At 37.3% G+C, this 144179-nt stretch overlaps 1 protein-coding gene across 12 annotated transcripts; it reads left to right on the top strand.

Annotated features, from left to right (window-relative positions):
* The first annotated feature begins 30432 nt into the window (after nucleotides 1-30432).
* Nucleotides 30433-120197, top strand: chl1b (cell adhesion molecule L1-like b). Of its 12 annotated transcripts, XM_084128910.1 has the most exons (32): nucleotides 72058-72201; nucleotides 83633-83827; nucleotides 85419-85436; nucleotides 86304-86412; nucleotides 88845-89035; nucleotides 89570-89692; nucleotides 91883-92053; nucleotides 92340-92384; nucleotides 92781-92892; nucleotides 93987-94171; nucleotides 94735-94866; nucleotides 95205-95348; nucleotides 96172-96283; nucleotides 97798-97964; nucleotides 98051-98210; nucleotides 98293-98417; nucleotides 98794-98895; nucleotides 99338-99535; nucleotides 99741-99811; nucleotides 101390-101612; nucleotides 105917-106032; nucleotides 106228-106432; nucleotides 107512-107634; nucleotides 111119-111295; nucleotides 112531-112560; nucleotides 112989-113063; nucleotides 115330-115437; nucleotides 116046-116207; nucleotides 116572-116703; nucleotides 117741-117813; nucleotides 117928-117984; nucleotides 118918-120197. In XM_084128910.1, exons 2-31 carry the CDS (start codon nucleotides 83734-83736, stop codon nucleotides 117968-117970), a joined length of 3726 nt encoding a protein of 1241 aa, XP_083985036.1. In that variant the 5' UTR covers nucleotides 72058-72201; nucleotides 83633-83733; the 3' UTR covers nucleotides 117971-117984; nucleotides 118918-120197. The 12 variants fall into 12 exon arrangements, with proteins under 12 accessions (XP_083985031.1, XP_083985040.1, XP_083985038.1 ...); XM_084128912.1 differs by lacking the exon at nucleotides 112989-113063 and having other exon boundaries at nucleotides 71984-72201; XM_084128904.1 differs by lacking the exon at nucleotides 117928-117984.
* The last annotated feature ends 23982 nt before the right edge of the window (nucleotides 120198-144179 follow it).

Below are 144179 nucleotides of genomic sequence, written 5' to 3'. Positions count from 1 at the left end.
ATATGGCCGGCCCTATCAGTTTGTGTTGAGGGAAATAGAAGCTTTGGAGAACCTACCACCTATCCGTGCTGGTGATGAGCGGGCATTCGATGATTTCTCCCTCAGAGTCCAAGCCATAGTTGGCATGCTCAAAGCCCTTAAGGGGGATGGTATTGAAGAATTGCACAGCGGGTCAAATGTGAAACGTCTTTTGAACCGCCTTCCTCGTTCACAACAAACCCAATTCAGGAGGCATCACCTCAAAAGGAACCCAGATAAGACTAAGTTCTCCCTCCTTGAGTTTGCAGATTGGCTGCAGCTGGAAGCCAACTGTATGGAGTTTGATCCAATTGAGGAGACCAGAGCCACAAAACGAGATCAAAGAGCAGCAATTCGGGGACAGAGCAAACAAACCACCATCCTGCATGGCGTAGAGCAAAGGCAGGGCATAGAACCAACAACCAAGTCCAAGTCGGTTCACCCCAAAGTATCTACCAAGTCTAAAGTTATCTGCCCATATTGCAGCGCAGAACATTACCTCAGCCAGTGTACCACATTTACAGCATTAACCAAGGAGCAAATGGTTTGTTGGATTAAAGACAATAAACGCTGCTGGAAATGTGCACGATCCCATATGGCCAAAGACTGTGACCTAAAGAGGTCTTGCTACCTTTGTCAAGCTAAGCACCTCTCTGTGCTTCACGACATCAACCAAAGGAAGGGTGAGGTCACCAATGGAAACAGTAGTCTTTACAACTCCACCACAGAGACTCTCTATCTAGACCAACCTCGCTGCGGTGGGAAAGTATTCCTGAAAGTTGTTAAGGTTACCATCCATTACCAGCAGAAAGTTTTGGATACCTTTGCTGTACTCGATGATGGCTCAGAACGAACCATTCTGCTTGCCACAGCTGCACAGCACCTTGGTTTGAAGGGTAAGCCAGAACAACTGAATTTACGGACAGTGCATCAAGACATCAGGACATTGCCTGGCACTTCTGTAACCTTCAGCATATCCACCCCAAGTAACCCCAGGGAAAGGTTCATAATTCAGGGGGCCTTTACTGCAGACCAATTCGGACTGGCAGAGTATACCTACCCAGTGAGTACCCTGCAGGAGAAGTACCGACACCTCAGAGGTATACCCATAGCACCTCTGGTCAAAGCTCGTCCCCTACTGCTTATTGGTTCAGATCACACTGAGCTCATCACCCCAATTGAACCAGTGCGACTGGGTCCACCCGGAGGTCCCGCCGCAGTCAGAACACGCCTTGGCTGGACCTTGCAAGGCCCCTCCAAACATCTCCAGGATCAACTCTCAGTCTCGCAGTGTCTGTTTACATCTAACTGCTCACCATCTGCAGAGCTGTACCGCCAAGTTGAACGGTTATGGCAGTTAGATATTCTGCCTTATCGCAGTGAAAAGACGATAGTAAGGTCACAACAAGACCAAGAAGCGCTGAATATGCTGGAGACACAGACAGTGCGGGTGAAAGTAGAAGGAGTTGACCGATACGCCACACCACTTCTGAGAGTTAAGACCATGCCTCTGCTACAAGCTCCGAAGGAAGCAGTGATGTGTCACCTCCGTAACATCGAACGCCGACTAGCCAAAGACCCGCCTTTAGCTAACAAGTACCAGGAAGAGATTCAAAAATTGGAGAATGCTGGTTATGTCACTAAAATTACTCCTCAAGAAGCCGCTCTGTATACGGAATCCTGGTATTTGCCCCACCATATTGTAACCCACAACGGAAAACACAGAGTGGTATTCAATTGCTCGTACACCTACAAGGGGGAAAATCTAAACAAGCAGCTGTTACCTGGACCTACATTGGGCCCCTCTCTTCTTGGAGTGTTAATTCGCTTCAGAGAACATCAAGTCGCCATCAGTGGAGACATCAAAGGAATGTTCCACCAGGTCCGACTGCTTCCCCAAGATAAACCCCTTCTGCGGTTCTTATGGCGGGACCTACAGTCTGAAAACCCACCAGATGTGTACGAGTGGCGGGTCCTTCCATTTGGCACAACCTGTAGCCCCTGTTGTGCGACATTTGCAGTTCAGCGACACGTTTTCACTCATAGCCAGCAGGGTGATAAGATGCGACAGTCAGTTGAACGGTGCTTTTATGTCGACAACTGTTTACAGAGCACTGCATCTCCAGTTGAGGCCCGTGAGTTGATCGATGGATTAAGGTCCCTGCTGGCGTCGGGCGGGTTTGAAATCCGTCAATGGGCGAGCAACAAAGCCTCAGTGGTTAACCATCTCCCAAAAGAGGCCAGATCAGAGAACACAGAGTTGTGGATTTCTCAAAATCAATTAGATCCAAAAGAAATGACCCTGGGATTAAGCTGGCATTGCATACCAGACACACTCCATTACCGTCATCGCTTGCTCTCCTATCATGAAGTCACAATGAGAAACATCTACAGAGTCCTCGCCAGTCAGTATGACCCTCTGGGCTACATAATCCCCTTCACCACCAGGGCTAAAGTGCTAGTGCGGCAGTTATGGGTAAAGGAACGAGAATGGGACGACCCCCTTCTCCCTTCTGAATAGCTTAAGGCCTGGCAAAGATGGGAAACAGAACTAGAGCACCTACCATTGATCACCATGCCTCGGTGTTATGTATCAGCTGCACTAGATGTTCCAGAGGCAGAACGAGAACTCCACATATTCTGTGATGCCTCTGAGGCAGTCTACGGGTCAGTAGCATACCTTCGTACTGACTACCAAGGACAGGTTGAGTTGGCGTTCATCCATGCCAGATCTAGAGTAGCTCCGAAAAGGCAACAATCAGTACCTAGACTTGAGCTCTGCGCCGCTCTCACTGGAGCACAGTTAGCCAAGCTACTGCATAATGAGCTCTCATTAGAGATCAGGAATACATTCTTGTGGAGTGACTCAACAACAGTACTCACCTGGCTGACATCAGAATCCTGCAGATTTAAAGTTTTTGTAGGAACCAGAGTATCTGAGATACAAGAACTTACTGAAGGTCACTGCTGGCGCTATGTAGATTCAGGAAACAATGTCGCTGATGACATTACACGTGGCAAAACCCTGCTCGAGTTATCCCAACCCACTAGATGGAGTAATGGGCCAGAATTTCTCTACCTACCACCTGAATCATGGCCAGAAAGTCCTGCCATTGGTATAAATGAGGACCCCACTGAGCTCCGTGCTACAAAATTTTGTGGCCTCACTTCAGTTGATCCAGGATTATCACTGCCAGATCCTAAGCAGTTCTCAACCTTTGAGGAACTCCTAGAGGTTACTTGCAGGTCCATGCACGGGGCGGCGGGGAAAATTGATGAGCCGAGAGCATTGGAGTACGAACAGGCTGAGAGAAGCTTGTTGAGACAAGTCCAGTTAGACAGTTTCCCCACAGAGTATCATGCTCTCAAAACTGGTAAGCCTATCCCTTCATCCAGCCGTTTACTCACATTATCACCGGAGCTGGATGAAACAACTGCACTCATCCACGTGGGAGGACGTCTGCGCCGAGCCACCCACTTAAGCTACAATACAGTGCATCCAATCGTCTTAGACCCAAAGCACCCTATCACTCACCTTCTGATAAAGAAATACGATACCAAACTCTGCCACCCTGGTCCAGAAAGGGTCTTCGCAGAAATGAGAAGATATTACTGGATCCTCCGAGGAAGAGAGGCAATACGCCGTCATCAGCGTACCTGTGTTGAATGCCAAAGATGGAGGGCTAAACCGAACATTCCAAAGATGGCAGAACTCCCTCCCGCCAGACTCCGCCTCATGAAACCAGCCTTCTATTCTACAGGGGTGGATTGCTTCGGCCCATTCCTGATAAAACGAGGAAGGAGTAATGAAAAGAGGTGGGGAATAGTATTCAAATGCATGACTACCCGCTGTGTTCACTTGGATTTGCTGAGTAACATGGACACAGACTCATTTTTAATGGCTCTGCGGCGCATGGTCGCTCGACGTGGGACCCCTGCTGAAATCCTGGCGGATCAGGGCACCAATTTCCGAGGCGGTGATAAAGAGTTACAGACAGCTTTCACTGCCATGAGCCCACATCTCCAAACCCAGTTAGCAAATCAGAAGATCCAGTTTAACTACAACCCCCCAAACGCCCCACATTTCGGAGGTATGTGGGAGCGTGAAATCCGCTCAGTTAAAAGTGCCCTACATACCACCGTAGGATCCCAAACTCTGACAGAGGAAGTCCTCAGAACACTTCTTGTAGAGGTTGAGGCCATACTCAATGCAAAACCACTGGGGTATGTCTCCTCTGATGTGGCGGATCCAGATCCGGTGACCCCAAACTACCTGTTGATGGGGCGGCCTGATGCATCACTGCCTCAGGTTGTCTACCCAGAATCTGAGATTCTTAGTCGGAAAAGATGGCGGCACTCACAAGTAATGGCAGATCAGTTTTGGACAAGTTTTATTAAGAATTACTTGCCCGCTCTGCAACCACGTCAAAAATGGATGAGTGACTCTGACAATCTCACACCTGGAACTGTTGTGATGATAATAGACCACCAACTCCCTCGAGGTCTGTGGCCTGTTGGCAAAGTAATAACCACATACCCTGGATCAGATGGTCGTGTTCGTTCAGCAAAGATTGAAGTAAAAAACAAACTCTACCATCGACCAGTGGCTCGTCTCATTACACTGCCTGCCATCCCAGATGATGACCCTACAACAGACTAGGAAGATGAAAAGTACATTTGCACAACAAATGTAGGGGCGGCTGTAGAAAAGGATGGTCAGTTGCGACCCCTGCTGGACACATTTATCCATTTACATCATACAGAAGGCAGTATAGCGAGAGAGTATTAGATTACGTACTGATCATGCACCGATCATGCAAGCGGACAGCCAATCGGAAAGCAGCTCTGATCTAGCGGCTGCGCTAAGGAACTGTTAGTTTCGTTTTCCACTCTGTTATGGAGGGACGGTTCGTAGTTCACTTTCCTCCTAATTCCTGCCTTATTTGTGTGCGTCAATGACGAAAAGTAAGTGTTTAATTATATTGTATGTTGCTGTTATTGCTGCGTAAGATTATTCAATGGTATTGAGAATATTGTTTTATGTGTAAGTGAAGAGATACGCAGCAGGCTGCGGCCTTGCACGGACGAATGTTTTTCTAAACATACGCGTGTAAACTCAGAGATGTAAATCAGGCCAGTTTAGCTCAGCGCTGTTAATGCGATTGCAACATATTTCTTTTAAATTAACATTACATTATCCGGAAGTGTGATTTGAGATATCTACCCATGTTTATGTAAATTTATTTAGTTTATTAAGCTCAGTCAAGTTTAATGAAGCACAGTATGTATGTATATTGCATTACAATGTTATGTACTGATGTTTAAATGTGTCAAGGTGATCTTGTTTATTGTAAACTCACTTAATTTATGTATATTTCTCCTTTCTTTGTTTAGACCACACAAACTTGTATAATAAAGCCATTTAATTGGGGTTCCTGTCTCCGTGTCCTTACCGACACTCCATGGCGACGGCCAATTTTACCTAGCAACCAGTCCACCTTTACTACAATGTGCTTTATATTGAAAAAAAAATATTAAAAGCGCGATAAGTCGCGAAAGAGAACTGAATTATACTGACAGGATGCTGTGTGCGCGCTCCGAGCGCAACACGGACAAGCATAGTAGCCTTTGTCTTCGGTTGCGCGCCTAAATATTTCAAAATGTTTTCAAAAAAAAGGTTGAGTAAAAACATTCTCGTAAACACAGTAGATGTAAGCAGAGCCGGACAGTAACGGAGTACATTTACTTGAGTAAAGTACTTAAGTACAATTTTGAGGGATCTGTACTTTACTCGAGTATCATTTTTGGGGAGTACTAATGACTTTACTCAAGTACATTTGAGAGGCAAATATTGTACTCTTTACTCCACTACATTTCTATCCATAACTGTGAGTACCCGTTACCTCTTCTTCAAAAAAAAAAAAAGGAAAAAAGAAGAAAAAAGAAACATTTCGGAAACCCTCAATTTGTTGTTTCCCTCTCAAATGTGATTGGATTGTGCAGGCGCCACTGATTGGGACAGCCTATCAGCAATCACCTTCAGCTTTCCGCCAAAGTCAACTCCATGGTCAGATTTAGATAAGAGACGAAACCATGGATGAAAAAATGGATGAAGACGCAGCAGGTCCATCCCAGGAGCGATATTTTTTTTCCCCAGGATGGTAGGGGAAGACTCAAAGTGAATGAATATTCATTAGGGAAGTCATCCCTGATTGGTCTTAACCCCAGTGACGGGTAGGTTTAGGGGCGGGGTTAGGGAGGTCAATAGACCCCCAGTGACGGGTAGGTTTAGGGGTGGGGTTAGGGGTAGGTCATCAGACCAATCAGGGATGACTTCCCTAATGAATATTCATGAGTCTTCCCCTACCATCCCAAAAATTCCCCTACCATTCCCCTACCATCCCAAAAAGACCATAAGACAGTTGCAGCTCATACAGAACGCTGCTGCCAGGATTCTGAGCAGAACCAGAAAATATGAACATATCACACCAGTCCTCAGGTCTTTACACTGGCTCCCAGTTAAATTTAGGATTGATTTTAAAGTATTATTACTGGTATATAAATCATTCAATGGCCTAGGACCTCAATACATTGCAGATATGCTCACTGAATATAAACCCAGCAGATCACTTAGATCACTAGGATCATATCAGCTAGAAATACCAAGGGTTCACTCTAATCATGGCGAGTCCGCTTTTAGCTATTATGCCAGCCGCAGCTGGAACCAGCTTCCAGAGGAGATCAGATGTGCTCCTACAATAGTCACATTCAAATCCAGACTCAAAACACATCTGTTTAGCTATGCATTTAATGAATGAGCACTGTGCCAATGCTCGTCCGACTATCTGTACTGTACTGTATTTTATTTTTTATTTTTCTAAACTGTTTTAATTATTCTTATTTCCTTTTATTATTTTAATTTATTCTATGTAAAGCACTTTGAATTGCCATTGTGTATGAAATGTGCTATATAAATAAACTTGCCTTGCCTTGCCTTGCCTACCATCCTGGGAAAAAAAATATCGCGCCCCGAGAATGTGCCAACCCGTGGCCCCACCTCGCCAGACTATTTCAATTTTCTGAACAAGTTAATGATAGTTTTTGCTTCAAGTGTTTGCTGTGTTTACCAATGTAAGCACTGTGGCAGTAGTAATGCAATATTTAGAAAATGTACTCTTGATACTCAAGTACTTTTAAAAACAAGTACTTTAGTACTTTTACTTCAGTAGACATCTGACTGTAGTACTTTTACTTGTACTTGAGTAAAATTTAGCAAGGGGTATCTGTACTTTTACTCAAGTAATGTAGCTGTGTACTCTGTCCGCCTCTGGATGTAAGTACTATGTGCGTTCTCTCTCTCTCTCTTTTCGTGATGGTCAGCACGATTCCGTAGCATTAAGATCAACCCCCCCCCCATCCCATGATATCATCGTCCATCGCGATGTTTTACTTTAAACATCGTCAACTGCCAATTTAGGGGACATCGCCCAACCCTAACGCACCCGTCTCTGGTCCTAGTATAGGTCATAAGCCCCGCCTCCCCGAGTTATTCAACAGGACGTGAGACCAACTAAACAATTAAATTACACTTGAAGTATCTTTTTTCCAAAGGTGGTTTCTCTTGTCGTACTGCAATCAATTTTTTAAAAAGTGCACTCAGGGAGAGTGCATTCTGCGAGAGTGAGGGCGGAGCGTTGATTTCGCGGCTTTACTTCCTGCTCACTACTGCGCAGGTCTGGTCCCGAGATCAAGTTCCAAGATGTCAGCGCCATATCGGGACACTGGCGGCTTCAGTTCTCACCAATGGAAGAGAGCGAAGGGGCGTCGTCCATCTTTTTTTACAGTCTATGGTCAGATCGCAGACAGCCCTGCGCTGATTGGACCAGAAGAACCGGGAGCGGTGGATTTTTGCAAAACAAATAACAGGCTCCAGGTGGAGGTAGAAGCGCAGGGTTTTTTCTAAAACCAGCTGATTTATGTTGTTCTGTCGGAGCATAGTGTCGGTTTCAGTGAATATGATCAAAAAAATCTTGCCGACGGCAGCTTTAAATTTCCGTGTCCTACCTGTTAGACCTACCTGAAAATCTTAAAGGTTACATGGGTGAAAAACAATGAAAACAATAACTTTATGTGCATTTTGACAGGGCTAGCAATAGAAAAAAAATTAGCCTTGATATATTGAAGGGCAGGTAAATGTGACATTATTATAAAGGGTTTATGTGAAGATTGTTTAAGTTCACTTAAATTAAAAGTTGTTATATTTTTTAAAAGCCTAATACACGTTACAATTTTTTAGCTTTCAATTATACTGTAATGTTGAATGGCTAAAATTAATGTCTAAAATTGAGAAACAAAAATCTATTTTATAGAGACCTCATCAGCAGTATTGGTATCGGTGACATTCGCCTTCTTTCATTAAAAGATGCCATTAAACAAATATTTAAAATATATGCTTCTGTCTTTGTTGCTTCTACATTCATTTGGAAATTAAATGTGAAATTATTACAATATAAAAATCTATAAAACCTATGAAGTGTGCGATTAATTAGTTGATTTTAATCGATTGACGGTACTATTTAAATATATTTAAAAAGTATATTTTATATATTGTATATCATATTTCTCAATATTGCTGTTTTTACTGTATTTTTAATCAAATAAATGTAGCCTTGGTGAGGACAAGAGCTTGTAGTGTGTATGTATATATTATACAAAATATATAATTAAAAAAAAAAAAACCCTTTCACATCAATGAAGTTGAGCCATCCTATTGGTCCATTCTCAGTTTCCAAACAGTCACTTGTGCTAGAAAAATGCAGATCTCTCCATCTGGTGTCCTAGACAAGCACCCTTAGCAGCCTGCCCAGTGCCAGAGCACCCGGTCTCACCCGGACTCCTGCTTCACGAGTTGATCTAGGGTGCCAATGTGACCTGATCCTTAATCAGTGGCAGGTGTTTCTGCCAAAAGAAAGGGCTGAAAATAACCCTATAATTCATCATGGGAAATAGCCAGCTGGCTGAGTGCATATATGTGTGAGTAGATGCATACAATGGTTTATTCAGAAGGACCGAGGGAGGCAGCTTCAGATGAAAGTAACCATCACATTCAGTATCAATTATTATATAAATTAATGTTACATTTTTTTTTAAATGCTGAACTGTGTGTGAGCTTTTTTTAGTGACCACTCAGCAGTATTAAATCTGCACCTCCATGCCTGTGATTATCACATCGAGGATTTGTTGACTAATGATCTCATCAGAAAGTGAGGTACTATTAATAATAATAGATGAAATAAAAAAATAAACTTGATATTCATGTGACTTGGTTTTAATAAACAGTATGTTCATATACATATTAACATACTATTATTACACCTTCTTTATTGTATAATATTATTTAATATTTATATAGATAGTCAGAATAGCAAGATTGCGAGTGTGATATTGCTTTTAAACAAAAGCAACTTGCATTTAATGCACTATATTGCCAGTTACCTTGTCTATTTTTGCTCCACCTATAGAATTATTTCCACACTAAATCAAATCAGGATCAAATTGGAGTATACAGTGTATATATGCTCCAATTTATTGGGTAAATGGCAACAGAGTACACATCAAATTAAATTGGAAAATTAATTTTCATTGGACTAAAAATACCCAAAGATGAGAATTTCCTGCTTATTTCAGAAGTCCATCACAAGCAACTTCTATTCAAATAGCATTATATAAAGTTTCCCCTTTTTGTAGATGTCTTGAATGACAAATTTTGTTGGTAAATATCTTGACAGGTTAGGATATGGTTGAAAAAAAATTGTCCTGGGGGCAATTATTGCCACTCAAGTTCATTTATACAGCTCCAAAAATGTCCACATCTCTGAAAAGTGATGGCATACCAATCATTATATAAAAGCATTACATAAAAGCAATCCATCTATCCAGGCGACACACATTTCTTTTTTTTTTTTAAATCACAGTAATGTTTTTCTTCTCACACAGGTCTAGGCTTGTTTAAGTGAAATAATTCTTTGGTGGTTGATGGCAAACTGTTATTATTCTCTACTGAAGTGGTGAAACAGCTGCTAAATCATTTCCACTGCACTGTGGGTGGATAGAAGCCAGATTTGATTGAGTGAGGCTGCAACTTACACCAGTCTCCAAACATTGTCATAAAATAACATGAGGTGACAGGAAACCCTTAATAAAAGAATATCAAGGGATGCGACTGCCTCCTACATTTCAGATTAGATGGTCAGATTTCTGCAATTTCACAGATTTAATTTTCTGCATGTGGCATCACAAACCCATTGGTGTAGGAAAATGCATTTTGTTTTCGTCTTCAGCGAAGAATACCGCTCAGAAGTTATTTCTTTGTAGCTCAGGAATATTAAAGGGGTGGTTGATTATGATTTCACTTTTCTAACTTTAGTTAGTGTGTAATGTTGCTGTTTGAGCATAAACAACATCTGCGTTGTTACAATGCTTAAAGTTCAAAGCAAAGGGAGATATTTGCTTTTAAAGAAATCGTTTTTTAAGGACTGGTAGGGACTACACGACATTCCTCCCGGGACATCACCAACCCTAGAATTTACATAAACCCCGCCCCCGGAACATGATTTATAGATTATCAAAACAGAATATGCTAATCAATGACTAGAAGATAACGACACATAAGCTACATAAATTCGTCAACTAACCATTCAGAAACGCCCTGTTGCATTCAACATGTTGTCACTTCTTCTTGTGTCTCTCCATCATTGTCTGAATCCGGTTTGAACATAAAAGGCTAAAAGTTTTAGAAATTTTCAGTGCATGTCTGTGTGAGTGCAAGCTGTTGAAGCTCCGCCCTCTGTGCCGGGAGCAGCTGCTTATTTGCATTTAAAGGGACAGACACAAAACGGTGCGTTTTTGCTCACCCTCAACAATTGACAATTTAACATGCTATATAAAAATATCTGTAGGGTATTTTGAGCTAAAACTTCACATACACACTCTGGGGACATCATCTTGTGAAAAGAGCATTACCACCCCTTGAATGAAGTTTTGTTTCATTAAAGGTGCAGTAAGCAATTTCTGAGAAACACTTTTGATATTTGAAATCTTCAAATGTTACTTTTGTTATTAGGAGAAAAAAAACAGGAGATCTCGCTGCTTTCCTGTGGGTTTCAACACTCAGCATTGTTTTGTTCATAGTTGCCATGGCTACAGTGTCAGTGATAACTTTCATGTCTGCAGGTTTCCAGCTCTGGCAAAGTTTAAATCCCTATTTTCTTGATGTTTTCTTGAATAGTTCAAAGCCCCACTGATGATCTGCGGAGCATGTCATGTATGTCACTTGTCTTTCTTATGACTCACTTTAATTATGTGACATTTTTATATAATAATAATTTCTACATTATACCAGGTTCAGGAAAGTCAGAAAATTACTTGTTTAACAGTTAACCTCACTGTACCTTGCCCGAGTCTAGCAAAATCTTCAAACAATCCGCAGCATCAGTAAGCAATACTGCTCACATGTAAGACCTTGCTTCTGCTTCCATATTCTCTTTGTGTTTTAGACTGCAGCTGCAGTAGCTTGAGACTCTGGAAATGGACATCAGTGGGCTCACCTGAGATTCCCAAATTCGAAGCAAGCCTGAACCTGCTGAGGTATCTGTCTTGTGTTAAAACTGAAACAGAATAGATAAGGACCCATTTGAAATTTTTGTTGCGATTAAAGTGCAGTTAAAGGAATAGTTTGGCAAAAACTAAAAAGTATGTCATTTATTCACCCCTCATGCCATTCCAAACCCGTATGACTTTTTATTTATTTATTTATTTATTTATTTGACTTATTTAGGCCTACTATCCCCTGTATGGCACAATATACACTTACTGGTCAATGCAAACATCTAATCAGCAAATCACATGGCAGCACTCAATGCATTTAGGCATGTAGACATGATCAAGACGATCTGCTGAAGTTCAAACTGAGCATCATAATGAGGAAGAAAGGTAATTTAAGTTACTTTGAACGTGGCATGGTCGTTGCGGCCAGCCGGGCTTGTCTGAGTATTTCAGAAACCGCTGATCTACTGGGAGTTTCATGCATAACCATCACTAGGGTTTACAGAGAATGGTAAAAAAAAAAAAAAATTCAGTGAGCGGCAGTTCTGTGGGTAAAATATTCCTTGTTAATGCCATAGGTCAGAGGTGAATGGTTAAAGCTGATGTAAATGCAACAGTTACTCTAAGCACTTGTTACAACCGAGGTCTGCAGAAGAGCATCTCTGAATGCACAACATGTCGAAGAATCTAGAAGCAGAAGGGCTACAGCAGCAGAAGATCACATCGGGTGCCACTCCTGTCAGATGAGAACAGGAAACCGAGGCTACAATTTGCACAGGCTCATTAAAACTAGACAATAGAAGATTGGAAAATAGCCTCGTCTGAGGAGTCTTGATTTCTGCTGCGACATTCAGATGGTAGGGTCGGAATTTGGCGTAAACAACATTTAAGCATGATCCATCCTGCCTTGTATCAACGGTTCAGGCTGGCGGTGGTGGTGTAATGGTGTGGGGGATATTTTCTTGGTACAGTTTGGGCCCCTTAGTACCAATTGAGCACTGTTTAAACGCCACAGCCTACCTGAGTATTGTTGCTGACCATGTCCATCTATTTATGACCACAGTGTACCCATCTTCTGACGGCTACTTCCAGCAGGAGAACGCATCATGTAATGGACCGCCAAAATGTATCAATCACATTTGCATATTAAGAAAGTAAAAGTCTTAGTTCACCATTAATCATATACAAGAAGCTTTGAACCCAATGAAAAAGTCTTTAAACACTAATATTCAAATGTAATACGTCTGCATTATGATTGATGACTACTTGAGACACATCTGCTATGAGCGCAGCTTGTATAGAGCCATATGAGTGACTCTTATGTGGCTGTTTTCCTTTTCAATAATGGCTGATTCGGCAGCATAGCACCCTAGATCTGTGAGCCGGCACCGGTCTCTTCACTCAGCTCTAAGAAGGAACATCAGACTATTTAAAGCTCTCAACCAGCCAGTGAAGCACCCTTCAAACCAGCAGTGCTCCCTGTGTAACAGGACGCAGGTGCAGTATGACTGTACTGGAAAAGCCAATTAACAGGGTAGTCTGCTTCAAGAGACGTTCAAATGATAAAATTACTGGATGATAACAACAAACCATAGCCGTATTTGATTCTGAGGCCCTTGACATCTGCCAAAACTCAATATAGAACATAGAGAACCTTGTCGTAGTGCATATGTAGAGTATTGTTGCAAAGAAGCACAATCACGTAGTCTAAATGCTCTCAAAATGAGACTACACTAATCTAACTTTTTTTCTTGCTGTTTTTGTTCTATATTGAGGCCTTGTGAGGAAACAATGTAAACCCTTCTATATTGTTCTCTTGGCATCGAAGCAAATGAAAAGGGCTGAACAACGTCAGTTAAGTGGAATGTGTTATTCATTGCAGTCTCTGATGTACTATATGTCCCTCAAATTTCCATTTGTATTGCTTGATATCAAATCAGTGCTATAAAGCATAAGCAGGATGCAGTATAGCGTTACATTTTCAACAGCTAACACAAATAAGTTCTAATAACATTTTGCTAAAATTCCCATTAAGCTATGAAAACAATAGTTCTACTAGTTCTCTGGAATGTTCAATCTGTTTTTTAGATGCTTTAAAAACTTTTTTCCTGGTTATACAGGTACCGTACGTTAAGGAAACATTCCATTTTATCATTAACATTTACATTAACATTAACGTTTGGAGTGCTTTTCCTCCAAACGTGCATTCTCTCATAACTGCTTGTTATTAATCCGTGAATCTATCCCATGTGTGTGTGTTTTTTTTTTTTGTTTTTTTTTTCAGTGCTGCCTGTGAATGAAGCAGTCTCAAAGCTGCGCCCAGGAACCAGAAGGCTGCAGGTGGCAGAACGGAGGCGGCACAGAAAGTGGCACCACTTGACAAGCTTGTGCACAAGAGATTGGCAGGATATGCTTGGGTATGTATTTATTTAGCTGATTACAGGCCCTATAAATGTACCTAATAAAGTCTTAATAAACCAGACTGTGGGCAATATTGCTGTGGTTTTATTTTAATCAATAATCAGTTGATGCATATCAGTGACCATGGGCAGCAAATGTTTTTATTACCTTTCATGTAAGGTCATTTTGATCACAAATAAGATCTGAGCTGCAGTCTGATCTATAAATCAAATGTAATGTCTTGCACAAAATTGATACATATTGCCGTTTATTTGGTGTGTTTTTAGTTTTAATTTTTATAAGCTTCATTAAAACAGTCTGCTAAATTAGTGACAGTTAGTGGGATATTTGTAGTTTTATATTAATTTATATTTATTTTATAGAAATTGAACCTACTGATGGAGTGTAAAATTTCAGCATGTTCTTGTTGGATTTTTTTATTTTATTTTTTTATTTCATACTCAGCACAGTATACATATTGGATACAGCAGCAAATATAAGAGTATGGTAATATGCTGTTCTGAGCATAACCATTGTCTTGAGAGGTCAAACACGTCTGCTCTCCGTTCCAGTGAAATGAAATAAAATGCAACCAAACACCCCCGATTCTGATATGTATTCATTTATATGCAGTAGCAATTTTGCTTGGGTTTTTTTTATTTTTTTTTATTTGTATCCGCAGGCTGGTTTTGAATCCTTATATGCTGTATACTATTTATCTATTTTTGCTACTTCTCTCTCACATGCCCTCATCCTACTTCTACACATCTACATATCCTATCCTTTCTTTCTCCCTTTTCCATTCAGTCAGCATCGGTCTGGTCTTCATTGCATCAGCGTCGTCACAAACTAACCAGGTTCCTTACGTTCATATACAATATGTCCTCAAGATCCAGGAATAGTTCATCCAAAAATGAAACTCACCATCATGGCAATCCAAACCTCTATGAAAATTTATAGCACGCTTTACTATGTACTACAGTACTTTACATCCAAAGCGTTTTACAATCATATCAGGAGTCTCTCTTCAACCACCACCATGCTTTGGCATGCTCAAAGCAACAGATTCTGAAATGCTTATGACTGACAAGGTCGCTTATGGTGACCTTGGCTTGCACCTCAAAGCGATTGGATGCCTTCTGGCATTTTATGCCTCTCATTTGCATGAAAATCAGCGTTTCTCAACTTTTTGGCATTCTCACTGTTTGCTGTACTCCACCATCAATCCTACGATTCCCTGCACAAGCCTGTCGCTGAGCTCCCATGGAGAGTGAATCGGAAAAAACTCTCGCCTTGTAGGATCACAAAATAACTGCATCCTCTTTTGTTAGACCCCCCTGGACATTCGCAACCTCTTACTTGGACACTTTTTGATTTTTTCCACTCGTTTTAGTTTGTTTGTGACTTTTGATGCATCTCCCTTAATCCCACAGTTTCTGTCGTCAGCCCCCAACACTCGCTTCTTCTTTTATCTTTATGTCCTCGCTGCAGTCAATAAACTAAAACTCTAGGGGGGTCGTAGCAAGAGAAGGATAAAGTGTCATGCGGCATAAAAATGGAAATAACAAAGTTTTGCGCAAACTTTTGTCAGTGTTGATAATTAATGTCAAAACAGTGCAGTGGCATGGGGCACCAGTGGCTTCATTTTGAGCCTGACATGGTCACAGTGCGCCAGCAGGCTTCAGAGAGCTTCAAGGGCTGCAGAAGAGACATATTCCAGCAGAATGCACTGCCAAGCCCTGCCACTGCCCCTATAATGAGGAGAGGGACTGTCAACAGTCGCTTCTCTTGCTCCCTAGCCAAGCCTCACTCCCTGATTCGTTCGGTTTCCTTCTCCTTCTCGCTCCCCAATGGATCCCAATTCCCTGTGGGCCTTGCCTGCCATTCACACTGACTTCACAGATTAATCAAATGCCCTCTGAACTACTCTCAAATGCACTCTCATTTTCATCCTGTTCAAAACAAGACCAATTTTGGACCCATTACTGTTGTCACTGGCATCATGGATAGTCTTGTTAGGACTGCTAAAGTGGGCCAAGATGCATTCTCAGCATGGCCATTTTCCATGAGGAGGCAAATGAATATTACAACATAAGAAATCAAAAAGCATTTAAACCATTTATTTTTCTAAAGTAAAACTGTCTTACAGCAACGGATAAAGTTTTAGAGGGAGGTATAGCATCTCTTTTCACACCATGTTTGTTCATTGCCTGTTTTCTCCCAAGGTTTTTTGCTCTCCATTCTGTCACCTGATGGAGTCTGGGTTCCTTGTCACTGTCGCCTTTTGCTTGCTTAGTTGGGGACACTTAATATTCAACAAAATTATTGATTTGATGGCACTGACACTATTGGATGAGAACTGAAATGAAAGCTTTAGCGTAAGTTCTGCCAGGAAGACTCAATTGTTACGTCACTTATTACCTTCACATCTAACCAATCGTGTTCTAATATTTGCAGTATAGAAGATCGGTACTTACACATGTTTGAGTTTGCAGATGCTGCTGACGCCATCAATTTGCCTCCCGAGTCTTTCTGGTAGAAATGAGCGGGATGATGACATTGTTTTCTGCTGAACTGCTTTATAGATGATATTGACACATTTAATAATTGGTGATCTTTAGAACAGAACTAAATCAACACTGAATTAACTTTAGCTGTGGTTAAAATTCACTCCGCAAATCAGCCTGATTTAAAATTTTCTTCGTTAATCTGTATAAAAATCAAATGGAGTATGAATTTACATTGGGCTAATTTTGATATTTCCTCTATAAAACGTCAATGGGGTCCAAAACAACATTTAGTGGGCAAATGACGGGGCAAAGTGGGCAAAAATGATTAGTGGGCAAATGATATCTTTCAACTCTGTTTTTCATAGAAGAAAGAAATATGAGTAAAAATCTGCTTAGGGGTAATTAAATGTAACAAATCATGTAAACGTTTATCATCTTTTATTGGAAAATTAAACAACATTTTATCAAACTTTGATAATTGCCTTAATCTTTTAACCAACTAAGAGGATAGTAATCAAACTATATTTTATAACAATCACCTATAAAGTGTTATTGAAGTTTATTTCGTGGCTTTAAAAAAAATGTTATTCAGAGACTGACATGATTAGCTTGTTAAAAATGTTACAATCAGCTTTTGCCCCCCAAAAAACAACAAATTAATTTTTTTTTTTTTTTTTTTTTTTTTACTAGAAAAGGAGTGGTTTTGATGCAGTCTTTTTTTTCTTTTCTTTTTTCTTATAAGACACATTTAAACCCATGAAAATGCAGATCCTGTTGTAAATAATAGTAAAAAATCACTTTGTAAAGCTGTTGTTCCATTATTACACCTTAGCAGATTTTGACTCAAATACAGATTACAGATAAACAACTTTAAACAACTTGACGGGCAGTAGATGATGGCAGAATTGTCATTTTTGAGCGAACTGTCCCTTTAAAAGTTTGTGACATTGCAAAGCTGTTGAAACAACATTAGTTCCACTAAAACAACATAGTGTGGTGTTTTAGGTGTAAAAATCCAATAAAAAGCTAATAGAAATGTTAAAAAACATGGTTACGGTCGTAGTTAAAAAACAAACAAACACATACTTAATACATATTTAATAAGTCTTGACAAGTACATTTTCTTCTTGAAGTAAATTTGAACTTTAAAATTAGATACTCATTAAGAGTAGGATTTTATGCAGTGTAGATGTAGACAATACCCATTCTGTATGTGCTTAATGAACTCCACATAATTAAATATTTTCCCTCAAGAACAATGGCTTCTAAATTTGGCAAATTGCTAGCAGATGGTGCTTGGCATGAGACTACCCAAACGTTGACAGGTGGTATCATTGATATTTGATAGGGAGATGGCCTCTTCTATATTTCCTACTTTTTCTAAATTACCAGTGACATCAAATGCGTTACTAGATCTAACAGCATGCTTGCCATAAATGTTCAAATAAGGGGGGTTGTGGAGGTTGTCTATCCATGAAGGGCGAAAAATTAGGCCACATGCTGTGTAAAAGTGCTTCAGTGGTCAGTGCACCAAATTGCTAATTTTATGTATGAGACCTGCAGCATGTTTTTGCATATTTTGAGGTCCAAAGTTGATTTTATAGATAAATAAACAGCGCAAGTCATTCCAAGATAGAAGATTAACAACAAGGTTTATTTAACAGAACATTTTCTTGTTAAAGATCTGTGTAAGCATGAGCAACAGCTACATTTAGAGATTGTCTGTTATGTAGTTCATAAGCAAGTACACATTAAATTAATTATTTGAAATGTGAAAAAGCTCATATGTATCTAACAGACCTTGATGATGCTAAAGAGCTGTGGCTGAGTCCACAAGTAATGATGTTTTTTTTATTTTATTTTTTATGTTGTTGCTGGTGAGGAGCTCTATTTAAAATCAACTGCAGCCGAAGCAATGTATTACAGTGTAAACCCATGCTGGGTCTCATTGGTGTGACAGAACCCATGCTGAAGTAATTAAGGACAGGGTCTTTGCTGAAGGGCACAATAAACAGTCCTCTAGAGACCAAATGCAGCACCATTAAGGCAGCAGGCCATTGCTTCTCCTGAGAACCCCTTGCTGACACGCACACAAATGGGTCTTAATTATAAATTTAAGAACAAAAAGGGGTAGTGAGCATGGTGAGGCACCCTATTAGCAAGGGGACATTGAAAGTCAATGGATGTATAATGTTTGATTGAAGTAATCCATGGTTGATCATTGGCCTGTTTAATTATTTATTTGATCAATTGTTTCTAAATGTACTTTTTAAAGGGACACTGTGGAGAAATTGTGTTTTTGTCAAACAGCGACCCCTAGAGTCGCTGTGGAATACTTGCACTGTCGTAAATACCGTATTTACGTATTACGTATTACCGTAAATACGTAAATGCGTATTATTTATTTTTTAGCATTTTTGGGAGGAGTACAATTTACATATGTGGTTTAAACAACCAGATGCATTTACACTTGTTCAGTTTCGTCTGGAATGCGTCTCAGACCTCCTCCTGAAGTGGTTTGAGCGTCTTGAATGCGTTTCGGAGGGCAGTTACACCTGGTTTTTTCACGATCGGATAGCTATCCGATCTGAGAAAACGCATGAAGTGGTCAGGTCTAAACACAACAGCCCACATGACAAAAACATACGCACGAAAGCCGAAAACAAACGCTGGTTGGCATCTCACGTCCATAGACAGTATATAAACGCTCACGTCCGAATTTGAGGAAGTGATGGGGGAAGTGACGTATGCCGTAAAGCAGTCGAATTTTGTAGTTCTTTTTGTGCTCTGGTTACTATCCGAACCCCGAAGTTACATAGTGCCAGTAAAAGCGATACAGACCCCGTCAGGCTATGGCAGACGTGTCATTCAACCTATTGTAAGTCGATGTACCATCACAAGGGTCTTGGAAATATATTATGAAGGTTGAAAAGTTACACGGTGTGGCTTTAAGCATATCATATATTTGTATAACTTTAAAGCTTTGAATTGATCAAGCGTGCACGTTAACTATAGGGTCCTTGTGCATAGTGAAAGTGTTAATAGTGTACGGGTGTGTGATAAAATACTAATGTATTTGGGCTAGTGATTCACAATGCAAATAATAGCCCATATGGCATTTATGATGCTTTCTAAAAAACATATTCAGGAAGCTCATGGCACTTTACTTTTTCCAACAATAGGGGGCGTCATATATTTAAAAATGCTTTAAAGTTTGTGAAAATGCATTGAGGACCAGCTTTATTAGTGCTAGACAGAGGAGGGCAGCACATGCCTACTTTTAACACGGAGGCTGAATTCAGAATGGCATATATACATGTATTTAATTTAAATGGAGGTTTCAGACAAGCTTCCAGTGATCTAAAACAAATACAAATCAGATTTACAGATAACCTGGCAAATATTTAATGAATACTACGCTTATTTCCCACTAAAAGGGAATTATAATTTGAATACAACAATATAATAATATTACATTTATTAATTAATTTATTCCTTTCAACCACTCCATTAGACAATTTATATTCTTTCAACCAACTGCCGAACCACAAACACGGGATTGTGGAAAATCATCACACAATGAAGGATATAATAATAATAATAATAATAATAATAATAATAGTTATTTATATATATTATAATCAATATAATTATTAAATGGGGAAATGTAATATCTCCTGTTTCGCTGGCATGCTAATATAACTACAATAATAATAATATCAGTAGCAGTAGGCTAGTATTAATACATTTATTTTATTGCAAATATTAATAATAATACATTATTATTATTATTAGTAGTAGTAGTAGTAGTAGTAGTAGTAGTAGTATCCATACTGAAGTATTGTAGTATTACAAAACAAAACTCATTACTATTACTTATCGCCATGCAGACGTTCCCGTAACATCTGTTCAATTGCAAACATCTGTTCATTTGTGCTTCCATCACATTACTGACTTGTTGCTGTTGCAGTAAACAATGCAGAGACTGAAACGAAACAAGCATGAACTTACATAACAGTTCTGCACGGTCCATAGTATCCGGAACATGCAGAAAGCAGTCAAAAACACTCTTTTTTTGTTTGAATGAGGATCCTCTAGAGCATAGTTTATTCATCAGATAGTCTAGACCTCCATGTCTGTCACATACAAACAGATGCGTTCACACACACACACACACACACACACACACACACACACACATACACACTGCGCAGGCAGGAACCTGATTAGTGGGAAATGTGATTCCACTGTTTGGTGTGACTGACAGTGTCAGAGAGCGAGGGTCTCGTCTCTGGATGATACCATCAAAGTGCTGCTTTATTTGTCTTGATGAGGAGGAAATGCCACATCTCCTCTGCTCTCGGGGGCAAGCTGATGTCATCAGACGTCTGCCTATCTCTGCAGCTGCCACAAGCCACACTTAGCTCAAATCTCATCATGATGTAGTTTGTCAGGCCAACATATTATATAGAGGTAGAATTTGCTCCATGCTCGCTTACTTTTCTATCCTATCCATGATTTAAACCTACGATAAGGTGTTTGCTTATGGCTGCATAGATGAAATGTTATACAAATACATTCCTAGCAAAACGGACAGCATTTATCAGTGTGCTTGCTAAGTGAAGCATCCATTTAGCGCATACTTAAGTATACATTGAAAATAAACTGTAGTGAGAAACCTATCCTGCACCATTTGTTCTACAGGCATGAATTGTTCCACAAATCAAAACATGTCAATTGACATTTATTCTTGTAAGCCTAATGGCAAAGCTGAATTTTTAGCAGCTCCAATTACTCCACTGTTTAAAGTCACATGATCCATGATTTGGTGCTCAAGTTATTTTTTTTATATATATTATAGATTTGTTAAATAACAATGTAAAAGCCATGGCAACCGTTCACAACACTTCGTGATATCGACTTTTTCTCCAGAACTTTTCTTTCGACATTTACATGCATTCGACATTTACATGTGAACATTTATCTTCAGTTTATTTACGAAGTGTTTGTGGATAATAGATCCACGATTAGGATGTTGTTTAATGTGTCTCATGCTGTGCTGTTTTGATTTGAAAGTAGTTGTGAGACGAAGCGTCTGGCTTCCGTGTCGCTGCCAGGCTTCTTGCGAAGAGGCACATGCAAATTTCACGCAACACTGCCTGGCTTTGTGTGTGCGAGCAGACATCTTTGAGCTCAAGGGGCAGGGCACTTTCTCCACCCTGACAGATTTATCAGTCGCCCTTTTGTGTGCTTGTTTTACACCGCTGTGGATCCTTACGCTGAAACCTGAAATAAACACATAAAGCAATATATAAGAGCTTTGAAAGGCCCCCCGAATCTAAAGACCCCTTCAGAGTGGCATGGTGCAGATGCATATGGTTTGCATGTGATTATAAAGGGAATGCACTATAAAAACAAAGCAGTTGATGAATGTGTTAAAAGCAAGGGCTTTGCTGAAAAATAAATCCTATATTCATCACCCTCTCAACCGAATAGTACGCAGCCTCTAATGATATGCGCTTGGATAGCTAATGAACTTCCTGCGTGCCACCTAGATTGCATTTCTATAGCAACTGCTGTGTGCTTTTAAATCAGTCGTGGCAGTAGCTGGGGGAGGAAGATACAAAAAAGAGGAAGTGGAAGAAGATGAACAACTTCACATCCCCTCTTCAAGACCTATAAACGAAGATTAAGTTTTTCTTTTAGCCCAACTTTGAATTTAATTTACTTTGATGTGGTCTTGTGTACTAATCTCCCATTTATCCACAGGCAACAGGCTACTGCTAAGCGTTAGCCTTGAGAGCTGGCAAAAGTGGAACAGTAATGCTTATTATTTGTGGTCGTTGCTAATGCAAGGATCACTATTACTTTTGATCATAGGGGTTTTCAAAGACCCCTAACCCTAACGTATTAAACTTTGGTGCATAACTCATTTTGCACAGTTGGATACCTCAAATTGTGTAAATGTTTGAGGACGTATCTGCTATTACTTCTGCTATTACTAAGTGATTTGATTTATATTTTTCTCCTGGTGGATGGGTGAATAGAATGGGTGAAAAATCACTTGAAGGAGGGACCCAAGCAATATACCAAAATTCTATGTCAAGTAAACACAGTCTTCAACTGTGATCATAATTTTTTTTTTTTTTTTGAGCACCAAATCAGCATTTTAGAATGATTTCTGAAGGATCATGTGACACTGAAGACTGGAGTATTGGCTGCTGAAAATTCAGCTTTGTCACAAAATATATAAAATATATTAAATCAGGAAACAGTTATATTAAATTGTTTAGAAAGGAAATTATACATTCCATACAGAGCCCTTAAAGGGACATGGTGGTCGGCAAAAAATACGAAATGGGAGGAAAAATATATTACAATGGTTATGCGTTTTCTCGCAATTATATAGTTTGGTAATTATATTGTATGTAATTTGAGGGTATCAGTGAGCCGCTATCAATAAGCAGGGAATTGAAATCGTTTTTTGAATGTGTGCTTGATTTTGACTTTCGCTATCAAATTCGTGATCATGTATACTCTGTGTTTAGGGAGCGGTGGTATGACCTCACATTTTACAAGATACGATTTTTCTCGAAGCTCCCCAGAGAGGGGACTCATACAATGTTGAGTTTTGATCCAAACCATCATTTTGGTTGAGATTGACATTTCAATGTTTAACGTGTGTTGGATCAGCATTGAGAACGGACATTTTATGTCATACTCTGAATTGGTGAAAAAATAATATTGGGGGCCAAGGAAATTTTTGGAAGTATCTTCAGATTAGACACTGTGTCAAGAACAAATTTAATGCAAGCAATAACCCTGTTCATGCTTATCTTCAGTTGCCATGTGAAGCTCAGACTGCTTCTATGTTACAAATCAATGCTTAGTGTAACTGCAGATACCTGTAATAACCTGAAAACAATATGGCAGAAGGATTTGGGGATTAATATCCATGATAATGACTGGCGGTACATCCTATCTGTGGGTAAGAACATACATACATACAAAATAGTACATAGATATTATTATACACCATCTCGGCTTTACAGGATGGGGATAGCTGGAAATATTCTATGCTGGAAATGTAATGAAGAAGAGGGTACTTATTTACATATGATTTGGGAATGTTTTTTAGTTCACCCATTCTGGTGTAAAATTCTGGTAGTACTTGAAGAGTGGATGGGGTCTAATTTACCTGTGGAACCACGACTATGCCTTCTTGGAGATAAATCAGTGATACCCAACATAGCAAAAAATACATTTACCCTTATTAAGAGTGGTTGTATTACAGCTGCCAGGATGATTTTACGCAATTGGAAATGCCCCAAAACCCCAGACCTGAAAGACTGGGTTGATGGGATGATTGAAATTGCTTCATATGAGAGCATGTTGGGGAGACTGCATAGTGAGAAAGAAATTAAAAAAAACATGGGATCATTTATGGCAGCATAGAAAAATGGTGTAAATGAATAGGACTGCTTAACAATTGATTCCATGTGCTTTTGTTTTGAACCACTACTCACTGATGGTGACTAGTGGCTAAATGTGTAATTGCAAAGGTGATTACTGAATAATGTGGTGATGTACTCTGAAGTTTTGACTGTTGAACAATAAAAAAAAGTTGAATTATAAAAAAAAAAAAAAAAAAAAATAAAAAAAACATTGTTTCATTGATTACATGCTATCTGGGTCATGATCTGTTGCACACAAAAAAATCTGACATATTCCTGTCAGTCATCTCTCGATCTTCACATGAGAAGTTACTGTGTTTTTGATCAAATAAATGCATCCTTATGTGAGACTTCTTTCGAAAACTTAAAATCTTAACAAGCCCACACTTAGGGTTTTTTTGGGGAGGGCTTTGTTGTTTCCATAGACACTCACAAAGAGAGACCTATCAGATCTTCTGTCTGGATGCAGAAACAGTGGCGGCCATTGTGTAGAGAAAAAAAAAACAGGAAGGGAGAGAGAGAAAGGGGGGGGGGGGGATGCGTAAGTCCATTGACTCTGACCTGTGGGTGTCGTATGTTCTCGTCGGAAACAAATGTCATTATATCACCATCTAGCCATGTCTGACCAATCCCATTTCCCATATGGATGACCATTCACTGATTCACACACTGATCTGTGGGTTCTATTCTTCACATATATCTGTGTCTTGTCTTTATATGACTCAGTCATTCATGAACCTTTTTTGTAGATGTAGAAATGTAGAGTATATTTCATGATATTTCTTTAACGCCTCACTTGAGTTGCAAAGCATTCTGGCACTGCATGTCCAAGCACTTGCTGATAAGACCTGCCATATCACTTAAAACCCATTAAAATAACTACTTAAATGTCACTTTATAAATGTCAGGAAATTCTTATGAGACGCTACAGCGTACACCACAGGCTATATTTGATGGCTGTCTGTCACCGAGTGTAAATGACTCAGGTGCAAAATACAGAGAGAGAGATGAGCGGTGACTGCAGGCGACAGAAAATTGGGTGAAAACACCAGGTCAGACTTCAGTGTCACTCAATTGAAATGCTGAATACTCTTGTTATTTTCTGTGTACTATAAAAGACAGAACATAATTGGAGAGGGGGACCTTCTCTGTTTTTCCATCTGTATTTCACTGTCACTACTACTTGGTGTTTTTTTTTTTTGTCACTAACAGTATTATTTTAGTATTATTTATATATACTATTATAGTGCATTTTAATATTTAGAATTTTAATAGAATTTTTAGATCTTAAATTTAGTTCAAGTTTTAGTCATTTTGTTATGTGCTTTTTTTTCCATTTTTTATGGGTTTTTTTTTTTTTTTTGCTTTATTTTTATGTTTTAGTAATTTTAGTAGCCTACTCCAACTTAAACTTATTTCTGTCATGACAACTCTCTGAGTGTTTGGCATGGTAAAGGATATCTGGTAATAAGAGATCTGCTACACTACTGCTGCAGAGTAATACAGTAATTGGTATTGCCGAAACACACGACACACTGCTGTGAGCAAGTCAGACATGCTGCTGCTGTACAATATAGCATACATGAATTAACCTTAGCAGATCTATACAGGTGGAGCTGGGGAAGGTGGAGGGTTTCTGAAAGCTTGCTGCAACTGCTAACAGAAAATACTGACCAGTATTTAAAGGTTGAGCAGCGAGCTCATTGGCTACTGATACAGCAGGAACCAGTCAGCTGTGCCCTACAAAAAGGATTTGATTACAAGAAAATTAAGGACCAATCAGCTGTGCCCTACAAAGAATGATTTGATTACAAACAGATTAAGGACCTGTGCCATCTAGAGTTTCATGACAAGACTTTGTATTTAGTTAACAATAACAATCACTAACTGTGAGTACTGAGTACTGCTTGCCCATTCACTACACATCATAATGGTGTTGTGAGTGACATTTTGCAGGTATTTGCTATGCAGTTGCTAGGGTGTTCTGGGTGGTTGCTAGATGTATGCTTACTGCTTTTTATGCTTTAAAATAAAATGTTTGTGGTGTTTACATGTGCAACAATGATGCAAAATGTTTCTAGGCTATTGGTGTTGTGGTTGCTAAGATGTTCTGGGTGGTTGCTTACTGACAACAACAAAAAAAAGCCTACTCCAAGTCTTTATAATATTCTGGTGCGCTGATATGTTACAAGCCACTCCTTCAGTGTTAATTTAGGGGATTTTTTGGCCCATGTTTTTTATTGTGTAACTTGTTGAAAATAAGTTTCTACCTTAGCAATCAGATAGACAATAAAATGGAGGGGAAATCTTAGATCTCCTTAGACTTAACGAGGGATCTGAGTCAAAATATATCAGAGACTTACGCCCAGTTACATCAAAGCAACCACATAACAACATACTAAAAACACTTAGAACACCACAGGAATTGCATGGTAACAACCTAGCAACCATTCTTAACACCCTAACGTTATGGTGCTGTGTTTTACATGAGCAAGTGCTAACATTTTCTTCAGAAATCAGCCTTTTTTGTGCTCCCCCCCCACTCCCACTAAACCCGTAAACCATCAGTCTCACCTTTAATATCCAATTACAAATCACTGCGTGGGCATAACATGTGGAGACAATATACTGGGGACCATTCTTATTGATTTTTGTCTCTTTTCTTTAATTAGCTGTGCAGCTTAAATTGTGATTTCATCTGCCTCGTGGTCTAACCGTATTGATTGCATGTACTTTCCCCAAAACAACTTTTCCCTCTCCCAAGCCCCCTTGGCTTACTAACTGCTATGATTCTGTCTGATAGGTGGAGCAAGCTCTCGACTGAGATGTGGCAAAATCTCATCCCTCGGGAGAAAAAATCTATTACCATGTTTTGAGTCACCAGTGGGATTTAGGGGCCAAACAGCAAAACTGTTGTGTTTTCTCATCTCTGAATTTCATCAGGGGAATTGAGCAAACATGTCAATGAAATGCCTGAGGGGCCGTGTTGAATTTTTGATGAAGCGAGACCTCTTTTGAAGAATAGCAACAGCATCCCAGTGTTCATTTGCTGTGGTTACATTCACCTAACAATAAGTTCAGATGTACAAGATCAATCTGGGAGGTTTTCCTTTTTCGAAGCGTGTAGCCTCTTTTGTGTTCCGCCGACATCAGATATGGAGATGCAAGCCTCTCTTTTCGGCGCATCAGGGTAAGAAATGAAAGTCATTATTTGCATGAACACACTGTCATTGTGCAGCAATCATCCACTGAGAAATGTAATTATGCCACGTTCAATTCTCGCAGAGCAGCGGTGGAGAGCACAGGAGACAACTTCAAATGTTATGCTTGCATGAACTGTAAAGAAAAATTCTGTATTATATTATACAACAGGAGTACTTTTATACGACTTATCAAAGTCATATTTTCTGAGACATTTTCCATCTCTCAAGCTGCCCGCCTGATCCTCTTCATTGCTTCATTACCATTTAATGATTCTTTGAAAGCATATAATTAAGTTCTTCATCAACACCATGGATCTCTCCAGGGTCTGCACATCCTTTGTCCACTATGGAATTGGAAAATGCCTTTCCACGTTGCTATCCGCACATTTTAATTACATGCTCACCACCAGTTATGGCCTCTGCTTCAGCTCAATGATGCGCTCGCCCAATAGGACTCGGGCTGACAAAATCCACATCTCCCAGTGACATTTGCTTGGGTTTCGGAGGGGGGAGGATTACAGGAAGCAGCATATGAAATCGTGATAAAGGTATTATGTGGTTATTAAGGAAACCTCTATTCAATGGCTTGCCACATGAGAATCTCATAATCTGGCTGTAATCAGATGAACATGCTGGAGCAAAAGGACATTACATGCTGTTTCAACAGGAAGATAATGTGAGATGAATATGTGGAATAAAAATGGTCTTATTGGTGTGTAAACTTTCATTTTCAGTAAACATGGTAATGTACTTTGAGGTAGAATGTTTGACAGTATGTGTATTTTTTAAGTAATAAGTACCAAACAGTAATGACATTAACTCTGTACTATATCTTGAATAAGATCACAGTTGAAATTAATAATAATTAATTGCAAAACTTCATTACTTAAATCATTGCTTTAGTATAAGATTAATGAATTTCGCTTTTATTTAGTATAAATTATTCTAACTTTCCGGAAAAATACATTTAGCCAAGGCTAAATCTGAATCTCTAGTTTGTTTGTTTGTTGGATTTAGGATTTACTCCCTTGTTAAATGTAAATTGTCTTGGTTCCCAAAAAAAAAAAAAAATATATATATATATATATATATATATATATATATATATATATATATATATATATATATATATATATATATATATATATATATATATATATATATATATATATATATATACGGTATATATATATAGCCTATATATATATAATTTTTTTTTTTTTTTTTTGTGGGAACCAAGACCATATATATATACATAATTATATATATATATATATATATATATATATAAAATTGCCTTCTACCTCAAGGGGCAAAAATATATAACCATCTTTAAAGTACAGTGTTTTCTTTACCTCACAGGGAAACTCATATTCAGACATACGGTCGGCAGACCGCAAACAGGCTGCATATTTATTTCCACATCATTTATTCTCATTACACAGTCATCTGGATGTCAATGGAGTCATTTCTGCTCCATTGATACACCAGTGCGTGAGAGAGTGAGGGACAAAGAGAGAGAGTCAGGATAAAAGGTATTATTGTATTCAGGTTGAACTGGTGAACTCTGACACTTTTGAAAGAGGTTGTAACTAGTTGCTAACCAAATGATGCTATTCATTCCTCCATTTGTCTCTGGTAAACTGAAGTAGTGCCAATGTCTCTGAAGAAAAACAGACTATCTATACTGTATATATATATATAGAAAACATTTAAAGTTTACTATAAAATATTCTACTATATTAATTATGAAATTAAAACAGTATATATAAATATGTATATATGACATTAAGTATTTTAGTCTGAAATATATATATATATTTATATATATATGCGTGTGTGTGTGTGTACAAGTGTACAAGTGTATGTATATATGATATTAAGTATTTTAATCTGAAAAAAATTGCAGGTTATCTGCTTTACACACCCAATGATTTTCACACAGCAATCAAGCTTAGCTAACAAAAATCCTACTGAGATACTGTTACCAATCTGCATCCAGCTGAGAAACATGTTCTGCTACACTACCCATAACTCAGTGCTACTCCCCTAACCTTTTAGTCATCACATGTCTGATACTCATCACTATAGATTGGTGTAGTGCAAGCACTTTCCTGCCCCTGCAGTAGACACTTAGATGTGACAGGTGTCCGCCGGCTGACAATAAATCAATTTGGATTTAAGAGAGCACCTACTGAGATGCAGTGGGCCTCATAAAAAGATCCAATTACATTTTGTGCTGGGTGAATCTATGATCTTGTAAGCCTCTCAATTAGATTAGATGGGCCCAAATTAGATTAGTTTGGATTTTCGCTGGTCATTTGCTGTCTTTGAGGGGATCCACTAGAATGTGTTTACCAGTTTAGCAGGTATGAATTTCCTCTGTTAATTCTGATGTGTTGGCTATAATAAATAAACTCAACTAAATGGGTTCAAATTTATAACTAGGAGTATAACTGACAAAAGATGTCCACACTAGTGATGGCAAGGTAAACTTTAAGGGTATGGGTTGTGGCTTACAGATAATATATATATATATATATAAATTGCATTTGGTTTGATATTGTATGTAATGCAAATTCAATTTAGCTTTTTAATTGTCCTTTTTTGGGGCTTTCTTCACTGTATACGAGCTCAAATCTATGGTCACTACTAACCATAATAGCACCCTGGCCTGTATTTCCATGACAATGTAATGCCTGTAAATGTTAGGACACACTACACATAAGCCAGAAGCCACCAATTGTGCTGCTGTCTAAGGTGCTGAAAACACAGCAGGGGCCAAATATTTTACCCAAGACCTCAGCATTAACATAACACTTTTTTGAGCTGGTTTAAGCTGGTCTCCCAGCTGGTCTAGCTGCAGGTTTCCCACTCTGAAAAGTGCTCCAAACCCCTCTAAACCAGTCAACCAGCTCAGACCACAAAACCAGCTTGGTTTGAACATCCTTGTTTGTTTGACTTTTTTTAAGGGAACCTATGAAGTCATGTTTTATGGCCATTTGATTTAATAAAAAAATATATTTATTATCTATTCGACCTATAACCAATTAAACACAAAAATGATGAAAGGGGAACATTATATAGTGATTCAGTACCCTACAAATACTCATAAGACCTCTGAGAAATTCATAGTCACCGATTGGCATATTGTTAGTGAGTAGAGTCCGTGGAGTCACTGTCATTGAGGAAGGGGGTGTGTTAACCCGGTCACGATGTAGCGAAGTTGTGAAGGGTTTTCTCGGTTGCCATGGATTTCTAAAAGCTATTGACTGCGTTCAGCCTTTCACTGAATGTATTTGTTAGAGAAACGCACCACTGAAGGAAAAGCATCATCACTCGAGACATTGGTGTAGCGCGCTGACTATCAGCTCGAGCTCTGCGATCATTGCCCACAAACTACAGCGAAAGGTAGGCAATTCTTTGTTTTTTGGAAAGTATAGGTTTTGTTCTCGATATATCATTAGATACGCGTGTTTTAAGACTTTGAAAGCCCCATTATCAGATGTATGAGAGTTATTCTAAAGCGTTCTCTGCTTTTGCGCATCTGACAGGTGAAATCAAAGCCGGTTATTTCAAATTACTATGAGTAGCCTAGCGTGCTTGTAGACTCCAGCTGTAAGAGGACACCCCGCAGTTCGTTCATTCATTTGTTTGCTACGGCTTTTGAGGATATTTAGATTATTAAAATATGAATAGAGACGTTTGATACTGTCAACCTTTCAGTTTAGGCATTATAGTCAAAAGTGCATCATATTTCGAGATGGATTTAAGTGGTTACATGCATTGTGATATTGTATTTCTTTTTGCTTAAGCCAGATGTATACTAATGAGTAAGCTGTTAGATTTGCAACTTTCTTTCTCTTGGTTTGTAGCATAATAGTGTATCAGTAGCACACTGGCATGCAGATGCTTACAGTAGCCTACAGATATGTGGTACTTCAATGGCACTTGTGGTGCTTGAAGCATTTTGTGCTTTTGAAAAGCATGCCCTTGGTAGCCCTTGACATCCTTACCACCAACATTAGACTTGAAGAGATGCTAATTTTCCTCTACAGGATTGATCTCTTGTGTTTTTTTTGGAGTGCTTGGCTTGCTCTTGGGTTCTCATTGAACCCCAGGCTGTACAGTCTTAAAATTTAAAGGTTTCCGTTTGAAGGAAAAAGGGTTGTAGAGCAAGCCAGTGCAGTAGGAGAGTATTTTTAAATTCCACAGCATACTTTCTATTCTCTAGTTGTTTAGAACACATCTATGCACTGCAGTGGAGTGTGGTGAGCTTTCGAAACAAGGTTTCACTTCCATTTGATGGTGAAATGATTTCCAGGTAAAATGCATATGGAACCATATTTATATTAGTATGTTATATTATAAATAATGACCTTACACACAAGCAAATGTAATTTTAGGGTCATTTTGATATGAACGTGGCCAAAATTAAAGATGCCGGTAAGTTGTTAACTTTGTTATTAGTTTGTTAATTTTTACCAGTTTGACACATTCTTGCACACCTTTTTGAACATCTTAGGACATTATTGTGTTGACAGAGTGATTAATAGCCAAGCCAATCGTAGTCTCACGTGACATTTCACTTGTATATTTAAACTATAACTAGTGCTGACACTGTTGTACAGTGTTAATTCATTAAAAAAAATATTTTCACATTTATTGATCCCATATTTACTAATATTTTGTTTTATATTTGTTGTCAATTATTTTCTCATATGATTCTTTTTGAGAAGGCACTGTCACCTTTGAGAAATCAACCTTAAAATACTGGTATTTTCAAGAACCTAGGAACTATACGCTGATCGAAAGAACCTAAACCTGATATAACACCAAAAACCATTGAGGAACCTTGAATTTTGAAGTTTAGTTGTACAAAACCCTTTTACATAAGATGTAAGCTCTGTTAACTCTTTAAGCAGGCTCTTTAATGTAAAACATATTGAATGCAGCTCTCACAGTCGAATTTTGATGTGATTATCAAGCCTTGCCGTCTATTATGAAAATCTGATTCTTTCTAAATCTGTGTCATGACAGCAAGATAAGTTACTCTACTGTAAGGAAAACAATTAAAGTCGCATTAGAGACAGAAGGCAGCCTCGTGTGCTTTGAGACTGAGTGAATTCAGTACCATGAATCAGGACAATGATTGGTTTCTTCTCCGGTCCACAGTAAAGAGTGTAGAAAAGCCAGATAAGAAATGAGTTGGATGTTACTCCATTGAGACAGTGGGTTTGATTTGCTTCTAATGAGCGGTGGCAGAGGAGTGAACATTGTGCTCATCTGAGCTTGTGAGAACACTGTAGTTAGCTGGTTTTCTATTAGATGTTTTTAAAATCCCAAAAGGGCTCATTTGTTTCATATTCAAATCTTGTTTATGTACGATATCCAGTAGGGCTAGCTATCATCATCATTATTATGCAACAGTTAATCTGATAAGTTTGGGCGGGTCACACATTTGTGTGTTTGTTTCCTGGGCAATTTAACTGCGAGATTATAAATCATTATGCCTACACATTGTTTGAAAGCCTCATGATACATTTTAGTTGCACTTTATTTTGCAGTACAGGTACATACACTTTCTATGTACATATAGGGCCCTATTTTAACGATCTGAAACGCAAGTGTCAAAGCGCAAAGCGCAAGTAACTTTGTGGGCGGGTCTTGGCGCTGTTGCTATTTTCCCGGCGGGATAAATGACTCTTGCGCCAGGCGCAAATCTAAAATGGGTTGGTCTGAAGTAGCTTCATTATTCATAGGTGTGGTTTGGGCGTAACGTGAAATAAACCAATCAGAGCGTCATCTCGCATTCCCTTTAAGAGCAGACGCGCTTTTTATAAAGCGGATTCCTATTGTAACGGCGGATTTGCCAGGCGCGCGCCAGGAGCGGTTCACAGCCAAGGAGAGCAACGCTCTCGTCAGGGACGTTGGGGATGGAGAAACCCACCCAAATTAACTTCGGTTAAAAAGGCGTATGATAATTTGGGTAAATGTGTAAGCTAGATGTATGCTTTTATAATACATTGTCTATCTATCTATCTATCTATCTATCTATCTATCTATCTATCTATCTATCTATCTATCTATCTATCTATCTATCTATCTATCGTAATAATGTATGATTTGCAAAAATGAAAACTGCTGCTTCTGTGTAGATGAGAGAATCAAAGTGTATGCGCGTTGTGCACACGCTACATTGATTATGGCCAAGCATGCGCCCTTAAAATAGCATATGAATAACATGCGCAACGCGCCACTGACTTTAAACTATTTTTTCCTGGTTAGTGGCGCAATTGTTTTCTAAACCTGCAAAATAGCATGAAGGAACGTTTGCGCCGGAACACGCCTCCTTTTTTGCGCTGAACCGCCCAGGGAGCGCAAGTTCATTCCCTAGTTTAGCGACGTGCTTCTGTGGAGGGAAAAGCGCGCTGTGCGTCGGGTGCAAAATATGAATGATACATGTGTCGGTGTACAAAGTCAATTGCGCTGGGTGCAAGATAGGGCCCATAGTGTTACCCACGGAAATACTGAATAATGCAAGGCAACCCAGGTGAAAAAGACGTACTATTAAATATATAAAAAATGTACTTGAGTATGTTTTTAGTACAATACAAATATACTTTAATGCATTTTTAATACATTTAACAGTACGTCTTTTTCACCTGGGAACAAAATGGGTTAAGGTTGTGTTTAGGGGTACAGTAAGTTCAGGGTTTGTACCTATAGTTATTACCCAATTAGTGGCATTACTACAATAAGTAGGCTACATAGTTGTCACGGTTTGTAGTAGGAACGAACACAAAGACGATGATGAAGGATCAGAAGTATTTTAATATAACTCTCAGGTAAACAGCAACAGGATATTTTCTACAAAGCGTTAAATAAGGCAATACAAACTGAACAGAAACAGAGAGAACTTAATACTAGTGATAACGGGTGAACACAGCTGAACTTAGTGACAAATCAATAAATAACCTTGACAATAAAGTAAGGGAAATGGTGCCAACTGAAATCAAAGTCCAAACGGTATATATATATATATATATATATATAGATATGGAAGTAAAAAAATGGCAAATGTTTTTGAAACGAAAAAGCTTGTTGAATTGCACTACTTGAAAAAATATGCATTGCATTAACCCTGCTTGCATTTTAAAGCATTGTATTTTCAGGGCTTGCATTTTTATGGGCTGAAATTCAACATGGTTGTATATTTAAGCTATGAATATTTCAATTCAAAACATTTCACACACGTTTTCATTCTTAAAAATTCAATAATCCATATTCACCTTTCAGATTTCACTTCCAAAATGTTCATTCGGTTTAAAAATACAACCTATAATATTCGACCGGCAATTTTCGGTCCATTTTATTTCGCTTTACAAATTAGCTTCCACAAATTCAGTGGTTCAAATTCGACAGAAAATTCAACATTTGACATCCGGGAACGGCAGGAATATCAGTAGATTGCCGATTGATGATCTCCATAGCTGTTAGACGGCCTCACCAGCAGGGGGTGCAAGCGGCTGTTGACGAAGAAAACTATAGAGCAACGGGTGAGAGACTCATTCATTCGTTAAAATTCCAGAAATGGAGCAAGCAGTAGGCTATTTGTGATTTATTATCAGGGCGATGAATTGTTATGATTATCATATGGAAAAGCTGATAAAGACACAAAACTGGGGATTCCCTCACTCTCTAGGATTCCCCTGCGGTCTCAGGACACTCAAAGTAACTCAATGGACAAAATACAGTGATATAAAAGACCAAACTCCCACCTTATTGAGGATGTAGGCTATATTAATAGGCTACAGGCAAGCAGATGGACCAGAATATATGAGACCATACCGCTCAAAAGGTTAATCATGCGGCGCCCGAGTGCATTTGACCGGCATAAAATCGGCATATGTCAGACTGACCGGCCGGTCGCCGGTCATGGCCGATCACGTGAAAATCGGCCAATTCCGGTCACCAGCCGATCAATCGGTGCATCTCTAGTTCTAATTGACATTGTCAACCTCTTAAAATGATGGGTTTTAGATGTTTCTCTTTGAGTTTGATGAACAAGAACTAAAATACCCATTTCTGTCAAATTTGAATGGATTAAATGATCAATTGTTGTTCATGTTTATGTCTTATCTGAGTTCAAACTAGGACTCCTTCATGGCATAAAGGCTATTTATTTGCCAAATTTGGCAAATTGAGGCCACTGTGAGGAAAACTGGGGCAAATTGCTCTCACCATCAACCCAGAAATAGAACACTGCAAGTGGACAATGCAACACGGCACCATTACAATGAGAGGTATTCTGTGCCTATCAGATGCCTGCCACGCAATAAAATGATTTTTTTTTAATGTGAGGATCAAATACTGCCGCTTGTTGAAGAGAGGTGTGCTGTTTATAAGCATTCAGATTTATGAGTTTAACTGGAGGGTGATTAAATGTGAAAGAGGACCTGAGGCATATCTAAAGGGACCAGAATAATATAAGGATATAACACCTTAGCAACCACCCACAACAACAGCCTAGTTTTGTGTCAGCAGGTTTTGTGGTCAAGCACCAAATATCTGGTTCTTTATACTCTTTGAAGACCACTTTAAATTGATGTGCGATAAGACCTTTTTCTTATTCATGATATACTTTTATTTTATTCAAAGGTTGCAAAAACAATTCAGATTTCATTTTGTGTGGGAGATAACCTCTGTGGCCGAGCACAGCGCTAACTGATTTTCACTGTGGATTCGAACCATCACTGGCAGAGATGAAACTTACAGTGAGGCCTCTCATCTCCATGTGTGATGCCATATTCACTCAGACATACAAATTCAATTGAGGAACACCTGCGCCCTAAGCTAAAAAAATGTGCTGCATCTCGCTTTTCATTTTCATGCGAGCTTAATGCAAGCGGCAAAGTTTTCTAAAGCAGAACGACACTAAATAAATAAATAAATGAATGAGGGTGGCACGTCTGAAAAGAAGCACAGATATGATGTGAATTCGTGAGAAAGGGAATTTAAGAAGGAGGAAAAGTTATTCAGACTGAGCTTTTTAGTCTGGTTTGCAAATGCAACATTACTGGAAATGTCACAGAGTTGACATTTGCAAACCTTGCAAACTCTTTTGGTTTGGTAACAAACAGTATCAGTTCTAAACCATTTTCTTTCTCAAGGATTAAGTTTCAAAGGGTCAGTTGTTTAATCCAAAAATTAACATTCTGTCATTACTCACCCTCATGTTGCTTCAAACCTTTATGACTTACTTTCTTCTGTAAAACACAAAAGAAGAATTACAGAATGTTCACATTGCTCTTTTCCATACTTAAATTGGGCATATAGTTGACTCTGTTTGTTGTCATTGCCTTGAAATCAGCTGCAATGCATCTTCTTGACACACAAAGTTTGAATATGTTTATTCATGAATGAGATTTAAAAGAAGTAAAGCCCTTTAATAAATGTAGCACATTCTAGTACATGATTTTACGATATACGCTTCTGTTGTCAATGATGCAAACATTGCTCACAGTGAGACTTGAAGCCACTTGAAGTGAGGCTAGAAGCCACTATCTCTGAGATCCACTTATATTATTTTTTAATAAACTATTTTCTCTGAAGGAAAGGGCAGCGCCTGTGTGTTTGTGTGTAGCCTGTGTATTCTGTGGTTTTGAATGTGGGTGTGAATGAGATCAATTCTGTCTGTTGAGCATTGGGGGAGGGGAGTATCGGGTAGCCGTAGTAAAGATGCGGTGATTATTGTGATGGAGGATCTCTCCCATACCTTATTTAACAGGCTGGTTGTCATTGGAGTTGCTCAGTCACCGTCATCACTTGCACCAAAAGGAGAATTAATATAATGAGGTAATACTGAAGGACAAACCTGAGGAGGTCAGTCTTATCAGACATGTTCAGGGTTCCCTTTATCCATCCATTTCCAAGAGGCAAACAGACTGATTTTGCAAATGCCTAAGGCAGTAGGAAAGCACAGTTTCTGTACGATTCATCTAGCATTAGATGTTGTTTGATCATTCAATGTGTCTTTTTTGGATCCTGAAGCACTGGATCGTTAGTTAATAATCTTTTATCATTCAGAGAAAGTACCCTTTGGCTGTTTGTGTATTTGTGGTAATATAATCTCTGGCATGCACAGACTGTGTTTCAGAGAGGTAGAGAAGCACTGTTCCTTTTTAGTTTTGAGTCAATGTGAAATTAAAATAGATGCTGTTTCATGGTTGATCATTTTATTCCAGTTAAAACATTAATTACACATTAATGGAAGGCAAATATTTATCTATCTATCTATCTATCTATCTATCTATCTATCTATCTATCTATCTATCTATCTATCTATCTATTCAATCTCTATTTTTCTCTTAAGATCATATTTCATTCAAACATTTGACTTTATATCATTGTATATCTCACAGTGCGCCTTTATATCTCACAATGCAACTTTATTTATTGTAATTGCAATCATTTCTATCTCCCAATGACTTTTTAGCCCATAGTGTAATTTTAAATCTGACAACATGACTTTCTTATTTTAAACTTTTATTTTTTTATATATTTTACTCTGAGGCAGAAACTGACCATACTGTGCCTGGCAACAGTATAAAAAACATCCAATTTGCCCAGGGTGACAAAACCTTGATGGTAACTTATTAATAACGTCATACCTTTGCATCATTATTCATGTGTAACATAATAAAATTAGCTTATATATAGGAAGTTAAGAGATCAGCATCTTTTTAGTATAACATCACAGGCTTTGAGGCAAAATAACGCCAGCAGCAACATTCCCTGCAGGTTGCCCATCCCCCAGCATGCCTGTGGTCATAGTCTGATTAATGGTCCTATCTCTTTTCACAAATCTCCACTTCCATCGTTGCACTTTAAATCTTATTCATGAGAATGGACGTATCAGTTAAACTACAGGAGATACGCTTTTGAACTTTTCAAGACGTATGTCGTACTGCACTGCAGGGTGCCGCATTAAAAAATCATGCTCGTATATGTCCCATAACATGGTGTGAAATATAGCATGCTCATGATATCTATGATATAATGTTTCCTGTGATAGATATATGAAATACGAAGCATGTGACACTGAAGGAATTTATACGAGCCATTATTCAAATCAGCAAGAACCAAACTGTGAAGGCAGTGGATCAAGATTGTATAAATAAAGACAAAAATAAAAAAAATAAAAAAATAATGATGAATGGGCTTTGACTGCTTATGGAATAGCGACATCTTTGTCCCTGGGGTTCTCATAAAGGAGGTTGTGTTTCAGGGTATGGGCAAGCTTGGAAAGGCACCGCAAATATGGAGTGGAGGGAAAGAAAGGATGCTAGAAAGAATGGATGAAGGAGGATAGATGTGACAGCCATGGGGACCTAAAAGTTCATGGCAGTGAAAAGGCTCATTGTGTCCAGGGACGTGATATGAAACATGTAGTGGTTTGCTTTTGCGCCAGTCTGTCCCTCTGGCTATGTAAACAAGGATGTACCAGTCACAGGACCTGCAAGAAGAAACATTTAGCTGTTGCGTTAACAAGGTCCTTTATTCATTTTAACAGGATTGTTCGGCCAAATATGAACTTTCTGTCAAGTCCTTCCAAACCTGTATAATTTTTTTCTTCTGTGGAACTCAAATGGAGATGTACTGTAGCACTACTAATTATTTGAGCATTCAACATAACTTCACCTTGAACTATGTACTTATGGGAGCTAAACTAAATGACATCGCCATGCATGTCAGGTTTCATTCAGTTTCATTAAAAATAATAATAATGTCAATTGTTATAGTTTGTTGTAAGTATTTGTATTGCCCCATATACATTTTCGGTAACACTTTACTTGAAGCCTTTATATAATACATTATAAAAGTATTTTTCAATGCACTACTTATGCCTCGTAATGCACCCTGCAATGTATTGTACTGATTGCATTAATCTCATTAATAACTGTGACCACAATTAAAATAAATTATAATACAAATCTATTCACTGTTACACCTTCAAAAAGTATACATTAATACATTTAAACACATGACAAACAACCAATTTCAGAAGTAACAAGGAATCTGCAAGGAATCTTTCAAATGTGCATAATGAATACCATTATAACACATTATTATACAGGCTTCAAGTAAAGTTTTTTGCTTAATACTTACACATTTTTGCATTTGGCAGACGTTTTTATCCAAAGCGTCTTTTATTGCTTCCAAGGTACACATTAATCAGTTCTTGCTTTACCTGGGAATCAAACCCTTGAAGTTGTTGGTGCCATGCTCTACTGTTTGAGCTACAAGAAGGAATATACTAATCGTTTTATTATTTAGGTACTGTATTTCAGTAGACTGATTTCGCCCTGCAGCTCAGGCTGAAAACCTGTAAATTTTTCCATCCTGTTTCCGTTACAAATCTGCGGGGACCAATCACAAACTGGCTTATCCACCTGGCGCGCTATTGGCGGGTTTAACACAATGACGATAGAGAAGCAAAGTACGTCACCTGGATCGTTGGTCTGATTGGTTGAAGGACTATCCAATTGCGTAAAGAGTCATTTGAACTATGCCCGTTGATCACGCCTCTGGTGATAGCCAGACTAGTATTTCAGTGGAAATGTAATTCATTAGTTACATGAGGGAGAATAAAAACAAACAACTTATTTTAAGAAAGACCTCATGAATGGCTGGTGCAAAATGTACAAAAAAGCACCATAAAAGCAATTAATACAACTCAGAATCTACATTATTTTCTAAAGCCAAATGATAGCTTTTAAGTAAATAAAAAGGCAATTATTGACTGAATCTTGTTTACTGTTCACTATAACTGCTCATGCTGCTCTTTTCATATTCTGTTTTACTCCTTTTGTATCCTACTGAAAAAAGAAAGTCATACAGGTTTGGAACGACATCAGGGTGAGTAAATAATGACCAAATTTTAATATTTTTAACAAATGATCCCTTTAGCATGAGTTCTAACATCAACAGAAGAGTCAAAATGTTAAATAATTTAAGCAAGTTCTTGTTGGTCATTAACTTGTTTTATTGTCTGAGTTCAACCTTCATGCCAAAGCTAAGGACTTCAGCTTGTCTTGCATCACATTGTAAATCAGTCCTAATGGGTATGAACTCCATATGTGCACACATAAACAAAAACAAAACCAGCAGGTGCAGTCCCCATGTGAATGAGGCCATTTCTGCCTTCTCTAATGCCCACTTCCATTTGTTTAGCATGCATTCACTGCGGTCTTAACAGCCTCTCTATACAGTATATCCAACACGGAAACCATGTCTATCAGAATGACAGAGTGTGAGACCCATATATAACAGCCCCATTGGGACCTATTACATTGTAGATACTATAAGGATACACGCAATTGGGAGAAAAAAACCCCCACTACATATAGGCTACTGCTAATATATGTGCATGCCCTGCATAGAGATAAGATGTTTACTGGCTGAGAGCGGTAAAACACCATTAGCCGGGCATCAGAGGGTTGATGAGCATTGATTAGAGAAGAAGCATAGAGGGCATAATAAATGGCTCGCAAAATGAACTTCACTCTCTGTCAGTCTCTCTGTGCACTTAAACCTTTAAGACACAGTTGCAAAGAAAAGCAACTTAAGTAATTACATTTAGCCTTTTATACTTGAAGTGTTGCACAAATCTCAACATATGGCCAAAGTTTGTGCGGAAATGTAATTGGATTTAACCCAACACAAATCGAATTAGCTGGTTCAATTATCTAAATAATTACATTTGAGACTCATTGTAGATGTGAAAAGAACTTGCATCAGTCTTCAAAACAATGTGTAACTAACTTCTCATTCCTTACATTTAAATTTGAAATACAATTCTGCATCCTGTTTTCTACCTCAATTCAAATTCATTTAATCATTTAGGAACTTAAAAGGCATTCTTAATGTGATCGATTTCTCTGGAATTTACTGTGTTACTCCTGGTTTGCGGAAGAATAAGGCCATCTTTGTGTCTGTCCTTGGCACTGTGTGCACCTAATCATGCTTAGGGCCAGAAGCACAGCGATATTCAAGATCTCAATGTTCACATCCTGCAGGAAAAGCAACTGTTGTACCAGAACTCTGCCAAACCTATAATTCAACACTTCAAAATCCATGTCCCTTCCTGACCCCGCTGAGAGCCCATAGCCCTGTGACCTCATTACATTTTCTTCTGCAGGTCCCCGGGAAATCTGTTCAATTCAAGCCAGACTCTAATTTGTTCAATTTATCTTTGTATTTAGAGAGAATACAGATGTGCTGTTAGTTCCCATAAGGGTGATTGGTCTCTAATTTGGGAAGTGTTGGGAAATGAGGAAACTAGGAAACTGGATTCTTGGATAACAAGCTTTTGCATTCAGTTAATTGTGATAAAAATGCTGTTATTGCTTTAGTTTCTACATCCCATTCCTGAATAGCTCAACTGGAGCATGGGTCTAGCATGATTTTAACACACAAACTGATCAAATTTATATTTTGAATACTCTTGGGGAAAAGCATCTGTAAAGTGCATAAATGTAAATCTCAGAAGTTTAAACCCGCTGCAGTAACATTATTGCAAATTCAGACCTCTGGCATTGGTATAGCTTTTGATTTAGACTCTATTCGAAAGATCTAATTACTGTGGTTAGAGACAATTTCTGCATGGCAGATTTAGAAACATACACTTCCAGAAAATAGCATAAGTGATGGTAATTTCAGTTTAATTGTTTTAACTAATTACAGACAGGCAGGTTGCATTAGCGGAGTGCTTACGTAGCTCAAACAAAGTCTACTGGTGCAAGATGTTCACATTTTACATACTAACTGTGCAGTTGCTAACTTTGCAGTAGAGCTTTCAAACGATACAAATAGAGACAATGATTTGTAAGCAGAAGAATTGAGATATCTCAGCTTTTTTATTCAATTTAGTTTCAATTTAGTTTGCAAAGCCCATTTCTGCCTCATAAGAAAAAAAAAAATGCTTTGCTAAATTAATTATGAGATAAAAATTCATAATTATGACATACAAATTTGAAGTATAAGATGCACAATGGTAATGAAATGGTAATGAAATCAAAAGGAAATTAGATGTTTCAACATAGTTGCTTAAATACAGAAACTAAGCTCCTCACATGCAGATTGCCAAGTCTTGTTTGTTGTTGTGTTGTTTGCTAGTAGGCTAGTAGTTCCTACTTGACTGTTGTATTCAAGCTCATTAGTAAAGTTGTTATATACTGTATGTGTGAACAGCCCTTAATAGTCAGATTTATATGAGACTAATTTGGTTATCACTTTCAGACCAAGAGAAGCACGGAATGACAAAAAGAGTTCTTATGTGGATTCCCTGGTTGGCTGTCCTTGACAAAAGAATTTCAAGCAAAGCATCTCATAATTAGCCCTAATTAGTACATACTGATCATTTATTGCCATTTTGCAATTGATCTTTTTTTACAATTCATTTCTGAAGTCTACCTATTACCTGTGTCTCGAGCAGGTTTCTGCGCTCTGCTAATTATCTTGCTGGGAAAACAAGCGCGAATGCGTCACTGTCAGCGCCGAAGCCCCTCAGAGACCTGCTGTTATATGACTCACCTCAAATATGGCTGCCAAAGTGGTTTCACTTCTTTGTCAATCATTGTACCAGCTGACATGGATGAGAAGAGACACGAACAAAGCAGTTTTGCACACTCCTTTTCTGCTAATGATGTTTGAGGAGAATGGCTATGTTAGCTTTCAACATAGTCTTTTTCTATATGCCCGTGTGTCTACATGCATAGAGAGGTTTTGTGTCGGGCTAAATGCCTATGACAGCATAACAATAACCGTTAGGCGTTTCGTCAACATCATTTGCATAGATTGTTCAGATCAAAAAAGGTCTTTTGTGTCGCTGACAAGCATTATTATAACGTCTATTTATATATTTACAACATAGTTGTTCTTTTAAATTTTTTTCCCATAATTAAAAACCAACTCCTCCATTGCTTAGCCTGTTGTAAAGTGTACATTTCAAACGGTTGGCAAAGGTTATCTTCTGAACCCTCCCTCATTTAGAAATGTCACAGATCCAGAACTGTCAACAAACCCAGTGGTAAATTGCACGATGCAGGTGTTTCTCCTACACCCGAGGTCTGTTAAATTCGACCCTTGTGGTGATCTGGCAGCATGTGGTGGTAATTGGACGACGGGGCTGTCCATCATACAAATGGGGTCGAGAATCAAAAAAGCCCTGCCTACATTTTCACAGGCCATCAGCTATGATTGACACGTTGAGCTCTGCTGTGCTAGAACAGCCCAGAGCGGTTTGTATCTGATTCATTACATCCACTAACTAAATCTTTCAAGACTGCTATGTTTGTAGTTGTTTTCGCTACTCTTTAATGTATTATTTTCCATTGACTGCAGCTAAGCCGGTTACTATGGGCAACCTGTGTCACATGGGACCCTTGATAGAACTACTAGCGTGTGAGGTGCCTGTGGCGTAAATACGCCATTTCTCCACATGTGCACACAACAGAAGGAGAGGAACACTTATTACATCTGACTAGTACCATGAGACAGAATTCATGCAGTGCGTATTGTTTTGATAAGCAATTATTTAGCCTTTCAACACTAGTGATAAAAGCTGCATTTAATTTGCTGAGCTGGTTTGGGATATTTTTTAAACAAAAATGAAAATTCTTTCATCTTATATTTCCCTTCATGTTGTAACTAACCTGATGACTTTCATGCAACCTAATAGGGAAAATTATGCACTGTAAACATTTTTTTTTCGAAGTTGTAGATAAAACAAAGATTATTGAAGTACATTTTATTTGAAAATACTATTTTTAGTCTTTCTACTTTGTGCTAAATTTCAAATAAATTGCCTTTTTTTTTACAGTGTGGAAACTGTGCTGGTTACTCTCTTCCAAGCATATAAAATAAGGACTGGAGCTTTTCAGCTTCAAAAAAATATGCAAAATCTCCATAAAACTATAGTTAATATGACATGTGCGCTATTTTCTAAGTCTTCTGAAGTCATAGATCTTTGATAGACAGATTTAAATTTGCATCGTTATTCACTGAATATCTTCCCTTCTACTGATCAGTCAGGTTTCTTAACGAATAATGCAAACTGAATCATTTTGTGAATTGGATCAGTGAATCAACATTGCTACTTTTCTCATGAATAAGCCAAGAAGAGAAATGTATCTTTTTTTCCCTGTTTTTGCCCTTTTAATCTCATGGATTCATTAATTTTATGGAACTTTTGCATCCTTTATTTTAAGCCTTTAGCACACACTCATAGTGGAAAGAAAGAACGGACTGGAAGTTGAAGGAGTAAGAAGAATAAGGGCACATACTCATATTCATCTCCCGCTGATCTATATCTAATCTCATTATCATTGTACAAAGGCACCCTAGATAATGTCACTTTTTGTTTGACAACGATAGAAAAACAATCCCACTCCCCTGTCCCCTTCCCGCCACCTGTGGCATGAGAGGGTTTGAGCTCCGGTGTGCCAGCTCATCCATTAAAACTCACATTCCAATAAGTCTTTTATGCCATCTTATAAAGGGCACTCGGGCAAGCTCTTCTCCATTCAATCCCAAGTGCTCAGCATTCCTCTCACTTGACATGAACATCCTTTGCTGGACCCAAATGGCCTTTTATTTGAATTGTGTCTTCAAACAGAAGCTACACTGTTTCCATCTTGTTAGTAACTTTCTCAACCAGCCTAATTTGGAATAGATGCACTTCTACTTGCTTTCCATCAAAGGCGATATTTTCCACAAAAAAAATAAATAATTATCATTGAAAACCAATTTTACTGCAGCAATCTGACATATTTCCAGGTAAAAATGTTATATTATTATATTAAAACAAGTAATAAAAACTTGTTGAGTGTTTTAGCGCAATTTTCTGACCTCATGGGATCACAACACTAAGAGATAGTAAATCTTTTCCTGGATTTTTTTTGTGCGTTCCCGAGATTAGACCTTCCTTAACATAATGCCGAAAACCCGAAGTCTCTAGGTGGTCTGGTTGAGGAGTAGATAGAAGTGCAAGATTGGTGCGCACAGACAGAACAGAAATCATGAGTTAACAATCGCAATTTTGTCCGGTGGAAAATTGCGCTAAAAAGAAAGAAAGAAAGATAAATAGCCAGAAAAGACCATTGTTTTGTTTTAGAGGTACATTTTTACTTTTTTAAGATGGAGCAATAACCAATTTTTCATTCACATAATGTTATGTAAGTTTTGCCATTTTGCATAAAAATGCTGGATGGAAAAATATGTATACAATATTGCAAAATTCACATGAAATAAGAATTATTCTGTCAGAAGACGTGCATATGCTACGATAGAAACACATTTACAGAATAAATTACCAGATGTGTATCAGAAAGGTCATTTGACTGAATAATTCAAGATGGATTAGAAAGATATTGATTTTGTAATATCAGTTTTTTTTATTATAAAATTTTCAACTTGGATATTTATTATTTAGTAAAACGTGCACAGTAAGTCCAGTAATGTGTATTTAGAAAGACAATTCTGAGTTCGTGTTGAGGTATGATTATCAACTGGTGTGAAATCATATAGTATATGATTTATAAGCTTATGATATTCTATTCATAACTACCGTACCAGTCTATTAAATAATGTAGAATGATAAATAATGCATTATCTTAACATAGTTATTGTATTGGCTATAACTGCAGTGTAAATAATAAAATAGCCTTGGCGTTGGACATTGCTGTGAGTAATTTAGCATTAGCAGTGGAGTCACGTCACCAAATTGCTTTTGTGCTGTGAAGTGTGGATGACATACAGTGAGCTTAACCACACCTAGCAGTGAATGCTAACGACAGACTTCACCTTCACTAGACCGGTGAACACAAATATCATCCGTTTGCAAAGCGAAACCACAGTTTTTGGGATACAACAGCTTAAGCAGATTAGCATAGCGGCACCTAGCACATCGGTGTAAAGACCTTAGCTTTCAGGTTATCGCTCAATGCATTACCACCATGCTTGTCACCATATTAACCCCACTTCACATATTATCACATACGCAGTTTCATCCCACTTTTAAAACTGCAGGAGATGTGGCATTGCAATTGGATTTGTCTCATCCACTACCGTTCAGAACAAAGTAAATAGGAGTGTGTCAAAAGTGGCAAGATATGATTTTATTTCATGTATTGGTGAACATACGTATTTGTCCACTTGGTCTTGTCCACCCTAAACAGACCGTAAAAGGAGGGGTGTGGGTGGGTGGGGGGGTGTGATAATGGTTTGAAAGAGCCGTGTCTACCTGCCGTTATCAATGGAAAACAGCTGGTGTGAGGAGATACGCTGGGAATTCATAAAGGTTCCGAGCTTGGCAAGATGATTGCTCTCCACACTGCCAGAAATGAAACCCCTCCTCCCTTGTATTTTTTTATATAGACATGTAATAATAAAGGGCCTGTAAAGGAAATGGAATTTGAGAATGCAGCTGGCAAGATCTGAATGATTTTGGAAAACAATCATATCTTTAGGGAAAATAAGAAAAATAACACATTCTGAGAACTGATGTTATCAAGAACTGCTCCTTATTAATTACCTGCTTCATACAATGCCCCACCTTGATTTTTAGATTGAAAGTTTTTCTGCACATTGTCATTAATTAAAAGGCCATATTAAAGAGATCTTTATGCATCAGCTAATAAACACTAAGTGAGTAAAAAATTAACTGGTCTGATCGATTCTCTCTTTGAAAATGGGAAGAATACTTAATCATGAAAAGTGCACCAGTGACCACAGGGATGAAATCTGTCTCATGTGGCACAAATACTAAATCACAATCAGTACTAGCTGAACACGCAGTCAAAGACGAACAGAGACAGTGAGAAATGCATCCGATGCATGCTGCATCACAGATATGCAGGCACAGTTTCCTGTTTCCTTGGGTGCTTGAGTCTTGAATTAAGACAGGCAGCACAATCAGCAACCTTCCTCGCCAAAGTGGGGGTATGCAATCCCTGGGCTACCACGAAGTAGAAACTCTGCAGCCATCATCATTAAATCGCCACCAAAGGCCCCAGAAACCCTATTGCATCCTTTCTGCAAGCACTGCAGTTTTATCTGGCTCATTTGAGACCGAGAAGACCATAGCACTATGAATTATCGGCCATGGGATGCTCCTTCGCTAGCTCTTGGTGGTATCCAGGAACAACCACAAGAAGGAAGCATGCCCATCCTATGCAGCAGGTTTTGCCCATTCTCTTCAACCCTACCACCTGTCAGCCATCTAATAGGGGTTTTAGTCTTCATTTATCTTCATTTGTGGGGAGAGTGGATGGTTTTGTTTACCGTTCGAAATATTACGCGTTAGGACCAGGGAGGAGGGGTGGCCAATGTAGGCTGTGTTTGAGCGGGGGGAAGGGCGCTTTCGAGAGACTCCTAGACTCGCTTTTCCCCCAGACTCCTAATTACTCAGAAACATTCTTCCATCGTCTCATAGTCAGTGCTGACAACGGTTCAGAATTAAAGATCCTGCATGCCCACAAATGGCATTAACATGTAGATACAAAAATGCTATGTGCATTTATCATGCTGTCGGCAACACTATTGAAAATGGAGTGAGTCAATACGCAAGACGACAATACGCATTAATCAACTCCATTTACCATAGTAAAAATACAAAGTTTATATTATATCAAAATATTATCTGCATGAGTCCCATTGCAGTTGACCATTGCACATTGTACTCCCACTAAAGATCCCACTAAAGTTTGCATTGGTTTTATTTGACTGCAATCCAGTAGTTCATTAGTCACCAGTTCTTCCCTCCCCCATCCAATTGAAACCCACACAATCAATGAGAGCTTGATTTAACTCTTGCAGCTCCAGAAACCATGAGAGAGCTTTGGCCTGTCCCGCACTTAGCAATGCCATTGATTGTTACTCTTAGTTTAGCCACTGCTGTCTGGTACGGTTGATCGATTCAAGCAGCCATAATGCTGTATAGTGAGTGGGTCAGATATTGAGAGGGCAAGGCAACCTATTAAACTAATTAAAAGTGCTCATATGGATCTCTTCCTTAGCATCTGAAGTATTGGATAAACTCTTTATTTTGGCCCACTTCGATCAGAACATGTATTCTTCATCAAATGCTTAGATAAGGTACATTGGAGAGTTCAAGTTAACATTTCCACTTGCACACATTCATTTGGTACATTTCCTGTCTCAAGAATATATTCTTGTGCCGTCGTTGTAGTATATATTTGTGTGTCGTAAAATAGTTCTATGTCTAATTTTTGAGTTAAAATATTTTGAAATCTTTGAAACACTTTGAATTTACTTGAGACATAACACAAGATATTAAGACTTCAGAGAATGTATCTTTACTACAGGTGTATTTTATCTTACTGTACTGGCACTGGTATTTTCTCTTACTGTACTTTTTAACTTGTAAAAACAGTTGAAAAATAAGTTAAAAAAAATCTGTCATTGCAGAGTAGTACAAAATATAAAATTCAATACAAAATATTAAATACAAAGTCTATTATAGATACAATCTCATCTAGTTTATTTTATTAAAAACTAGATTTTTCGTAGAATTTTCACATTTTATGTAAGTGTTATTGAATGTAACATTTTAAAATGAGAATTTGTAAAAAAAATTAAAAAAAATAAGGAAATACTATAAAATATAATAAAATATTAATTTAAAAGTGGTTTGGTAAATATAATTGGTAAAATGTGAGGGTTATGTATATAGGAAATACCAAATTGCATATCAAAAATGATGATACATACAGTACAAATGAGATTTCAAACTACTCTGATCTGTATACCACACAGTTCTAAAGACTCTTAAGTAGTTAGTTTCCCACTACTTAAGAAATTAAAGTTTTATGCTAATCAATGCACAAAATAAATGCACACTAAGTGCACTGTAAGGCTTTGCATTCTACCAAACCAAGTACTTTTTGAGCCACTTAAAAAGCAGTGGTCAAAAACCACTTCAAAATGACCCTGAATCCCTTATACATTTTAGTTGGATACCCATTTGTTACCAGTTCATGTGATAAAATATAATGCTTGAAAAGTAAGTCTGTGTCTGTGCCTGAAACAGTTAACTGAAGCAATGAGGCATCAATTATGATTAGCCTGTGGCTGCTCATTGTCACTAATCAATATTTTTTTTCTAATCAATAAGCAGCTTTGCCATGCAGAACAAGGCCTGACACTGTGCCAGTAATGGAATTCTCTCCTTTGATACGTGACCCCTCATAGTGTGTGATCGCATCAAAGACATAATGCCTCTCTGTGGTTTCGCTTCATTGGTGCTTCTGTCTTTTATCAACAAAGGGTCATTGCTCATTTGTCTCTGTCCTTTCTCTATGATGTCTCTCATTTCTCATATCATTCTCCTTCAGGACATATGTTTTGCTTGGAAAATGTATAACCCTGTGGTGGACTTGCCACCTGTCCAGGGTGTTTCCCTGCATTTGGCCGCCCAAGACACTGGGATAGGCTCCAGCATTACTACCACCCTATTTAAGGCCACATTTACATTACATGGTAATTTACCCAATTCCATTTTTTTTCCTCCCATTTGGCACAGATTGGAAAAAAAGCACATGGATTCTGATATTCTCAAATCGGTTTCAGGCCTCATTCATAGTATGTAGAAATAAATCTGATATGAATCGGATACTTGCATTTGCATCTGTCCATTGAAAGTGGACAGATCAGATATTCCCATCAATGTGAGTCATACGTCATTAAAAAAGCGGCGGTGGCTCTTTGACTCTTTTCAATGGTGCAATCGAGGACAAAGACTCAACCTGATGTTTTCCTGACCTTTAAAGATGGTGCGGAAAGCAAAAGCTTGCATTATCATTTTGTCTATGTCCATTGCAAATCACGCCATTTTTACTTCCTTTTCAGCCTAAGCTTTTCCAGGTCAGTAAGACTACCTTGGGTTGTTTCGCCAAGTGTATTGTGTAAATGCAGATATTGGATATGAGTCCCTTTTAACCAGATGTAACTAGATGTAAGCTAGTTGTCAAAAAAAATGGATATAGTCAACAAATCAGAATTGGGCATCAAGACCTGCAATGCAAATGCGGTATAGAGAATGGAATATTTACTCACATTCATACCGTTCCAAACCCATATGAAATTAAGTTGGGCTTGATGGATGGATGGATAGATTTTTGACTGAAATATCAGTTTTTTTAAAATGCAACAAGAATTTGGTCACGTTTTACTTAACCAACATGCTGATTAAAACAGAGCCAGCTGTGCTTAAAAAAAGATGTCACCTTAAGGTTAAATCTCTATTTTCTTTTTTTCATACACCTGTCACATTTGATGGGTTAACAGCTGGGTTTGGTAGATATTAAAACCTGAATGCAGCATCCTCCAAAGAGAGAGTTTCCATCTATCCTTTAAATGGCTCAGCTCTGGCACAATAAATCTGCTAGACCTCTGAATCACTCTGTAATCTTCTTATCTAAAGGGCAGGGGCCCTACCCTGTCAGCAGTTAAATATGGACCATTTCCAGAATCACATGGGTCCTCTCTCAGGTTTTTCGATGAGTGAATAACTAGTCTGCAGTCATTCCAATCAATTTTATCTATCCCACTAACCTCATGTTAAATCTGAGATCATGATGAGAATCAAAGCATCCTCACAAATGTAAATTCAGGTGGATCTTCAACCTTTCATGCCATTATCACTTTGGTTACTAAGGTACGGCATAAATTATGCATGTTTTGTGGGTTAAACAACAAAGCAGATTTGCTGACTTGAACTTTTGGATGTTGTCGGATGAAAGCTGTGGGTGATATAGGGTGTGACGCTGCCCTCAACTGAACAAACTGTCCTGCTGTGTTACACAGCGTGGGTTTGCATCCCAGGTCAATAGCAACCACCATTAGTGCCAAAAGCAGTCCGACGGGATGTCGGCCTTGTCTCTTACAGAGCTCTTAACAGATATTGGGATCAAATCCATTAAAAACTACACTGTGTTGGTGTGGCACGTTTTACCATGTGTACCATGTCATCTGAGTGGATGGGTTTATTTATCATCATGGAAATGACATCATGTGTGACTTTCTACAAAGAGCTGTGCCTTTTCAAGCCTGACATACTGAAAATACTGTATATTGTAGATTGTTGTGTTTTTGTAAAATGTTAAGTTCACTGACTGCAACTGACTTAAATTTTAAATTGGTGATACAGTATACAAGCAGCAAAGATTTTGCCTGTGTAACTAAAACGGCTTGTGTATTATGGGTTATGCCAGGGTGTTGCTATGTGGATGGTTACTAAGGTGTATTCTTAGCATGTTGCAAAGTGGTTGCTAGATAGTTTGTTACTGGTTTATATTAAGTATCGTTGTGTGTTGTGAAATACTTCTGTTGTGAAGTCAGTACAGTAGTCAATTTTTGGTAGATTTTAATTTTAAAATTATACTATTTGTGTGTATCATGTTCTGTTGATTGATTCTTGATACAGTAGGGTAACGTTAGGTATAAGCATTAAGAATTCCTATGAACCTTTTTCCCAAACTCACCAGGGACAATGCACATCCTCAGCTTTCTGTTCTAACAAGCACTTTAACTACCATTAAAGTGGAATTCAAAATACTGCCACCTTATGAACCTCAAAGCTATTTCTATGAAGAGCGAGATGAAAAGGCCTGACATTTGCATTCACATAAACAGCCAGGAAGTGTTTGTCCTTTTCGCTTGCGATTTTCCCCATATAATTTTAAGATAAAGCCCCCGTTTCTAGGACACGTCAAGCGACCTGCCAGAGAACGTAATTGACTGATGAACTAATGGGGAAAGTAGAAAAAAACACGGTGCCTAATTTACTGCCTGACTTTAATAGTATCAACGAGGCAAACATTCATCAATTGTCAGACTTATCATCCTCATAATCCTGACTTCTGATTATGAGCAAGAATCTATAAACCATTTTAGGCTTAACAGAGTCTTTCACTGAGGAACAGGAAGAACAAATACTTTCATTCAGCGCCTTCCAAAATGCAAATTCCCCTGGCTCTTAACATCTTTTCTTTTTTTTTTATTGGGGTTCCCATGTCACAATATGGCCTCAGTGGGTCTTGCGTGTGGTGCCTCAGTCCTGTGGTAAACATGAATGTGTTTTCAGGGCGAAAACAAGACTGTTGGTTTCCTGTGGTGGTGAAGGGTCTGGTGACATTCTTCACTTTGAAAAAGCTGAAACTTTATTCATGCTATAGCAAATATAGGTACTTTTTTGTTATTTTAGTGATATATTTATTATTACATTTATGATGTGACTTTTTTGTGGTAAATAGCTCAGACAGCAAGCCATGTTTTTTTTACCATTAAGACTGGATGGGCAGGCGAACTTCTTAAATAAATTACAAATAAAATAAAAACGCAATGTTTTTACCTTGTTCTCCGCTTAAACCAAGAGCCAAAACCTTAAGTTGGTTATTATAATTTTCCAACTTAAAGTTTTGGTTCTTGGTTTAAGTGGAGAACATAAAAAGTCACATCATTTAGTTTGACAAATATAGGGGAAAAAGTTTTGTTTTAACAAATCATACTTGAAAAGGGTGCCTGTTTAGGATATAGGTGACTATTTTTCTTCAACATTCCTAAATCATTCCACAGATTTATAACCAGAATCATTTTACTCCTGATGAAACAGTGAAACAGAAACTTCAGTGTGGATGTGAACAATACCTGGTGGCTCAGTCATACTCAGGTAGCCCCGTGCGTCATTTTCTCGGACTTTTGAAAACCATGCAATCAGAAGAAGTGCTTTGCGCACTTGACGAGAGCTTAACATTCAGTCACGAAATGGAAAGTCAAAGTAATTATGTCCTTATCTGGGCCTCTTCAAACCAAGACTTCCTCTTCCTTGAAAGGCAGATGTGACTTTAGGATCACAGCCTGACTCTGCTCATTTCTGCTGCCCCAGATTAACTTTTGCCCCTTCCAGCTCTTCGTTGAAATGAGCTTAGCAAGTTTCTACATAACTTGATATTCTAAGTGCTAAATGCAAGAGCAAAATCTAATTTTCCTAAAATATAAAAGGTTGGAACTCTGATACTAGACTTCAAAGCTCTCTGTCTGACAGTCCTGTGGGCTGCGGTTGCCCTCCAGAGAACATGACTACATTATTTTAATATATGAGTGTGCATTCCCACACTCTAGATCAGGGCTTCTCAACCTTCTATGTCAGATGAACTCCTGTGATCGCAATGATTTACTTATAGTTCCCTCTGAGATTAAGTTATGTTAACTTTTTAATAACTTTTTGTGCAACCTCTTTGCATGTTTGCTTATGAAATACAGTACAGTAATCTATTTTGATAGGTTTAATACTGTAATGCATTTTTATTGAATTTTATTTAATTAAAATTCCTTTTAAAGCATCACAGGGACTATGCAAATATATCCCAATATATTTTTCATTTTTACCAATGCATTTTTTCCTTATTTTCATTGTGCCATTAGGTTCCATTTAAGTGAACAGTTCTTCTGAAACAACAACAATGAAAATCTGACATCATTGGCAAACACTCATGGGGAGCTGTCTTCTGCGCTCACATGTTGTGTGCATTTCATCTGTCATACACTGGAAAAAAGCATGCCAGTCAATTGTAGAATATTAATGTGAAATATTCTAAGCAGGGTATTTCCTTCATCCAAATGTCTTTTATTCAATGAACTGAAGTACTCAAAGCTTTCTCTTAGCATATATAAATGTTAATGTCTCAACATGGGACCTAACCTATTTTTTTCCTTTTCAATTCACTCAAGAGGGCAAACATATTTTTTGAGGTATTTTGCATTGTTTGATGGTGCCGTTTTTAGAAAGTTTAACATGGAAGCAACTGGGTGTGTCTACTCAAGCATAAGAGCGTCTGGTGGTTTCAAAGAGCCTTACATCAAGTAAACAATTCTCCACACACATTACTGCTGACTTTATCATCAGGCTACAACAATACACGTTTTTCTGTTTTCCGCCATAGACCAACACGTTACTCATGTCTTGCAACATCTGTTCAGTTCCTGCCGCTCTTATATTTATTTTGTGTATGGCTTTCATCTTCGAAGTCTTTTGTCAGAGGGTACACAATGAGCACTTTGCTGGGTAGATGATTGCTCAGCTGTATAGTAATACATGCCCTTAAAGTCACAGAGAGCCATTTTCAAAGCAATGTCTTTTTCATTTTCTGATACAATGTGAAAGCATGAAGTCTACATGAAATTGCTGAAAAGATTAAATAATTATTTAAAGGAATGCTTCAGAATACAAGTGAACAGGCCTCTGCTGAATGCCTCTGCCAAAACTGCTTGACCACATGAAGTGTCTGGACTCTTTTATCCATAATTTGAAAATCATTTAAATTACAGCTGCCTTGATCACAAGAAAATGTCTCTCTAAAAGAAAATTTGGTCCATTTTTCATACAGCTTTAATTGCACCAGGTAAATAATACTTTGTTTTGCGCAAAAATCTATAATAAATCAAATTTGAATAAAGGAGGCATTTTTGCAATGAAAAGAATGTCAATTACTTTTTATATACAGCTCAATATTATTTAAATGCATTTAAAACATGATTTAACTGAATTGTGGGTGATTATTAAAGTTTATCCTGAAATTTTCCCCCCCATGACTTTTATTGTATGTGCATTTCCACGCCAGCATTTTTTTTTCAAGTTGCCAGTTAGCGCTAGCATTTTTTATCATTTTCACAAAACTTTCATAGCCCCCAGAAGGTTTCACCGTATGAATATGTGAACATACAATATATATATATAAAAAAAAACATTTTATTCATTTTATTCATTTTATTCAAGCTTCATTCATTCTTTTTTTATCAACACTTGAATGTGTAAGTTTCATTAAAAAAGCAACATTTTGATCATTTCAGAGCGATGATCAAACACAGATCCAGTGGATCGAGTCCATCAACAGCCCCCAAACTTGCAAAGTTGCATCCGGCAAAGTTGGGATTTATATGCTGTTGAATGTTTGATCACGTTAGGTTACTTGTGCGTAAGCAATCTTCCATCTGCTCCTTCTGGTTTACACAGATCGCCTGTTTTTGGATCTGGGGATGCTGTCCTCTTTCGGAAGATGTGTAACAGCGCTCCCCATTATAAAACTGTGAAAACATGTCAATGGCAGGGAAAGTGTTAACATGATTTTTAGCGCAATTTTCCAACGGACAAAATTGCGATTGTTAACTCATGATTTCTGTTCTGTCTGTGCGCACCAATCTTGCACTTCTATCTACTCCTCAACCAGACCACCTAGAGACTTCGGGTTTTCTGCATTATGTTAAGGAAGGTCTAATCTCGGGAACGCACAAAAAAAAAAAAAAAAAAAAAAACAGGAAAAGATTTACTATCTCTTAGTGTTGTGATCCCATGAGGTGAGAAAATTGCGCTAAAACATTCACCGAGTTTTTATTACTTGTTTTTAATTGTTTTAACAAACTGAGGGTCCAGTTGAAACAATTCCCTGTGATAACTGACAGCACCTGAATATTTTTTCTTTGAAATAAAAACCCTAGAGCTTAACTTGTATTGTATCCTGAACATTCCTTTTATGCTTATAAGATGATTTGATTGTTGTTGTTTTGTATAATTTTGACACAGGCAGCCATTTATACAAATGACATTTCTGTGTTAACGACATGTAGGCGTAACATCCTATGCTAACGTTCATTTCCTAATCAAGTAAAATGGACTATATAGTCTTCGGATCAGATTTCAAATTAGATTAATCAACCCAGTGTATTGTTGGTCTAGAAACAGACTTATTGCAAGGACACAATGTCCTACAAACCAATTACACAAAGACTCTCTAGAATGCCATTCGTTAGCTTCCATTCAAAGCACATGCTAATTGCAACTGAGATAACCCTCCTTCGCACTTTAACCTTCTGACCAGCATTCATCGAATTCGTTCAGCACTCCTTAATTCAATCCACACTTCGGCTGAGGCTGCTGACGTCATCAAGAAGGGTAATATATTTAGGCTACACTATCAGTGTTTTAACATCTGCTCTCCAAATGACATTGTATCCGAGAGCTGGAGGTCTCGTGTTAATGAAGATAGGATATGGCTTGAACTCAATGTGTTGGCACCAAGCTATAGCCTTAGGCTGAACAATGACAGAACATTCTGAATGGATGCCAGTGAATGCACCCGTATTTGATATTGTCCTCATTTTGGCGGGTAATATCCATTAATTATACAGTGGGTAATGTGTTGCCACTATGAGACAGGTTAAAGCTTGTTATTTGAAGGTTTAGAAAAAAGATTTATTGTCAGACTGGTATTGAATTATTAATAAAATGAAAAGTAGATTTAATAATAATTGCATGTATATTAATGCATGTAAAAAGGATATGAAAAGATCAGACTGTGTCCCATTCATACAAACATTAAAGCCCTATTTGAACAGGAATGTACTTTTTCCTTGAAGAAGTTGTGCTCAATTTGAATTTTAATCTTGTTCTAATCATGTTTTTATATATATATATATATATATATATATATATATTAGGGGTGGGGAAAAAAATCGATTCTTAGATGAATCGCGATTCGGGACGTGGACGATTCTGAATCGATTCACAAATGTCAAAAATCGATTTTCTAAAAAAAAAAAAAAAATATCTAATAACGTAACATTGAAGGAACGCAAAAGGCGGAACTCTGAAGCGGACGTGCAGTGCGCGGACAGTCTGTGGCGTGCACATAACAGAGACGCGCACATAACAGACGCATGATGTAGTGATGGGAAGTTCGGCTCTTTTCAGAGAGCCGGCTCTTTTGGCTCAGCTCCCAAAGAAGAGCCGGCTCTTTCGACTCCCGAAAGGCTCTTAATTTAGGATTTTTTGTAGGCCTTTATTTTACCATAACTTTGCAAAAATTAATGGTTTGTGTGTTGAAAACCCTTTCATGTGCAGTGTTTTTATGCATTTATTGCACAAATTAACAACAAAACAGCAAATAAACAGCTCTGTTGTCATTGAATGCAAGTTTTTTAAACCTAGGGATCCTATATAAAGCGACGAGAATACTTTTTGTGCGCAAAAACAAACAAAAATAACGACTTTATTCCACTATTAATTTCCTTCTCTCTGGGCCTCGAGTCTTTTCACGTAGTGTTTTTGCGCAGCGCGTCAGTGTTGTACGACACACGCATCACACACATGACCAGCGTCGGCCAATAGTGAGCCTACGTGGTGACGTGTAACACAGACACGCTGCGCAAAAACACTACGTGAACTAACTCGAGGCCCAGAGAGAAGGAAATGAATAGTGGAATAAAGTCGTTATTTTTGTTAGTTTTTGCGCACAAAAAGTATTCTCGTCGCTTGATATACTTAACATTGAGCCACTGTAGTCACTTAGACTATATTAACGATCTCTTTAATAACTTTTCTGGGCCAGCAAGTTTCAATCCCTTATAAGCCTATGGAGAAGTGATCCAGCTCTCAAATTTAATCAAAAATATCGTCATTTGTGTTCCGAAGATGAACGAAGGTCTTACGGGGTTGAAAAAACATGAGGGTGAGTAAATACTGACAGAATTTTCATTTTTGGGTGAACTAACCCTTTAACGTTGTTACGACTCATTAACTTGCAGTGGAGTGCTGCTTCGCTTCACCCACCTCTCTGTTTTTACATAATGGTATGATCCCATATCCTCACATCTGATTGGCCGCGATGCAATTGCTGACCAATCAAAACAAAGTTCTGCCTTGAGGAAAGCAGAGAAAGGAAAAAAAACTGGGAGCCGGCTCTCACTCGATGCGAGCCGGCTCTTCTGATTCACTACAAAGCATCGGCTCTCAGAGCCGCATCTTTTGCGCATGACACATCACTAGCATGATGGCTGAGCGCCAAATCCGAACGGCACCAGAGAATGTCTTCGTTAAAAGCTAACGTATGGAACATTGGCAATTTCATTGTGATCTATTTAGTATTTTTTTGTATGAGAGCTAATTTCTGTATTGTTTAGTTTTCACATCAATATGCTGTGTAAACCGATCTGATCTGTATGCAATATGTGCAATGCCAGTCACAAAAAGTTACATTTTGACTGTAAGTTACTCTCTGCAGATGTTCATTCACTTTCTTTGCTATTTTTGATTGTGGTATACAGCAAACATTTCAAGTCATAACTCTTTATTATTTAGTTGTGTATAAGTCAAGAGCGACTTTGTATGTTACTAATTATTCAGAATATGCATAAGTCCACAAGCATTATACGTTATGATAGCTTCTGGTACATAATTCTATATTTTTGAACGAAAACTGTTTGTGAATTTGCTACAGCAAAATGTTTTTTTTTTGTCTGAAGGATTATATTGCTCATTGGAAATAACAAGAGGATGTTGGTTAGAAGTCTATTATTAAATGCTAGAGATTCAGAATATGCTGAAGTTTGTATTAATTTACTACAAGTATGCTGCTAGTACAGGCACACATTTATTTTCCTGTAACCTTACAGTTGACTTGCCAAATCACTTCCATTTGTTTTATTAATACAATTAATATAGGAAGTATTGGAAGTAAGTTCGTTATGGGTCATCATAAATACTTTGCTTTAAAAGTACCAAGTAAAAATATTTTTTCAATGTTTTTGATAAAAGGCACTTCCCTGAGAATTGAATTTAATAAATGTGAAAAAGACACTTTAATGTCTCCGTTTGTCATTCTGTATTGCAAAGCAGATGAGAGTAGATCATGATCAGAAACCTGATTAGAAATCATTATGAATAAAATCAAATTGTTTTGAATCGAAAATCTTTTTGAATCGAAAATCGATTTTGAATCGAATCGTGGCCTCAAGAATCGGAATCGAATCGAATCGTGAGATGGTAAAAGATTCCCACCCCTAATATATATATACTGTATATAAACTAATTGACAGTCTTTGTTAATTATATACATAATGCTTTTGTATTCAATTCATTACCTCATAATAATAACACACACATACAAAATTACATGTAAACATTATTATATATAAAAGTATTGCTGGGTTTATCAGTGGGTTTCATGGCACACATTCAAAGCACATGACCTTGTGTAACATACACATCCAGACAACAGACCTCACATCTATGTAAAATAAATAAATAAATAAATAACAAATACAGAGAAATCATAGCTGTCCAATATGCTAACAATTATAATCCAAGCATTGGTTAGATAACTATCCTGTCCATATTGGGCTTTGGACTTAAATTCAAGGTCCTTTAAAGATGTCAAACCAGGATATCATGCGGTGAAGGACACTCTTAGTTAAAGAGCCGTAAAATGTTGGAGATTTCCCAGTAGCTCTTTCTATAGCTCTGCGTGTACACAGGGATATATCCACACCACAACAAACTCCCACCCATGCTCTGCCAAACACAAAGCTAAACTATTCACTTTCCAGGCACAGCCTTTGATATGAGTTTGACAAAGACGCCTCTGTAAAAGCCTTCTTTTCACTGGGCTCTTTAACGCCGTGGCTCTCCTTTCAAGCATCCCAAAAGATAACTTTCATTTCAATGTTCTTGAGTGAAACAGGCTATGTGTCATCTGTGAGAGTGGCCTGCAGGCCGCCAATGAGAAACTCTAAAGCCTCTTACATATGTTGAGCTTGGAGATTACTTTACATTATTTAAAATCATCAGGGTGGATAAGACTGTTGAGATTTGCAGAAAAAGCTGTGTAAGAACGCAATCTCTTTTTTATCACACAATGTGGAGAAGATACGGTGTAGAATTTTACACTCAAGCTGTTTTAGGGTCATATAATATACCAGCTAGGATGATTTTTTTGGGGAGTAGGAGGAACTCAGCATGTGGACCATAAAACTACATGATACCTTACCTTCTGAAATGGCTTAAGTGGACAATTACAAACTTATATGTCTATGTCCCAGATTGCTTGTAAGGAAACCTGCACTTTTGGCCCAGGGGGTTCACAAATACCAGATGTGCACTGCAGGTGCTGCTATATTTTCAATCATGACTTCTCAAATGTATCTGCAGCGTAAAACATAGATGGCTCGGTTACCAAAAGCATTTGAGAATATCTAAAATTATAGCCTATTATGAATGTTCTAATGTACATTTGCATTAGGTGCATCTCAAGGGAAACATTACTACAGTACAAATGGGGGAAATTACATTACATTTCTTAAAGCAGTATGGACTTAATTTTAGTACCATGGTACTTAGTATATTCATGGTAAATGTTTTTTTTTTTCTGATTTATGGAGTGATAAGATATCCAAAATCCACTTTGTAAAAACATTTCACTCTAATGTCAACAAAATTAAACAAGAATTTAGCAACTGTTTTTATCCAATGTTTAGATTTATCTTCTGTAAAAGTTATGCAAATTAGGACATATTTAAGTAGATAATGCATAAATTGCTTATTTAAACATACTGTAACATAACATTCCGAAAACTTGTAATAACAAACAATTGACTTAAGGTACTGTGATTAATCAACTAGGGAAAGTATGATGATATCTATTATTTGATTTTTTTTTTTTTTTTTAAATGTTTTAACCTTATTTACTTGTAGTGTCTTGCCTTAAAGGTGCAGTAAGTGATTTTCGAGTAACGCTGTTGAAAGTGGATCGGACCGAGCACCTCAACACACTTGTAGCCAATCAGCACTAGGGGGCGTGTCCACACATGATGAGGGAGAAGAGTGAGCAAGAGGGAGATTTGAAGAAAGACTGTAGAAAGAGATGGCTGAGAGACATTACAAAATAGAAAAGATTAAAGGAATATTACTGGACAAAGAAGTGGTATGATCAGGCAAGAGCTTTAGGACCTGTGTTAATATTAGGCTACATTCACACACTGCAGGCACAAGTGGCCCAAATTCTATTTTTATTGCTCATATGCAACTCAGATGTAAACAGCACAAACTGCATGGTATCTGATCTTTTCAATTCTGATTTGGGCAACTTCCACATGTGGTCCTAAATCCGATACAGGTCAGATGTTTTGCAATGCGACCTCAGTCTGAACAGTCATATTAGAATTCATGTGACTTTTACGTCACTCTAGATCAACATTCGTCTCAATTCTGCGCTGATGGACATCACTCCAAAGATTTTACATTCCGGCAGATCTTTAAATATGTAAGATGGAGGTAGAGGGACGGTGAGCTGTTATACTCATAAGTATTACGATGACAGCTCTAAACAAGCAAATCTTAAGGAAAAACTGTACAAGAAAAACATTGCTCTCTTTCTCCTCATCCTCACCTGCATCCCCCTTATTGCCTGTGCACAAATTGGCTGTCTTTCGCGGCACATCAACTTAAAAATGAACGCGTACAGTAAATGCTGATTTCAGTAACGCTGTGTTTACTTCCGTATGACAGCATGCTGCTTGCCGTCTTTGTTACCGTTCTTTTGCACATACGGGTCAGTTCAGGACCGTAACCAGGTCACACTCAAATCTGATATTGGCCACATTTAGATAAAGATAATGTGAAGAGCCAAACAAAAAAATGATCAGATTTGAGCAATAAATCAGAATTGTGCAGTTGTGAGTGTCATTGTTTGTCTGGAGCTGGTGTGCTGCTGCTGACTAACAAAGAAACCTTGCTTGTATATACTCTTGTGTACTGTATGTTCACTGTTTGTTCTTCATTGTCATTCGTTTCTTCATCTTCACTTTATTTTTCACGAAGCATTATTTTGCTTTGCTTCAGCTATGATAAAGAGACTTGTTGCCTTGCGTGTTTGTCTGTTTTGGGGACAGAGCAATGAAGGAAAGGGCATGTTTGTTTGGGTTGACTTCAGATATCAACAGTGTTTCTCAGAAATCGATTGCTGCACCTTTAAGCCAGTAAGAGCATGTTCTTAAAGGGCCGGTCACATTTACAGTGATCTGCAGTGACCAGAAGCAATTTTCAGTTCATTTCAATTGCAGAGTGACAGCGATGGTTGTCAATGCAGTGTAACATTTCTGTATATGTGAACATGATATAAGGAAGTAGTCAAGGACACTTATATACCACACATAAACATAGTCTTGTTTTTCTCTTGACTAGTACATCTTTAAAATCACCTCTGTTTCTCAGTTCTTAAATTTCCACTAAAAGTTTCTAAAATGAGTGTGATTAGCCATTAGATTCTGTTGCTTTCAGTGTAACTGATTGATTTAATGAATCTCAGGATGTCAGTAGGTACATTTGCATAGTAATGCAGTTTTCTAATACATCTTATAAATTTCTGCCTGTGGCTTCTTTGTTAATTGGCTTTGGGGAGAGGAAAAATTGCACCTTGCTGAGAAAGATGAGACTGTGTCTTTCCCACAATTGATTGTACCTGGGGCTAAGAAATGCTGGAATTTTAATTTTATCGTTGCCCCTGGCACTTTCGGAGAATTCCTTATTATACTTTTATAATTTAATTGAATTACCTTTATCCTATATTCATAACCTATAGTATGTATCCTACCATTTAATTTTCTCATAATTAGAGTGAATCTTCTCAAGCATTCTCTATAAACTGAAAGAGCAAAATGCTTTGAGGGAAGTTGACCTTTTTCTCCACACTTTTCCTGCGTGGACTGACTAAAGAACACTTGTGCATTCCAGAGCCATACACCACTGTGACCCGAATGTCAATGCAACACCTTGCTTTCCTTGAGACCTCCACCTCATCAGGAGAAACTTGCTCATGCGAAGCTGATCCTTGATACATTATCCACTGCAGGATTAGAGAACAGTATTACAACATGCCCTTCGATTCCCCTACCGCAACCCCTCAGCCTCCAAAGACGGACCGCTGCTTCCCCTCTCCTTAAAAGGCATTAGCTCATGAGCCTACTAACCGCTGTGTTTTATCTTATTAAGGCAAGAGGAAGATGAGGATTGATATGGAAGCCTCCAAGAAACATGCATCTCACTTGTGAATCTGATTTAACAGGAACTGCGGTGTCTGTAGAAGTAGTATGGATTCCACCTGGAGTGCTTTATGATATAATTTTTATGTGATGATGGTCAGTGAAGCACTTTGCCTGTGGAATTACTATCGACCAGGTTATTTTTTATTTTATTTTGTTTGGAAACTTGAAAACCAGCCCTTCAAGCTTTTTGTACATGCACAGGAGGTTTAGTCGGGGATAGGTTGCCATGTACACCCATTCGTTTGTAAGAGACTCTGAGGTTATTTTAATGAATTTGTCTTCGCAGCTTTGTGTTTGTGTTGCATTCAGACGACTTGAGTACACATTCAGAGTACTTCAGGATGGCAGACCCTCTCCATTGTGGAAGTTGACCCAGGGGGAAATAGTTTATTGATTTCTGGGGTAACATAATTAAAATGGGTTTCAGGAAGACCCCGACTTGTCAACTAGATGAGAGACTTGGGGCAATAAAGAGAGCTGCAAAGGAACTGCCCATCAGATAGGACATTACTGACCATTTATTTTCTTTACCTTTAAAGATGCATTGTAAGAAAGTGTCAGTACAAGTTTACAACCAATAAATGGCTGATATTAAAAATTAATAAATAAAAATTCACTTTTTAAATGTTTTTTTTTTTTTTTTTTCGATTATAAAATTTTATGTAGGCACTGAAACATTATAAGTAAAGGTCAATTTGAAATCTTTTAAATATCTCATTAAAATGTGTTATTAAATCATTATTTAAATTATTTGAGTGCTCACTGATGACAACAGTAATCTAAATGGTAAAAAAAAACATGCAGAAATGAGCATGCACACTGCACAGTTAAATGATAAATAAACAATATTGACTGATACAGATACATTTAAAAATCACTAATATCAGCTGGTTTAGTACCCTTATTTCATTCAGCCCTAACTACACTGAAAAAAAAAAAAAAAGTGTAGGACTCACTTTAATACTGTCATATGTTCTCAGTGTTTGTCCCTGGACTTGTATGCTACTTCCTGTCCTGAGTGCCATGTTTGTAGTTTTTTGTAGTTTTACAACAAGCTGTAGTTTGTAATTACAGCTTGTAAGATAGCAGTTTTCTGAGTGTTCCTACTTGTACTACGTGACCACTGTACCACCATTCATTTAGGCGTTGATAGTGGTGTCACAGAAACACAATTCCTGGTCCGAGGACGTGAACAGCTCCGAATACAACGTGTTGTGTTGTGTTGTCATCTCGAGACTACTGTAATTGTGACATGCGTGAACGCAGCATTGTTACCCCGTATGTAACCCTCTGTGTATGTAACCCTGTGTTTTCTGTGCTCACAGCGCATTACAGATACAATTTTCATATGGATTTCTTCTACATATTATATGAAATTTCTTTATTAAATCATTAAATTACTGAGTGCTAAATAATGACAACAGTAATCTAAATGCGAAAATGGGGAAAAATGAGCATGCACAGTTAAATTCCCAACATTGGCCAATATATAAAAAATATTGAATGATACAGATATATTTAAAAATCACAAATATCACCTGATGTAATACCCATATAATATCGTTCATCCCTAACTACACTGAAAAAAAAAAAGGTTTAGGATTTAATTTGAAACAATTTTCACTCTTCTTTTCAGTCAAAATTTCATATTGCTAGTAAATTTCACAAATAATAACAAAGTAACACATTGAATTAAACCTGACATTTTTAAGTAGAAAGACTAAAATAGTATGTTCTTGTGAAAAGTACTCAAAAATCAGGTTTATTTAGAACTTTGAAAATAAAAATAAAAATCAGCGTAATATATTTTGTTTATGCGCTAAATCCACACCACTAGGCAGTATGAAGTTAGCAAAACATAAGACAGTTTTACAAGTTAACTTGCCTGTTTGACACCCAGCGAAAGACGTTTGTTTAATTGGCATATGTTTGCACAAGGTCTTAGGTGGGGCGGGTAATCAGGAAGAATGATCACATGGTCATTGATGCCAGTGATTGCAGAAAGCGCCATCTGTGAATAAGACTGCCAGAAAGAGAGTCTCTCTCTCTCTCTCTCTCTCAGGTTGAGTTATGTTAACCATATGGCACTCTAAGCCTCACCCAAACCTCACTTTAACACACTTAAGTTAATTCCATTTTGAACATGAGCATGGCTTTGAGTTGATGCTTTCTCAACAGCTGTGTTGAACATGCTATATTTTCGTCTCGGCACACTTGTAGATTGTATAATGAATGCATACAGTAAATTGTGTCCTGTACATTGCTGCTTCTATAATCTTGCGTCTGGAAACAATTTAGCTGCTATTAAAATGTCAAGGCTAAGGGGAATTGCATATAAACAGAGGCAATCAAGACAATGGGTTTATTAGAATGACATATGGTGTTAGAGTTCACGGAGCACTACACATCAGATAAACGATAATTATGACATGTTTGAAAGAGTTCAAAAGGAGGTACTTGGCGGCAAACCAAATGATCTTCTGGAGCTCTGGAGCAAATATACCTGATACATTATTTGAGGAAATTGACCTTACTTAAAATAAATACTTAGGGAAGCATTTTATACCACTCCATGGGGGGCCATTGATCAATGTTGTTTGATTTCAGTGACACGATCAATGGTAAGAACATGTCAAACAAGCTAATTCATGCTAACTTTATTTTTCTTTTTGCATCAGCAGCTGTTTTACTCTAAAGACTAGCTTAAGAATTCAAATAGATCAGGGAAGCAAAGAAAACTTACAAAGTGTGAAAATAAATGAAAATATGTAAAAACATGATCCAATTAGTCAAATTAATTAGATGATATTCCAAATAATTTCTAACAAAAAGCCCCCAAATGAAGATTATTCAAACATAATACATAACTGTGATAACTCAAAGTAAGTAATAGTAAATCATACAAAAACACACATATACAGCCCTTAAATAAATCAATTTCACAACATGTCCTGATATATGCATAAAGCACCAGATAAAGCACCAGAAAAGAAGTATCGTTCAAATGATAAAAGTTACATATTTTGGCGGTTCTGTAGGTCTGGAAAGAGTTCAGTTCAGTAATCATTGCACGCTGGATTAGCGTTCAGTCAGCAGGAGACCATCCTTACTCGGTCTGGTGAACTGGGTTCGTCCTGCCCCTGCCCCTGACCTAGCACATGTCGTACAGCGGTCTTTATGCCTCAGCCTACAGCACCAGCTCTGAGACACTCTAAATGCTGCTGCATACATCATCCTGACATGCTGGAGGGCATTGATCAGGGCCCAGGTGAGCTCATTGTGTAGGTTGTCAGCATTGCTTGAAGGTTAGAGGGGGGTTATTTCCTATAGAGGAATGCACCTGTGCTTCACTGTTCTATGCCCTTCACTGTTTTGTGGTTTTTGTAGGTTGTGCATTTCTCCTCAGTCAGTCTGTACAGCTACTGTATGGTCATGGGGAAGTGTTACATCTATCCTTGGACAAGGTTTGGACATATCTTTCAGCCTTTTGGCAATGTTCAACAAATATCAAAATAGGTTATGAATAAATTAAAACATGAATAAATAAATGAATAAATAGATAGATAGAAAGAAAGAAAGAAAGAAAGAAAGAAAGAAAGAAAGAAAGTTTTGAATTGATTCATTCGAACAGACACTTGATGAACTGATTCAAGAAAATGAATCAAGCTTACTAACTCTTATACCATATGCTACTGAATTTTATTTACTTCAATTCAATGGCAAAAAAAAAGTTATCAGGGAGGGATGCGCTTTGATGGACTTCCAAAAAACATTTTTTAATATAACTCTGATTGTATTAGTCTGAAAGAAGAATGTCATACACCTAGGATGGCTTCAGGGGGAGTAAATCATGGGCTAATTTTTATTTTTGGGTGAACTATCCCTTTAAGGCAGGGGTGCCCAATCCTGCTCCTGTCGATCGACTGTCCTGCACAGTTCATCTCCAGCCCTAATCAAACACACCTGCCTTTAATTTTCAAGTGATCCTGAAGACCTTAATTGGTTGTTTCAGGTGTGTTTGATTAGGGTTGGAGATGAACTGTGCAGGACAGTCGATCGGCAGGAGCAGGATTGGGCACCCCTGCTATAAGGTGATGATACACTGGGCAACTTTTTTGAGCAATATTGCCGGGCAATGTTGCAGAGCGATGTTGCTTGGACGCTTTCCCATTGAGAATGGGCAACAAATTTCTATCTGGTTACTTTAGATCGGTCTTGGGCGCTGTGTCTCACCTGGTATATAAACCATATATAGTTTATTCAATTACCAAGCAGCAAAACAAACAAAACAAGAGGGTGTAGAAAATGATGATGACAGATCAAACAACCTCAACCGAATCCTCCAAAGTGGAAAAGCGAGAGAGCAGTTTCTGACTGAACAGTGAATGAAATCGAGGAGCGGAGGAAAAAGAAAGAATGGATGTTATCCCCTAGGCAGTGCCCAAAACAATGTCAGGTTTGTTTCGGCCTGGTTGCGTGAAGACTAAGCTTGGTGGAACTGGCAGCTTGCCCTCCCGTTCGCTCTCTTCCCTCTCTCCCGCCACTCTATTCCAACCCTGTTGCTTTCAGGAGGAAGCATTCCTATGAAGTTCATCAGCCCTCTTTCTGTTTGTGCAGCCATAATGGCAGCTTCATCCTCCGAGCACTTAAAAAGGACATGCTGGGTACTGGAAAGGCCCCGTCAGTTCAGCATCGGCACAGTGGCGCTTTGAGTGTTCTCTCTGTCTGGCAATCTGCTCACGCTATCAAACAACCCTCTCTTCCTGCCAAAACCTGCCTCTGTCCCTCCTTCAACCAGTAAAGGGGGCATTTAAAGGGTCTTGTTCACATTACCGCCCAAGTTCAGATGAATGCCCTCTTTGCAGAACAGCTTAGCCTCAATAATAGATGTTATATTTGTTCACTACTTGTTAATACAAACATTACTGTTATTGTGCCTACTTAGTATTTAACTCATACCTATTTATGCTATGATTGACTGAATGATTACTTTGATTATTGATAATTAAGCAACCACTTTCCAGCCACCCAAAACACCCTAGCAACCACTTAGTAATGCCCTAGCAACCACTCAAAACACCATGACAACCCCATAGCAACATTCTAAAACTACTCTGAACACTTAAGCAATGCAACAGTTCTTATGTAGCTTTTCATCAGGAATTTCACAGTTAAAGCCAATTATTTAAATAAAAAATAAAAAAATTTATGAAACAATACAGGCTAATGGCTTCAACAAAAGCACATGCCACTGATTAACAATATTGTAGCTCACAATAATTGTTTTAAGTTTTCATTAAAAATGCATTTCCTTATGGAAAAAAAATGCATTGGATTTTTTACGTCCGGAACACTACAGAATGAATATTTCCTCAGTTAGTCAATTATCATTCCAAGCATGTTAAACAGGAAACGGGAAAATGGTTTTGGCTGTATGAAAGCACACATAAAGGTCCCGTTCTTCGTGATCCCATGTTTCAAACTTTAGTTAGTGTGTAATGTTGCTGTTAGAGCATAAATAATATCTGTAAAATTATAAAGCTCAAAGTTCAATGCCAAGCGAGATATTTTATTTAACAGAAGTCGCCTACATCGAACGGCCCGTTTGGACTACATCCCTCTACTTCCTTCTTTAATGACGTCACTAGAACCGTTTTTTGACTAACCTCCGCCCACAGGAATGCTCCCTCAACTCTACCGAAATTCGTTTATGTACTTGCGCACTTCTTATAACTTACTGTGTTTACTCAGCTCTTACGGTGATTTTCTGAAGTAAAACTGACGCTTCATCTTTTGTGTGATGTACAATAAACTTTATTAAACTCATCAGTATATGTTTGATCATCATTCGGACCTGATCCGAAACAGCAGACTTGTAGGCTATTAATAATGGATACATACAAGCAGATGACAAATACATTATAATAACCGTAATTAAACTACTAAACTATTTTGAGCTGAAACTTCACATACACACTCTGGGGACATCAGAGACTTATTTTACATCTTGTGAAAAGGGGCATAATACGGGACCTTTAAGTGATAAATTGTCCTGATTGGAAGCAGATCAAAACGTCTATCAGACACCAAGCTATAATTTTACATAGAAGAACATGTGAAAGTCCATCTTGCATTTCAGACAATCCCGAGCCATGTAATGGGTAGGAGTCACAGATAATGAAATTAATGGTACATTCAAACAGCGAACACATGAACAAATCCATTTTAATTGAATTTTAATTAGGTGTGTATGGCACCTGTACGTTTAATGATGTTTCCTTTAATTAATGGCACATTGTATGATCTCACCTCACACGGAAAGCACTTGACAGATGAAGGGCATAATTTCCTGGAAAACTGAATGACTAATTATTCCTTTACCAATATGGGCACTCTTCCATTTGACAGATACATCAGCGGCACCTACATCAGCATATTTGAAGCAAACATGTCAACCCTTCCCGATTTCAAACTCTCCCCGCCCATTCACCCATTTCCACATCATACATCAAGGCGAGCCCATTCCACCCACAGCATTGTGGGAGAGGGGTGGGGCTTTTGTGTTTAGAGTGTGTGACTATGTCCAGGTCTGTGCTATTTGCTCTGTCGGCAAATCACATGGTCCCCAGGGGTTTAGTCCTATATGTGAGGTACAGAGGAACTGTTGCTGTCAATCAGGTTGATTCAAAGTCAGAGGTTAAGTCAGAGGTTATCAAAAAATGTTGGTCCATGGTGACCGATTTTTTTGGTTTCAGAAATCCGACAAACAGTTGACAGTAGCCATTATCTCCCATAGTATTTTTTCCATGCTATGGAAGTCAATGGGGCCCATCAACTTTTTGGTTATCCATTGTCTTCAAAATATTTTCTTTTGTGTTCAGCAGAAGAAAGAAATTCATACAGGTTTGCAACAACTTGAGGTTGAGTAAACGATGACAGAATTTGGATTTTTGGTTGAACTATCCCTTTAACTCTTTCCCCGCCAAACACACAAATTTCAGTTATTTGTGGGAAAACGCTTCCCCGCCAAATCACTTTTTCCAGATTTCCGTGTTTTCACTGTTATACGCTAGAAGGCACTATGACACATCCATTGAATGAGTACTGAATCTCCTGATCAAAAACAAGCGATAACTTTCTTTTGATATATGGCATGTTCAGATATGCATACAACTAAATAATCTGGGGGCCATGAAACTTTTATGAAAATTATCAAAAATGCTGCCGGTGACTGGCAACGTTTTTTTTTTTTTTTTAACACTGGTGGGGAAAGATTTAAAGGTATAGTGGAGGATTTTCCCGAATTTTAGAAAAGAACCGCCCTCTCCACTTTTTGAAAAAAATGCACATGCGCAACACTCTACCTGCTCCCGAGAGGGAGCGCCTATTAAACGTGTGCATGAGAGAGCACGAGTCTTGTTTCTTTCTTCAGAGGCCTTTCTCTTCTTGTCATACAATTCGTAGACACTTTTTCTCTTGCGACCCTCAGACATTTTGAAAAAACCCGGTGAGAACGGCGAGCTTCAATGAATGGCTGAAACACTTTAAACACAAGATAATACATATTTTGTTTATCCTACAACTAAAATTATGCTGACATTATAATTTTTTATATGTAAAATAAATATGATACAATGTATAGAAATCTTCAGCGATCCTATATGAATCTCTGGTGAAGCATGTTGAATGTTGAGAAAGTCTGTTTTAAAGGTATTGTTCAAAAATGCAAAAAAGGTCTGCACTCTAAAAATCTTTTATTATAGACAGGAGATAATGCTGACAAACGTTTCGGCTCTTTGCCTTCATCAGTGTCAGGTATTGTTCAACCATCATTTACCCTTCATTCACCCTTCATGTCATTCCAAACCTGTATGACTTTATTTCTTCTTTGGAACACAAAATAAGATATTTTAAACAACATTGCTGAACTAACAATTGGGGGCAATTCCACGCAAAACTGTCACATCCATAACGCCAACACAATGCCACTGTATTTAGTTGGCGTTATGGATGTGACATTTTTGCGCGGAATTGCCCTTGGGTGAAGCATTTTCTTTCAAAATATTTAGCTAAAATGCTGCTGTTTTTCTCAGATTTGAACATAGTTATCTTGAAGGATGTGTATAGTAGTTTTTGATAAAGCAAGCATCACTTTTTCTGTTGTTCATGTTTATGGTTAGGGATTTGGGGTTAGGGTTAGAGATTTTCTTTTGTATTTACCGTGGTGGATGATAAAATGACAGAAAAACCCATAAACTTACATGTAGACCACTATATCATAGTCTTGTGGGTGGGCTTTTGATCACCCTGTACAACCTAGCAGCACGCTAGCAACCACGTGACAACACACTAAAAACCACTTTGAACACCTTAGCAACTGCATAGCAACGCCCTTGCAATCATCCAGAACATCAGCTACTCTTGCACCAGCTAGAACTGCTCACATTGTCTTCAGAAAATGTAAAAACATAGTTATATACATGACTAAACTAATGCTTTTTTCAGCATTAGTCTGAAAGATTATGTATTGCATTTTTATTTTTTATTTTTTTTATGAAATAATACTAAACTAAGCTCCAAATTAACCCCTATTTAACCATAGTGGCAGTGTTACAAAAGGCAAACCATGTATCTTGACATCTATGGCACAAAACATAAATAAGTCTCCACATGCCTCTTTTGCTTTAAATTCAACTTCCTCCATCCAGAATTCCTTCACTTTCATTCATTCTCTCTCACCCTCTCTCTCCTTCTTTGTACACTCCATGTGAAAAGTGCTCAGATCTGGCTTTGTGGGAGTGATTGTCACTCGTTTAATGAGCTTCTTTGCCAGACGAGAGGCTTTGGCAACATATGTCTCCCCAGCGCCTCTCTCGCTCTGCACCGCTCCATGCGCTAGTGGCGGGGCTCTCTCTCTCCCGCGTCTGCTGTGGTAGACGTTTCTCTGGATTTCCTCAGCACTCTCTGTTTTTCATGCCTGTGGGATTAAACTGAGCAGAAGAGGAAGGGTTCGTCTGTCTTTCTGAGGACGTGTGGACAAGAATGAAGCAGATTCCTGTGAGTATTTAGGCTTCTGTTTGATGGGTTTGTCTGAGCTTGATATAAAAGCAACCCGGTCGAGGGAATTACTACTGCTGCTACTGTAGTGGTGTGTGCTGTGACCCTCTCACGTGTGTAACAGAAAGCCTTTGGAGGGACAGTGAAGCAGTGTGTGATATGCAAAATCAGCTTCTTTTCATCCAGTGCTTATATAGGATTTTATATTTAGTGCTACCTTTTCCTTTCTTCTTTTTTTAAACTTTTTTTGCATGTTTCTCGTGAGTAATGTCCATGTAATTTTAATTTTTAATTGGCGCTCATATTAATGTTTTGGCTTATTAACTGTGTTCTGTTCTGCTACCATTTTGTGGGAAATATACTTTATAATGAGAAAGGTACAGTGCTACAGCATTTTTAATTCCTTTTTCTCAATCACATGAGAATTGATTAAAAACAAATTTCTGACTTGATAACTTTCTTCAAACGTATTATGTTTGAGGTCTTGGGGAGACCCTATTCTGTATATAAGTAATGAGATAAATGTAATGTTTTTTCAAATGCTTCTGCAAGATAAACTGTCATAATTTTGACCCCAAATTTCACCTCCAATAGAAACAATGTTACATTTCTGAAAAGTCCATGTCAACATTGTGGTACAAAAGAGGGTTAAAGCTTCGATAATATCTCCAAATCAGGTTTCATTAAGGTCTGATAATTTTCATAAGTTCTAAACTCATACTTTTAATAAATAATCAGGATTATTATTTGTACACATTATTATCTTCTCTGAGACAAGTCAATCTCAATAGACCATAAGGGTTCAGCTTTTTTTGTTATCTTTTTTCATAATGTCAGTTATTTAGAATGAGACATGATGCTGAAATGGTTTATTTGCTCTGTAACTTAATGCATAATCATTAGGATTTTTCTATGGATCTTAATAAGCTCCTCCATGAGGTCATGAAAGTGTATCCAGTAAGCAACGTTTTAGTATTTTGCAGCTTTTTTGTCTGAATAGAAATATCTGTGAATAGAAACTGCTCTGGAAATATCCCTCTAGAACTTTGTGTCGTGTTTTGTTTCGTAAGATATTGATAAAAAAGGCCAGTGCATCTGAGCATTGAAATAATGACGAAATCCAGAACGTTTTGATGCTTCCGACAGAACTGTCAAATAGCTTATTTTAAACAAGATTATCCAGATGTTAAGGAACAAGTTGTAACGTGTTCTAAATCAGTAGCTCATATGAATCACTTTCTACACACCACAAAAGTCAATGGACACAGGTGTGCCGTTGTTTGGAAGATATACAGAGGGGAATTAGTGCAGTATTTACTCTATGACAAACACAGGATATTTCTTTGCCTTAGGAATCAAATATTCTGCCTACAAGAGGAAAAAAGTAAATTAGCTTTAGATTTGTCAGGGGAAGGAGATAATCTTGGGCACAAGTTCCATTTATCTTGTCTGGCTACAGCCAAGTTTCATCCTGGGAGATTGCCAACATCCGTCAGATCTGAATGAACGTAGCCAGGGCTCTTGCTGTGTCAGTTCCCACAAAATAACACTCCTGTCCCCCTGGTGTGCCTGTTTCCAATCCCCTCTACTTCAGGCCACTCAACATGAATAACAGCCTAATATGATCGCTGTCCAGGGCACGCAGAACTCCACTCATCTCAAAGACATCAAAGAAAGAGGGTAATGAAAAAAAAATATATTCTAAAAGCCGAGACACAACAGGGTATTTCTCACTCAGCCAGATCTTTCTCACATGTAGGCTACGTGAAATGGCACATGTAGGGAAATTTTTACACTCTCTCTCTCTCTCTCTCTATCTCTATCTCTCTCTCTCTATCTCTCTCTCTCTCTCTCGCTCCCCCTCCTCCCTACTTGACAGCACAGCTGTGATTGCAGAGCTTTTGGATGATCTCTTTCATTCTTCACAGCCGTCTTCTGTGACCTTAGCCGTACGGACAATTTGTTCCTTTCGCACTCTCAGATTAGGCTTTTTGCAGTTGGGCCCAACAACACATCTCTTGAACACTGCGTTCTGTTCATAAACTTGTTTTAAAAATAGCTGAAATTGTGAAATTTTGACCAGCAATGCAATGCTTCTGCTCAATTTTAGGGCACTTGAACTCTACTCCTTTTGGTGTGTGGATCCGATGCGTCACAGTGCTGTTTGTTTGGTTGGTAGAAAAGCGAATTGCTATTGAGTATGATGCATTTCTCATTACAGCTTTTTTGATTGAAATTGCCTTGCAATGCAACATTCTTTGCTTCTTTTTCACCCATTTTACAGCAGGGAGAAGCGAGTGCAGATCTGTATGTTTTGGTTCAGTTGTAAAACCAAAGAGGCAAGAAAATGAATAAAACAGTGAAGATGTTACCTTCTCCTAAGTCATTACTTATTTATTTACAGCAGTAAACAGTTGCCAGTGGGACTTGATTAGATGACGTGACATGTAAGTCAAATACTAGTGTGAACAGAGACTTAGGGAGGGAAACTGATCCAAGGAGAGTAGTGATGAGAAGGACTTTGATCCATCCAACTCTTTTTAATCTGTTCATTGAAATATTCGTTCATTAATTCTACAGGCTAAATCAATATGCCAGTAGGTTGTGACAAGTGGTTGTCTTTTGTGTGTTATCAGTGAGTCACTGAATCATTTACTTTTTTATGAATGTTTAAATAAAGTAATACATTTCAGTAATGTATTGTGCTTAGGCCATTTTAATTGTGTTTATCATTATCATTTAAGTCAGCGTTTGGTGTAAAAATGCTCCTTCAAAATCAACTCAGGTGCTGACTTGAATGAACAACTCCCTGCAGATCCTTCATTCAGTTCATTTTTGAACATTTATTCAGTTCATTAACAAACGGAAATCAAGTGACCCTTGTTTGGTGTTCATTTTTTTGGGCCAACCAATGCAATTATCCTTCATAACCAACATTTGAACTCTATTTGCTCATGCTGTAGTCTTTAAAGGCAGGAAAACAGTCACTCGTTTGAAAAGTGCATCCAGTAGACGTCAACTTATTAGAAAAGTTAAGAAAACAACATTAATTGTACAGATGCACATTATATAGGCCATTATTTCTGAAAAGCAGACATGAGTTATAAGCCATTTTGTTTTCAGCTCTCATCGGTCCCTTGGTTTTTCACCTGGTGTGTATTTTTGCACGACAAGAACATTTATGAGAGGAAGTGAGACCTTTTCCACTAGGGAACCCACTCCATAAAAACCAAGAAAAGCATGTAACAAGTTGATGATCAGGAACTGGTCTGGGCTTGATGGCACTTTTAAAATAAATTGCACTGTTGACCAGGGAAACGTTAATCTCTGTCAGAGCAGTTCACGGGGGTCACAAGGTCATTTGCCATCTCTCCAATGGGGACTTAAGGTTAGGAGCTCTTTTCATTGATTATAGTTCTCTCGCTCTCTTTTCTCATCTTTTTTCACTCTTCTTCCTCTCTTGCTGCTTCATAATCAGTCAATACGCCTGCACGTCATTCTACGTTTTCCTCATCCACTCTCCCACTCCATCAAAAAACAATCTCTCCACTTCTCCGTGCAGCAAGTTCATGATCCACGCCCACGCCATCCATCGCCACCATCCATCTACATTTTGTCTCCTTCATTCACTCCCACATCCCTCTCCCATACACGTCAACGACAGAGACGGTTTATGACTTCTGCTTCCCACTATCTTATTCCATAGCTGTCTTCCACCACCACATATTTTCTATTCTTGACCGAATTCTTGCTTTCTCCCTTTAAGCACAGAGTATCCCTACATTCCTTGTCCCCCTGTCCCATCCCATCCTTTCCTCAACGCTTTGTTCAGGCTGCTGTATAATTGATGGGCTGGTAATTGAAGCGTTCAGTCTCTGGCATGCATGTTAAAACAGACTGAAGCAGAGTCAAATCTCAGTTAGCCATAGTTATTATTTAATATTGCTTCAACTTCTTAATCTCATTTAGTATTCTGCTTTGCCCGAACTGAAGTTTTAATTATAAATATGTTGTGTAGCTGATGGCTGTTGAGGGTGTTATTTATGCATTATTTATTGTAGAATGATAAAGACACCCATCTGGTCCTCATAAAAGAAGAAAAATCACAAATGACATAATGACAATTCACAATTCAAAATCACAATGACATGTGTTGAAAGTTATGTTATTAGTTTGTTGGCTATATGAGACTAGCAGAATGCTAGATCAACATTAGAAATTAGAATAACATACTGATCATATTCTAACATTTCATCATGTTGAGCTATATAACATTGGTTTGTTTTATGTACGTTTGCTCAACTGTCTAATAAAGTACATGCAAGAGCGGCATCTTTGTCAAGTCGAAGATTGCCGCAAAGCTCTCGGCATCTCGAAAACACCACACCGATATTGATCCTCGTTTTATTTCTCCTTTTGTCCCAAAGTCTGCTTGCCATGATCCATAATCTTTGAACGAAACAACAACAGTGTGCCGCTAAACAACACGCAGTTGTCCACATCTGTCGCCATGGTTACTATGGCAGTACAACCGGAAACCATAGGCGGAAACCAGGGATAACGCGGATATTACGTCATTGACAGGCGACGGACAGGCACTATTTAAAATTGTGAATTCCTCTGAATTAACAAATTCTTGGAAACATTTAGGATAATGTAAGTACACAATTGAAAGAAATATATAACACTGTGCAAGTGGTTTTGGGGTATTTTGATACAAAATGATTACATATTGTACCATTAATGAGATTAAAAGGTGAGAAATTGTCACGGTTTGGGTGTTCTTGTCATGTTTCTGTGTCTAGTCATGTGATTCCCTGTTTGTCATGTGATCCTGCTATGTGTCTTGTCATTGGTTAATCGTTTGATCATTGTTCACAGGTGTTCCTTGTCTTGTAATTAGTCTATGTATTTAAGCCCTCATGTTTGCCCTGTGTCCTTGTCGAGTATTGTTTGTTCTATGTCTCGGTTCCAGTTTCCTAGTTTAATGCTATGCCACGCCATGCTTTTGTTTTCTGTTTGATCTTGTTTTTGAATTGTTTTGTTATTAAAGTTGCGTTTGGGTTCTCAACCAGCTTGCCTCCAGTGAATACATCATAACAGAAATGATTTGTTTTTGTTTGCTGCTTTATTTTTATGCCAAGAAAAAAACACCAGTAATCTCATATGTTTCATATTTCATGTCACATATACTGTATCTGAGAGATCTCAACAATCTTCCAAGATTGATTTTCAAATGAATAGCCATGTTTATTTTATTGCTCTATACTCTATATGTAAACAATTGTTTCATTCGTGTCAATACATTAGGATAAGCATCTAAATACAATTATTAATTTACATCCTGCTGAATAAAAGTATTCATTTCCTTTTTTTGTTTACCTACCCCAAACATTTGAATGGTAAATCACGGTTTCCTCAAAAATATTAAGCAACAAAAACTATTAATAATAAATGTTTCTTGAGCAGCAGATCAGCATATTAGAATGATTTATGATGGATCATATAACACTAAAGTAATGGCTTCTGAAAATTGCAGGAATAGTGTTTCATTTAATATGCTTTTGCTGCTGAAAGTATGTAGCCTTAATGTAACAACTTTAACCTTTTTCGTGTTTGTTCATACTGTAATCAAGCTAAACAAGAGATTAAAGTAACTAAATGGTCGAAACACTCTAATTAGAGCACAAAATGAGAAAATTGTGCTCTTTAGTGCTAGTAATCTCACCAATTTCTTAACTGTGCAAATGAGATTACTTCAGAATCTGGGATTTATCCAAAGGTTTGAGAAGGATACACAGCCATCAAGACTCTTCAGTCAGAATATATTAATCCAGTTTGATAAGACAGGAGCTAATCCCATTAGTGGCTCGAACAGCACACTAAGTTTTTATACTGAAAGACACTTAAATGCTGAGTGTGTGCTAAATAGCAGATATCCGTCTACGTATTGACAATGCTGTGGTATTGAGCCCATCTGAAGTAGAATTACTGTAAACAGGCAGCTTTGCTAGCATTCACTTTCCTTGCCATTTATTAAGAGTGCCAACATACACTCTTAAAGGGATGGCTCAACTTCATTTACACACCTTCATGTCGTTTCAAACCTGTTTTCATTTTGGAACTATGGAATCTTGTTTCTGCCACTGAATAAAATTAAAAGGGCAATTGCTGTTTTTTTCTCAGAATTGCGTGATATACAGTATACTCGCATTTGTGACTTGTAAAGTCAGGAAACCAGTTTCCATATGGAACACAGAAGTTTTTTAGTGTTTTAAAAATGTCTCACAATGAAAGTCAATCATCAAAAGTCAACTTTCTTCAAAATATCTTCTTTTGTGTTTCACAGAAGCCATGCAGGTTTGGAACATCTCTTAAAGAGAAAGCGCTGTTTAAGAAAATCCTTTTTTTAACAATACAATATTTCCGATAATATATTGCTATCACTTTTAATTTGAATTAGATGCTGGAAATGTGCAAAACCATTAAATATATGATATTTGGTGCTAAATATCCAATATAGTAAATGATAAATTAAAAAAATAAATAAATATAAATTCTATTTAAAACAACACTGATATTGTTAAACAACCAGTATTGCACAGATAAATTGTGTATCCCTACATGTGGGCATTAGAAGTATTTTTGTTTGGTTATTTTTTTTAAATACGGCCAGTAATAATCAGACAAATGGTGCGATGCATTGGCGGTGACTGATCCTGTTGTGTGAGGAATAGACATGATAGTTTTTCCTCGCAGCCAAGTACTCACACCATGCCTCCCTTCTACTGCCAGTTTGCTTCCTATTTTTCCACTGTCCTGATTTACACTTATCCGCCATACTAAATGAGTCTTCACGGTGGGCGAGGCGAGTGCAAGAGGGGCAGGACGCCATCAGTCAGTTGGGGAGAAAAGCTTGCTCTTGATTTTTCTCTGCTCAGTCTCTACCTTCTCCTCCTTCTCTGGCTCTTGCTCTAGACCACTTTGCCCAGGCAGTGCCAGGTCAGAGTTCACGCGGACCTTCCCACGCTGGGCAGCTTTTACCCCTTGCCAGTATCATTAGACTGAGATGTGGGGATTAAGAACAGGCTGTAGTTGTTAAGAAAGTCCCACTTCTGTTTACAGGCTATTTCTTGGGTGGGCTGTATGGGGATGAGCTTTGTTAGCTTGAATGTTGCAGATTAAACTGTTTAGAGGAACAGCCTTTGGTTGCTACGTTGTCTTCCTGACACTTACTTACGAATCCACTTACGAGTGAACAGAGTTGGTTGATCTGACCCATGCAGATCTATTTGATATATCTGTTATTGCCCCTAAACTGCGGAATAGCCTTCCACTGTGTGTTAGAGCTGCTCAAACACTTTCTGATTTTAAAAGCACACTATGCAAGATTTGTACCTTAATATAACAACTTCGAAATCATTTCGATGGTAAGCGAACTCGTAGTAGGGCGAATAATCCCGATAGCAAAGCAATGCAAGTTTGAGAGGTGGCGCCCCGCCAAATCTCGCGAGAATCACGACTTGCTTTACGGCACGACGTCACATACATCAACAACATATGAAGCAGCCTCTATGGAAGACACTAGCACGCATTTCAGACGTGAATCATGGCAGAGTCGACAAAGAAAACAACATATGACTCTAGGGGTCGCTGTTTGAGAAAAACGGAAACTGCATAGTGTGCCTTTAAATCTAAACTAAAAACTTTTTTTTTTCAGTTGTTTTCCTTGGCTTTTAATGTATTATAGAGATTAATATAATCTTTTTTTTATTTGTTTTGAAAGTTGTTAAATGTGTATCAATGTAAAGCACTTTGGTCAAACTAACTGTGCTCTAGAAATAAATTTGACATTGACATTGTAACTGCCAGATATCACAGGCCTTTAGGCCATCTGGCTTGAATATTCCTATTAAGACTCTTTTTTTTTTTCAGTAGTGTGAGAGTTGCATTGTTTTAAAAATACAAAAAAAAAAATACTTTTTTTCCAGTGAGTTGCAGTGTTGCATCTTTAATATATAGTGTTTAAAAGGTAGATTCATGTTGCAAGTCCATCCATGTTGCAAAGGATCAGATTCATGAATTGTTTCATAATAAATGACTCACTCTCTCAAATATGTTGCTTTGGAAAGTATGGATTTATTCTAGTGAATCTGTTCATACTAAAGAAGTCTCTCTCACACATACAATAGGCTGCAGTGATTTGAGTCATTCTCAATGACTCTATCTTTCTTGCATATGTTGCCATGGGAAGACTACTAAAAACAAACTAAAAATGACTTCTCACATGTTGCATTTTAAAGTCTGAATCATTCTAGTGAATTGGTTCATTATAAAGGACTCTCTCATATTGTGTGATGTAAAGTCACAAGATTAATTCTAGTGAATTGCTTTAATCAAATGGATCATGTAAATGAACGGATTAACAAAAGTCCAAGTCCAAGTGCACAATTTCAGATCTTGTTTTATAGCAGAATATTAAATAAAAGTTAAATTCTGCTGTTCATTAATATGTTTTCATAATAGTTATGTAAATTAGGGTATTTACTAGGTTTTTACTTGTATATAGGATAAATATATGTATTTGCCATTCTAATAAATGTTTTTCATTCATTCAAAAAACGTCACTGCTTATGTGCCAGAAAAACTGATCTGATTAAGTTGTAATTTATATCATGAACTGATGATATTGATTACAAATAGTGCTGTCATGTTGGGCTGGTCAGGTTGCTATGATATGAGAAAATACTTGCTGCAAATACTGCACCTTTAAGTTGGGCTGATGGAACTAGTGCAGTCGAAAAAATCCAGGACATGTTATATTGGATCAGGAAGGTAAACATATGCCACCAGTAACGTGCCAAACTGTCCAATTAGCTTAACGCTTTACCTTTTGATTTTAATCTGCCAACTAAAGCTAGCCGCCATCTGTGGGAGCAGTCTCAGGGCAAGCAGTAGAGCCTCAGGCATTGTCTTTTGGGTCCATGAAACACATCCAAATCCAACAGACCGTAGCCACAAGCCTGTCATTATGACAGTCAAGGGGTGTAGTAACCCATCCTCTATAGTGACATCACAGAGGTCATCTCAGGGGTCGCCATAACCAGCACTGAATCACAAAAGCTTCCTGGCAGAGTTAATACTATTATGAAGAAATGCAGGCATGTGGAGCAGAGTTCAAGCCTATCAGAAAGCAAGAGCCCACACTGAGGAATGAAGGGAATCGACTCATTCACACAGTGGTCAATTATTCAATTGCTTCTCCGCTTACTGATGTTTGACCTCTGTGTTTCCTATCGGATTTGTTAAGCAGAGGAGAAGATTAAGGGGAGGATGGGCTTCAGGGGTCTGGCTGAAAAAGGAAGTGATTGAAGCAGCTGGTGGGGTTAAAATGGAGCAGTGAAGTACGGTTATCACTCATGACTGGCCCCAAAAGCTGAAATAAAGAGAACATGCAGCCCTACACCGACCAAATCCCTCTTTTGACTTTAATTAAAGGCCTGAATAAATGACCTTATATGGTTACAAAGAGTCATCACTTCATGGTTTTCTGTGAAATTTTAGTTCCTGAAGGGGTGGAAATGACTGATAAAGTTGTATTCTGTGAGCTTCGGGCCTCCCTTTTTATTTTCTCTCTCTGTATCTGCCCTCCTTCCTGATACTCTTTTGTTCTCAGAGTTAAGCACTGATCCATTTTATTGTGTGTTTAACTAATTAAAGTCAAAAAGGAAGTGACCTAATAAGCTCACATGAAAACGGCTATTGAGCAACAGTGAGACACTGTTGTAAAATTTGTATAGATGTACAGCCAATGAGATTTTCTATATATATATATATATATATATATTTTTTTTTTTTGCTTTGTTTTTGTTTTATTTGTCAGTAGAATAAAATAAATTGTGATTGATCTCATAATATATTTGTTTTACTGTATTCATTCATTCACTTTTTTGTTGCATTTTTTGTACATAATCTGCAACTGGAATGGATATTATTTATGATTATTTTCCACCTGTTGTCTAAATAATGAATTTTTTATGCAATGCAAAGTCGATTCACAGCGCTGTAAACAGCGTCTCAGCTACAACTAGTGTTTGAGCGCGGGTCACAGTAGACCATATTCACGGGCAGCCAATGAAGACCATAGGCTTGCATTATGCAAATGTGTTACATTGTTACGTAGGTGTTTAACAGGAAGTGAGAATGGAATCACTGACGACTCGTTTTGGCTGTTCAGAATCGATTATTTCTTTTAGGAGACAATAACTTTATTTGTGGTGCACTTTGAACTTTAAAACATTGCAGACCTTTTACATTCACAAACAGCTATATTAGACGCTACATGAAAGCTAGTATTCAAAAAAGCACTTTAATAAATAGTATGGCAGCCAAATTTGGATACTTTCAGCATCCATTAAGCCATTTAACATTTATTTATTTTTTAAATCCATTTTCCAGAATCCCACAGATTTTTCTACCAAACTCAGTGTTAATTCTGCAAATGCAGACTGCAAATGATCTCTGTAATACTCTTCATTGTATTGCTGGTTTTACAGTACATAGCTGATTCCCAGTACGTCATGCAAGGTGACCTCCATTAGAGTTACCCCGATCAACTGCAGCATTTTATTGCACCGCTGTTATGAATCTAAGGGGAAAATGGGTGTGAACTCCATTTGTCTCTGGCCAGATGTCTTGCTGGCGCCAGATTCCAAAAGGTTAAATCAACTACTGATCCCTTACCACACATGACATCACAAGAGAGTGCGATTTAATGGCAGAATACATGACATTTAACTCAAAGTTCATCCACTTAGTTATAACAAAGCGGTGTATTTCTAGATGCATATTAGGCACATCTGCAAGCTTTGTGATTTACCAGTCTTGTGGTTCTGCTCTCTCTACTGCATCCAGATAATCAAAATCTGATACAGTGCCATGAATTCATAATTCAGAATAATTTCAGGAACAGCTGCTGTGCATTACCATAACTGCAGGGGGGCTCCGTTTATTTTATTTCTTTAAGGTTTCATTTTTCGAATTCTGCGTTCCAAAGGGGAAGAGGAAGAAAAATATGTGCCTGTCACACATACACCGCCAAACAATTTACAGAAATACAATTCATGTCTCCAGGGACTCAGTGATAGAGAGCTTTAATATGGAGATTCCTCTCACTGATGCATTTCAAGTAAATACAAGTTGGGATAGACATTGACGCAAGTTACTCAGCAGGAGACATGCGGAATATGCAAGTCTTTGTGTCTGTGCAGGTGACAGGGTTGTTTTTATATGTGATGTTGTGGGTCGACCGTAAGCATATGGCTGTTCAGGAGTCTGTGTATAGTTTTTACACTTGTGGGTGTGTGTGTGTGTGTTCTTGTTTGAAGCTGACGTCTGGGTGTCAGTAAGAACTGTGTTGTGTTTTGTGCAGGTATCAAGACCCCAGCCTGTGTTAGAGTGAGATGCACTGACTCCTGGAAAACTGCAGCATTCCCTGTCGTCCTCTGCTCACCTCCGAGGCTGTGGCCAGCCATGTGGTTATTACGGAAAATCCTCCTCCTTTTGGGCGCTTGCCTTAATATGAGCTGCTGGTCTCAAACTAATGCCCTGGATATTCCACTTGATGGTAAGCTGAATAAATGACTTTTTCTGGTAATATTTCTTATCCCAGTTTATATATTTGATCACGTGCTTTTTTCAGTTTAGTCGTTTGCCATGTGCATAATTTAGCCAGTTTTTCATGCTCTCTGGAAGAACAATGAGTTATGGAAGAATGTTTTCAACGCAGATTTAAAAAAAAAATTAAAAAGGAAATTGCCAGTTAATTTCTTCATTTCAACTTTTTCATAATTGCAACTTCATATCTCTGTTGCAGCTTCATATCCCACAATTGAGTATTTCAAATATGATATTTCATATACAGCAGTTATGACTTCATATTCATATAATTTGTGGCTTTCTATATCACATTTTCGACTTTATTTCTCACAATTGCGACTTCACATCTCACAAATGCAACCTCATATGCAACTTCATATCACAATTAAGACTTTATAATTAAAAATTGCTATTTCATATTAAGCAATTATGACTTCATATTTATATAATTTGTGACTTTTTATATTCATTTTATTTTATTTCTCACAATTGCAACTTCACATTTCACAACTGTGACTTCATATTGCGACTTCATTTCTCATTATTGCAGCTTCATTTTGATAATTGCATATTACACAATTGTGATATCACTGTAGCAGATTCATATTTTACAAATTCTACTTTATATCTCAGAACTGACTTCATATCACACGTGTCTGTGTAACTCAATTACTATTTAATATAGAGCAATTACGACTTATTATTCACATATTCATATCAATTGTTGACTTTCATTATCACATTTTGACCATATTTTTGTCAGTTGCAACTTCACATTTCACAAACGTGACTTCATATCACAACTACAACTTCATATTCCAGTTGCTACTTCATATCCCATAATTGAGACTTTATATCAGAATTCCTTCTTTATATCTCATGATTGTGACGTTATATATCACATTTACAATTTGATCACAATAATGCAACTTCACATCGCAAAAAATGCAAATTCATACAGTATATCACCACAATTGCAACTTCATATTCATAATTACAAAATGTACAAAATTACAAATGTACAGTATATCTCAGTTGTGTCTTCATATCCCACAATTACACTTTATATCTCATAATTGTAACATATCCTACAATTACGAATGTATCTCAATTGTGACTTCATATCCCATAATTGCAACTTTATTTTTTATAATTGCAACTTAATTTATTATTTTTTTTACTCTGGGAGGAAAACATGCTTCCATAGTGAGCACACTGCTCTTACAACAAATCTTTTTGAAACTGGGTGTTTGTATGCAGGTTCACACAAGTTGAGAGCAGGTATAATTTATTGCTGGGGCTGTTTCCATGGAAACCAGATAAAAGTGTATTTTGTTGATGTTAAATTATTCACAAAATATCTTTAGGGCCTGAAAGATATCTTAGGGGAACACAACACTGTTCTTAAGTTTTTTCTTTTCTAGTCATGGACCTGGATTTAATTGTTTGATGACAATTCATTAATTTGTTAGAAGTTCAACAGAAGTCATATCTATGGTTCTAACAAATCCCTGCACATTTGTTTTTCTGTGTTCTCCCTGCTGCGGTGGATTTGTTAGTTTTAGCACGCATGAACAGTAAGTTTGCAATGCCAAGCCATCCATAGAAACTAGATAACTTTCATCCGCAGAGGCCACTATCATCCATCAAACATCAGATTTATTTAGAAAATCCTGCAGAAAGTCAGAGATGTGTTCTTTTGTTGGTGACATTACAACAGTATCAGATAGTGATATCATGGTACCTCATAATTACCATATCAATGCTCCATGATGGTACTTCATTGTATTTTTTTTAAAAACATGGTACTACCATGGTACATGGTCAATATTTTTTTTCTCAAAACCATATCAAGAAAGCCATGGTGCCATTGTTATTTTTTATTTTTATTTACTTAGGTTCATTTTCATAGACAGAAACTAATGGTGTAGAAATTGTAACGAGAATGTTTACTCTAATCGAAGCTTTTAGACGATTTTTAAAGTATTTTTCTGTGCATAATGGAAAAACTCCAACAATCGAGCCAGCAAACCACTTTACATTTGTCATATTGAAACCCATACCGCCATTCCATCATGATTCTAGTCGTGCATGTCCAATTTTACACTCAAACTGCATTAGCCATTAGTTTCTTCCTGTTCTAAACCACAAACAAACTCTCATTGACATTATTTGACCAGATCATTTGCCATTGCCTGATAACAACTCACGCTTTGCCACACAATCAATGATTCAATATCTAATTATGTTCTCCAACAAACATTTTGTTTACCTTTAGTTTTCAATGAATGCATTGATCAAAACTGCTGACCTGATTCTGGAAAATCATTACGATTGAACCAAAGCCATTTCACATCACCATTTGCTGCACGCAGGTTGCATGCTGCCATTTTTCCTCCACAGTTTACTGAGCATTTTTACTTTCTGGCTGTTTCTTTATCTAGTGGAGCAGCTTCCCACAATTACAGAGCAATCTCCTGCTTCTATGATCGCCTTCCCTTTCGAAGAGAGCTTCCCCGTGAAGTGTGAGGCTACAGGAAACCCTGGACCAGAGTAAGCCGTATACACACACACACACACACTCACACATACACTAGTGTTCAAAAGTTTGGGTTCAGTGAGATTATTTAAATGTTTTTGAAAGAAGTCTCTGTAACGCCTTAGAATAATGGTCCGTCATTTATAGATAACTATGCAGGAAGTAATGCAGTACAAATGAGTAGGACTACATTAAAGGGATGGTTCTGAGTAATTTCAACATAAGGTCCTTTGCACCATGACCTCGAGCCAAACACCCCCCAGGTGCTAATGGATCCAAGGTTGTATCTCGTAAATTACCCCACTAATAATGCCCGGAATGGTACCAAACTTCTACAGTAGTACAAATAGGTTCTGTACTCATAAAACGAGGCATTGGAAAGTTTGTAAGTACATCAGGAGTTTATTTAAATAACACTTGCCTGATGGCTTTTGCTACCGCTAACCCGGACGTTGAGGTCACTTCCATGATTTGGGAAAAGCCTGTAAAAGTCCTGGCAGAAAGCGATGCATTTTTTATTCTTTTTTCCGAAGTGTTGACAACTTAGTGTTAACTAATAATTGTTGCAAACTGGTACTACCAACAAAATATTAGTGCATTCCTGGAACTGGGCGTCGTTACACTACATCCTTATGCATCGCTTTCTGACAGGACTTTTACGGGCTTTTAACTACTATTAACTACTATGGAAACAGCTTAACTACTCAGTAAGTAATATAAAATTTAGGACTGAGATAGTTCCTTATTAGGTAATGAATAATTAATGAATGAGATAAGCCTCATTTAAAACTATCAACTAACTGACTACTGTCTACCAATTAATTACTAATCACAGGTTGCATTTAAAAAATACCGTAAAAACAGTAATATTGTGAAATATAATTTCGATTTAAAATAACTATTTTCTAATTTAATATATTTTAAAATGTAATTTATTCATGTGATGGCAAAGCTGAATTTTCAGCATCATTACTCCAGTTTTCAGTGTCACATGATCCTTCAGAAATCATTTGAATATGCTGAATTGGTGCACAAGAAACATTTACTAGTATTATCGCAGTTAAAAATGGTTGTGCTGCCTAATATTTTTGTGCAAACTGTGGTATTTAAACAAAGTGAACAGTAGTGCCTTAACTTAGGCTTAGGGAGACCAGAGAAAGTTTGGATGTTCATTTTTAGGTAGCCTACAGTTTTGTTTTGTTTTTCAGTATATGTCTGATTATAAATATGTTATTAATTGATTACAGAAGTTAAGAATTGTTCCAAACTGATCAAATTGGATCAGATTAAATCATGAGATAAAGAATCTTATGGTATTTTATAAAACGGTTAGTTCCAATCCTTGATTCTGATTGGTCAATAGCTGTGTTTTATTCACAATAAAACACATTGATGACCGCTTGAGAGATTTCCTTTCAATGTAAAAGTTTGAGTCCTTTCAATGTAAAAGTCTTCACTAACTGACTCACTCAATTTGCCGCCATCTAATGGTGAAGTAATGTATGTAACTTTTGTTGCTGTTTATGGGCAGGGACTATTTTTTCCAGCGGAAGGATGGTATTTTGTGATTTTACTTCATACAAGTTGCATAGATGCATATTTTTCGGCTTTAACCCTCTGAGGTCTGAGCTGTTTTCTGGGCCCTGGAGGTGTTCTGACATGCTCTGACATTTCTGGTTATTTCTGTTACTTGTGACATTTTCATGGCTAAAGTCTAATTACACTGTATTCAGCACAAACTCTGCTACAATAATATATCAGCAGCATGTATGTAAAAGTTTGTAGTTTTGAGATAATGACATTTATGCGTGGTTTTTGAAAATACAAAAAAAAATTGGTGTTTGTATTGTCTGGTAACCGTTTTATAAAAGCAATAAGGTGTTTCGCCTACCTAACAACGTCCTTCAGCCATGACTTATTCACGATACAGCACAGCCTCTCGTACCATATTGCTTACATATGGAATCTTAATAACCAAATCTTCAGCTTGAAGTCATGTTATCATTTGTCTTCCTCCACTAATCGCTTGCTTGTGCTAGTTTTGCATTGAAAACTAGACCAAAGATGGAGGGAACGACCTTCACGAACGACTGCAAGAGCATCATCATGTGCTCGCGTGCTGGTTGATCAGCATCACCAGCTATTTTTGCGGGATGAACAGCTTTCTAGCTGTGCTAGATCAGCAGCAAACCAGCATTGACATTCAAGCAGGGTAGCTAGATCATGGGTAGAACAGCTCACAATATACGCAAAAGCAACATCAGAAACACCCCACAGGCATTTCAAAGCACGTTTCAAAGCCTCGTCTGAGTAATTGATGTCATTTCAAATTTGAAAAACTGAATGTGGAAATCGTCTTTGCATCCTTGTGTTGTTTTCATATTTCAAAGGATGCACACTGAGCGGTGTAATTTCATTTAATCACTGATCTTCTCTTTTTTTTCAGATTCAGGTGGACAAAGAATGGTCAAGACTTTGATCCGTATCAGGACCCCAGATTGATAACATTAGATGATTCCGGAACATTCACCATTCCCAATAATGGGAATCTCACAGAATTCCAGGGCAATTATCGCTGCTTTGCGACCAACAAGTTAGGAACGGCCATGTCGGAAGAGATTGAATTCATTGTTCCCAGTGAGTAATGCACAACTTTGTGCTGTATGCTCTGTAACGACTCTTTCGGAATGATTTAGAGATCGGTGTCCAATGAAACAACCGCTATGGTCCATAGTGGGATATCCATTTTACTTGCCCGCTACAAACCCTGGAGCTTTTCTTTCCCTTTCATCACAGTGCATTATGGACCATGAGGAGAGGGCTGATGAAAAATGAGTTTTCTCCTTTCTCTCCATCATTTTTTTGATGTAACATTTCTCATTGTGTTCTGAAATACACCACATAAATCTCCAAAGATGTAACCAGGGCAAAGAGTCATCAGTTACCAACCAAGACCGGTTTTCAATGACTCATTCATCTGGCACATTCAGTTTCAGCAGCGTAATGATGTGTTATTGGCTGGATTTTGGACTAAATTTGGGAAATTGGAATGAATAATCTCTTTCCAGGAATGCCTTAGGGGAGAATGCCTGTCTTATACTGCCACCTAATGGTGATTTCATTTGTAAAATGGTATGGTAATTGGTTCATTTAGCTTGTTACTCTCTGCAGATGTTCCGAAGTTCCCTAAAGAGATCATTGATCCGATTGAGGTTATGGAAGGTCAGTCAGTCATTTTGGAGTGCAACCCACCTAAAGGAATTCCCCCACTGCAAATCTACTGGATGACAATAGGTAAGTTCTGGTTATTTGAGTTAAATTAGTCCAGTGGTTCTCAAACTTTTTCGGTAATTCCCCACTTTGGACAAGGGGGAATTTCCAAGCCCCACCTGCCTCAACATGCTAAAGAAATAAAATGTTCAAATTTATTGAATTAACAAGTAGTATCAGTATAGTAACAAGTTATATCTAAATACAAACTAACTATCTACATCAAATAACAGCAATTTCAAAAATAAATAAAATAAAAGTGCAGCTGTGTCATAATTTACATGAAATTCAAAAATAGAGAAAATAAAAGTGCAGCTGTGTCATAATTTGCATGAAATTCAAAAATAGAGAAAATAAAAGTGCAGCTGTGTCAAAATTTGTATCAAGTTCAAAAATAGAAAAGCAATAAAAGTGGCACTTTGCAATCTGTTAAAAAATAAAAGAAGATAAATCCATTTGGCAAGACAGGTCTATTTATCCCTGCATTAGTGGCTGCAATGAGCCTGTTTTGCATTGCACAATTTATTTATTGCCATCACAAGCCTGCTACCCATCGGCGCGAAACGTAGATATAGCTACACATATGTCTATGGGCGCGAAAGTTTGTTCCGCTAATATTAATATGCCTTTTTGGTCACACAAACACACACACACATATGCGCGCGCAGTCACTCTCTAGTGCACGATTCCGGGAGATTAGGGCTGCGTTCCAGTCCACTTTTAGACACACACTTGCGAACTTCCCTAAGCACTTCCCCTCGGGGAAATCCGTGCCACCATTTTGAAGTGCGTTCCACTTCGTGAAGTGGATGAGGGAAGTTTATATGGACAGACCCTCATTCCCTCGATTTTGACCGAGGGAGCGAGTCTACTTCATATGTACACTTCAGGCACCTATATGTCCCACAATGCAGTACGATTGTGACGTCACCACATATCTCGTCTAATCACCACCACAACAAACAACTCTATGATATATTAATTATATATTTTTAAATTTAAAACAACCCAAACACGCCTATATACATTTGGATGCTGCATTAAACAAATTCTTAAAGGGAAAAAATGTAAATAATAAATAAACTCCATAGCTGATTCCAAGTGATCAAGGGCTTAGGACGTTCCAATTCAGCCCGCCGCAGTTTCCGCCAGTAGTGGGCACTCGTGCAACGTAAGCAATGACGTACATCCGAGTGAACGAGACGGAGGGAAGTTAGCGAGTGAAGGGAATGGCAATTTTGGACTGGAACGCAGCATGGATCTCATTTGCGGGCGTCAAGGAGCCGCTATCAATATGTGGGAGACTCCCGGAACTTCCGGGACAGTTGGGATGTCTGGATAAAGATATAAAAGCATAAAAAGGAAAATTTCCTTCCGTTTCCTCCCCCACACTTTGAGAACCACTGAATTAGTCTAAGGCACATCCACATTTAATAGTCTACCTTTAAACAATTTATAAATCATTTTATATTATTAATTGAATTATTTATTTTAAAAAAAGTTATATATTTAAAATGTATATTTTAATAATATAAAATTTAAATAATGTATTACTTTTGGACAAACAAAAATAAATTAATAGTGGAAAATATAATAATCTTAGAAATATATATTACTACATATACTATTACTATTAAAAAAATTAATCATATTACGTAGTTGTGCTTGGAGTCAATTGTTTTATTTGTGATAAGGCAATGAAACATGCCAAATTCTGTGGACATCATTTTTTAATAGACAAAACGAACCGCTCCGAGTATAACGTTATGGTAATTATGGTGTGAACGCAGCATAAGCTCATTGTTTTGGTTCAGGAAGAACTGACCAAAGACGAGATATATACATATAAATACATTTAGACCAGTTAACTTAGTGATTGCTATCAGGATGTGAAGACACTTTCAGCCAGCATTACAAAAAAAAAAAAAATCTGGAACAAATCACCTACCCTACCCCTACCCCTCACATTTGTTCTTCCCTCATATTTGACATATTTAAAAAAAATATATATATCAAAAACATTTTCCTCATATTTTGATGGTTTAATCGAACTTGTAGGGTCATTAAAAACAAATATCCTCTCCGGACGTCACTTCTGGCCACTACTGTATTTATGTTCATTAAAGCAATCATATTATTACTATAATATCATTCTTACTGAGTGTTTTGAGCCTCATTAAATTATTTTTCTCCTTTTTTTTTTAAACATCACAGGTCTACAGCACATCGAGCAGGACGAAAGAGTATCAGTGGGTCTGAATGGGAACCTGTACTTCTCAAACGCCATTGAGACTGACAGCCGCAGAGACTACTGCTGCTTTGCTGCCTTCCCGCGCATACGAACCATCGTCCAGAAAACTGCCATGTCCGTCGTGGTCAAAAGCAGTACGTTAAAATACTCATTTTCAAGAGTTTGATTGCATAATGTGGTAATTTCTTTACACGACCAGCATTGGTTTTATACACGCCGGCCATGTGCATCTAATATACATCTCCAGTGTCTCATGTAGTCAATCTCCAAGCACTTGCTGGACCTCAGCAAATCAGCTTGGTAGATATTGATACTTCCTGTGATGACTTGTTGGTGTATTTCATGTCCATGTTATCTATTGTTTTAGTTGGTTTTGCATTGCCACACATATTTTTATTTGTCTCCATTTCTTCATCCAAGACAAGTTAATGAAGGACTCAGTCTCTGGTAGCGGCAGAGGTTATGGTGAGTGACATTCATTAGAGATGCTACATGGGCGTAGAACAGCTTCTTTGTTTTTAATTAGTTTTGATTAATTATCTCATCCCATGTCACATCATACTTGCTTACTCTTTAGCCTACATTTTCAAATCTCAAAGGTTTTCTCTGATTAACTGATGGAAATAAATCATAGGTTCATTCATAACTTATTCTCTGTTCTGGATCTGTATTACTTTTTGTATGTTAAAATACTTCCTTGAGTTATTCATTAATGTAAAACAGTTGCAGTTATGTTTGGTGATACTTATGCTGCAGAAATTATTATATTATATTATATTATATTATATTATATTATATTATATTATATTATATTATATTATATTATATTATATTATATTATATATTTTCACTGTTATAAAGCAAACTCTCTCTTGGAGAGGAAGCCCCGTCTACTGATGCCCACAGGAAAGGAGTCAAATACGTATCTGGTGAAAGGCGAAGATCTTCAATTGGAGTGCATCGCAGAGGGGTTGTAAGTGTCATTGTCTAATTTGCATTATTCAGTTGAATTTTACATCTAATTTAGGAGCATGGCATTTGTTTCAATAATACCACTTGAAATGCATTTAGTGGGAATGCTTAAATGTAGATTATTTTAATAAAAAATGTTTTATTAAGAGCATTTAGATGGATGCATCAAAAATACAGCTATACTAATATAGCCTACATTATTAAATAGTCTATTTGATCATCATATATATATACAGAATTTTGTGAAATCCAGGTTGTGGAAGATGAATTTCATTTTGTTTTTTATTGTCCTTTATACTGTGACTTAAGGAACTCTCTTTTTGAATTAATCCAGTTAAAACATCCTGATATATTTTGGAAATATGAAGGGGAGATTTTGTGCTGGTTGTTTGAAAATGATGTTTTTGCTTTGGCAAAATTTATAGAAAAGGCCTGGTACTTGAGGCAAAGTATGTTGTATCCCACGTGAGAAGTCATCTCTAATTGTATGTGTATTTATTCTTAGTGGTTTAGTTATGTTATGTTGGGTTCTGTGTTACATCACGTGGCTATCTGGAGATAATTGTGAAATTATTATTGTAGTGTCTAATAAGCCCATGAGGGCTGGGCACCATGGTGTTTGACACTTAAATAAATAAATAAATAAATAAATATATATACAGTATTTTGCCCAGTATACATTACTATAATGTTTGTTTAAAGTTGTCTGGTCTTTAATACATTTGCAAAATGCTACGTATTTATAAATCATATTTTATGACTTTTCTTGACATGTTTTAGTTGTACATTCGTCTAAAGTTTTTTAAATGTTATTACTACTTGTTTCAAAACGTTCAGAGAACATTCAAAAGTTACTGTATGTTCCCATAAATGTAACATTCCCATTCCTTTTTCTCTAATGTTCACATAACCAAGAAAAAATGACGTTTTGAAAATTCAAAAGTTCAAAGTTTCAAAAGTTTGAAAGTTCAGAAATAACATTTTTATTATATAACTTAATGGAAACATTAGCGTAACGTTCATAGTTCATAGTACATATTTTTGTTTGCTGGTTAGACTCTATATAAATGATCATCACTACCATCTGTCTTTCAGCCCCACACCAAAGGTGGAGTGGGTTAAAACAGGCTTCTCCAAACTTCCAGAAAGGGTCGTGGTGGAGAGTCATGGGAAGTTGCTTACCATAGAGATGGTAAATGAGGAGGACGAAGGGAAATATATGTGCAGAGCCAAAAATCCCCATGGAGAGGTTGTGCATTATTTTCATGTTACAGTAGAGGGTGAGTCACATTATTTAATCTCAATGATCTCATAATATAACCACAGTAAATATGCCAGTGTGGCTTTATAAATGGTTTCATATCATGTATGCATTTAAAGTCACTAGTGGTAAAAGTGCGCCATCTTCTGTTCAAAGACAAGAAGTGCTTGCAGGACTGTTTCAGGAGAACCATAAAGAGTCCTACTATAATGCTCATTGCTAAATTACTAAACATATTCTAAGGATACAATGGCCCTTTTTAGAACAATTATGCTATCATTACAGATTACTGTTTATAGCTGAGTATTTTAAGTTTTCAATACCCTGACCTTAGTCGCCATATTGAATAAAAATGACACAGATAAAAATTAGGCTGTGAGGGACAGATATATCATTAATAGTGTCTATTTTCAAGCAGCAAGCAAGGTCAGGGCACACACACACCATCTTCACCTTTAACAGCTATTTGTGTTCAAACAACAATGAATATTTGGACATAGTTCTGACTGCTGCAATTGACTAATCAAAATCATGTCATGTGTGTATAATACATTGTTTTACATGACTCTCTTGCATGAACAGAGCCTCCTGAGTTTGAGATTGAACCTCAAAGCCAGTTAGGGCCGATTGGAGCTGATGTGGTGATCAAGTGTGTCGTGAAAGGAAATCCTCAACCTAGTGTTGCATGGAGAGTCAACGGCCAACCGTTGAATGGTAAACATTTATAATTCCTGTCTCAAATTACTCAACGACATACAGTTCAGATTATATTGTGCCTACTGACTTCAGAAATGGTGATTTTGACAGATGGGATTATAACTTCATCACCAAAGTGGTGATTATAACTTTCTTAATAACCTGTCAAGCATTGTATGATGTAACGATGTTTGTTAATGAAAATTGTAATTAAGTGTCAACAATGTTTCTGTGTTAATGGGTGTAGCTGCATTGCAAATATTTAATCCATTTACGTACGGTCATTTTCAAGTAATAATTTTCATATATCCTGTTACAGTTTTAACAAAACATTTGACCCACATTTTAAATTTCAGAGGTCCCAGCATCCAACAGGAAAATCTTGAAAGATGGCACCATTTCCATCCACAATGCAAACCCCGAAAACAGCGCTGTTTACCAGTGTGAGGCCGCAAACAGACACGGCACCATCCTCGCCAATGCCAACATCATGATTATGAGTAAGCAAACTGTACTCAGCTGTGCAGTGTATTGAATGGATTTTCATTCTAATTAAATATGATGTCTTCGCATTTTGAGAAGAACTATAATCTAATATTGTGATATCGCATTTCAGGGGGTCTCAACCCTGCCTACGACTATGATTCCATATGTCCATATAATATTTTAAGCATGGTCTCTCCACTCATTTAAGACAGACCAATCCAGAAATTACGGGATATTCGTGGTTTCATTCAGCTTTGGCCAAAAATCACATAAAACGACCATGGTGTTGCCTGGCCGTGAACAAGCATCTGTTTTTTTGTTGGTGTGGACAGGCCCATAAGCAGAGGTGTGATATGGACGGGTTTGTTCAGAGAGCGGAAGGTCCTCGTGATTGCACACAGGCTTTAGGGTGGAGCTGTTCTGTCGGTTCTGATCTCCAGACACACTCTCCCTCAGGCAGCCAGACGCTTTTATGTGCGAACAATTTCACCTTCCTCCATTCATATTCAGTTGCTCTAACCAAAGCATGTGTTGCTTTCATCTGAGAGATAAAATAAGCTGCAAAGGATCCTTACTTAAAAAAAAAAAAATAAGAAAAGGAAAAAAATGTAATTAAATAAAGAAAGAGAAAAACATAAATCTCAATTCTCTCTCTATAACCCTGCAAACCCGCTTACCTCCCCTGATAGAACAGGAAGCTGCTTTTCCAAGGACAAGGACTTTTTTTATTTTTAACTTAACTGATAACAACGTGCATCACAAGACGAGAGATAAAGAGACTAATCCAATCGTGTTTTGTCGTGTTTAATGGTGCAGTGCTGATAACTCTCTCCCCAGACATCCAGCCCCTGATCTTAACAGAAAATAATCTGCAATATATGGCTGTGGAGGGGAAAGGTGTGGTCATGCACTGTAAAGTCTTCAGCTCGCCAACCGCCAGTATTACGTGGTGAGTAGAGCTTGCTGTAGTGGAAGTATTTTTACAGGCCAGCAGAGGGCAGTACAGCTCTGGAGGGTTACCACTGCAGTAATAGAGTGTATTTTGTGTGGTTTTGCACTGGTGAAGCAGTTTACTCAAGGGTGGGGCCCTCAGGCTGTGTTTAGCACTGTGATAATGAGGTAAACTACTCATGTGGATCTGTAAGTGTGCTACTGTTAAGTTAAAGCAATAACAGCACAAGTGTTGGCTGTGGTGACTCATTAGAGAAAGCAAAGTGGAATTTTCAGCAGCCATTACTTCAATCTTCAGTGTCACACAATCCTCCAAAAATCATTATAATATGCTGATTTGGTGCTCGAGATACATTTCCTTATTATTATCAATGTTGAACACAGTTGTGCTGCTTAATATATTTTTATTTTTTCTTCAGAAAACTTGATGCTTTCAGGATTATTTGATGAATAGAAAGTCAAAACGTGCAGCATTTATTTGGAATAAAGATCTTTTTTAAACATTATTAATGTCTTTACTATCACTTATGCACTTTTTTCAGCAATTTTCAGAAAGATGAGATTCATGTGAAAGCATGGATAACTAATTAATTAGGTATTCTTTGGAAACTGTCAATTTCAAGATTCTCTTTCTTTTCTTTTTTCATTTTAATTAAAAAGTATTTAATTTGCTAATCTATGACATTTCTCTTCATACTATGTTGCACTCAAAATATCTTGGAGTGGAATCTTACAGAACTGAAAAATAATGTCCTTTACTTAGTAGTTGCAAATAGTGTCCTTGATTACACCACACAGCATAACTTAAAGGGTTAGTTCACCCAAAAATGTAATTTCTGTCATTAATTACTCACCCTTGTTTCGTTCCAAACATGCAAGACCTTTATTCATCTTCAGAACACAAATTAAGATATTTTTGATGAAATCCGAGAGGTTTATGAACCAGCCATAGGAAGCAAAAAGCCTAGAAAGGAAGTAAAGACATCATTAAAATAGTACATGTAACTACAGTGGTTCAACCGTAATGTTATGAAGCGACAAGAATACTGTTTGTGAGCAAAAAAAACGTTGCTGCCTATGGCTGGTTCAGAAACCTCTCGGATATCATCAAAAATATCTTAATTTGTGTTCCGAAGATGAACGACGGTCTTATGGGTTTGGAATGACATGAGGGTGAGTAATTACATGTCCAAAACACGACAAGCATGACAAAGCATAAACTTAATGTTGCAAGTTTTTTTTCATTATAATGTAAGTTCAATCAAAGGGAAATTTAAGTACAGTTAAAATGTAATGGTTATTAATTGGGGTATGCAAATTTTCTAAATAACATTAATGTTTTATTTTAAAAGTTATGTACCTTATACATTAAACAGTTGATACACGTATCAAATAATGTGGCTAAGTTCTGTATCCTATGACTCATATTTTTAATTAAGTAATGTGAACACCATTAGGCACACAATTGGCACTGTTACCTAAGAATGACCCAGTTGGTATATGATTACACAGGAGTGAAGCTGACAGTGCCAATGTAGTGGAAGGAGAAAGGTTTTCTGTTCATAAGAATGGTTCGCTGGAGATCCACAACGTGATGAAAGAGGACATGGGGGAGTATTCTTGTTTCGCTCAAAATACCGAGGGCAAAGTTGCCATTGTTGCAACACTTGAAGTCAAAGGTAAGAGACATGGTTTACTAGATTCAGAAAATTAACCAATTTAGTACATCCCCATAATCCAAAATGACTTTTGTTTTCTTTGTCAGATCCCACCAGAATAGTCGATCCTCCACGTGATTTGCGGGTTTTAGTTGGAACCACTATCCAGTTTTCATGCCAGGCAGAGTCCGATCCTTCCTTCAGTGATGACTTTGAGATCCTCTGGATAAAAGATGGCATGACCCTCAACGGCAGCGAGAACGCACGGTGAGATAGACAACAGGATGTCGTTCTTTTACAATAGTGAATGGCAGAGCTGTCTAATCAGTGTCTTTGCTGGTGTCTGTAGATATATCATGGACGATGGAGTGCTTGAGATCATTAATGTGATCTTTGGAGACCAGGGCTTATACGTCTGTGTGGCCAGAACACTGGTTGACCAAGACATGGCGGTTGCGCAGCTTTCAGTTGTGGGTGAGTTATGTGCTTTTAGTCTTTACAGTTAAGGAAAGTAGAGATAGACACAAGGTTTGAGGGCTGAAATTGGTTCAGCACACGGCACAGGGGGGATTTGGCTACCAGCTGTGTCACGACTGGAATTATATCCTTAATAAGACAGCACCACATAGTATTTGTTCAAATGAACTAGCTGGAGACACGATCTGGCATGTTTGAAGTCATTTTCCAGGCCCACCCACCCTCTTCTCCCTATCATTTCCTTCTTTTCTTCTACTTTCCCCAAAATGTCTATGAAATGGCAACAAAAAAGCAATATCATGTAATGAATCTGATTGAAATCGAGAAGCTTAATCGATGGACAGCCCTAAATAAAATTTGTTGTTTTCTTTAGATGTTCCTGATCCACCAGAGGATGTGATCCTGTCTGAACATAATGGGAGAAGTGTGAAAGTGCAGTGGATTCCAGGAGATGACCATAACAGCTCCATTACTGGTAACATGGTCTCAACACCCATATTGCCCATATTGTATATCACTATTTGGGATACACTGTGTAAGGCTACTCATCGACTTGTCATGCAGAATAGTATTTAGTTTATTTGGTCAGTGTTTACCTCATGTAAATGACTCCAGATATGCAAATTACACTACCGTTCAAAAGTTTTCCACAAAATATTTGTTAATATTTTTGTCTCTTATTGAAAATAGTGGAAACATGTTTTTTACATCAAGGGGCTGTTTTCTATCTGATTTAACCTTTACAAACAATTTTCATTGGTGTTACCTAATGTAGTCATGTTGAGTCAATTTAAATTATATATCCTGAGTAAAACCAGTTCATTTTGATTTTTCAACATGTACTGTACATATTTAAGGTTTGAAAAATATGTTTTGTGGTCTATGTGCTGACAGTTCTAATTTTAAACTTTGTGCAGAGTTTGTTATAGAGTTTGAGGAAAGCCAACATGAGCCGGGCAGCTGGAGAGAGATTACGAGAATACCTGGAAACCATCATTCCGCTCTGCTGAAGCTTCATGGACATGTGGACTACCGTTTTAGAGTCTCCGCCATCAACGAGGTCGGAAGAGGTTCGCCAAGCCAGGCCACTGAAAGATACAAAACTCCAGCATCAGGTATCTATAAGCTCTCTTGCTGTTTCTCCCAACCACGTCACCTCCACAGACAACAGTAAGCCCAACTTCATCGCCCACTGAACTTGTGAGATAATTGATTTTCCCTGTCGTTTAAGCTCCAGTCTATAAAGTGCATATTTCACAGGCCATTTTTCCACTAACAATTTCACCTCCAACAAAATCCATATTTCTGCTCTTTCCAAAGCACCCGACAAGAACCCAGAAAATATCAAGATCGAAGGTCATTTGCCACATGAAATGAATATCAACTGGGAGGTACGATGCTAAACGTTTAATTCCAATAGTCTTCAAGAATATCTAAGGTTCAAAGCACTGGAAGGGCTGCACAGATAAAGAAGTGCTCTCAAATACAGAATTTCATTTAGTTCTCAAAGCGGGAGAGCAAACTAACAGTGTCAGTTGTTAGTTTCCAATTATCGATAAGCGTATTCCCAGAGATAGGGGTTTTTGCATAGAAAAACACGGCTATCTCCATCGTCGTGCTGTTGGGAAAGTTACAAAGCCCTGCAGAAATGGATCTCTCTAGACACACGTTCCCATCAAAAGGAGCCCAGAGTGAGTCTTTAATAAAAAGTAAAAGGAACGTGATGCATAAATTCTGATTTTCACATAAAGATGAATCTCTTTTACGGTTTCTGGGCTATTATTCGGCCGCCTTTTCGTGCTAATACACGTGTACTTTTGTAGAATTATGAGGATTTTCATTGTTAACGGTGGACTTAAATGAGTACTTGCATTTTATTCTGTCTTTTGCTGCAGGACGATTGTAAAAGGAAAGTTAACTGATGTGCCTCGGAGCTGTTAAAAAAAAAAAATCAATTGTTACATTGTTTGACATCAAGATATATTGCCAACAATGAACCAGGTCTATCAGCCGTTTACCAGAAAAATATACCCTCATGGGAAAAAAGGGATTATACAATTAATGGATTATATAATTATAACTATAAAACAGTCCCCACAAATGGTTGTACAGCGAAAAAATGCAAAACAAATATATACACTACCGTTCAAAAGTCTGAATATTTCCTTTTGTTCAGTAAGGATGCATTAAACTGATTGAAAGTGACATTAAAGACATAAATGTTTCTATTTCAAGTAAATTAACCTTTCTATTCATTCAAAACGTTTCCTCAAAAATAGTAAGCTGCACAACCGTTTGAAAACATTGATATTAAGAAATGTTTCTTGAGCACAAAATCAGTATAATAGAAAGATCATGGATCATGTGACACTGAAGACTGATGCTAAGTAATGATGCTGAAAACTCAGCTTTGCATCACAGGAATAAATTACATTTTAAAATGTATTACAACAGACAAGAGTTATTAATAATACTAATAATATTTCATAATATTTTTGATTTTACTATATTTCTGATCAAATAAATGCAGCCTTGGTAAGCAGAAGAGACTTTCTAAAACATTAAAAAAATCTTACTGACCCCAAACATTTGAACAGTAGTGTAAAGTATATAAAATTTCTCATCAGAATTCTAATCGTTCAGGTTTTTTTCAAAATCATAACTAAGAAAACAAAGCATGAATATACAGTTATATTCAGGGATGTCTAGCTAAATTGCTACTAACCACCTTCAAATGCTCAATATATAACTGTAAAAGTTAGCCATTCTGATTGTAAATGTTGATTTCAGCCAATGTTTGTCTTTTTTTTGTTGCAATATGGTCATATGGTCAGCGAGAGAAAGTTTCATGAGCTTGCCCTCTGAGGCTGAGACAATATAAACAGCAAGTGTTTGAACAACTAAATGCTATTTCCTTTGATTTACTGTTTCCCGTCAGCTAACTGAGCTCTTTCGTACTCTTGTCACAGCCATTGTCACCTATTGAACACGACGGGCCTGGTCTGGAGTACAAAGTAAGCTACAGAAGACAAGGCAGCGGAGAGGACTGGATAGAGCACATTGTGAAGAGGCATTCGTTTGTGGTTCAAAACACCCCGACGTTCGTCCTTTACGAGATCAAAATTCAAACCAAAAACCACGCGGGCTGGGGTCCGGACCCCAAAACAATAACGGCATACTCAGGAGAGGATTGTAAGTAGGAGCAACCGCCATTGTGTCTGAGCTGTGGAGATGAGAGTGTGCATTCAAATAAGCCAATACCATTGACATTTCACTCACTGTCAAAGCATTGTGCATGTTTACCTTTGAGAGCGTACAAAGAAGGTGAAGAATTTGAAAGACACATCTTATTTTTTTTTCTAACCTTTTCTTTGTCTGTAAGGGTCTTGTTACATTGCAAATGCCTGTAAATGGAACCCCCCACCCCCCCTCTAGCGAAAGTGCAGTACATGTGTGACGAGAATATCAACACACCTAGAGGGCAAAGAATGCTGATGAAATACTGTCTTGCCTTTACACAATATCCAAACCGTGGCTCTGATACGCCGATTTGTTTTGCCTTATTGAGGATATTAAATTGCACAAGGGGAACGATTTCCTCACTCGGAGTCTTTGTAGACTAACAAATGAAATGTTATCATGGCTATGAGCTATTTACATTTGCGACTATAATTATTCTCTTGCCTTCAGTTTTCTTTTGGAGTTGCCCTCCCGATGTTATCTCAGGTCACTACCTCTCTGTGCAATACGCTTAGTTTAGACCCCTTTTTGCTCTCTCTCCCTCTTTCTTATTTCTGTCTTATCTTAGCACATGTTTGCCCGTGTTGGGGAGCAACTGATTTACTCCCCAAATGAAAATAAGCAAATGAATGCTGTTTTTGCAGATGTAGATTTCAAGCTGAGCAACCTGAAAGAATAAAAAGTAGGGTAGTGAATCAGTTCATATGCATGGTTCATGTAAATAACCATATTTTAAAAATGAGTCACCTGTTTGAATCCCTGCATGGCAGAGTTTTATCTTTCTAGTAGTGTTGGCAAAGTACCGGTACTTCGGTACCAAGTCGGTACTGAAAATGTGACGATACCAGCATTTCTGTAGTACCGGGTATATTCGGTACCCACTAAAGGCAGCTTCTTTAAGTCGCTTGCGTGTTTTTATCTAAGTGCGGGGCTCCAGACTAACTTTTTTACTTGGAGCATGCACTGTCTGTAGTACCAGTTGTACCACTAAATATACCAAGATATATTTAGTGTCTGTGTATATTAAACTGCTAAAAGACTATTTAAATATTAACCCTGCATGTTCTGCTTGTCTCTGTGTGAATGAATGGCGCAGACGCGCGGTTTCATTTACCTCACACACACACACTGAAGCACGAGTGACGCTCGCGCTGTTTTCAGTCTCTGCAGTGCTGCCTCACGATATGATGACATGATGAAATTCATCTCCAGAGCCACTTTGAGAGTCACTTCATGAGCATTTTACCGTTTAATTTGAGAAAAAACTATCATCATATACACACACAGAAACTCAAAGGTCTTCACGACAACCCGTCAAAATAAAAGTTCGGTTTAACTTGAAGAAATTGACAGAAATAATTATATTAGGCTACTGTAAGAGTAGATTTAGCTACGTCTCCATGGGATTAGTTTTTATTAGCAATATTTACGTTTAAACAGCATGTAGCCTTTAATGCTTATATGTATTATTTACTTATGATTACCATCATAAATAAAGTCATTGAATTGAATTTAATAAATAAAATAGAAAAATAGTTCCAACAGATTTTGCTGTGGTACCGAAATTGGTACAGAGAACCGTAAAATTGTAATGGTATCAGTACCAACTACTGAAATTTTGGCATCATGACATCCCTACTTTCTAGATTCCTTAATGATTCCAATAAGGATTATTTTAATACTTTCAAGGAAAAAATATCTGGGGGGAAAAAATATTCATAATTAATGACTTTAAATGATTCCTAAGTATAAGCCTGTTCATAAGATTTTTGGAATTGTACTACATTGGTTATGCTTTTGATTCACTAAAATGAACCAGTTTATTTGAGTCATTCATTCATTCGGGAAACAGTACACCGACTGCTATTTGAGCTGCATGTTTCTGATTCACAAAAAAAGGCTTATAAGAGTAATTTGTTCTGTAATTGGTCAACACTGGTTATGCTGATTTGTTTCATGCTGCAGATTCAGGAACAGAGTTAGACTACAGGAAACTCAGTCAGAATGTTTTATTAAAACAGTATGATTTTATTTTATTAACATTATTTTTCTATCAAAACAACATAAATATATATTATTAAATACATTTTACTTGCATGAACATTCAGATTCATATGAAAAAGATTATACATTTTTCATTCTGCAATGTTTCATCAATATGTGTGCATATTCAAGTTTATCCACACAATTCAGCACCAAAAGTGTGTATAAGATATGGGAAAGAAAGAGGCTACATATATTTTACTAAATTAATTTAGATACAAGTCTAGCTCAAAGATAAAAAAAACTAGGGATGTCCCGATCCGATCACGTGATCGGAAATCGGGCCCGATCGCGTGTTTTCAGACTCGATCGGAATCGGACGTTACCTCCCGATCAGGACTCGGATATATATGTATTTATATTCTCATTATTTTTTAACACCTCTATTATGCGGTGACACAGAGTTACGGCGGTTTCACACTGCACGCGTTATTAGAGTGTAAGCAGCGCAGGAGCAGTGCGTATGGTGAGCAGGAGCAGGACACCCGCGTTTTGCTTTCACACTGGCAGCGTTTGTCGCGCGGCTGAACCGCGGGTTGTGTACAGACAGTGTCTATAATGGATAAGTTGGCATTGCTTTTTTTCGTTTTCAAATACATTTAAGAGAAAAGACTTGTCAAGAAGCTTATTTTATTAATAATTTCATTTATATAACTTTTGGTTCATCTTTGTTTTTATTGTTATGGCAACAAGTTTGTTTTTGGACATTTGTTTTCTTTTTAAATTGCTGTTGGTCATTTGATTGACTGTTTAAAACACAATAGATATCATCAATGAACTTTTTGGATAAAACTGCGGTGTATTTTGGCCATGATCAATGTATTGTCACTTTAATTCAGCAAAAGCGGCGCAGCAAAAATAGACTCGGCGCCGAAACGATCACGGCACTCCTGCTCTGCTCTGCTACGCACTGCCGCGCCACCTCTGCGTGCGGTGTGAATGCTCTAAAGCCTGGTTTAATCTGTTAACATGGGCGGCGAAAAAAATACGCGCTGCACGCTCTGCTAACAGTGCAGTGTGAAACCAGCGTAAGAGTTAGGAGTGCAGTTCCTAAAAGCACATTACTGGCTTTGCAAACACTGTGGCACTTTTATTTTTTATTTGTTTACATGCCTACCGGATATTTTAAGTTGAGGTGCTATTTGTTTATATATTAGACATTTTTAAATATTTACTGTTGCACTAAAGTCCAAAAGTGAAGAATTTATTTATTACTTGATTGTTCAAGCTACCTCACAGAAGTGCTCTGTTTGTTAACAGAGTTGTTGAATGTTCAAATAAGGTGAATTAAATAAAAAATAAGGAACATCCTGGATCTGTTTTTTTCGCTCTTTATTCTTTTTTTTTTTTTTTTTTTTGCATTATAGAAGTAGCCTATCGGATCGGGACTCGGTATCGGCAGATACTTAAAATCAAATGACTCGGACTCGGACTCGAGGGCAAAAAAACCTGATCGGGACATCCCTAAAAAAAACAACAAAAAAACATGATGAAACATGTGTACATGCGTAACATCTTATTTGATACCAGGGTCAAAATGGACCGGAATGCAAAAAGTGTAACATATTTTTTTTAATGGTTATATAACTGTTAACAAGAACTGTTAATGATAAAGTGTGTAAAAAGCAGATCTAATTTGTGCGTCCTAACCCTAATAGTTATTTATTTAAAAAAGATTTATTCCATCAGTATAGTTAGCTACATTTTGCTAACTACCTTTTCAAAATGAATAGCTTAATTAAAGTTTAACTACTTAAATTTATCAGTAGCTTATCTTGGCAAAGTACAGTTTCAACATTGTTTCCCCAACACTGGTGTTTACTAGGATTTATTCCATTATAATCAAATCTCTTCTCATTAGCGAGTGTCGTATATGATGTCTGTGAATGGTGGAGTGTTGTTTATATAGATTACTTAGATTGTGTATGGTAAATAAGTGTTATGTAGGCAATTTGCAATGTGTTTGATAACGAAATGTAGTTACAAAGCATAAAAACAATATTACAGTCCATAACTACATGTAAACAACTATTACCCCCACCACAGTTTTTCCCATGATTACCCACAAAATTACACCACATTTCTTGGTCCTTATTTCGTGGATATAGCTGAATCTAATTCACTGACATTATTTTGATGTAGGAACAGTGTAATTTGAAGGCAGCTATATAGAGCTATTTGTAATATTTCGTTTGCATGTTATTCGTCCATAGTCCCCTCAGCAGCTCCAGAGGATGTAGCCGTAGAAGTGATGAACAACACCATGGTGAAGGTCAGATGGGACCATGTCCACAAGGACAAACTCCATGGACATCTGGGGGGCTACAGGGTAATTCCGCACCAATGTGTCTTTTGCTTTTTAGCCACGGTTTAAAGGCTAATGACCCCTTTTTGTGACCTTGAAGCTCCTCTTGTTTCCCAGCAAGCTGTCAGAGCCTATCCACATGTATTAATCCGTGTTGTTTTTGACTCATCAGCTGTCCCTTCACTATCTACAGACTAATCTATCTTCATGTGCTTACAGGTAAGCTGGTGGAGGCTTCGTAGCCTGCTGGACTCAAAGAAAACACACGGCGACAAACACACGGCGACGTTCTCAGGCGAGAGGAACCATGGGGTAGTCACAGGGCTTAGGCCTTTCTCAGAATACAGCCTCATTGTCATGGCCTTTAACAGTAGAGGAAACGGGCCTGGCAGTCATCCGGTCAACTTCAAAACCCCTGAGGGAGGTGAGTGAGGAGAAAATACTTGAGCTAAACATAATAAACTTGGTTCTGTGAGTGATAAATAAGATGGAAATAGTTGGTTTACCCAAAAATGCCATTGGTTCTGGTTTTTCATGGTTTTTCATGTGACCATTCATGTCACAGCAAGTTTGAATACTTGGAAATATTTGGAAATGAAAATGAGATGTAAGACCTTTGATACAGGGGAAGACATCTTTCACGGAAGAAAGGAAGTCGCAAAGATTTGGAACAAATGAATGAATAACACTGCCTTGCATTATATTTGCTGAATGAAATCCTGTACTTGTTTCTTTTTTTGGGTTCTGATTCCAAAAACAGTGCTTGTTTTGCTCTAGAATGTCACTTGCTCACAAAATATGATGTGCTGTTTGTAGCATTTTTGCTTCCGACAACTATTTGTAAGGTGAAGAAGTCTTGCATCATCTAATCACCAGAAAAACTGACACAAATACATGATCTTCCTCTGAGCCGATTTTCACATGTGCAGTATTACGTTATTTTATTAATCATGATTTCAAGGTTAGAATTGTGGCCAGTGAGAGAAGAAAATGCAAAAATGACCTAGATGTTTTCTGCTACATCTGTGGGTGTTTTACTACATAAAAAACAGTGAAAAAAAAAAACGTATTTATTTATAAATTTGTGTTTATGTAAAGTTTGTTGACATTAAATGGAGTATTTGAACATATTTGTCCACTCCTTTGCAACTGATACACATTGAAACAATGTCAAAGAAACTTTTGACTTTTGATATGTTAATAAATACATTAAAGCTGATATATATGTATGTATATGTATGTATAATTGTAAAATATATATATATATATATATATATATATATGTATATATATATATATATATATGTATATTTATTTTAAGCTTTACTTGATTGAAGTTTTCATTGATATTTTTGAACTTCATTTAATAATTTAATTAGGTAATATTAGGCCTTTTTGCCATTATGCAGGGCTGTGTAATGACCAGTTGTGTGTGAAATGTTCCTTTATATAATTAAAATAATCTGTCAACTCTGTCAACTTTCTTTCTTCCCCTACTTTCAGTACCTGGTCAAGCAGCTGCTTTCAGTGTTTCAAACGTCCAGAAAGACAAGGTCACCTTGACCTGGTCTCCTCCAGTTGACGCAAATGGAGTCCTAATCGGCTACATCCTCCAATATCAGCTAAGTATGTGAACACTGCATTTCCATTTTGTTCATACATCTTTCTGTAAGGGTTATGTGCATGGGGTTTGAGTAAACAGCTTTCCTGATATGCATTTCTGTCGTGGCCCATGACACAGCAGCATTACTGGTCATTATAGTGATTTTACAGTTAAACCACAAACCACTAGATTTGCACTGATTCAGTTTCATGTCTCTTAAAGGGCCAGACAACAGAATGTACATTTTTATGACACAGAGAGCATTAAAAAAGCTACTGCCCCTGTGTCAGCATGTTCCCCATGATGCAGATTCGGATTTGGAGATATAAAATCAGCAAAGTGTTCTTTTATGGTTCACGTCTCATTACATCGAGTGATGCCTACGTCTCACCACTAGGAGATATTGTTGTGCCACCTACCTTAGGGTTGGCAGCTGCATCTTCTATTCAACAGACACTTAAGTATTATGACTGTATAGGACCTCAATAAGACACAGTTGTATTTGCTAAATGATTTATGGAAAACAATTACTTTGACTTGTTTAAGTTGCCTCACTCAATTTGCTTATTTTTATTATACAGGTCCTGTTATACTGGATTGAATGCACACTAGTGAATTGAACAGCTATTTACTGCATGCCGTTAGAGTATGCTTTTAATTAAGATTTACAGTGAATAAGACCTCTGATTATGTAGCGGGTTAACAATGCAGTTCGTATTAATAGTTAAGTGATGCACTATAGGAAAATGGGAAACATTGTGAAGCGTATCTAAATGGCAAGAGGTATTTTTCAGGATTCAGGGTGTAGATTTTGATATTCAAAGTTTAATTGTAAGATTAAGCATAACTGTAGCCGACCACATAAAACAAAACCAATCAGAAGCCTCACTAACAGAGGCAAGCATCATCGCAGAAGGTAAAAGCAGCCAAGCCTTGTTAATACTAAGGCCGCTACACTAAGAAATTATTTATAATTAGCTTTTTATTAGTGTTTTTGACTTGTTTCCCACGTAAAATACCTGAAAATCTCTGAAATAAGAAATATGCTTGAAAATATAATTTGCATAGGATATTAAGACTTGTTTTCATAGATTGTATCTTGAATATAAGTGTATTTTTTTCTTAGTGCACTGGCAGATTTGTGTACTTTGTTTAACCAGAAAATAAAAATGAAAAGTAAAAAGAAATGGAAAAGTATTGTTTCAAGATTTCTATTAGATATTTTAATGGGCAAATTCAACAGAAAACTTGTGAAGAATCGTCTTTCTTTTTTTTATACCTACTTAATGTCTACTTTTCAGCAAACCAGTTAAACTACTGGGGTGAATGACCACAGCTAATTTATATTCACGAGCAAAGCAAATAAGTTTTAGACTGTGCTATCCCCACTTTTCAGATTGTTTCTACAACTGTAGGAAATATTTTTTTTAAATGAATTCCCCTTTATTTTTTCAAGATATAAAAGGTCTGCCCCTTGTCTAGCAAACGTATTTTGTCAGCCGAACCATTTTGACCTAAAATGTTTACTTAAGTTAATATTTCATTGATTTAAAGGAATAGTTCACCCAAAAATGAAAATGTAATCAACCCTTATGTTGTTCCAAACCTGTATGAGTTATAGAAGATATTTTGAAGAAAGTTGGTAATCAGACAGTTGGCGGTAGCCATTGAAAAAAAAACTAACTATGGAAGTAATTTGCTACTGGCAACTGTCTGGTTACAACATAATGTTGTTTTTAACAACATAAGGGTGAGTTAGGGATGACAGAATTTTCATTTTTGGGTGAACTATCCCTTTAACAACATTGAACATGTCTTTCCCATGAACTCTGCACTACCTATGTGCTAAGATTGTCTAGACCAGGGTTTCCAAAACGGGTTTGTGAACCCCTTGTCTGGGCGATCATGGCACGTAGGTAGTGCAGAGCTCATGGGAAAGAAATGTATGACCCGGTATATCATCCTGACACCCTTCATCGTGCTGATCCTACACTGTTCTACATGCATCGTATCACAGTATAACACCAGGCTGGGCACGCACACCGCTCAACACGCAACCAGATCCCAGCAGGAATGATGACGGAGCTGATTATGATGCGTACAGTCTGGAAGGCCTCGTCAGCTAATTGTGTTTGATGCTGTGGCTGATCATTGAGGCCAAGTGTCAGGTTGCGTATTTAAAGAAGTAACATTTTCATCAGCAGAGCTTGCTAGAACCATTGTGTTTCCCTTTGAAGTGGACTCATTGAAGTCTCCTTGAAGAAAGTGGCGTGTAAAATGCTGGCGAAAGAGCACACAGCTGTACCCATCGAATGGAAAATAGCAACTGGGATTAAAGAGCCACTGCACAGATGGCCCGCAGCCAGATCCAACTACGCTGAAGTCACACATTGTGAAAACTTGCACATTGTGAATTACTTATGGAGGATTCAGAACTAGTGTTTATTATTATTTATGTTTATTGGGCAGAGAATCATTAGGAGGAAATGGAGAATCACAACATGTTGCAGGGCAGACTCAAACCTGTTTAAGCTTCATAAGCACAATAGCTCAATAACACATGTATAGGAAATTATGTTTTAATCTGTAGGACTCAATTCGGTATCCAAGTCCTGATGGCTACTGTCACACGTACACATTGGTATGTGTGTGCATGATTTGTGAATAGCGCTCGTCCCTTGCTGTGATGCATGTGCGTGAAAGGTCAAATGCAGTTCTTGCCAAGGTTATTAATGCAAAGACAATTGGTTTGTCATGAGTGAATGCAATTAATAATAATAGTAGTAATAAATCTGGTTTGTGTCCAAATTTGTGTCTAATATATAAAATCAAACAACAATACTGCCAAGAAAAATCTATTTATTTATTTCTTTGTTTCCTATTGCTGACTGTTTACCAATCATTGCTTGGTTTTTTATATGTATTCATATTAAACTTTAATAATAAAGGAGTTTAGCATATCAGTTGCAGTTGAATTGTGTGCAGAAGCTCAGAACTGTTTTTTAAGACAATATTCAAATATTCAATACAACTATTTATTTATATATTGTGAAATCCAAAAATTAATATGACATCCAATAGCCACAACATGTAGTCCGTGCAATAACACATCCAAACATCATATGTGGCATTGTGATACTTTTGTATCGTACCACAAGACAAAGTATTGTGACAACCTTATTGTCATCCACTACAGAAATGTGGGTATTGTGACAATCCTAGTGCAGGCTGTCAGTCTGTTTCAGTAGAAAAAAAAAAGAAAAAAAAAGAGTTGAATTTGACCTCTGGCTGACTAAACACATCTGACATTTCAATGACATGGCCTTCCTGCTACCAGTCCAGCTGAGCGACCAACCATAACATATGATGAACACATGTCGCTTTGCTGCATATCTTTCTTTCTCGTTTATAATCTGTGTGCATTCTTATATGTGGAGCTATATGATTTGTTTAGAAATGCACCATGCTTTGCACTGACGGTGTTCTCCGTTTCCTTTTCCTGTTTAGTAAATGACACAGAGGAACTAGGTCCTCTGATGACCCTCAACATCTCTACTGATAGCAATAAGCAGCATCTCCAGGACCTGGAAGCACTGAGCAAATACAAGTTTTACCTACGGTGTTGCACGCGGGTGGGCTGCGGACCAGCTGCCAGTGAGGAGCGCACCACTGTCCCTGAAGCAAGTGAGTACGGGGTAGCAGCTGCTCAGGGGTGGGGTCGTCTCCGGGGAGTCAGCCTGTGGCATTCCAAAGGACAGGGAATCTGGCTCTCTGACATGGATGACCAAGTTGCTGTTGTTATGGGCATCGACCCGGCGAATGCAGGGGACATTATTTCGACCTCCCATCTCACCAAGCTTTTCATATGCCCATCTAAGCATTTCTTTATAGCTAAACAATATCATAACAGTGTGCGACTGGGCTGCATTCATCACTGTCTTGGAAGAGCAAGCGCTTATTGATTTGAGGGTAAAAGCTCGCCTGCAAAAAGGAAGAAGAAATAATATGTTGCCTTTAGGGGCTGGAAATGTTGGATTGTTATTAGTACAGACATAGAAATAAGTTGGTAATCAACATCTAAAAATATATTAAAAGAAAAAACCACACAAGTGTGAATTTACAGCACATTTATCATGATTAATGGTTCACGGCGACATACATACATCATCGGCAGTTAGCGGATTGTTAATAAAGTGCTTTTTATTTCTGTTTCACTGAGGGTTCATATAGGAAGTTGTATTTAGGGAAGAAATATGATCGAGATGAAAATCCCTAGGCATAATACCAATATTCAGCAGAGTAATTGAAAACAGTCAAGAAAACAAATTACTGCTCTGATGTGAGGAGAGATATCTTTCTGTCAATGGGAAACAACTGCATACAGACTTAAACATGACCAGCATACATCAAGAAAATCAGTTGATTTCAAATACAGATAGTGAACATCTGTTTAATTAAAGCACAACTGGGTGTATGAGAATTATAATGTTTTATCTTAAAAGTATTTCCGTGTGTTTCCATGGCAATACCATGTTTTTGGCCACAAGCATAGTGAAACTATTGTATTCTTTAATATATCTTGGTTTCCATGCTCAAACCATGGTGTACATGAATATGACATCAATTCCATGGTATTTCCATCTGGTACCATCTCTGCAACATCGCTATACAAATAAGACTTTCAAAATCCTTTTGTAATACTTTCATATTTCTAGTGTGACATTTAAAAGTATGGCATCATATTTTTATATACTTTTCTTCGTTTCTTGCTATTGCATTTTCGCTTTAATGCTTTGGTAACAGGCACTGCTGTCTTATAAACAAGCTGTCTTATGAACTAAATTTGCTGTGATCTCAGTGTCTTTCTGTCGTCCTTGCAATATGTCTTTTTCATTGCTTTATTGCTTTTGTTTTGCCAGCTTCAACAGATGTGGCCTCTTTCAACATCAGTATGAAGTATTCTGTTTTCTTTAGCACTAGAAATAGCTAGCACACTAGACTAGATGATACATTTGTAGCTGTACTGTAGAAATCTATCTTGAAAATGCATGTGTTCATAACGAGATAATCATTTAATTTTCGTGTGCTTTTTTTTGCCCTGTCCTTCCTAAGCCTTCCATAGATGGTTGCTAAATTAGATCAATCTCACTATTAACCTGTCATCTGCTCTATGTTGGTAGATTAAACTAATTGATTTATTCCATTTAATCCAGTTCAATCCAATCAAAATATTCCTTGCATAATACTATGGTTCAGCTAACATAAACTATTTTTATTTTGCATTGAGCTTCTTCCTATTTAGTACATCACAGGCCTAACTCTCTCGTAGAAACATCACATCCGTTCAAACCGTTTAAAATACTGTCTTTTTTTCCAGGAAAATCCGGCTCACGATTTCCTCCAAGAAAAACCACTGTTTCCCCTGTGGCTAATGCTACTCTTTCTTCTATAGGTACTAAACCACACAACAGCAAGCCTGAAAGAACAAATGAGGAACAAATTGGGCTTTTTTATGCCGACGGTCTCGGTTTTGTAATAATGGAAACGCATTTGTTCAAAGGTTTGGGGTCTTAAGATTTTTTTTTTTATGTTTTTGAAAGAAGCCTCATACAGTATGATCACCAAAGCTGCATTTCTTTTATCAAAAATACAGTAAAAACAGGATTATTGTGAAATATTATAACAATAAAAATGGGTGCATTTACATGATACCATTTTCAACTAAAAGCTGAAAGTTTTTGAAATCGAAACCATTATCGTCTCTGTGTAAACTAGCCTAAACTCTGGGTTGTTTTAACCCAAATTTGGGTCAAATAAGGACAAACCCAGCCATTGGGTTACATTTTTAAATAAAAATTTCAACCCAACGGTTGGGTTAGTCCATATTTGACCCAAATTTGGGTTAAAACAACCCTGCATTAATTAGAGCGTACATAAACACGAATTTGTGAAAACGGTGACACGGATATGCGTGTTACATTTTCAATCTATAGGTGCGTAGTGTTTCTTTACGAAGTGACATCGCCAACTACTGGCCTGGCATACAGCGTTTTTAGTCATTCTTTGATGAATAGTAAGTTCACAAGAACATCATTTATTTGAAAAATATATATTTTTGTAACAATGTCTTTACTGTCTCTTTTGATTAATGTAATGCTTGCTGAATAATTGTGTTTTGTTAAAAAAAAATCTACTGACCCCCAACAATAGTGTACCGTATAGTCGAAGTGTCAAGGTCTGATTTATCGGGGTTTGTCGGGGTACTGAGGAACAGTGCTGATGTTGCACAGAAGTGTCTGCTAAGTGGATAAGAGGAAGCCGTTTAAATTCAGCACCACAAAAGTGGCTTTCGGGAGCAGCCTTGCAGGGCACGTGTGGGGCGAGCTTTCCTCCCTCCCGCTGTGGCGGCAGATGCGGTCTGACAAACCTCCAGCTAGCTTGCTCAATATTTATGGTGCCATTTCTGTGTCAAGCAAAGGTGTGTCACACCGCACCGATGATTAACGCAATTTCTACAATAACAGGGTGGATGGAAGCGCATCACGATAAGAGGATGTCATTTGAGCATGTGGCGATGGGCAGGGTAGACATGGTCCTTCGGTGCAGATGGATTCCTGAAAAGAGCCTGAGAATAAATGTGTTCCATTTGCATGTTTTGCCCAAAGGGGAAGGCGTTAGGTGATTGAGATGTGTGGTAATGAGTTTTGACAGCAGACAACAGTCTGCCTAATTGCTACACCTGAAGGTGATGAAAACACAAGTTATCTGTGATTGATATAGCTCCGGTGGCATGTGCCGTGTAGGTAGCAATTGTCCAAGTCCAATACTTTTGGCTTCCTGAATAGAAACGGTTCAGATGTTTCTGCAGCTCTCAGAGCTCGGTGACTGCGTAATTATTACTCAGCGACACTGTCTAGAATTATCTCTCATAATTTCATCTTATTTCACCCACTGTAATGAGCACATCATTATTTCAGGCCGTTAATTAGTCATTTAATTACAGAAGACTCGCAGCTATGTTTCTGATGGAAATTAAACCACAGTCCATTCCACCATCTGAAGATCCGCCATTTGTTTGTGACATCCCATCACGTTAATTTCCTCATGCCATGTCCTATCCAGCCGTGACTCCCGGGTTTCCAGCGACAAGTAATTAGTCTGACCACAATGAAAGTAAAAGTCGCTCTGCGATGTAACAAAGTCCCAGCCAATATAAAAACATTTAATGTTTAATGCTGCGTTCACATGATAAAATTACAGTAATTACGAGAGTAGTAGTAAACATTCTCATGTTTGTCAAACTGGTAATTACTTGAATTTTGTATGATCACTCCAACTTTACTTACTTCACTGGTGATGTCATTCACTACTAAAATGAATGTATTTAAAAGGTTGTGAAAAAAACTTTACATACAATAAATAGCTTTCATAATTTGTATCTTTATAGCATCACGTCTGGTTAGGACAATGTTACTGTGATACTGTTTACATTTTCAGTTCACTGCGACTTGACGGTGCATCCCATATTTAAAAATATGGTAATGCTAATAAGCAGCATTTCATTAAAGTAATGTCTGGCGAAGTTCATATATTACAGTGAATATAAAGAAAATAAAGAAGTCACTCTTTCTCCTTTCTCCCAAGTCTAACAGTATCTAACAAGCAACCCTTCTTTGTGTCATTTACAGTACTAACCCTCTGTCATTTCTTTCTCTCAGCTGTGTTGAATATTAGCACCTCAGTTAGTCACAACTTTGCAAATATCAGCTGGATTCCTGGCACAGAACAAACGGAGTCAGAGTTATATGTTGCCTTTATGAACAACCGTAAGCCTTTCTTACTGTTCTTCATCCTAGTTCTTGTCAATAATACCTCAAAGTTCAGTAGTATTTCTCACTCTTTTCTAAAAAAAAAAAGTTCATTAGTTATCTGTGTAGCCTTTAGATTATTGTCATAGATTTATAAGTAGATGTATAGATTTTAGTGCTGTCAAATCGATTATTCATGATTTACCGCATGCATCTTACAAAAAAGTTTGTTTATATAACATATGTGCATATGTGTGTATATATATATATATATATGTATGTATATATATTGTGTGTGTCTGTGTGTGAAAAACTTTTATGTTAGATGTTAGATTTGACAGCACTAATAGATTTATATATTCATATTTGCAACTGAATATCAATCATTTCTATTATATATGAAAATATATATTATAATTATTAGGGCTGTCAGTTGATGCCAGTTACTGATTTTGATCAAATTAACATCTACCTGTAGGTTAAATTTTCAATTGCGTTTTTTAAAGAATTATTGTACCCAAATTAACATGTTAATTCGGAAGCCCTAATAATTGTTTACTGTTTTGTCTATAGGCAGTAGAGATTTGTAGCATACTAACACCACTTCACCTATGCACGTCTTGTAGGTGAAGGTAACTGGAAGATATCCAATGCACTAAACTCTTCTAAGACTTTCCACATCATTGAAGGGCTCGAACCTGGGACTGAATACAGAGTGCGTCTTATGACTAAAAGCTGGGTTGATAATTCTAGTATTTTTGAAGACGTTATCAAGACCAGGGCCAAAGGTGAGGAGAAAATAGTCTCCGACATGACAGAAATGCAAACCAAAATCGTCTTTTGTCTCTTCCTTTCTCATCTCATCAAGAGTGCAAGCAACATCCTGTGATAAAATTATCATGAGTGGTGTATGCCATGTCCATCCCAGAGCATGTGTTCTGTGGACTTGATAAAAGTAATTATGCTTTATCAGCCTCTTCCATTGATCAATTAGACATGCAGTCTGGCAGTTTAATATTAATATCAGCACATTCCCATTCTTGAGTTTGCCTGGTGTCTCTCATTTAGTGTCAGATGTTCTCAACATTCAATGAAGTGTCCTCAGTAAATATCAAATTATGGGTTGGTAAGTGAATGTTTTGTCTCTCACAGGTCTGGCCAGTATTCACGGCGGCATCTCCAACCAGGGATGGTTCATCGGGCTCATGTGCGCCATAGCTCTGCTTACTCTCACGGTGCTCATAGCCTGCTTTGTGAACCGAAACAAAGGCGGAAAGTACTCAGGTATTCTCCCACACAATGAAACTAATCAGTTGCTGTAGAATATTGCACAGTTTTGTTTTGTTTTTTGTGAATGTGACCAGAATCTTTTAAAAAGCTGTCAGATAACACAAGAAAACCCTAACAAATGTCTAATCTCGCTGGAGATTTTCTTTTAAGAATGAAAAAGCCAAAAGGTTTAACAAGAAGTAAAAAACACACTGTAAGTAAGAAGGAAAAACAATGTATATCAAATTCACACTTCGATTATCACAGTAGCACATGAAAAGTGTTTAAAAAAGCGAAAAATACATTTATGTTTAGAAAATGTTGCACATTCTTGTGGGGGGCTGCAAACTGGGTTCGATTCAAGGTGCTAGCCAATAGCATTGTTGTATTCGAATTGGATCTCTTAAACCACTGTAACCTCTACAGCTGTAATAGTTTTCTAATTACTTTACAGAAACAGCATGAGTCAAATCTGTTAATTTACATGTGTTAATTTGAATGTGCAGATGTGCGTGCTGATGATGTATAAAAATATGCACCTATATGCTATATTTTCTATTATTTATTTATTTATTTGTTCAGAATTTTATATATATATATATATTTATTAAATGCATATTGATTATTAAGTGACTATGAGCTTTTGTAAAATGCTCGATTTACCTTTTATTAATTACTATATACTAAATTTCAAATGTTTGGGGTCAGTAAGATTTTTATTTTTAAAACATTAATACTTTATTCAGAAATAATTAAATTGATCAGAAGTGACAGTAAAGACAATTATATTTACAACATAAACACAGTTGTGTTTTCATGTTTTATGGAGACTTTTCATAAACATATATACTGGGTGAAATAAGATGAAAAACCTTCTGAATTTTCAAAAATCATCACTTAGTATGACCTATAAGCTATTTTCCTCATGGGGACCAAAACATTTTTTTTGTCCCCATAATGTAGGGTTTACCAGGACCACACACACACACACACAATATATATCTTGTTAACATATTGTGTGTTAATAGAAATGCTCTCTTGTGTTTCTTCAGTGAAAGAGAAAGAAGACCTGCACCCTGATTTGGAGTCCCAGGGTATAAATGATGATACCTTCTGTGAATACAGGTATTTCAAAGCACCACCAGGATTTACTACTTACAGCTCACATAGTGGCAGAATGACGGTCAACCTCTGACACTGTTTCCTTGTAATTTGTGCATTTTTTCTTTGGTTTGAAAGCCAGCACCAAACCAGCCTGAGCTCTGGACGTGCAGCAAGCTAAAGTAACCACCACACGTATGTGCTAAACAATAACAACAAAACCAATGTTGTTCACACATCAATGCCATTGATGTGTTCCTGTTTCACGTGGTGCTTTGTGAGTAGCTAGTACACATGTAGCACGTTAGAAACAATGGCTTCGCTGTAAATGTGAAAATTAGGTTGTACTGAGATCGAGCGAACAAAAGATTGCCCGCCCAATCTGGTTTAGTTGAAAGACACGTATCTTCGGGCCAGCAATAAATGCGTTTCTTGTTTCATTAATCATTTGGTGATGCAATTTAAAACAATCTCTTCGAGAACAGTGTTTGTAGTGACGATTGTAAATCTGAAATATTTTGAGCAGATCATCCACGATGTTTATGATAAATGAGGTTGAACTCTAGATGCACCCGACTCGGTGTCTTACATTCCACTATTTGAAACACCAGGCTTGTTTTATACAGACATCCAACTGTGTGAATGCATGAGCTTCACAGTTTGAGTGAAGTTAATGCATGCTTAAACTCACCCATCCTCACACAAGTTTTAATATTTCTATTTCTGTCCTTTTAAACAGTGTAGTTTTAATAGAATGCACATACAGTACATGTATGAACTGTCTATTTCATATGAACTACTTTGATGATATTTTATGACACTTTTTTGTATCATTTTAGAGATGGACAGTCATGGTCACTAATAATTTTATAGAAAGAGTTCTATAAAGAGTATTCAAAAATAATTTTTAGCATTCCATAGAAGAAGAAAAGAGAAAAGAAACCAAATGGGTTTGGAACGACGTGTGAGTAGGGACATAATGACGGAATATGATTCGTGTGAACGTGAACCCATGAATTATGTAGCTCCTCAAAATCTGTTAGAAGAAGGTATTGGATGAGCATTAGACCAACCAAATTTAACAAGGACAAAAACAGCCAAACTCAGTTATATTTCCGTCTTACACAGCGATAATGATGAGAAACCACTGAAAAGCAGCCAGCATTCGTTGAATGGTGACTTGAAAGGGGGAGACAGTGGCGACAGCATGGTGGAATACGGCGACGAGGACACGCACTTCAACGAGGACGGCTCTTTTATCGGAGAATACTCTGGACGCAAGGAGAGGGTCTCCATGGAAATCAAGGGAAACAATCAGAGCACAGCGTAATGAACCACGGACAATTTATTTGTTGGACAAGCTCTCACAAAAGGTCAGTCAAAAGGAAGAGGAAGGAAAAAGGCACAGCATAACGGCACCCGAAGGACTTTTTTAAAATTAATGTGTTATTGTCAAACTCTCAGTCATACTCACATAATTTTACAAGGCTTAGTTTGTTTTGCGTGCTGTAACTGATCAATCATGCCAGTTGTGTATACTTTTGTGGGGTGTTTTTGTATTAAATCTTTGCAAATCATTGGTGACCATGGAGCTGCCAGAAGGTTTGCTTTTTTATGTAAATGCAACCTTTGTAAGAAGATAAACACTGTTTTTGCTTTCTTTGTGTCATCATGTAGCCAAGTAAGTTTTATGTCAGGGTATGAAGTTATTATTTTTATTTCGAGACAAATATTATTGATATTTTATATTTCAGATACTGTATACTGTGCATTCATTAAATGTGGGTTATTATGTGTATGAAGGAGTTGTTGCTTAAATAATCATGATTTCCAAAAAGCGTAAGGCAACATAAGGGTTGACTCACAATTAGTCTCACATGCTTTGTTGAACATTTTTGCATTGAACTGATTATAATTAACGGTTCAGGCTATACTAACAAGCTGCATAGCCACATTCAGTACCACATAAACCCTACAGTCTCCTAGAGTCTGCTGCTGTTAACCTGTTAGCCATATTTCAGTATATTATCAAATAAGCTCATACTCAATGTTCATACATTTAAAAAGAAAAACGCCTCTTTTGCCTTAGAATGACCTTGATGTTCTGGTATGACGTAACAAATCACATTATCATTGAATTCTGTGATACAGGGTTGGAATTCCAAACTTCCGCATTGGCATTAAATCCAATGAAATAGTTTTATTCAGAAACGAACAATTCAGAAACATCATAATATCTCCAGAAAACACAGTTGTGTTCATGTTTATGTATGTTTTTTGGAATGTCTCCACATTGAGTCAAACCCAGATTCTGTACAATGTTTCTGTAAATTCTGTTTGCATGTTTAAGGATGTTGAATGAGGTTTGTGTGCAGATTTGACATTAAATTGTATCATTTTTTTCTTCATCCTGGGTTTGCTGAATGCAGCATCATGGCTTTTTTGCTTTTTGAACCTTCAATGCTGATTAATGCCTAAATGCACACATCCTATAGTGGTGTATTTATGAACGTGCAGGAAACATTTGACACAGCTTTCATTTTCGAAGCCCATTTCTGGATGCAGGTAAAAGCTGACTGATGATAACAAGGACTTTAAAATACACTGGAGTTAACACTGCAAAAAGTATTGGATACTGAGGCAGAGTCTGTAAAAAGATATATCGTGAGTAAAGATCTATAAAATAGTACATCTGTCTGAGAGCTACGCACCATAGATTCCGCTATATTCCTGGAATATGGTTGTATCAAGCATATCAGACATTGTGCTCAATAAGCTTTCATCCCAGAGGAAATCTATGCATTTGGCTGTAAGAACACGGATGCTCTCTGTCAGGGAAATAACCTCAGTGAAAGTGGTGAAGCAGTTGGAAATGAGACAATAAGAATAAGAATGAAGGGGTCAGCCAAGAAAGAGCGTTATGATGTGTTGAGCATATACAGATACGGCATCTCGCAGCAACACGGACATATCAATAATGCAACATTTTTACTGAGTGGGCAGCCTGAGGATACAACAGATGAATTCCACTAAATAAAAAGCTGGTGTTGTATTAAAAAACTCTAAGGTCTGCTGCTTCTGTGGAAGAATAAAGCCACACTGTCTGCAACTAGATAGATAGATAAATAGATAGATAGGTAGCTAGATAGATAGACAGACAGACGGACAGACAGACAGACAGACAGACAGACAGACAGACAGACAGACAGACAGACAGACAGACAGACAGATAGATAGACAGACAGACAGACAGACAGATAGATAGATAGATAGATAGATAGATAGATAGATAGATAGATAGATAGATAGATAGATAGATAGATAGATAGATAGATAGATAGATAGATAGATAGATATCTGAAAGAATGATCTCAGCATTGCAAGTTTGATGCAAATGAATTGGTCTCCCAGTCTAAGGAGCTGTCAGCTATTCACTTTAGATGAAAGCTTCATTCATCAACATTTTGCTTCACCATTTTGTGTAGCAACTCCAGCCAAGTAAAGAGTTGTTAGCAATTTTTTTGCTATTTTAAAAGGTTTTAAAGGTATACTCAGTGTTTTGTTTTGTTTTAACTGAGATACGAGTGAGCAGTAGGCTATTTAGAGGGTAAAATGATCTCATGATGGCTACCTGAGCTGGGGTGAGTTTCCCAATCGTTAGCCAACTATGTTCGCAAGTTCCGTCGTTATCAGCATAGTCAGTGTTTCCCGAAACCATCGTTCTAACGAACATTCGCAAACAGCATCGCAAAGTTGTGTAGTTGGAAGGACAGCTCTTGACCTGTGGTTAGAAGTAGTTTCTATAGTTTGCATGACATGTGCACTTAATAAATCCTTATCTTGAGCAAAATAAGCAAGCTGACATTCAGTACAACCTGTGTCTTTTATTATACAAAAGTCATTTACGTCTTTTAGTTCGTCAAGAGATGTAAAGCACCGTTTTTGAAGAGTGCGCATGTGCGAACGTGCTCTACTGTAAGAACGAGCCTATGATTGAATCTAGAAATAAAGCAAAATAACTGAGAAAAATGAGAAATAGTCCTCAGATGTCATGTCAGTAATTTATAGCAAAACATCTAGCATTAATTAGATCTCAAACAGATTCATTAAAAGAAGTTACTCTCCACCACATGCGTGACGTCATAAACCAACGTGATTGAACGACCACTTTGCGACAATACGGTTTCAGGAAACAGTCGTGACTAGCTAGTTGATTTCTTCAATGATGCATCGTACTATGGTAGTTAAGCAGGGAGTTACATCGTTGTTCGGGAAACGCACCCCAGCTCCATATAGAAGAGAACTGCTTTTATTAGGCTCCGTTATGACTGCAGATTAGTGCACCTAGGATTCACTAACTTGAATGTTACATTTACAGCAGAGGACTTCTGTCAAACACTGAGTCAACTGTTTGTAAAAACTCTGAAGTATAGCATTAGCATTTTATTTTCCTTATCCAACCCTTAGCTTGCATGGACTTATGCTTTAGCTTTACAGCACACAGCAGGAGATCTGCATCCTGACAATCTCTTTATACAATATATGATTCACATTTCACACTCCTCAAATTCTCACATTTTCTATGTGAACTGAATTTCATTACTGCTATCTTTCAAATGATGTAAACAGAATTATAATTGCTCTGTCCCCTGTAAGCATTTATTTAGCTTTTGGAAACCATAATGCATAATGCAGTTCCAACATTTTATATAATGAGGTTTGCATTGCATAGAGAAACATTAAATGAAGCTTCTGCAGCCTCCAGTCAACAGCCATCTCGTTTTCAACAATTAGGAGTCTAGATAGCAGTCTGACCTAGAGATGCTGAAATATTTGTGTGTTTAATTAATTTATTTTTCTTGTATGTAGCTTGAGACTGACCTCAAGTGAAGATGGGGCCACAGCGCTATGCTCACACAGACAGTGTATTGATTGGAATTTCTGCAGTCTCTGTCTTCAGAAGCTTAGCATTGCATATTTTAATTATGCTTCAAAATGTGAAACTTAAAAAAAAAAAGCAAAAGATGATGATGAATTAATGATGAATATGGTTAAAAGTTCAGTGTTATTTACAGTGCCTGTGTCTAGCTAGCATAGTGGCAGTTTTATACTGTACATAATTTTTCTTGTTGCTTAAGTTACATTTTCACCAAATTTACACTTAATACAAGCCAGAAATAGTAAAAAAAAAAAAAAAAAAAGTATGGAAAAATATAATTTTACTCGTTTATTTCCTTAAATGGTCCTCTAAAGAAAAAAAAGTCCAATTCAATGTACAAAACAATTAACCTAGCAGCAACACGGCAACAATTAATCAAGATGTCCTCATTGCAGTCTGTATCGTGATGAAGTACTGGATTAAATCCAATTCGTATTTGATGCATGATTTTTTTCCAAAACCAGGTTAATATTAGGGTGTATGGCAGGTTTAGGGGTTATATTTGTTGTAGGCAGCATTGTGTAGGTAATCAGCACTGTGATTGACATCAGTAATTAAATATCATATTGCCGTTGATAGTGTTGCAATAGTGAAAAAGTGAAACTGATTAATTAGCGTGAGAGCGCAATTCCAAAAAAGCACAGATGAGAGTGGAAAGCTCTGCGCGTGATCTACTGGCGATTAAATGAACTTACTGACGACTGCAAATTAAAGAACAGACACAGCTTGATCATTTCCATAATGACCAACGCAATCTACCAAGAGCAGCGCAAATTATAGCATCTGGTATAAGACATGCTTTTTTTGGGCTGAAAATAATGGTGCAAATACCAGTAAATTGACTTACGCAAACCTTAGTAAATCACCTTGCATGAATCATTTAAATATTCTCCTCCCATAAATTTTTCTTCTGAAAGGGAATCTTCTACAAATGCATATGCAATAAGGTCAGCCGCAAAAATAACTGTCCATGGCTTTTCAGTGCTAGTCTTTCACTGCATTTCTTTAGTAAATCCTGAAAGTATTTTTTTTAATGCCAAAAAAGGGTTTGCGCAGGCTGTTAGTAAATCTGGCCCCATTATGGTAACCCATACATGGAATTTGTCCTCTGCATTTAACCCATCCAAGTTATTGCAGTGTTATAGTGAACACACACCCGGAGCAGTGTGGAGCCATTTTTGCTCCCCAGGCGCCCAGGAAGCGATTGGAGGTTAGGTGCCTTGCTCAAGTACACCTCAGTCATTTCCTGCAAGTATTGATAATCAAACCCACAACCTTCGGGTTACCAGTCTGACTTTCTAACCATTAGGCCATGACTCCCCCTAAAAATGCATAATTACCAGTCCAAGAACGTCATGTGTTGTTATCTCGAAATTACAGTAATTACGACATGTTGAGAAGCAATCATGTGGTACAAGTCGGAGTACTCCGAAAATTATGAATTTACAGTTCTACGAGGACGTGAACTCTTTTTACAAGTTATAATCTCATAATTACGACATGGCGTGAACGCACATACAAGCAAAACCTGTGTGGGTAACTTTTTCCACTACCACCCTAAACTCCCATTTGTCCAGATTCCTATTTAAATGACTGGATATCACCAGCAAAATTTTGGTTACCAAAAAGTTACCAAACAATGGTAAGTGTGACCACACCTTTAGAATCGAAAAGTCTGATGTTGCTGATAATCTGACTATCTTGACTATTTGATTCATAGAGGTTCTGGAGGGAGACGACAGTAGTGTAGAGCTGAAGATACATCTGGAGCAGGTTGAACTTCTTGAGCTGTCTCAGGGAATACAACCTTTTTATTTATGGAGACACTGTTAGTTTTCCATTTGAGGTTCTGAGTAATAATGGCTCTAAGAACCTTAAAGTCTCAACTGTGGTGCCAGTTTTGGTGTTTGAGACTATCAAAGTGAGGCTCCTGAGACCTTCTGAAGTCTATGATCACCTCTAATGTTTTCATAGCATTGATTTTCACCAGGACACCTGAAGTTGATGTATTACAGTTGATTATAAGTAATTATGAGTACATTTTCACCATGCTACCTGAATATGCTAATTAATATGCTGACAGCTGATTAAAAAGTCCTCAGATTATGGAAGACGAATGCAATGTTAGTAGTGCTCTCATTTTGGTTGTGTACTGTATGTATATTTTTATTAATCCGACCAGTGCCTATGCCTCATAATGATGAACCTGTGTCTGCTATGGTGCATGGCATACAAATAAACACCCATGTTTATTTGACAAATGATTTGACAACAAGACTAGCAAATTATTTCATTACATTGCTTTCAAAAATAACAGAGAGAACATATAGCTTTATATATCCACATCTTTCCAATATTTCCCTTCGTTGATTCACAAGGGAAACTGAATGAAAAGTAGTCAGGCTCTGATGCCGTATGCATACCTCGCTGCCTCGACGGAGGGAGAAGGGCAAGCCCAGTAAAATACCATTACTCAGATAAATAGAGCTAATTGAGCAAAACAGGTCTTGGCTTTATTGAACAATAAATCAGATAACCCGCCTCCACCCACCCACCACCACCACCACCACCTTCCCCCATCCCCCCTCCCCGCGAATGAGGAATTTAGAGACCACTACTGCCTGCGACTACTTCATTCCTGAAATTAATGTGTGTGCCCAGTCAAAGTATTAGGGGTTTATGAATGTGCTGTGGTGAGACAACCAGAATATATGAGTCATAGTCATAAAGAGAAACACCCGAGTGAGTGTATTTTCAATGCAAAGTGCTATTTTTAACTGGGTGTTGTAATGTATTGATGTGCTTTGAAGAAACAAGCTATCAAAAATTCAAAGCAATTTCGAGGCGTTTCAAGTTCTGTATGAAGTCCTTAGCACCCTCAATTCAAAACTCTGCTCCAAAACTTAGTGAACTGCTTATGGAGGAAACATTTTAGAGCATCAACAACTGTAGTAAAATACTTATGCTGATTCTAAAGCGGCATCACGTGTCATTCAGAGAAGGGAGAAAATAATCCCAGAAAGCATTGCGGTGAGCTCAGTAAAAAAAAAAAAAAAATATATATATATATATATGTGTGTATAGTGAACTATTAAACCATTCTATTTTCAAAATAATCTGACATGCTAACGATAACGTTAAACTCTGTTGGAGTCAATTAATTAATTAAAATCTAAATTGATTAATTTAAATAGATCCATTAAATAGATGCTATATATATATATATAATTAGAATTAACGGCTCAGGTGATTTGCTCTATTGTCTCCAGAATTGAGCACTGAGCAGCCCTGAAGCAAATTCAAGATTCAAGGTGGATTGTTTTCATGTATTTCACATTGTCACGTATAGTGCTTATTAACTGATATCAAATGGAGCAATTACACCATGCACATATAGGCTACTCAAAGCAAGTGGCGTGTTTTGGTCATTTCTTGTTACTCGATATACGTTGTGCACGTGACGCATGTCATCACGTGTCAGTGTATCGTCATCATCAGAATGCTAAAGGGATAGTTTTCGAGCAAAAACTTTAAACCCGAATAAGTTAGCAGAACTCAAAAAATGTAAGGCAATCGATTGCCTCAATTTTTTTAAGTTTTGAAATTCAAAGTTTAAGTAAGCAGAACTGGTTGTACTTAAACATTTCAAGTTAAGTACAATTAAAATCAGAGTACACTATTTCATACATTTAACCTAAAACCTTCATGTAATCTCAATGTGAACACTTTCATTAGTATTAACTTATAGTTTTAACAAGCTAGTTTGCTAACATACTATTATGTTATCATGCTAACAATAGTATGTTATACAGCACTTGCTAAAATAAATAATTTTATAAAACTCAAAACAATGAAACAGTTCAGTTTACTTAAAATATATCAGTTCTGTGAACTTGAAAGAAAAAGAAAGTGCTACATACTCATAAAAGTTCATTTGACTGAACTAATTAGTTTAATTTAAGTTTGTCCTACTCAAACCAATTAATTATTTTGAGCGTTAGGGTTGTTTCAAGTCTCCATGAGTTTCTTTCTTCTGTTGAAGTCTGGTTACTGACATTCTTTAGGATATCTTCTTTTGTGTTCAACAGAAGAATGAAACTCATACAGTACAGGTTTGGAGCAACTTGAGGGTGAGCAAATGATGAACTATCCCCTTAAATCAATGTATTTAGAAATTATTTTTTCGTTGTATTTTATATGCCGTTATATGCATCTCTGTTTATGGTGCTGTCTAAGTGTGTCACTACCGTACATAAACAAGGACCTCTGAAGCATTAAAATTATATTTACGATATAATATTTACAACATGAAGGCAGTAAGGCAGTGTAATTCAGACGTACATGTCAGCTTCATTATGTCTGGCACAATGTTTCACAGGTTGGAAATCACGCATCTGACCTTCATGGTGAAATGATACTATTAGGTGCGACAAAGCCATTGTAGAGAAAATTGCTGGGAAAATGGAATGTAATCACGTCAGATTACCTAACCGTCTACCCACAGCACCTCCGACAAGGAACATTTAAGAATGTGCTGTGAACATCAGTGGGAAAGGTTCGACGGGTTAGCTTTGACAGTTATCCCCTGCTGGCAGGTGCTGTAACTGCACCATTATGCAGGCAGAAAGCATCTCCTTTGTGATTGAAAAGTAGATGTTTATTGTTGTTTACGTGAGCATTGCATGGTTAAATAAGGGGCAATAGCTCTTTGAAAGATCTTGAAGTATACTAGAAGTATATATATCTTAAAACTTTATTTTTGTTTATTACACTTTAGTTCTTCACACAGACTATGTGAACGTAGCCTGTGGTTATTATTCTTCATATTTCATTCTTACATAAATTATTATTCAAAAGAAGTAACTGTAAACAACTTTTGTGTCAGTTATTAAAACTTCCTATAATAAGTACAAAATATAGTCTGTATACTTCCGCATACCAAACTCCTGGGGGATTCCTGAGGGTAATGTCACTAAAGCCTAGTGCTGTCAAGATCCTGCCAAAGCCCAAAGATTTATATAGATCTGCATTGCCGCAATAGTCAAACAGTCAGCATGGGACAATCATTGGCAAAAAACACCCCTCCACGTCACCTGTCAGCTTGAGGCAAAATGTCAATGTCAAAATGACAATGACAAAAGAATTACCTGTCAGAGTAGAAAACACTGCATAACCATTTAAACATACACTTACAAACTACACTGCTGATCCACCCGTTCTATTTTCCCAGGATTCTCAGCACAAGATTTATTAACATTCATTTACCGTGTACTACATTCGGCTCTCTTTGATCCCTCTTTATGATGGACAGATCTTGTAAGCTGCGATTCCTCCACCACCAGATTTCAAAGGCAAGGTGTAAAAGTTAACGGGCTCAGCTTTAGCTTCCCGTCCGGGTGCATTAGCTTTGTGACATTTTTCATTTTTCATACACTGCTCTGAGCGAACACATTACCATGTGTAGTCTCAAGAGCTAAACGCAATGTGGCAAATTAAGTCAAATGTTCCACGTTCATGACCTCCAGCCATAGTAACATTCATGAATGGTGTGTTAATTGGGAAACAGGGAGTTTCAAAGCTCTCGCTTCAAGCACAATGAAAATAACGCTCATGTCACTTGCGTTAAATGTAGACATGGTCTATTTTATTCTATAGACCAGGGGTGCGCAATCCTGTTCCTGGAGATCTACCTTCATGCAAAGTTGCTGGTAAAGTCTGCTGGTAAATCTCCAGAAACAGGATTGGTCACCATTGCTATAGACCTTATGTAGCTCCGCCTCCTCAGCGCTGTGCTCGTTGTGTTGTGTATTCTGGTTTCACAGTATGAAAGTAAGATCTTACAGATTTATGAATGAACCGCTCGTTTGTAAATCTTCCGGGTCTACAGTTATTATGACATCAGCTTCAAACATTACAATGCTCATGATAATTTTCGTTAACTCTACAATAAGTAAATCCACTTCACCAGCTAATTACTCTTCGACAGCGATGCTATAGAAATATACAGAGCTACCGCAAAAATAAAAGTTCAAACACAAACATTCTAAAGATGGCTGTGTGTTTGTTTCTCTGGCACATAAGATCTATAGAACTTGTAATTGTTTTTTTTTAAATAACTGTTCGCCTGTAAAAATAAAGGTTCCAAAAGGGGATTTTCATAGCAATGCCATAGAAGAACCATTATGGGTTCCCAAAAGAACCTTTCAGTGCACACTTCATAAAAGAACAATCTTTTTTCTTAGTGTGAAGAACATTTGAATAATCTGAAGAACCCTTCTCCATAAAGAAACTTTTAAATGGAAATTTTCCATGAATATTAAACGTTTTCATGGAACCATATAGATGCCAATAAAAAAAACTACTTTATTTTTAAGAGTGTAGCATTAGATGCATTTGCATTGCACTACAGGCCTGATCAAGATTCAAGTTAATTTGTTAATTGCTTGTTATGAGAATCAAAAGCGAAATATTGCCTTCTTTCAATGTTTGAGGCACATTTCATTGATAAGGTAATGAAGTATGACGCAGGTCGAGTGCAGAAAGACAGTCATTTACAAACTCTTGAAGTATTCAGGGCCACCATCTGTAATTTTACGCTTGATCTGGAGTCCCTTTATCCTCTATTTACTGCTGAGCCTTCACTATCAAATGTACATCAGGCGTCTTTGCTCGAACGCAGATTCTGCCACAGCAGCAAGACGGATTTAATTGCCATTGCAGAGACATTCCGTAAGGGACAATGCAGAGGATAGGCAGCAGATAGATATGGCTGGGAGGCTCGGCAATAACGTCAAGAGCAGTGATGAATTGTGACTCTAAACAGAGCAACAGCTGATGGAGTATTGAATTTGTTTATATTTGCAATGATGAATACAATCCAAGGTGTGAGAAGCCCAGTGCAGAGTATGAATGATAAATTCTAGGGACATTGCCTTTCTTATTGATTTCATGTATTTTTTATTATTATTGTTATTATTTCAGCCAGTAAGGTCAGCCAGTGGATTATGGATGACTTTGATCTGATTCTCCAGTTTATTAGTTTTCCCTTCTTTGCAATGGTGAAGAAACAGTTTTTGGTGTTTTAGGGCCAATGACAAATAAGGATGTAAAAAGCAGAAGTCTTAAATCTGATTTGCAGATGTGCCAAGTTGATGTTGGTTAATGTTGATTTCTAGTCAAATATGGCCTGAGCACCAATGGTGCGAGGACCCTCGGATTGCTCAGTTTATTCAAACATATTTAAAAAAAACATTTTTTTTTAAATATTTATTCCATTTGACATTTGAAAATAAATTTGCAATGTCAAATATCTTATTTTTTATATTTTAATATGTTTTTTACATTAAGCCTATATTTAATAATTATATCATATTATATTATACATTTTTAAATACATTATTATTTTTTTATTAAATGGTATTAAATTATGTCAAAACATATTGTTATTATATTTTTTTTCCTCAGTGGAAATTTAAAAGTATATTTGTTGTGTTTATTTTTTTCTTTTTCTTTTGTTTTATTACAATATCCAGACAGCAACACATTTGTTTAAGAATCTGTAGATCTGTTTGGTTGGTGCGGTTCTAACATTACCATTAAGCTAGCAGAATTATATCAATTATAAACTTTAGTTGTGTCTGTGGTGGTGCTGAGAGGTTTGGGGTTCTCTATCAGACTTCATAGTCATTTGGGACGAAAATTCCCTTTTTGTCAGTTAATGATGCCATGTGCATCATCCAGGTTTTTAAAGTGCACTTTTAATTATTTGGATTTTTCAGTATGAACACACTATTTGGACTATTTATACTACAAAACGTCATAGAATAGTGTATAAGTATGCAAATTGGGACGCACCTTTTATATGTAGAAAGACGGTGCACTCCTATTACTTATGAATGTGAGAAAGTGCAATGCGCAATATGGTGGAAAAAAACCCGCCTTCTAAACAAAAGAGACAATCGCTGATTGATAAAGTCGCGTGCCGCCGTAGAAGCTCTGGTTGCTAGATAGCCTACTACAGTCACCGTGCGTGCGAAATCGTCGAGTACTGCCTGAGTAGGTACTACATTTGAATTTGAACTTTACTTACTTTGTGACCATTAAAAAAGTATGTTCTATATGGAATGAATGTGTGTAGTATTAATGTAATCCGGACGTACTACATCCACCATGCTGTCATTATCGTGTACCTACCAGGGTCAGTTGCGTTGCTTCACCTCCATTAATAAATTCTCTCCCGTGGCCTCATGGGATAGTAAATTATCCATTGAATGCGCATTTTTAAATACTATGTACTGTATACGTATAGTAATACATACTACTCTGTTGCTGTACTGTTTTTTGCATACTATATAGTAGGAAATTATTTGATTTTGGAGGCAACGTCAGTGTTCTGGACGATGCTAAGGACTGCACATGCGCATTTGGCTGGTCTAGCCTAAAAAAAAAAAAAAGCTTTGTAATGCTATTTGAGCATAAGAAACAACATTTAAGCAAGAGTTCATGTCAGATTGTGTTGCTGATTTGAAATATGTTATTTAATTGTAAGTTCGGCAAGAAGATTTTGATTTCAGGATTCATCCATTCAAGAAGATAAGACATAGGGCCATATTTACATGTTCAGTTTACATGTTTTTTTTGGGCAGCAAATAATGGCACAAATACCAGTAAATTGACTAGTGCAAACCTTAGTTTCCACACCTTTTCAGCGCAAATTTTTCACTATGTGTCTTTAGTAAATCCTGACAGTAATTTTTAATGCCAAAAGAGGGTTTGCAGAGGCGCAAGCTGTTAGTAATTTTGGCCACTGGTCTTGGATGCCCCAAATAGCTGCCTGGAGGCATTGCAAATATGGCCGCCAAGGGAACAGACTTTCCTTGAAAGGGACTTTGATTATAGTCAATTAATGCTTTAGGCAATTAATGTTTTTCCCCCCTTTGTTCTCCCCCAAATTATGTCAAAATTCTAACCATTAAAGCCTTTAAACCCAAGTCTTCCATAAACAAGCTGATGAAATACATACCACAGAGATCCTGATTTCAATCACAAGCGTGCTCTCTACACACATAAGACACTCAGCCAAAGCTCATTTTGTGTGTGGTTTGATGCTTGACTTTAGAATGATTGTGTTTACCATCCTTATTATTTCCTCAACAAATAGCTAAATATTAATCATCCTTATTTGCATGACTCGCAGTGGGATTCCATACACGTCTGTAATGAGATTTGATTACGCGAGATGTGACTCCATGGCACCCCGCCACATTTCTACCTCTCACACCTGTTTACTGTGTAAATGACTTGACTTCTGATTAAGATTACAGGGAGCAAACGTCTGCATAGAAAGCACAGATCAAGTAGTAAATGGAGAGTGAGTAACTTTAGCATATTGACATTGGTTTTAATGGAAATGGTTTTGCTTGTTTGTTTTGTCATCCGTTTTCCCAGCTGCATTGACACCGTCATGTTTACGCTGTATTTAGCAGTTGCTTATTTTAAAGGATTTTTCTGTTCTGTTTAAAAGAGTTCAATACAAGTTAAGCTCTCAGCATCTGTGTCATGTAAGAAAATAAATCACTAGTTTTATGTTAAATCCTGGTTTATGGTTAAGGTGTATCAACAGAAACACTTAGGTGCACTCAGGGATGGGCAGTATTTCAGATACATGTATTTAAATACGTATTTGAAATACAAAATACTATTTTGTATTTGTATTTAAATACATTTTTCCACACAGTATTTTGTATTTGTATTTAAATACATTTAAGATGAGTATTTTTGTATTTTCAAAATACATAAAATACATTTTGCCAGTCAGCCTCTTTATCAGGGTATTGATTTTGTGCATCAACTAGTTCAGACATTCACTAGCTCAGCATTTGATCAGCGATTTCTTTTGGAATAAGGTGAGAATGTCATGATCAATTCTACTTGTTGATTAAAGTTAAAATAGTGCATTATTCACTTCATACATGAAAGAATAAAAGAGCACAGACAAGTGGGAAAATAGCGTTAGCCAATCAGTCTTCTTGACTGGTTGTTGATTTTTATCAACTAGCTTGTCAAATGTGTTTAAAGGTTGTATCAGCGATTTCAGGCCCAAACATAAATGATCACATTCATCTAATCTTTCCTAACGATCCGCTAGCTGTCCGCCCCATAAGCATGCCGTCTCTGTAGGCAGCCTAGGCTCTGAGATCTGCACACAAAAACAATTGGTTTCACCAACCACTCAAAACCAAAATAAATAGTGTTCCAAACAATCACCGACAGGGGTGGGTGTTGTGAGGTTTTCGCGTGCAGCCGTCATAGGCAGCCGTGCACGAGCGCAAAACCTCACAACACCAACCCCCTGTCTGTGCAGATCTCAGAGCCTAGGCTGCCTACAGAGACGTGTTTTTTGACGGCCTGCTTATGGGGCGGGCAGCTAGCGGATCGTTAGGAACGATTACATGAATGTGATAATTCAACCCGATCTTACGGGAAAACGTACAAATTCTACGAGGTGGCTAATTCGTACGAATTCATACGACCTCACTCGTACGAATTCGTACGATTTTTGCAAAATCGTACATATTTTACGAATTGGCCAATTCGTATGAATTCATACGAATGACCTACCCCTGACCCCGCCCCTAAACCTACCCATCACGTGGGTTTAGACAAATCGTACAAATTCGTACGAGTGAGGTCGTACGAATTCGTACGAATTAGCCATCTTTTTATCATTCGTACAAATTCGTACGAATTGGTCGTGAGATAGCGTTGGATAATTTATGTTTGGGCCTTTTTTTGGGCCTGAAATCGCTGATACAACCTTTAAAGCATTACTGCATGTTAGGGCTGGGTGATATGACACTACATATCATATGAATTGATGGAACTTTTTCTAAATCATTTACATAGATGGGCCTATGTGTGGGGTAAGCAAATTTATCCATGCAGCTTTTAGTGGGCAGGAATTACTGGAACGTTGGAGTGGAAAAACAAACACTGATGAATGATACACCACAAAAATCTTCAGCTTTTAGTTTTATTGTACATAAAAATAATAATAAAAAAAGGGGTAAATAGTGTCAAATGAATCTAAATTAATTAAAATTTTAAATTTTAGATACACTTTCTAATTTTAATAAACTTATAGAAACAAATAAACTTTACATAAAATAAACAAAATTACTTAGACTACATGCAAAAAATAAATTAAAATAAAAAACCTCAAAAGAGTTTGAAATTCAGTTTATGCTGTGGAATCAAAACTGATATTGAGAATTGTGAAACCATGATATTGTTACTGTGAAGTAAAATTGAGATTTTGGTTATATCGCCCATCTATATTCTTTGCTAGATAGCAGAAAAGGTTCCCACAGTTTTGCATACAGTATGAATGTTTTAATAGTGTTCACCACAAGTAATAGACTACATTGTAACCAGAAATAAGTATATAAATGGTTGCTATTTTGCATAGGTTTATTTGTAATTGCAAGAAAAAAGAAAGAAAGAAAGAAAGAAAGAAAGAAAGAAAGAAAGAAAGAAAGAAAGAAAGAAAGAAAGAAAGAAAGAAAGAAAGAAAGAAAGAAAGAAAGAAAGAAAGAAAGAAAGAAAGGGCAGAGATGAGGTTAGGAATGAAAAGTCAGTAGGCCTGTGTAGTTTCTTCATTCACTGTGACCTATACCTGCACTGGATGGCCAATTTCACATGTATTTTATGTATTTTAAAAATACAAAATACTGTATTTGTATTTAAATACATTTTTTCACACAGTATTTTGTATTTGTATTTAAATACATTTTTTCCACACAGTATTTTGTATTTGTATTTTAAATACATTTCCATGTATTTATGCCCATCTCTGGGTGCACTTATGAAATATGACATCATTTCAGCCTATATTGTATGTGTGTGTATATATGTATTTTACAACTAAACAAAGCAACATTTTTTTTTTTTAAATCCATTGTTTTCAAAGTGTGTTTAAATATAATAAAACTATTCATGTAAAAAATTGGATGTTCTAAGATTTTTTTTTTTACCCCAGTTTTGGTACATTTTAACCATTTATTCTGCTGTAATGCCTTGCCTCATAAACTTCTAAAAGCATTTTATTAAACCTTTTTTTTGTTTTTTTGTTTTTGCAAACTGAAGTTACATTTGTACATGTTCTTGATACTGTTTAGTTTTTTATGGAACTTTCCAGCATTCAACATTAGTGATTCACTACAACAACTATGACTTGGTTATTGACTCCCATGCAGCAAACAATTAAATGCATGACCACAGGGGGAGGGGGTAAAGAAACTGTGAAAAAGGAAGTTAATTTCCCATAACTGGGTCTGGGTGGCTGAAAATTAAATTGCATTTTTTTTTCTGCTGAAAAAGAGACCTATGCTCACCCTAATTATACTTTTGAAAGAGCTGTGGCAACAGACCTCACTTTTCTCTGGTATTCTTTTAATATTTGCATCTCAAATATGAGATGGCCTTGCCCAGATAGCCCTAATTGGTACAGACAAGAGCTGTCTTTTTCTTTGGGAATGACAGAGAATAAAGGAACGTACAAATACGGCCTGCTCAGCAGCTCAAGCACTGAAATATGACATTCTGTGGAAAATTAGATCCTGCCATTGCCTTCAAAAACTGAGAACTGTGAGTGAAAAGATCAAGGTAGGTGCTTCCAATAAAGTTAAGCTTTTAACAATACATCTGTGATATGCAACCAAAATTTTCTGTAATAGCACATTTACATGTTTAGTAGCATTTTTTAGTCCTCTGATACATGCTGTTCACTTAGAGTCAACAAAAATGTAGTTCACAGTCCATTTTTGTTCTGCAATTTTTAATATATTTCACTGTAAAAAGGGGTATTAGATGTATACCAGGACTTGATATTATTAACTGTGAATTGATTAGATAATACATAAATGCAAGTATGCTAAAATAATGCCTAAAGAGATGCACAATTAAAGGACAAATCCAGTGAAAAATGAACCTGGGGTTAATTAACACATGGTTACCGAGTCGATCATTCCCTGCGATGCGTTTTCATGAAAATCGAATGTAAAGAGTTTTATCTTTAAAAACAGATTAGCTCATAACACTAGTATGGGGCACAGAGTAAGTAAAAGTAAATCGCTAGTTAATGCCACTAACAAGGCTCAAAATAGCCTCACACTAACACGGTATAATGAGGGTCCCTACATGCAAACCGAAGCATTGAGAACTTTGTAAGTGACAGACAGTTTAATAAGAAGATACTTTATAAAGACAGTACATTACGCGTTTACAGACAGGATCCATCTTGGAAAACAGTCTCGATCGAGCCACGAACGCCGTGCTACGTTAGATTTCACAAACGTAATTCCTATCAACAAGCTCACTTAGCACGCCGTTCGTGGCTCGATTAGTCGAGACTGTTTTCCAAGATGGCTCCTGCATGTAAACGCGTAATGTACTGTCTTTATAAAGTATCTTCTTATTAAACTGTCTGTACACTTACAAAGTTCTCAATGCTTCGGTTTGCATGTAGGGACCCTCATTATGCTACCGTGTTAGTGTGAGGCTATTTTGAGCCTTGTTAGTGGCATTAACTAGCGATTTACTTTTACTTTCTCTGTGCCACATATACTAGTGTTATGAGCTAATCTGTTTTTAAAGATAAAACTTTTTACATTCGATTTTCATGAAAACGCATCGCAGGGAACGATCGACTCGGTAACCATGTGTTAATTAACCCCAGGTTCATTTTTCACTGGATTTGTCCTTTAATAGATAAAAGATCGAGATCTCAACCCCCACGTGATCCTATGACTGAATGACAACGATTCGCTATGTCTTTTATGTCACTTTGTCACCTTTTAAACCTATTAAACCTGACAAGTACGCATCACAGCAGAGCATTTAAATCTGCGTTTGTGCTGCCGAGGAGCCAGAGAGAGCAGTTGTCATGTAAATGTTTGAAACATCTTCACAAACGACCTTTTCAGCCACATAGTAGGCTATCATTATTTATGTTACAATAATTCAAATTATTACAGAAGTACTGGTTTATAGTTCAGATATAAACACGGATGTCTACGGTAGCGGTCAAAATAGAGTAAATCACCTTTTAAAAGTAACTTGACCCTTCAAATAATGATTGTATTAATTACATTGTTATGTCAGTAGGTGGCGACAAGTGATTGTTAATTTTTTTTTATTTGTCATTGAATCATTCATTCAAGAGATTCGTTCAAAAATGCTTATTTATCCAGTAATGAAACAAATGAAATGGTTTGTTATTCTCAATTTATCCAGAATCGTGCAGCAATACTAAATAGCTATTTGACTATTGCTTAATATAGTTCAGTACATTTTAATGAAAAAGTTCAAGGAAAAACTTTTTTCTTAAACCATTGATTCATTCACAATGAGACTATATGGATTATCAAAGTAAATAGGACCCATTTTTATTTATTTTTTCACTTTAAATACATTATTTAATAATTCAGGATATGATAATCGCACAGAATGAAAATGTTCCAAAACAAGTAGGCCTACATCTTAATAGGTCTACAATACCTGGCAATACGGTTGATATTAGTTTTCCTTAACTCAAGGATAGTCATTTTCTTCTGAGGACAGTTTTGGCATCAACATGAATTCATTAAGGAATCCCTCGAGACCAATAGTCCTTCAAAGCTTGTGCTCAGAAGCTTTTCAAAATATCTCTGAAATGTCAAAGATTCACCCTGTCCTGTTTACCTGGCTCTTTTTATTTATTTATTTTTATAAGGACCTTGTGGAATTAAATACATGGAACTATTTTGCATTTCCTATAGTGTTTCAATTGCACAATCATTAAAAGAAAGAGAAGTTGAAAGATAATAAGCCAATCTATGAAACCGGTCACCTCTCTCTCTTTAGATTGAAATAATCCTGAAACCTTCGGTGTCATATTTTTGCCTTTGAGCTTCATTAGCGATAATGTTGGCTTTATTGAAGTTATTTGTTTTTATGCCGTGAGACTCCTATGCAATCATGATTTCACTAATTGAGAATGGGGCCTTTTTGGAGCTTGAAGGGTACCAGAGTTTGGGACATTGTTCCCCCCTGAGTCCTGACAATAGTTGAACTATTCTTTTAAATTGATTTAAGTTAAACAGCACAATGCATTCCACTTCAAAGATAAGTTTAGTGGTGGGTTTCGGATCAAGACCTTAACTATTTCTGTGCAGGCCTTTCATTGCTCCATGGCGAGATAAAGGTCATTTGCTGCACTAATCCTCAAATTGTCTGGGATTAGTTCTTTATCCTGTGTAAAATTGATTTCTCTGTGGTAAAGAGGAGCTCACCGGATCCTGACAAGAGAGCTTGCCCTTGAGCTTTACAAGTTTGGCCTTGACTTTAATCTGGCTAGTTAAAAGATCAAGTCAGAAATCACAGTTATGGCCAAAAAATTGTGATCTTGCTCCTAGAGGAGCATTTCAAACATTATTTAAAATTCAAAATTGCCCTCACATTATTTTAAGTTCAGAGATCAATCATCAAAGGAATAGTTAGTCTAAAAATAAAACCACTGCCTTCATTTACATGTCATTCCAAACCTATATGATTTTATTTCATCTGTGGAATGGATGAAATACTGATGAATGTACTGTAGTCACTTTTTCTTACAAAAAAAAAATAAAATAAAAAAAATACACAAAGCCCCATAAAAGAACGAAAATGTCTCATTAAAGTAAAGTAGCTCATGCACTCAGATCAGAATAAATCATTCAGTTTACTAGATTCAAAAGAATGGTTCGTACATGAATCAGATTCAGAAATTGTTACTTTTCCCATGAATGCAAAAAAAGGAGCTAGGGCACTGATGTTAGGATTTTCATTAATAATGCCCTTCATTTCAGTCTGTTTTAAAGACTTTGAATTGTGCATGAGTCATGTGAGCAACTTTCATACTACTTCTTTGCTGCTTTTTTGTCATTTCGTAGTTTGCCAGCCTCACTCACTCACTTTCATTTATATTGAAAAGAGTGCATAGGATAAGTCTTCAAAAGTTCCACTTTTGTGTTCCACAGAAGAACAAAATTCATACAGGTCAGGAGCGTCATGAGGGTGAGTGAATAATGACATAATTGTCATTTCTGAATGAGCTATTGCTTCAATGAATCTGCATTATATAGGCCACCTTTCTTATACCTTTCACAAACTTTGGCCTACAGGCATTTACTCGTTGATGCAAACATTTAGAGAGTGAGCAAGAGCTCTTTTTTCCCTCAGTGCTGTCAGTTTTCATTCACTGTGTGATTCCGCATCCATGTCAGAGATAATAAACTCGAAGGAATCTCTTCTGAAAATAATTTACTGAGCTGATAGTCGTCAAGAACATCCTACTGCCTCTTTTCTGATGTAATCCCTTCCACAAATGTTTGTGCAGGAATTGTGTGAATGATGGGTTTTTTTGTTGTTGTCCTGGAACGATAAATTAAATGAATGAAAATATATAAATAGCTCCAGGATGAATGATTGGATGTGAAAGCCATGATAAATGACACCATCAGTTAAGGGAACAATAGTAATTCCTTGGATGAAAACATTCTTGATCACTCATCAACTGAAGCACACCTTAGAGATAATTAGTGTTATGTGGCCAGTTATGATGGATGATAGGAACGCTTTTCCTCATGCATTATAATAATTTTTAGAAAACACACTCCACTCCACAGAAATTTCTTTGACCTTCTTTACATTTTATATAGCAGAAAAACTTCTCTGTTTTTCTTTCTCTCATAAAATATTGTTTTGGTACTTAGAAGCCTGCTAAACCTCTAGGGCATGAAATATATTAATAATGTATTTCAACGACATGGTCTTTTTTTAGTTGATGTTTTGACATACAATAGCTTCAGTGACTATAATAAAAATACAATTTTATTAAAAGGCAAAACAGAAAAACAGAAATATGTATTCATTTGTAACTCATCAAAGTACAAAGGGAATTGTTATAATTTGTCCTTTAATATTTTTCAGATTTTCCCTCTTTCTAGACCTATTGTTGCACACTATGATTCAATAAAATAATATACAGTAAATAGACCCCAAATATGTATTCCCACATCTAAAACCACATAATTGGTTACTTATTTTTGTTGTTAAAATACTTTCTCTTATCCCATTTTGAATAAGGTGACAGCAATGAATAAGCCATTTGTATGTATTTCTTAAAAAAGAATAAACTCTCAATCTACTATCAAAACAGCTTTCTGTCTGAGCAATATTGGCTCAATCAATGGCATGAGATTGGGATCAATACAATATGTTTTTTTTCAGATTAGCAAGTCATTTAAGAAAAATCATAGCTTATCATGACTTAATTGTTAATATAGTACATGATGTTTTCGTAGATTTCACTTCCTATAGCCATTAGTCCTGACTCATTTCTGCATGCATATCTTCCTTTCTGCTCTCTGGTGTAAAGCCTGTTGAATCACCAGCTGTGTCAAATGTCAAATTTGTGGAGATATAACTTGTACGGAGAATTCCGTATTGGCTTCTTCCTATGGCGGTACAGCAAATTAGAAGTGTGAACAGGGATTTAATTTGTTTTACAACCCAGCAGTGACATGGGACGATTTGGGTACAAGCAAAGAATGAGCGAAGGGTGCAATGCAATGCTTGACATTGGAAAAAACACTGGAAATCGCTGAGCAAATAACAATAAAAAGAAACAAACAGCAGATGGCTGTCAATCCACTGTGTATACTTTTCTTTTGCAAATATGCAATGTAACCTAAATTGCAGTATTTGTCATAAAAATGTCAAGCTGCTCCATCGGAAGTCCAACGCAAAAAAAATAAAAAAATACAGGAAAAAAAACAACAGCTATAAGAGTGCAAACAGAGAAATGTTTGTTCTTTTATTACTATAGGCTCACTCCAGGGATGGAATGAATATCATAACACTGGTTGAAGTAACAGTCTGTGATGTTGGTCTTTGGACCTTCTGAATTGGCTGCTTTATAGACTATCCTCTGAGAGTGAAGAAAATCAAACACATTTATTTGTATTTTTTTACTGAAATACATTCTATATGACATTAATCAGTTATATCTACAATGTAAACATAATATTATAACTTGCACAGGTTTCAGGATAGTCACCTAAATGCACCAACAAGTCACTTTTTTCCCCTCTACAACCCTCTTTAGCATATTGTGCATCCCTAAAGAACCCTACATATTTATAATGATGAAGTTTGGCAATAAATCCTGTGGTTACACAATGCCATTTACAATCTATTCTATTGATTAGGCACGATAGCAGTGCGAATAGCTTTGAATGCAAATGTCACCTATACCTGCGCTATAAGACGTGGAATATGTTGCATTAAACACAGTTTAGGGTCCAATTCTCACTATTAACTAACTAATAACTATGAATTTTGCCTTAATACACTCCTAATTACTGCTTATTAATAGTTAGTAAGGTAGTTGTTAAGTTTAGATACTGGGAAGGAATTAGGAATGTAGAATATGGTTGTGCAGAATAAGGCATTAATATTTGCTTTATAAGTACTAATAAACAGCCAACATCCTGGTAATTTGCATGCTAATAAGCAACTTTCATAGTGAGAATTGGAACCTGAACTAAAGTGTTACCCAGAATTTCAATAACTTGAGGAATTTAGACAACTCAATGTTCCCGTTCACTAGACCTCTAGTTTTGAAAAACAAGCTTAGTGTTATGATGTATGATAGAGCTGCCCGGTTTCTGCTCGTCGCCACATCAGAAACGGTGACGAATGAGCCTCGGGCTGGTGATTGGAAAGCACAGTCGATAGTACTACTGCTGCCATAGCTTTATCCAGATGGCCCATCCCTCGGTCAACGCCCATTCATCTTATTCATGCGATGATGAAACTGTTGAAAACATAAAGGATATATTGTGGTATAGCTCATATAGGCAGAGGCTGCCATATGGATAGCCTATTTGTTCTCTAACTGTCTTCTAGCAGAGGACCACAATCAACACTTGGAACTTCTAAACCTGAAATGGAAAACAAAAAGCCATTTTCTTGTGAAACTAAAGCAATGAGAACGGATTAGAAAATGTACCGTTATTTCACAGTAAGAAAATACATGCTATTGGCTCGACACCTTTGATGGAGCTGCGATTTCCTGTAAAGGCTTTGGAATTACCAAACTTCACAGACAAATCAATAAATTTGAAATATTTATTTTTTTGTGTCATTTTCAGGCTCATTAGGCTGAATAAAATCACATTAGAGAGCTAGCAGCTCATAAATGGATCAATAGGATAGATGCTGAAATTGGTCTCAGGTGTTGCAACGTTTTTTTTTTTTTTTTTTTTAAATAATAAGTTTAATCTCTTAAATAATTTGCATATTTATTTTTTTCTTATAATTTCTGGGTTGGAAAATGGTGTTTTGTTTTTTATACGAATTTATGTACAGTATGCATGTGTGTGCATATAATATAATTTTAATTAATTTAGCAGTATTAGCTAATAAAGGATATTTCATTGTTTCATATAAGATTTAGATTTTCATCTAACACTAACTTAAAGGGTTAGTGAAACCCTAAACCCTTTTCATCTAGCACTAACTTCGAAAGGGTTCTTTTCATTGGGTAACATGTTGTTGGAGTTGGCAAAAATAATGGTAGTAAAGATGAGTGCATTTGTGAATAAAAGTTTGAGTTTGGTTTGGAAAAAAAAAGAAGCATACACTTTTCCAGAGGAACTGTTATTAATGTTGAACTGCACAGTCAGATCTGTTACAGACCACATTTACACAAAATGAGCAGAACTGCAACTGAGATGAATAGAAACGACAGCACTCTCTTGGTATTGTAGACCTCCTTGGTGGTAACAAGTTTTTTAAAGGGTTAGTTCACACCAAAATGTAAATTATGTCATTAATTACTCACTAATAACATGTTGTTCCAAACCTGTAAGACTTTCGTTCATCTTCGGAACACAAATGAAGATCTTTTTAATGAAATCTGAGAGCTTTCTGTCCCTCCATTGACAGGCTACGCAACTACCACTTTCAAGCTCCAGAAAGGTAAAGACATCATTAAAATAATCCATGTGACTCCAGTGGTTTAACCTCAATTTTATGAAAGCCACGAAAGTGCCTTGTTTGCGAAAAAAAAATAAAAATATATATATATATATATTATTTACTTTTATTTACAAAATATTTATCTTTAACATGCATATACAGTATCAACATTTTGTCCTGAGAGGGTGGGAGGGCGGTGATAAAATCTAGCGCTATGTGGGACCAGGGTCTCGAAGGGACAGGCAGCGGTTGGAGTAACCCATCTGGGGGTCGATTGGAAGTCTTACCAGTGGCACAAACCGAGCAAGCCAAAACAAAACTGTGAATGTCACGAGCCATCAGTGGCCACCAGAATCGTTGCTTGACTAAAAAACTAGCGCAATTAACTCCTGGATGGCAAGCCACGTTGGAACAATGACCCCACTGAATAACGTCGGACTGTAATCCCTCCGGCACAAACAAACGATTCGGTGGGCAACCGGGCGGAGGCGTTACCCCTTCTAAGGCCGACTTGACCTTCGACTCGACCTCCCATGTGAGTGTGGAGACAAATAGGGTCTCAGGTAAAATGCACTCGGGAGTAGACGGGCGTTCGGAACGGTCAAAAATACGCGATAAAGAGTCGACTTTGATGTTCTTGGAACCCGGGCGGTACGAGAGAGAAAAATCAAAACGACCGAAAAAAAGTGCCCACCGAGCCTGCCTGGAGTTCAATCTTTTGACGGTTCTGATATATTCCAGGTTCTTGTGATCGGTCCAGACGATAAAAGGTACCCCCGACCCTTCTAACCAATGACGCCATTCTTCCAACGCTAACTTTACTGCCAACAGCTCTCTGTTACCAATGTCGTAGTTACGTTCAACAGGCGATAAACGACGGGACAAAAACGCGCAGGGATGCATCTTGTCGTCTGTGGGAGAACGCTGGGACAGCACTGCTCCTACCCCCACCTCTGACGCATCGACCTCCACCACGAACTGACGTGATGGATCAGGGGCAATAAGGATGGGGGCTGAAACGAAGCGGCCTTTCAGTTTAGCAAACACAGCCTTAGCTGTGTCTGACCACCTGAACGCCGTTCTGGGGGAGGTCAAGGCAGTCAGAGGCGGCTAGTTGGCTGAAGTTGCGAATAAAACGCCGGTAGAAGTTGGCGAACCCCAGAAACCTCTGTAGGGCCTTACGGGAATCTGGACTTGGCCACTCCACCACAGCCTTAACCTTCTCAGGGTCCATCCGTATTCCCGTAGACGAAACGATGTACCCTAGGAAAGGAACAGACATGAAAATCGCATTTCTCCGCCTTGACAAAAAGCCCATTCTCTAGTAACCTTTGGAGCACTTGTCTGACGTGTTGAACGTGCTCCTGGAGAGACGAAGAAAAAAATCAAT

The sequence above is a fragment of the Abramis brama genome (genome assembly GCF_963993115.1).
Source record: "Abramis brama genome assembly, chromosome: 11".
In the NCBI taxonomy this organism is placed as follows: Eukaryota; Metazoa; Chordata; class Actinopteri; order Cypriniformes; family Leuciscidae; genus Abramis; species Abramis brama.
Note: the sequence above shows the minus strand (reverse complement) of the source record. Positions and strands in the feature narration are given on the sequence as shown.

Coding starts and splice junctions, on each gene's coding strand:
- chl1b (XM_084128904.1), top strand. CDS start 83,734: ATGTGGTTATTACGGAAAATCCTCCTCCTTTTGGGCGCTTGCCTTAAT. Junction 89,036..89,569: donor GATTGAATTCATTGTTCCCA/GTGAGTAATGCA, acceptor TACTCTCTGCAG/ATGTTCCGAAGTTCCCTAAA. Junction 92,893..93,986: donor GAGTGCATCGCAGAGGGGTT/GTAAGTGTCATT, acceptor TCTGTCTTTCAG/CCCCACACCAAAGGTGGAGT.